This window comes from Chenopodium quinoa, unplaced genomic scaffold (assembly GCF_001683475.1).
Source record: "Chenopodium quinoa cultivar QQ74 unplaced genomic scaffold, ASM168347v1, whole genome shotgun sequence".
Classification (NCBI taxonomy): Eukaryota; Viridiplantae; Streptophyta; class Magnoliopsida; order Caryophyllales; family Amaranthaceae; genus Chenopodium; species Chenopodium quinoa.
In genome coordinates this window covers 199,993-314,609 of record NW_018744367.1, presented here as the reverse complement: position 1 = coordinate 314,609, position 114,617 = coordinate 199,993, and the positions used below count along the sequence as shown (strand labels likewise).

The window sequence follows — 114,617 nt, the reverse complement described above, 5'->3', positions numbered from 1 at the left end:
CACATCATTGAAGAGGAGCTGCATCCGGATCATACAAACCTTGAAGAACCACATGTAAACCACAATGTTCGAGGTCGACGAAGGAACAATGATACCAGGCGTGATCCTTGTTATTTCGAACATGTAAACCATCGAAACACTCAACGTGGTACACAATAAACAAGTACGACCTCAGGTAAGTCATGAAATTACACGTATTTGCACTTGTGAATTACACGTATTTCATCTTGTAGCGTACTAGTAAATGACCATTAATTTTGTGCAGAAGATCAATGTGACATCAGTCAATGCAGGTATTTGCACTTGCTTCCAGGACCGATGTTGCCTTACATCAGGGCATGGAAGGATGTCATTGGTGATGGAAACTGTGGCTTTCGTTGTGTGGCTGACTTCTTCTTTGGTGATCAAGCGCAATGGTTTACCGCTCGGGAAACAATAGCAAACGAGGTCGCCGCTCATCCAATGTTGTACGAAAGGATTTACAGGATTGGAAGGGTTTGGATGAATGTAGAACGTATTCGATGGGATGGAGGGACGGTTGATATGTGGCATTGGATGGTAGCAATTCAAGATATATTTCCTATTGCTACTTGGTTAAACAGGGTTTGGATGAATATAGAACGTATTCGATGGGATGGTGGGGCGGTTGATATGTGGCATTGGATGGTAGCAATTCAAGATTTGTCTCGGTATAGGCAGTGTACCAACCTGCTACTACCCATGCATCACGGTGTTACCGTTGCGGGCACGAAGCACGGTCTGGGCACCCGCTTGAGAGTTCGTGATCGCTACAATTGGTGGGTCACATTTCATCGGTCTTGATCTTGCACAAGATTCACCTTTTCCCCAATTGCCAGTTGGTGGACCGAGCACCACGAGCCAAGTGTTGATGGATGGGATCAGCAATATGAAATTAGAAGGAACATCTGGGATGCATTAATGAGGTAGTGAACTTATTTATGTACTTTCACTAAGGTTGAACAGTTGTAGCTATGTAATATAGATTAATAAAAGTAATTAAACTAAGTTCCAACAAAACCAAATATAAAAGTGTCCAATTCTTACATTACATGCCGAATACAAAGTAATATAAAATAATGAAGACAAGTAATAAAAATGCAACCACGAATACGAATAAAGAGTAATCTACAACCCCATCATCGCCTTCCAATCAACTATCAGCTGCTAAATCATTGTCCTTAATTCACGCGACATGTTGGGATACTCATCCAGTGCTCTTTGGTGAATCTCCATGGACCGACTCATCCACTGCAAATAAGAAAATAACTTATTATAGAAATTACAATTACTGGAAGTCGGATTAATAGTATAATAAAAAACAACTACTTACATAATCCGTGTTAGTCCTCTTAGGTAGACTGCTACTCCCAACTGATGAACCCCTAGGAGATACACGAGAGTGAGAAAATCTATACAGCCACTTCATGTAACCAAAAGCGACCGTAGGAGCTCGACGACGAAGTCTGGTGTGGGTACCTAAAACTACACTGAAAGACGAACCAGGGACAAACTAGTCCACATCACAGATGTCATCTCGGTCGGAAATTCTACACGATACATCTTCAAGTTGGTCGGTCTCTTGGCCTTCTCAGGCCTGATAATGTTCCTTGGAATGTCTTACACGAACCCAAGTTGTCAAACCACTCGATCAGGCATGTATGGCTCAATGATGCTACGGTATTGGATGCAGCCAATAAATAAAGTGCGCGGCATTTGTCGTGCAGGATCAACTCCGTATAGGAGCCGGTTAACCTCACATTCAGTCAGCTCATCCGGTCTAGCACGAAAAGCTAAGAGGCGCTCCATGCTCTTATTAAAGTATCCCGATCCAACATCCCAAGCAGACGCACGAGGGATATTAAGCTCCCTCGTCAAGGTACCCTGTTGGGGCTGAAAGCACGGAAAGTACTTGTAAATCCACGCTTGCAGAAGCGTGAGACAACCAACGATCGAATCAGCATATTTTTGTGATGCCGTACCCAACTGCCGATATAGGTAGGCTAGAGTAGCTGAACCCCAAGAGTACTCATAAATCGGAACACCTTCAACAACAAGCTCGTGGAGGAAGGAAGGATGAGTGCGGTTACCACTCTTGTCTAAAAACAGTGATCCTCCTAGTACTAACCACATGTATGCAATATATGGACACTAAAGGGCCTCAGGGCCTCCAAAGTCGTACCAAAAATCCTCTCAGTCAGCACCCCACTACCCTGCCAAATGGTTTTAGTACCGCACTTCTCATTCAACTCTTCCGCAGTCATATCCATGGTAACCGAGCACGCGTCCCGTATGGCGTCCGTGCTAGGAATAGTGGAAACCATGGAAACATCAACACGAAGCCCAAGAATATGGTACACAACGTGCAACATGATCGCGATCTCTCCAAATGGCATATGAAATGTGTTCGTATATGGCTGCCATCTCTCAACAAAAGCAGAAATCAGCGGCTAGTCGAGACGCTTAAATATAATCCCGGGTAATTTAGACAGGCCACTGCCATCAATCAATTCGAGGTGCTCTTGTGCAAGACGACCTTGCCAATTAACCAATTCAGAACACAACTTTGTCCTACTCAAACAGCGCAAAACATTTCGCTCCTTCCCGCCCCATATATATGATGCCACGTGACCACCAAAACTAGGGATAACAGTCCCATCCTCAGGACCACCTAGCATTGGCTGTTGCACTAACCATGTCTCTGATGAGCTGGTAGTAGGTTGACTCGCTTGACTACTAACAAGTCTCCCATGCTGACCCCTATATACCGTATGATAATCCTAAAGGTTTGACTCTTCATCTTGATCATCATGACTTGCCCGCTCTTCGTCCTCATCGTCAGATGTAGGCAGTCCACTCGACGAGTAAATGGGGCGGCTCCCCTGTGACTGATGCTCTCCTGAACAACTACTAGGAGACCCATATTGCTGCTCATGACGAAGTAGTGCCCCCATAATTACTACGACATGACTCCCTCCTAACAAACGCATTCAAACGTCGTGATATTGCATGACGAGCACCCGAACCCTCAATGTACATTAAATAAGTACAAAATCAAATATCAGTAATAATTACAAATATAACTATTTGATTAAAGTTGAACAACAAATATTAATATTCAAAAAAAAATAATTTCAGAACAACACCATCACCAACAACATTAATAATAATAATAATAATAATAATAATAATAATAATAATAATAATAATAATAATAATAATAATAACAATAACAATAATAACAATATTAATAACAATAATAATAATTATTATTATAAACCACATATTTCGTTCGCAACATACTAATATCAACAACAACACAACAACACAACAACAACAACAACAATAATAATAATAATAATAACATTACTAGTAATAATAATATTAATCATTTTTTTTTAATTTAATCACGAAAAAAAAGTAGGACTTCCGCCTAAGATTTTCGGATGAACCAAGGAGGATCCGGAAATTTCAGACGGATCCACCTCGGACATCCGGAATTTTTAAGCGGATGGATAGATGCGCCTAAAATATCCGGATGAACCAAGGAGGATCCGGAAATTTCAGGTTGATTCTCCTCGAACATCCGGAAATTTCAGGCGGATGTGTAGATCCGCCTACAAATTTCGGATCTACCTTGGTTCTTCCGGAATTTTCAGGCGGATCATACCTATTGTGATTTTTTTTCCAATTTAAAGCCATACCTAGTTGCCTCCGGTGACGCCGCCTCGACCACCGTATGTCACCCGGATTCGCCGCTGGTCAGCCATCGTCGGATTTCTGCTCGCCTCCTTGGATTGGTGGCTGTCGGTGGTGGGTTGTGGATGTTTTACTTTTTTTTTTTTTTATATATTTTACTTATTTTTTAAAAAAAAATTTAGAGAGATAAAACGAGAGTGAACTATGAGAGTAAAATGTGATTTCAGAAATGAGTGTTGTGAGTGTCATGAGTGAGTGTTGTGAGTACTTATTTACGAGGGGTAAATACGAAAGTTCAAGCAAAAAATGCGAGCGGTGCCTAGTAAAATGGGAGCGACGTTTAACAATATCAAACCTGCCTAACTCGTTTATTTTTTGTCTGACTCGGAAGTTGAAGTCGTTCTGGTTGCATAAAGTTCTTAGCATATGAGGGACGACTAGTTTCACCTTGATAATGATGAGGTTACACTTGTGGTAGAACAATCTTAACCGATATTAATATTTCTTTCTTTTTCCTCTCATGATAAAAAGCCTTCTCACAAACGTCAACCAAGCAATCACATGGAGAGCGATGAGTACCGTCTAAATTGATTAACTCCCTATAATCTTCTTCGCTTATTATATCCATCCTAAAATAATAATTCTCAAGTGTTTGACTCAAGTTGATTGGTGTTATCACAAGGTTGCGAGTTTTTTTTTAAGCAAAAGGTTACTTATAGTTTAAATCAAGTTTAAATATGCTTCGGATGAAAACAATAGGACCTTCAGCATGCCCTTTTCAAAGGAGAAGACTGGTCTCGGTCCAAGTGGTGACTGGGCCGAGGATTTCTTGCACAACAAACACACGTAAACTAGCCTCGGGGGTGGTTGCCGAGGGAGGCCCCTCCGATGCTAAAGTAGTTCAATGTGAGAAGAACAAGCTATGCAAGAGAGTTAGTTGCTTGAAAATTAATGTGAATGAATGATAAATGAGACAATTGATGGCTTTTATACCTTTGCTCATCAATAGAGGAGGATTGGGCCTTTGAAGTCAGATGGGCTTGCCGTGCTGACTGGGCTTGCCGTGCTGACTGGGCTTGATTGACTTTAGCATGCTTTGGAGAGTTGAACCTTGCTTTTGGGCTTTTGTAATTAAATTATTTGGGTCGGCCCAATTAGGTTAATTGAATTGGACCCAAACAACTTGCCCCCCAGACTTGATTAGGAAGCATGAAGGGTTGGGTTTTGACTTGCAAAATGGAGGGAAACAAATTATTGTAATTTGAAAAAGGAATTTGGACAGTTAATGACGTTGTAACTGTCATTAAGGAGAATAATTAGGGAAGATAGAAGGTTTAGTGGGTAGTTAACTTAGGAACGTGTTTAACGGTTGTGTTTAAGTGGAATTTAGTGGGTTTTTGGCGGTTTTAGACTCTTGGAATTCTTGATTCCAGTAAGCATATATAAACTGCCCTCTCCACCTTCTCTAATCACTTTTCACAAACACACTTCCCGAAATTCGCACAAACCCTTGAGGACCTAATTTTACTATTTCCTTATTCTCTGCAATTCCGAGCCTTTAAACTGAAATTCGTTGCTCCGAGTCAATAGATCGACAAACTCTGAGTTTGATAAAGGTAATCTTTTCCAAAACTTGTTTGGATTTTCTTGTTTTCTAACCTCTTTCCCTTTTCCTCGATTTCTTTGATTTTTACACAAAAATGGTCCGAGACTTGGGAAAAAGACCCATGGGTGCTGAGGAAGTGGAAGTTCCTCAGCAAGAGGCTAGGCGCCGTCAGCCACTTGGGCAGAGGCCACATTTGAGTAACCTAACCTTCTTCCCTAGGAAAGAAGATAGGGTTTCCTCTGGGGACCCCCATTGCTGCTCAACCACTGACTTCGGTGCCTTACCGTGGTTGGGAGGAGGCTAGCACCTCCAGCAGCAGTTCAGCGCATGGGCCGAGACGATTGCCGTCTGGGGCCACTGAATGGCATAACCCACCTGAGAAAGATGGGTTGATGAATGCTGCTCCCTATGACTGGTGGGTCAAAGGGAATGCCCTCCATCACTTCGCCGAGCAAATCGAAGTGTTTTATGGCATTATGGAGGAAGACGGGTATTAGTGTCAAATGCCCATAGCCGAGGATATGATCCATAGGCCACCTCCTAGTTATGTTGGAGTATATACCAGGCAACTGCAGTTTGGGCTGAGGTTCCCTCTGCATCCATTCATAGTGCAGGTGTTGAATGGACAGAACGTTGAGCAAACACCATCTGTTGCTGAACCCAACGTACTCATCCACTATATCTTCATGCACCTCGACGACCGCGTAAAAACGGCCTTCGTTACAAGCGCTGGGGTGTACAACTATAAAATGATGCCCTTCGGATTGAAAATTGCGGGGGAAACTTATCAAAGGCTAGTTGATCAGGTCTTTGCCGAGCAAAAGGGTTGTAACATGAAAGCCTATGTTGACGATTCTATCGTCAAAATAAAAAATATACAGACCATGTCATGGACCTGGCCGAAACCTTCGCCACCCTTAGAAAACATAAAATGAAGCTGAATCCGAAGAAGTGTGTCTTCGGCGTGAAGTCAGGCAAGTTCCTCCGCTTCATGGTCAGCAAAAGGGGGATTGATGCAAATCCCGCCAAAGTTCAAGCAGCTCTGGATCTTCCTGAGCTGAAAACAAAAAGTGACGTTCAGCGTCTCACTGGCAGAATGGCTGCCCTTTTCAGGTTCATCTCTAGAGCCTCGGACAGGGGATTGCCTTTCTTCAAAGCGCTAAAACTCCTGAAATCAAAAGAGCTCATCTGGGAAGATGAGCAAAAAGAGGCATTTAAGAAACTCCATGAGCACCTGGCTCACCTCCCAACACTGGCAAGACCAGTTGAAGGAGAAACCTTGTACTTATATATGGCGGTCAGTCCAACCACTATAAGCGCAGTGTTGCTAAAAGAAGAAGAAAAAGTTCAGCAGCCAATCTACTTTGTCAGTCACACTCTAACAGATGTCGAGACACGCTACCCCCTACTCGAAAAAGTTGCATACAGAGTAGTGGTAGCCGCTCGGAAGTTGAGACCTTACTTTGATTCCCATCAAATAGTGGTCTTAACCGATTAGTCGCTGGAGAAAGTCCTCGTCAAAGTAGAAAAATCCGGTAGACTAGCAAAGTGGGATTTCGAGCTCACCGAGTTTAGTATCAGTTACCAGCCGAGGGCAGCTATCAAGGCGCAAGCCTTAGCAGACTATCTAGCCGAGTGTTCTTATAAAGGGACACTTGACGAGGAAAAGAAAATCTGGACCACTTTCACGGATGGATCCTCCACCGTGAATGGTTCGGGGGCAGGGGTCGTCATAACCTCTCCCGAAGGCAAATCCTTTGAATATGCACTAAAATTCTCATTCAAGGCTTCAAACAACGAAGCTGAGTATGAAGCAGCAATTGCTGGTTTAGAGTTGTGCATAGCATTGAAGGCCGAGCATGTCTGTTTAAAGACGGACTCTCAGCTTGTTGTAAATCAGATTCGAGGTGAATACGAAGCCAAAGAGCCTTCAATGATTGCTTACCTCGCAATGATCATAACTTTCATTGCAAAGCTAAGAACCTTTGAAGTCGAGCTGATCCCAAGGGGTTAGAACGCACAAGCTAACGTACTCTCCAAACTTGCAAGTTCAACTCTAACTGAGCTGAACCGATCCGTATATGTGGAAGTGCGCCGAGAAAAAAGTGTGGACCAAGAACCTGAGGTTTGCTGCGTCACACACGAATAGAGCTGGATGGACCCCATCCTAGCTTACAAACTTCGGGGAGAAATTCCCAAAGACAGGGACTTAGCCTCTAAGATGAAGAGAATCAGCCTAAGGTTCATCGTCTTCAGAGGGGAGCTCCTGAAAAAGTCCTTTTCAGCCTCACTCTTAAAATGCGTGGGTCCAACAGATGCTAAATACATCCTTCGAGAAATTCATCTCGGCATCTACGGAAACCACATAGGGGGAAGAACTTTAGCCCATAAAGCACTAAGGGCTGGGTACTAGTGGCACACCATGATCATAGATGCAAAGGAGTTGGTCAGAAAATGCGAAAAATGTCAAAAGTTCGCACCAGTCATCCATCGGCCATCACGAGATCTTCAGCTAATCTTGAATCCCCTCCCATTCGCTCAATGGGGATTGGATATTTTGGGACCATTTCCTGATGCTCCATATCAAAAAAGATGGCTAATAGTCGGAATAGACTATTTCAGCAAATGGATCGAAGCCGAAGCAGCTTCGAACATTATAGAGCAAACAGTCATGAAATTCATCTGGCAAAACATTATTACTCGCTTTGGGATTCCGAAGGTTTTTGTCTTTAATCATGGGAGACAATTTGATAATCTGTCGCTGAAGCGGTACACATATCAGTTCGTCATTAAATTGGCATATTCTATAGTCTGTCATCCGCAGAGTAATGGTCAAGCCGAAGCTGCAAATAAACAAATCCTCAACGCTCTCAAGAAGAGAGTTGAGGATCAAAAGTCCAAGTGGATAAAGGAACTTCCAGGCACTCTTTGGTCACTTCGGACAACAGAAAAAAGGCAACGGGACATTCACCTTTTGTATTGGTGTATGGATCCGAAGCTATTCTTCCAGTGGAAATTGGCTCAGAAAGTCTCCGAGTGAATCTCTTCTCAGCCGAAGAAAATGAACAACTCATGAAAGAGTCCCTTGACTTCTTAGACGAGATCAGAGATTCAGCTCGAGACAAATTGGCTGCATACAAGCAGAGAATCAGCAAATTTTACAACCGAAGAGTCCACGCAAGACTTCTCAAAGTTGGGGATCTTGTTCTTCGGAATACTGCTGTTGTGCAAAAAGGCCGCATCCATGGGAAATTCTCAGCTACTTGGGAGGGATCCTATGAAATATATGATGAGCTTCATCTAGGAACATACCGACTTCGGCAGTTGGATGGTACTGAGTTGAAAATCACTGGAATGCCGACGTACTTAAAAAATACCATGTGTAAAGCCCTTCGGGGAAGAACAATCTATGTAAGTACATCTTTATTATTAATGAAAGGCCCTTGAGCCGCCACTTATTCAAATTCAACAGATTTCTATTTTTTTGTCTTCAATGGTTTTTGAAAAAATTCAAGGTTTTCGTTTAGTGCTGCCCGAAGTATTGCCTAATGAGGCCTTGTACTTTGGCAAGCCGTAAAACCTGTCAAGACGAGGATAAATGATAAACCCCCGAAGTATTTCCTAATGAGGCCTTGTACTTTGGATGAATCAGTTCATCTGGGAAAAGAGGTTATAGGCGCATCCGAAACATTGCCTAAAAAATAGGAGCTGATAAAGCCCCGGAGTATTGCCTAATGAAGCATTGTACTTCGGATGTATCAGTTCCGGGTGATGATTGCACTTCCGAAGTATTGCCTAATGAAGCATTGTACTTCGGATAGATCATTGCCCGGACGTCGTGTTTTAGATGGTCGTTCCCTCGGATGAATTATAAGGATCAAGATATATTGTTCTCGGAGTCGGAGGCTTCTGAACAACGAAATCATATCCTTCAAAAACAAAATGGGAGAGAAAAGAAACATGAGCAGAAACTCTAAAGTCTGAATTGCTACAAAGAGTTGCTAAGGCAAAATCCTCGGCTGCACCAAAACAGTCGAAGCAGTCACCTCAAAAACCTGAAGATCTCATCTTCAGATTTCTAAGGGGGGCAAGAGGCACTCAGCTAGCCAGTTCCAAGCCGAAGCTTAGTACTTGGAAAAATTTCACAAGTTGAAAAATATAAGTAGAAGGAGCGAGGCAAAAGGAATGAAAGCAAAATAGTGCACTCACAGCAATTAAAGAAGTTCTCAGCCAAAAATATCTCCAAGCCGAGATTCAACACTTAGAAAAATTTGGAACATGTTCAAAGAGACAGCTAAGTAAAGGAATCAGAAAAATAGGCAATGGAAGAAGAAAAGCTGAGAAAAACTTCAATATCATTTAAATGAGAGTTTCAATGTCAAGTACAAAAAGATATCCTAAATCGACAGCTGCCCACAAGTGGAAAATACAGCTGTCGAATCTAGTACAAATACTTAAGAAAAGCAAAAATAAATTTGTACATTCATGGCAAGCTGAAGCAAAAGAGAGGCAAAAAAGCAGATGCGGCATTAATATCATTTAAGAACATGTTGACCCGCAAGATTCTGCAGACTACTGCCGAGTTCATATGCTTCGGCGTTGGCCGGATCAGAGCTGGGAGCCTTGGAAGTCTCAGCAGGAGCGAGGATGAAGTAGGCTGAGCAGTGTCTTTCTTTTTCAGTGCATCCTATTCTTCTTCCTCTTGGGACTCTTTCTCGGCCAGACGAGCGAGGCAGGCAACCTGGGCTTCATGAGCAGTCATCATGTTGGGATGGTTGAGATCCATTGACCATTCCTCGACCAAGTCCCAGTTGATGCTTAGGTCAGCATGGAAGGCAAGGCACCGAGCAACTTTGAAGCCGTTTTCAAAACCCTCATCATACTGATCTTGGGTGTAGATTCAGACCTTTAGCAAGTTCTGGGCGTTTGCAAGGTTAGCCTTAGCCTTTGCAGCCTTATCCGTCTTGTAACACCCCAATAATTCTCTCTTTAAAACCTGTAAATACCCTTAACAATCCGCAAGAGAATTACTAACGTGCTACCGCCACGTGTTCAAAGGTTAAGGCTAGTTCAGAAATTAGCAGCGGAAAAACTAACTCAGTTATAAATAAGTTTCAAAACCAATAATCAAAACCAAATTTAGTCTTACAAGCTGGAACCATTATGGCCCTATTCAAAACCTGTTAAAATAGTAAGTAAATCAAATCAGAGTCAAAATAAATCCAACTTATGAAATAAAATGAAATGAAATAAATTGTGAGGTTAACCAACACTCCACTCAAAATCCCATCACCTTGATGCAAGTTCAGATTAGGTAAGACCTGTGATTAACCTGCTCCCCAATATTACAAGTGTAAAAATTGGATCATTACAGGGTCATTGAAAAGGCGAAGGCCATGACCAAGAAAAGACACACAAAAGCACACAATCAGCAACGCTGAGTACATTCAAGCTACAAAATATAGCAAAACCCCCTAGCATGTTACTAAAAATCAATCTGCACACACACAATATAATCATTGACTCGAACACATGACTCAATTGTTTACATTACTAAGACTTCACTAATTAATAATATATAATTCATTTCATTTATTGATTGGATTAAGCAATAGACCAGGTTGTCCCCCTAAGCTCCGTTTCGGAACACTAATAAAAGAAAACCCTATGCCTCTTTTCGGAAACATTAATAAACATTCAATGGCAGACGGACGCGACTCCGTGGCCATAGCTAGTATGAGATCTCATCTAACTCATTATAATTTTAAAAGTATTTGTAAACAAGAGACTCGTAGATCAGACGGCCTCTGAAAAGTACACGACTAATACCCCGTGTACCCCAACCCCTGTTTGTCATTACTCTAGATGTGCACAAATCAGAGTTTTATTGCTCATCCTTCTTGCACTTTACATGATTTACCAGTTTAAACTTGGTGATGACTCAATGCAAAACAATACAACCAATCATACATCAATCATTCAAACAATTCAAATTTCCAATTCAATTCTTGATTTATTAGTGACAAACAATATTTATTATTGAATCCTTTAACTACCTCGGTGTATAAACACCTTAAGTGCATAAGGCACCTCAAATCCTCGACCTCGTCTTATAAGACTTTAATTCTCCCTTTACTCATTCCATTTCAATAATAATGAACGAATAATAAAATAATTCATTCCATATATTCATGTACCTTTGCTTCTAAGCTCATCTTGCAAGTTATTGCATAAATAATACTTACAAGAAGAATCAATACGCATTTCTCATACATGAATCAAACCAATCATCACATTAATCATCAATCAAACTCACTACCAAACAATTTCATCCAATCTACAAGTTTCCTAACATGATTCTAAGGTTTTCCAAGCCCTTAAACATGCTTCTAAAGTCAAGGTTTTCGTATCCTTGTACGTACCTTGAGTAAACGAGTTGGTTGGCCACTTTAGGAACTAAAAATCGCCTTCTACAAAGCTCTCTCCTAAACCAAACAACAATGGTTCAATCAATACCCAAGCAATATAATTTACAGCAATACTAACTTACTTTAAAACCCCTTAAACCATTGAAATAATGCTTTTAAATTACTCACAATAGTCAAAGTTAATAATTCAATAGTTCAACTATAAGTCTATATGTTAAAATCATGAAAATATAGCTTATAACATAAAATTCTAGCAACTTTAAAGTAAGGATTATAATCTGGAAATTTAGTTTAAGAATATAAAACAACCTCATAAACATCTCTACTTGAAATAATCATTATATAGTAGGTTAGTATGTTAAAAACCTAAAAATCCATCATAAAACCATGATTTAAAACCTTTAAAACCAAAATTAAAAATCTAAAAATTTACTTTAATAGTAGAATGTATGAATGCAACAATCTAAACTTGAAATATATAATAAGAATTCAATTAGTTTCATAAAACCTCAATCTAACCTTCAAAATTCAATTAAACAACACTTTAAAACCCTCCTTTTTGCTAGAATTAAAAGCTTATATATTATTCTTAAAATTTCCTACATAAAAACATTAAAATACATACTTATTCACAAAATTACAGCAATTTTAAAGCTTCATAAAAATCTGAAAAAATATTTTAAACATTAAACCTTCGTTAAAAATCAAAAAACTGCCCGAAAACCATATTTAGAGGCTGAATTTGGCCATGAGAGGGTGGTAATCACTGCCAAAGGTAGTGTGTTTTGATTAAAACGTCGTTTACACACGAAAAACACTATTTTTTTTGCAAAAATCGGACGAGTTAGAATCTAAACTTGATTAAAACGTAATTAATAGAAATTAAGAACGTAAATCAGAAATTGATTACGAAAAACTAAAAACTTGCTTTTTAATTAAACATCATCATAATCATAGTAGAATCACAATATAATCATGCTTAAATTGAATAACTTTAGCAACACGTTTTTAAGACCTAAAACCATGAAAATCAAGTTTTAAACCCTAATTTCTTAACTAAATAAATCTGAAATTTTGATGCATAATTTAAACATAATAAAACTTATAAATTTATAATCTTTTATAATTCATATACATAATCAAACCATAATAATAACAATTAAATAACAAAAATTGATAAAGATTTAAACTTAGGTTGAATTAACAAAAGAAGAGAAAACAAGAGGGAGGAAGAAAATAAGACTAACCTTTTTGTGTGAGGGAAAATTTGGGGATTCATGGGGTATTTATAGGAGAAAATTGTAGGGTAGAATTGGGCCTCATGAAAATAATGGGCCAATTAAATAAACAAAAGGGTTAGGCTTTGTTTTTATAACAATGGATTGTAGGATATAGCTTCATAAAATAATTTAGCCTAAAATAATTTTTGATCCAAATTAATAATTTGAAAATTAAATTCTGGAAAAATACAAATAAATATTATAAATAAAATAAAATTTCATTTATAAAATATTTAAAAATACGGGGGATTATACGTCTAAACCTCAAGCTGGCTCTAAACTCCTTTCAGCTCGGTCTTGACAGTATCAAGATCAGAGTCCCTAGCCTTCAACTGATCGATGAGATGCTGAACCTTAGCCTCAAGATCAGTCTGCTTTGCTCTGAATTCCTCGGCCATCATTTGTCGAACTTTTGCCTCCTGTTGCGTTTTTTCCTCTATCCGAGCCTTGAAGCTCGGAACATTAACAACCCCATATTCCTGGATAAGGGCTTGGCCTTCTTCAATCCAGGGAAATATGGTATGCTCGATCTCTCGGCAGAAGTTGCGAAAACTAGCTGCCATCTCATCCATCCGAGACTGGCTCGCTGCAGATTCTTCCTCTGCCTTTTTGCTTTTAAGTTTAGTTAGCCGAGCTCGGTGATCAGCCTCCTCGGCTTTATTCTTCAGCTCCTCGTTCAAAACCCACAACCATGGTTATCAATGGCCTGCAAGGTTCGAAGACAAGTTATCCGAGGAAAAGGACTTAGTAAAATTTGAGAAAGCGAGCTTAATGAAAAGGAAGCAAAAGCACTTAAGCAGAAAAGTTTGCGTAGGAAAAGCTACCTGCATTAGCAATTTGTGATTCTCAGCAAAAGGGTCTGGCACCCTTACAAAAGATTCGGCCACTCCAGCAGCGGCCTGAAATGACCAGATCTTTGCTCTCTTTAGTTCGGACAAGCCAGACAAGTCACCAAAGAACTCGACAGCCGAGTTTCGGTGAGAGAGCATCCTGTTCCTAACAGCTTCTAGAACAGGCAAAAGTGGGCGGACTCAAACCCCATGTCCGAAGAATGGAAGGTCCGAAAAGAGTTCCCAGCAGAGGTTGATGGAACGTCAAAGTTCTTGGGATCATTAACTCTTTCATCGGCCTCCTTAAAATGTTCTGGCCTCCCATCCAGAATTAGAACATTGTCATCCTTGGCCTGCACTATCAGCGCATCAGCCTCTTTTTGAACCTTAGCAGCGAAAGGTTTAGCCATGTGCCGAGGAGATTGAGATGGAATGGGAGGAGTGCTTTGCTGAACTTCTTCCTCCCGATTTTCGGGAGGAGGAGGAGTCTTCCCTTTAGCCACCTTGGCCTGGTCCTCATCCAGCCGAGGTCTTTTGGTTGGGGGCTCAGCAATCGGGAATTGTCTCGGATTTACTAGAGCCCTTCTTCTTCGTCTCTGGCAAGCCATTTCTTCAGCTAAAGAAGAAGATGATTCTTTATCTTGTTCTCTCTTGTCTCCTTCTTCTTCGTTAGACTACAGTAGAAGAGACAGGGGGGCAAAGAGTGATATCAGTATCATCCCAAAAAAAAAAAAACTCCAAGGCGAAGCTTAGTACTTAGAAAAAATTTGGAAAAATTTCACAAGTTGGAAAATTCAAATGAAAATCTAAGTAGAAGGAGCAAAATTAGGAGAAAAAGAAAACAGAAAAAGCATTAAGGCTCACCGAAGTCTTCAACAACTAACTTTCTTGCATAGCTTATTCTTCTCACACTGAGCTGACATTAACATCGGAGGGGCCTTCCTCGGAAACCACCCCCGAGGCTAGTTTATGTGTGTTTGCTGTGTAGGAAATCCTCGCCCCAGTCACCACTTGGATCGAGATCGGTCTACTCCCTTGAAAAGGGCCTGCTGAGGTCCTATTGTTTTCATCCGAAACAAAATCTATTTAATTTTTAGGTATTTGATTATGTGTAGAAAACGTAATCCGATTTAAATTATAATTTGCAATAGGATTTGTGCATGAAACCATCTTTTTTAAAAAATAAAAAATTACAGCACTCTTTAAGTAGGGTTGTCAAACGGGTCGTGTCGTGTCAATATTAAATGGGTTGATACAACCCTTGACCCAAACCTAACCCATTTATTAAACGGGTTAAAATCCCTTGATCCAAACCTAACCCATTTATTAAACGGGTTACCCGGGTAATCATTTACCCACTTACTTTATTAATTCATACAAGACATTATATAGTTTTTTTTTTCTTAAGAAAAGACATTATATAGTTTAGTTTTTAATAAACTAATTAATATTCATATTTAAAATTAAAAAAGACATATTTTATTTTATAAATTTTTTAAAAAAAAATAAAAAAAAAGTAGAAGGTCAGGGTGAAGGCAAAGTTGCGTAAGAAACTAAGAATTGAGATGGGTGACTAAGGGTACGTCAAGGTTATAGAAGACTTTAAATTGAAAAATTTATAAATTTGTCCGCCTAAACAAAAAATTTTGCCCACTAAAAGTTTTTACCAAAATATTTATATATTACCAAATTATGTAATTAGGGGGTTAGTAAGATTGACATAAGAAATTCAATTATTTTGACTACTTCAATAGACAAGTTAAGCATGTCGGATTCAGGTTAACGGGTTGACATTCAACCTATTAATATAATTGGGTTATGAGTGTCGGTTTCGGGTTGAAAATTTCAACCTTAACCTAACCCGTTTAACTTCGTGTGGGGTTCGTGTCGACCCAATTACTTAAACAAGTTAAGAATTCTTAACCCAAACCCACTTATTTCGTGTCGAGTTCGTGTCAGATTATTGTGTCGTGTCAGTTCTTAAGAGCCCTATCTTTAATTCTTTATTTTTTGAGCAAATACGGAATATACTAGAAATTATAAGGTAAAAAATAAAAAATAAAACAAAAACCCCTGCCAAAACCCTAGATATGTCCTCTTTCTCTTTCCCTCTCTCGCAGTTTCCCATTGAAGCGCAATCCTCCTTCTCCATTGATTCTTCTATCTTCCATTGAAGCAGCTTCAGGTAATATGTTGTTTCTTTTTCTAATCATCAATTTTCAATTTCTCATTTTAGGGTTTACCGTCAATTTAATTATCAGTATACTCAATTTAGGGTTCTTCTTAATTCGATTATTCAACTATTCTTTATAATTACTAAACTCGATTTTGTTGCTGCAGAAGAGAATTTGAGCCCTAATTTGATATTTGAATCAAGTTTGCGTTTAATGTTAGGATGGAACTATAAAATTGGACCATTTCTCCCTAAAATTGTGAGCCTAATTTGATAATTGAATCAAATTTGGTTGCTAATGTGTTGCAGAGCCTAATATTTACAAATGTGATTGATATCCTAACTTCTAGTTTGTCTAGGGCTGTGTTTGATTCGGTTTATGTTAAATGTATTTAAATTTCAGCTATTAAGTGTCTATCGCTTGGATTGATTGGCATTGTATGCAAATTTCTAATTGTTTTCGATGTAATGCAGGAAGATTAGAAGTTCTGATCATAGGAGTGTAAAATGAAAACGGTGTCGGGGAAAGTATTATCTTGTAAGCCCGTCTCTATATCGAAAGCTGCTAAAGTTCTGTCGAAGTTTGTGTCTACAGACAATGGAGCATCCCCTGCGTTTGCTGCATATTTGAGGCGCGCTTCAGCCTCATTAAGTGAACTTGCTCAGCTTCATAAAGAGCAGAAGAGTTCAGGAAGTCGACACAAAGTTAAGAAGCAACATTCACATAGTACTGTCACTGAAGGGATGGTTGAGTCTGTAATAACTCGGAGTAAAGATGGGTTGCTAGCTAAGGAGTCAAGCACTAGCAAGAGGAAGGAGGTTCGAGGGGTGAATAAGAGTGAAGGAGAAGCCAAAAGTATTGAGGTCGAGGGAGAGACAAAGAGGCATAAGAGCAAGAACAGGGAAGAGGAAGATGAGGGGAAACATAATGCAAGGGGGAGTGCAATGAAAATGGAGGTTCAGGAATCTGATGGGATTGCGGATGGAAATGCGGAAATTGTAAGAGAGGCTGGGAAGAAGTCAAAGATAAAGAGGGAAAATAGTGAAAGTGGCGCTGTTACCATCAAAGACCAACCTTGCAGTGATTATGATGGTATCAATTCGAGTGAGTTGAAGAATAAGGAAACAAAGAAGAAGAAAAAAAGAGATAGTCTTGAGATAGGAAGGCATGATGTTGCTTCAGATATTAAGGAGGAGGTTCTGAAAGATGAAGTTGATGCGCAAGCAATTGAGAACGAAAAATGTCATAGCGGCAAGAAAAAGAAACACAAGAAGGATCAACATCATGGTGATCATGCTGCTGTTAATTCGACTGAGGTCAAGAATGAGGTAGAAAGTTTTGATGGAAGTAAAGACGGGAAGAAAGAAAAGAAAAGAGATAAGCCTGAAAAAGAAAAAAGTGATGATCCTTCAGATATGGAAAAGGAAAAGAAACAAAAGAAAAAACGAAGTCACGAAGAAAGAGATATAGAACATGAAGGCAAGCTTGAAGTTGAGGCAGCCAACAACAGACAGAGAAAGAGGAAGCATGAAAGTGTTGTAGAAGAAGGATTAGAGAATTCACAGGAGAAACATAAATCAAAGAAAAAGAAAAGATGAAGTAGACGATTAGAATAGAGTGTTTCTTGACATTTGTTACATCAATTTTGGCTTAAAAAAATTTAGTGAATATCTTTGGAGTGTGTTCGTATTAGATAACTTAAGTTATAACCTTGTCTGAATTTTGGAACATGTTCCTCTTAGTATTATAAACCTTTTCTGAATTCGGTACCTTTCGCAGTGTTCTATTTTATTTGTTACGAATCAATTTTTCAGCCATGTTAGCTGTGCCCATCAATTCATTTTTTCAAAGGTACAGAGGATCCTAAGTGAATCTCAACCCTTGTGTTTCTAAGTACACCTCTTAATTGATCAGACATCCCGTTAATACAAAATACTCCATAGTAGTTACTAACGCTTGAAGCTAATAGTTGCAGATTATCTGTATTCGGTTGGTAAATAATTCCAATGGGAACAGGTGGTTACACTTGAAATGCTGTCAAAGGTTTAATGTATCTGAAATAGAAGGCCGCATGCCTTTTGGGCCTGCAGATTACACCATAGCTTTGTGATGGCCTGTGAACATTAAAGATGATTCATGCATAATTAGCTAAAGAAATTTCAGAATACTCGGGAACTTCTAGATTGATGATGCATATTTGGCTTGTGGCATTGATGGTTTTTCTCGTCTCTTTTTGCAAACTAATTCTAAGTATGATTGCAATCATCTCTGTTGCTATTTTGTGCTTATTTTTACTTTTTTCAGGGTAGAGTGGTAGACTACAGATGGATCATAAGATTCTTTGCTCTTGGTTGTTATGCCTTTTTTCTGATGCCTGGTTTTTCACTAAATTTTAACAAGGTTTTTCCATGAAACATTGTGCTAGAAGTATGTTGGATTTATTATCTGTGTATTGTTCGTTAGCTGAACCATGGTAATTACCCTCCTAAAGTCGGGTATAAGCACTTCTGTTCAAGTCGTATCTGCAGAGGTATAGTCTATGGTGATCAACCTAGAAACAGGCATGTAAACTGTTGATACTAATTGTGGTGATTTTCTTCTGGTTGGAACATTTTCTTCATTCGTTGATTTTTGAAATGAAGATGAAACTGTATAGTATCTGTTGAAAATGGTACTATGATGTTGCTTATATTTCTAGTTTCAGCTGGCTGCTTATTTTGCAATGTCTCAATTCTTTGAACAGGGGATGCTCTTCATAAAACTTCAGAAACAACCTAGATGACCCTTTCAATGTTTTGCATAGCTGGGATCCCACACTTGTAAACAAATGTCACCCTTTTTTTTTTTTTTTTAAGAAAAATTTCATGTCACTTGTAGTCTTGTAATCCCAATATGTTAGGAGTATATTTTTCCCTCTTTTCGGACGGTTTGACAATTCATGTTAAACGACTCCAAATCATTTTGAGATGAAGTATAAAATCTTGTAAATACAGTTATATTCTTTTACCTAATATGACTAGAAAAAAAACACACACACACAAAGAATTAACAAATTTACTACTTTTGTTTCTCAAGTCTGTCTTAGTTTTCTGTAACTAAGCAAACCAAGAATAAGTGAAAAAGGAATGTGGGTATTTTGTTTTGAAGAGGACAATCGATTTTTTAATGTTTTTTTTTTTTAAAAATTCATTTTAGGGTGCATATAAATAAAAAATAAAGGACACTCATATATTTTGAGTGCCTCAAATCATACTGGAGATGCCTGCATTTTCTGTGGCTAGTGCATGTAAAGCACCATCGACCTTGATTTTCAATCGTTCGAGACTTCTTCAGTCTTTAAGCTCCCAAAAATTACACACTCAATCGGTAACTCATAAACCTCTTTTTAAAATTACCTTTTGTGTTGTAGAACTATGATTTTCTAACTTTGATATGGTCCCAGGCTGCAAAAGTTTCAGCAATTTCAACTGACATTGAGTTGTTGTCGCTGAAATCAAGCTCGAAGAAAGTTAAAGCTATGGCTGTGTCCGAATCAATCTCTACATCACAGTTGGAGTCTGCCTCTACAGGTTCAGGTACTTTCACCCTTCCTTTGTTCTTTTATTGCGCAAATGTTATTGTACTCTTCTATGCCTTTGGGTATTTACTTTTCAAAGAGGGCATACAGGATTAATGAATACATGTTTATGAAAATTCTGTATTAATTGTTATTGTCAGTTAGTTACTGAATTTAATTTAATTTTATATTCAATTCTAGCCTGATTGAACGTCCTATCCGCCTGTGTAATCAGTTTACTGTCTATGTTCTAATATTTATTTAGTTTATATCTTATTCTCATCCTTTTCCAAGATGCTGGCATATATCAGTAGATATATCTTATCCTCTTGTACACAGTACACATATATATGTAAGCTGTGATCAGCTCACTCTTTGTATACAAAAATAAAAGAGGTAGAAATTTATTGTCATTCTTCTCTAAGATGCGGTCATTTTTAGAAACTAAAACTTAAACTTCAAAATGACTATATCCAAGCTGTAGTGATGATTCAATAATTTATGTTGGCTTCTAGGCTAATATTTTCTACTTGATGCTTGAAATAAATTTACTATCAGAAATTGAAGATGAAATCCACCTTTGTTTATTCCGAAGCTTCCAAAATCTGGAATAGTTTCAGTATAGAAGGATATCTAACAAGTTAATTTGGATTAGAATAATGAACAATGTATGAATAGTTAATGTTTGTTTCCTTATCTTTTAATGTAGAGGTGAAACCTGGTTGGATTCGTTGGGTGCAATTATAAATATCTGCAATCTTAATTTGTTACTGTAATGCCATCCATGGCTTGTGATGCAAGTTATAAATTTTCAGATATCACGGCCTTCATGGGTAACCAAAATTGTTTTGAAAGCAAGGGCTCTATACATGTTTCTGTTACTATAATGTGTCATGAAGTATTACTTTTAATAGCTGTATAATGGCTATTTATGCTTCAGAAAAGTCTTTGGAGATTTGCAGTTGAATTAGTCTCATAATCTGTGCGTGTGTGTGTGTTTTTTTTTTCATTGATAGTGTTTATTTGCTTTTCTGTCTATATACTTGATAGATGATATTGCAAAATAAAAATAAAATTTCTTTCCAAAAATTTAATGTGTTTTTTCCCCTCTAGATACACAATTGTTTCGACTGGAGGAACTGCAACTTCTCTGGAAAAGGCTGGTGTGGCTGTTACTAAAGTGGAGCAGCTAACTTGCTTTCCTGAAATGGTGAGCCTTCTGTATATTTTGCACAAAACTCCCGATCTTGATCTTCACCATATTCGCCTTTTCTCCCAACTGCATGATTTTACTTAATACTTTGATGTATAAACGGTATAGTACTTGGTCTTTAAGTAAGGTACATGTGCTGTTTAAGTGCCTATTTGATATGATCTCTCTTCCTACTTGTAAAGTTATAGGCACAAGTGGGAGAAAATAACATTTTATCTAGTGTCCAGTATCTTCCCTGCCCAAGCTATCTACTAAAAAAGTAGATCTGTGTTCTTATGCCCACATTGTATCTGACAAAAGAAATAGAGTAAATCACTAAATTGGTCTAATTCCATGAAATAAACTTTAAAGGACTGCTGTAGGGAGTTTGTGTACCTGCGAATGTATGTCTTATTATTTTTGAGCCTATACCATACTTGTTTTTAATCACTTAGATGCATGAAAATGCTTATGAAAGCAATATTTTCTGTTTTGAAAACTGGAAACTTGGTGATGCTCATAATCTCACTTGTAACTTCAAAGCCAACATAGAATCGTAACTTTTTATCTATATATTGATGATAAAATCAAGATTTTCAATTTCAGGTCAAAAGAATTGATTATTTTCTGTGATTTTGTATTCCCATATGTTTCTCATTTGTTTAGACATTTTATATTTCCATGTTTCCGCATTGCTATGTTTCCATTTTCCGTTTCAATTTTCTTATATTCCAATGTTTTGATGCCTTTCATCCCTAGGTTCCTGCAAAAGGTCCAAATTAGTGAATGATATCTACTTCCTTTTTTAAATTTGTGCAAAAATAAAAATAAAAATATAAGGAATCTCTAGTAATTTCTATTTTTTTAGCTACATCTAGAGAGATTTAAAGTAGGATAACTAATGCAAAGGGATTGATGGGACATGTGACCATATAAGCAACATACCATACAATCCCATAACACAGCCATCTAGCCTTGTACAAGTTATCTTTCTGACCATTGTAAACTGCTGCCCTAGTGGTAACTCATAAATTGCTTTTTGTTGTTCTACTTGTTTCCACACGTTTCTTGAAAGTCGAAGTTTGATCTGCATTATGTTCTGAGTTGAATCAAATATGAAATGGTCAGTCAAACTCCCTGGTCTTTACCACCTAATAATGAATTTTGTTTTTCCTATTCATTCAAAGCTTACTATGTATCAGTGCATCCTCATTCTGGGAGTGATAGATCTCTCAGTTGTTTGTTTGCTTGAAAGATATGTCCTCACACATACGTGCGCACACTATAGGGACATAAAGGGGTATAACGCTCATGCCCTGAACAGACTGATCATAATGAAAAATTATTGCATTGCCTTTTACAGCTGGATGGGCGTGTAAAAAGTTTGCATCCTTACATACATGGAGGCATCCTTGCTAGAAGAGACCTTAAGCATCACATGGATGCTTTAGAAGAACATGGAATTGGTCAGTTACACTTTAGGTTGATTACTGACTTTATTTTCATGTAATGTTTATATGGTAATAAGTTTGATACAATGTACTTGCAGGAACCTTTGATGTTGTTGTTGTAAATTTATACCCCTTTTATGATAAAGTGACTTCTTCTGGAGGAGTTCATTTTGATGAGGGAATTGAAAATATTGACATCGGTGGACCTGCGATGATCAGAGCTGCCGCAAAGGTAATTTTACTGCTTGGAATAGTGTAGTATGCTAGAAATTTAGTCATTTGTTGCTTAAAATAATTAGTGAAACTAAAATAGAAAATGCTATCTAAGTTATTATTTGAAGAACTTGCATTCACCCCAAATAGCAGTCTAGGCAGCTTGAGATGCATTTTGCAAAAAACGGCTGGAGGCAAGCTTCATCATAAGCGGCTAGATTGCGTTTCTTGGATCTCCTCGCCTGACTTTTCAGAAGCGAAAACTCTGTCACCTTGATTTGCATGCGTTTTATAGATAAGCTATTTTCGATTCAATAGTTTCTCTAATATTGATGATCAAACTCTGATGGTCAAACTTCATTTGACTTGATCCTAATTACATTTTAGTTGCAGACCAAGTTTTAAAACCTAGAATATGTTGTTCACATACAAATCTTTAGTTGACTTTTCTTATCCGTGCTATCTACTGACTTCTGAACCCCTAGTTGATATTATGCCTTTATGGGGGTTCAATCATATCTTTCCTGGGATCATGTGATGTTCTTCTCTTAATTCTTTTTTTTGTTTTCGTTTTATTTTATTTTATTCAAAGTTTAATTACATCAGTGTTTTAACTGCTGATACAATAAACAGAATCACAAGGATGTATTGGTGGTGGTTGATCCACAAGATTATGCTTCTCTGTTAGATTACCTTAAGGGAGATTAGGAAGATGAGCAGTTGCGGAGGAAGCTGCCTGGAAGGCTTTTCAGCATGTAGCTGCTTATGATTCTGCAGTTTCAGAGTGGCTATGGAAGCAAACTGGAGGAGGTATGTCTATGAAGCTATAAATCTTGATGTATGGACTATGGACAATACTATCTAATGAAAAAACTCTTCATGGATACATTTTAAAATTAGGATTCTGGTGGGCTAAAATCAAATTTACTTAGTATTGCTGTGTAAGTTGTAGGGGCAATCAGCTGACTTTTCCATTAAAAATTTAAAAGGAAACAATCCCTTTGCATTTGCAAATCTTAGTCTGTAGAGGCCTCTTTGTAGTTAAATGCTACATTGCTGCCTAGGCGGGAGCCTCATCAAATGCATTATGGGTATTGATGTGGTTGTCTATAGACTGAGAAGGCTTTCAGTTCATTACCTAATATTTTGTTTAGGCACCTAGTTTTTCAAAATTTTCTTCATTGTGCACTGTTCACTGTCATTTGTTAACCTCTTTGATTTACTATACTGGAAAGGGTGTCACATTTACAAATGTTCTGAGAGAACATCGTGATCATGCTGAATTGCTAGTTCTTCCAGTTAATTGTTCCTCTTTCATCAATAATGGTAATTTTGTTTATCGTGAACCCTTATTCACATGTCATAACCAGAATGTGTATCCTCTACAAACGACCATATGTCTATAATGTTCATCATAAAGAATTTTTAGCCATTATTATAATCATCATTAGGGATGAGACTAATATTTTTTTCTTTTGTTGAAGACAAATTCCCACCCAGCTTTACAGTGCCATTATCCCTTAAAAGCTCTCTTTGGTATGGGGAGAATCATCAGAAAGCTGCATTTTATGTTGACAAGAGTCTTGCTGAGGTTAATTCTGGTGGTATTGCTACAGCTGTTCAACACCATGGAAAGGTGAGACAAGTGTAGAATGCTTATGTGCTCTGACTTAATGCCTTGAGAAGTTATTTCTTGCCCTAGCACTGAATCGTTTACAAGGATTGACTATCTCTAAAGAATTAAATTCCACTCAGCATTAAGTATTCTGAGAGATTTTTTTATTCTGGGTAAAAGTAATTTTACCTGTCTTTATACCTGGGTTGTCCTGTTTACCCTTGCTGCCTTTTAGTGTCTGACCTTTTGTTTGGAACATAGCTCGTTTAAACTTGACCTAAATTTGACAACACTTTTGATGAAGGATTGTCTATGCTGTAGAAATTTCTAATGCTTTAAAGCTGATATTTATGACTTTGCATTTGTAAATTCACTCATTGGTAGTGGTGTCAGGTGTGGGGCTAGTACCATTGTGTAACCCTTACTCACATGAAGCTTGAGTACATTGCAGACAGAAAGAAGAAATATTAGAGTTTTGACCTTTGTTTGATGGGAATTGAGAAAGGTTTTTTCAAAATCGTAATTGGAGGGAGAATCATATCGCATCACTGAGTTACTGTCCAAGTATCTTGGGTAGTTCAAACTCCAAAGCTTTTGTCTAGATGTTCTTTCATCTATCTGTTTGATAGCGCTTGGTTTTAGTCCTTGGGATTTTTGCATCACATGATGTCTCATAAATTTTGGGTTTCTCCATCTAATTGAGGATTTTATGCAACCTAAGAGAATCATCAATTTTTTTCTTTCCGCAGGAAATGTCGTATAATAACTACTTGGATGCTGATGCAGCTTGGAATTGTGTCTCTGAATTCAATGACCCAACATGTGTGGTGGTGAAGCATACAAATCCTTGTGGAGTAGCTTCACGCAGTGACATTATTGAAGCATACAGGCTAGCAGTCAAAGCAGATCCAGTTAGTGCATTTGGCGGCATTGTAGCCTTCAATGTAGAAGTTGATGAGGTAATCACTTGTTCCAGTTGAATCAGTTATGGTTCTTGGATTATACATATATATTGTGGTAGGCATAAGTGTTAATGATCATGTGAACAGTATCATATCATTAAGGATTTGGCTCTACAAATCGAACTTAGGCTATTCATCATGAGGCAAAGCAATTATTCCACTAAATTCGTTTTGACTGAGAAAAAGCATCTTTCTTCTTATCATTATAGTTTCATTGTCCTTAATAATAAACGTCTCATGATTAGGCTGTCCGAAAAAATAATAGGCCTATCAAAACTTACTTTCATGAAATGTATAAATCTTTTTAGTTTTAACTGTCTCAATTTGCAAACACATTAATTTGTCTCTAGCCGTACTTCATCTCTACATGGTATTGGGAACTTTGAAGCTTAATCCATCTCATGAAAGGATTCTCTTGGTGATACTTCCTGTTAAGTGATAAGCTTAGCATCAATATTCTGTTATTATTAATTATCCTTGAATTTGTTATTAGTCACTATCTTTGTATTTGTTATTATCCTCCAGGCTGTATTTTAATAGTCTCCTAGGTTAGTTCCTAGCATCTAGGCTTATTCTTAGGCTTAGTATAAGCTACGGGCTTCATCCTCTGTTGCTTGTACTTCTATATATATGGCTGCTATTGCCTTCAGTAATCGAATACAAAATGTATTCAAACTCTAATATGGTATCATGAGCTATTGATCCAACTTCTTTTTCCGCTTCCGCTAGTACCATGGCTACACATCAAAACCCTTTGTCAATGCCGACAAATGATGGTGACCATATTCAACTTCCCTCTCGGATAGCTCCAAACTCCTTATGGAAAAACAATCCCTCTTTGGCACCCTGTAGTTTATCTACCAAGGAATGCCTGCAAAGCTAATTTTTAATTCGGCACCATGTAGTTTATCTACCACGGATTGCCAATTATTAATATTTTTTTCTTTTTCTCTAAACCCTCTAAGATAACCATAATTCGGCACTATGTAGTCTCTCTACCAAGGATAGCCAACTATCAATTTTTTTTTTTTTTTTTTTTTTTAACTGCACACCCCTTTCGGAGAAACAAAATCATTTTCGACAACCCGTAGTTTATCTACCAAGTGTTGTTAAGCATAAACTTATTTCTCCAAACTCTTATGGAGAAACCCACTCACTACCATGTGCTCCAAGATTGGCCTTGTCTACAGACCGTCCATCTTACGGCGGTGTGTTAAGGAATAGTCGCATTTCAAGATTGGACTTTCCCTTCGGCCGTCCATCTTGCGGGGGAATGTTAAGTGATAAGCTTAGCATCAATATTCTGTTATTATTAATTATCCTTGTATTTGTTATTAGTCATTATCTTTGTATTTGTTATTTTCCTCCAGGCTGTATTTTAATAGTCTCCTAGGTTAGTTCCTAGTATCTAGCCTTATTCTTAGGCTTAGTATAAGCTACGGGTTTCATCCTATGTTGCTTGTACTTCTATATATATGGATGCTATTGCCTTCAGTAATCGAATACAAAATGTATTCAAACTCTAATACTTCCAACAATTTATGTAATCGTTCCTTGTTACAAAAGCAGTTGTTAACACTTTTCACTACTGCTAATTTAAAAATGTATGTGCTGGTGTTCCTCTGGAAACAATTGTACTTGTCTTAAACTAATATCAGGAGTGTAACTGCTTATTTATTGGTTTTGAACTTCTTATATCAGTAAGATTTCCTTAAAACTCATTTTGTAGCAATAAAGGACTGATTCTAAAAGCCATTCTTGATTTAAACACTTTGAAGGCTCTTGCAAAGGATATTCGAGAATTTAGAAGCCCTACTGATGGTGACACTCGGATGTTTTATGAAATTGTGGTTGCACCCAAATATTCAGAAAAAAGACTTGAGATACTACGTGGAAAATCAAAGACCTTAAGAATTTTTGAGGCAAAGAAGAATGACAAAGGGAAACTTTCATTGCGACAAGTTGGAGGTGGTTGGTTAGCTCAGGAGTCAGATGATTTGACACCTGAGGATATCCAATTTAAAGTTGTCTCTGAAAACACTCCAACAGAGAAGGAGCTAAGTGATGCACAGTTTGCCTGGCTTTGTGTGAAGCATGTAAAGAGCAATGCTATAGACCTATAGTGATAGCAAAGGTGAAAACCATTATTTATTCTTGTAACTCATGCATGTCTTAGGTGACTTTCCTTTTAATTTTTTTTTTTCAACTACTATGCACTAATTGCACCGATGGATTATACTAATAGTCAGAAGAGTTTCACATTCAAAACTTGCACGATTCTTTCTCAATTTCCAAATACTTCTTTGAAGTGGGTTTTAAGGTTGGCTAGGCTTGCTTCGTTGCTTGGTTTATGCTATAGCCTTAAGTGAACTGAAATGGTTGTTTATACATGTGGTATTTTCTTTCTTTCTTTGGTTTGTATTTTATCTATGTATAAATATTTTTTTTCCAGAACAATTGCATGCTAGGAATGGGGAGTGGGCAGCCAAACTGCCTCGAAAGTATGAGGATTGCTAAGAGAAAAGCTGGAGATGAGATCAAAGGAGCGTCTTTGGCAAGCGATGCTTTCTTCCCATTTGGTAATTATCTTTCAAATAGTCTGTATTTTCTTCCAATATTCTTGCAAAGTTACCCTGCTTGCTCTTGAGTCTCAACTGTTAATTGCTATCCATAGCTGCTATGATAAGTCGTTGCTAAGTAGTTCAGTATCATATATCTTGATGTATCATTAGTTCATAGGAATGTATTTCGTACATGTTTTAAACTTAGTGGAAGGTCAAATAATGGAATTTTAATACGTTGTTTTGTGAACAGCTTGGAATGATGCAGTGGAAGAAGCTTGTCAGAGTGGTGTAAGTGTCATAGCAGAGCCTGTTGGCAGTATAAGAGACAAGGATGCTGTAGACTGTTGCAATAAATATGGCGTCTCATTAGTTTTAACTGAAGTAAGACACTTCCATCACTAACCCTGATGCTAGTTTTAGACACTTACCTTCTCCTTTGCCATTATAGTTTAATTAGAGGGCAAGATGCCCAAATTTTCGTGGAAAATAATGTTTGATCTATTCGAGTCTGCATTAATTGTTGAAACAAAATATAAAATGACGTGCCTGTTCTGGTTCTCGGCCATATCACTCGGGTTTAGGTAGTACTTCCCTCATGAAATCAGACTTGCAGGGAAGGCAAGGTCATGTATAATATGCTGTTGTATCTTGTTGCTGCACACCCATTAATTTAGCCTATTGTTAGACAATTTGCTCATTTAGTCATTTTCATTAGTATTGCAACACTTTATATAGTACACTTGCTAATGGAATTATGATCATATATATTTGATTATCTATTAGCAAAAAATATAAAACGGTGATGTTATGAAATACGAAGTATATCACGAAACTGCTCTTAGTACTGTGAGACTTACTGGAAGTAGAAGCCCAAGAATCATTGCAATTGCTAATTACCAGATTGATCTAATCCATTTTGAGAGCACATAATGTACCATATACTTCCAGATTGAATTAATGAGGGAGCATACCCATTATATAGTTGACTAAGATTTACAAATATCCAGTTTTTCAATTACTTGTACAATCTAAGAAAACACGTAATGTGTGCGTGTGAAATATGGTCCAAAATAGATTATTTGTACAATTTAAATGTAATTAATAGATTTTGTCAGTTGCTAATACACTTCAAGATGCACCAAGATTAATTTTTGCTCATTTGATGATTAAATGAGCAATAACCATCCTCATTTAGTCATTAAAGTAGCAAAAATACATTGGGTGCACCGTATATATATAATAACCTTTGCTGATATTAGGATCAGTATATTTTTTTCTTTGACTCGAAAAAATAATAATAAAATTCTAGTTCCTTGATATCTCTCTCTCTCTCTCTCTCTTAATTCTACTTTAATCAATAATTTCTATTGATAAATTTTGAAAAGGCTATAAAAATTATTAGTAATATCTACTCCCTCCTAAAGCAAATATCACTGTTGTTACTTCAAAAAAAAAAAAAAAAAGAAGATCACTATTGCTTTTTCCCTCCTAAAACCCCTTCAATTTCTTTTTTATTATTTTTTTTTTTTTTTACTTCTTAAATTTTAGGGAGGTACTTCTTAATTGTTTATTTTATTTGTTACTTGTTTCTTTATTTTATAAAAATAACATTTACCTCATTCGTTTACACTCATTTGTATGAAATTGTAAAGTTATTGATATATTTTTTTCAAGACACTCTTAAGTTTATTATATTCTATAAGTATTTTTTTTTCTAATAAACAACAATTTTAAAACTAAAAAAAAAGAATTACAATAATTATAACTGATTATCATTTTTTTTTGTTCATGTCAAAGTTAAATTGTGATTTTTTTTCATTAATTTGTACTTTCAAATTAATTAGAAATTTTTTATAATTATATTTTAAGAAGATTAGTTTATTTGCAAATAACTTAAAAATCTGAGCATTTACTCGCGGATTATCTAGTTGATATTATATACTATATAATAAAGATTCTACCAATATGTTACATTGATATACTTCCTCCGTTCCTTTTTACTTGATCTGTTTTGACTTTTACACTATTCACTACCCCTCATTTGATCGTCTTTTGTGTATTTTATACAAGGAAAAACATATTCATGTGGGATTTTTTAAATTCATCTCAATAAGTACTATCATAATATATAACTTTTATAATTTTTACTTATGGAGAATTAAAATTATTGATCATTAAAGTTTTGTATTGACAAGCGTGATAAAAGAGTTAGGTCAAGTAAAAAGAACAGATGAAGCATTTAGGAGCAGCGCGTCTTGTGTGCCGCTGACCACACCATGAGTCCACTTGTAAAAGAGCAAATCAACACCTATAACACAAACCGAGTAACCCCATTGACGAAGTAACTGTTATAATACTGAATGAGTAACTCCTGTATTACTGACAAAGTAACCCCTGTAACAATGACCAAGTAACCCCTATAACATTGAACGAATAAACCCCATGATAATTAGCTACATAGTGTGGCCAGCCACATTTAATAATTTGTGATTTAGGAGAAGCTATTAGTCAAAATTGGCATTGAAAATTGAAAACGATAGTAATAAGTTAATTAAGAATGGTTTGTAAAAAAAAAGAAAGAAAGAAGAAGAGTAATTAAGAATTGACTAACAATTAAGCAATCAATATTACAAGATTCACAACGACAAGTAAAACTGTCAAATAAAATACATGGTCTAATTTACCTAATTCTACAACAAATAGTTGTTAGTTTGTTATTCCTCAAATAGTCAAATCCATTAAGTGTTGGATTAGTCAACTTGATTAAGATTATCGAGGTTATGACATTAGGGAACAAGAAAGCATGCATGACCAAACTTAGCTAGCTTTACAGTTGAAAAACATCCACATTGAAGCTACGTAATCTTAGGTTAGTCGGTGGACATTACAACTTAATTAATCCCTTAACAGTTATGTTAAATGTGCAAAGATTGACCCATATCCATACATGATTCTCTTTTTTGAATAGTAGAAATCATACCTTCAATAGGTAATCCATATAAATTGACTCTTACTAATATTTGCGGAGCTTGGCCAAAAAGATTGAAGGAGTCGAGACTTGAGTCTTTTATCTCTCGCTTAAAATTAAAATAAGATTATTTAAGTTATTAAATTAATTTGCTAGGGGCTGGGTCTCAAATGGCTCCGGTGAAAGGTCCCCTTATTATCAAGATAAGTTTTGTCGTCTCATGATAAGGATTGTATCTTCTAACCTTAAGGTTGATGGTTCGATCTGATCTGCATTAGAAAACCCATGCATTTTGAGAGTTTTTTTTAACCTTTGCCCTCCTCCCTTCCAAACTCTCTAAGTATCTAGCCTGCTAACATGAGTTTGGAGGTTGACCCATTTAGGATATGAAATTAGTTTAAACAATTCTCCTTTTCTTTTTTTTATTTTAAATTTAAAAAAGACACCAATCGAACTCAACCCCCATTCAAGACAAATGCCTAAATTTTATAATTTATAAAGGATCATTGTGATTGAATTGAAATAACATTTATTTGTTTGTTGCATTATTCTTACAATGCAAAGTTATTAGCAATTTCAAAATACTTAAAAGTGTTTTACTCTATATACATGCATGTATGAAAATTTTGTACAAAGTTAGTGATAGAGTATATATATAAATCGATACTATGATTCAACCATCAACTTAAGCTTTTGGTTAAGTTGATAATTAAACATGGTATAAGAGATAGCGTAACACAAAGGTCATTAGTTCAAATCTCATCCACCCTTTCTTTCTAGTGGAACTTATTTCGCGTCAGGTATGGGGAGGATCAAGCCACATTTACATTTCAACCCAACAGACTCTCATGTAAGGGGGCATAATAAAGTATATAAATCGATTCCGAGCTTCAACAATCAGCTTAAGATTTTGATTAAGTTGGTCCTTTAACCGTTAGCATTCCGACATCCTATGTTAAATTTAGATCCGTCACTAGTCACCCAAACCACTCTTTAACCTAATATGCATTAGAAGCATTTTAATGAACAAGCTCCGTAACATGAGGCAATCAAGGTTCGCTTTGGAATGGAAAATCAACTAATTAGACTGTAGTATAGAGGTCGATCATTAAGAGGCAAACATTAGACAGTAAAATTAAGAAAATGTACACTAATTAATTAGGTATGATTTTAAGTACTGTCCACCATATCCCTATAAAAGCATAGGTTAAGCTAAGAAGCCTAAGGCTTTGTTAAATTAATTAATTATTAGGCCACTAAATCCGATGTTAAACATTCGAATTCTTTAATTAGTTTAACATAATAGAGTGTCAAAAGGTATTTGTCGGTGTAATTACTTGCTTAACACTAGACTATGCTAAAAGAGAAAATATAATTAGTTTAGCATGTTATTTTGCTTGCATAACTAATTGTTTGTTAACTAGGTTGCAAACCAACCGACCTACAAGATACACTTGAATTAGAAAACTTTACTGCCTCACAAAATTTGTTGTGTCTGTTTTACACAGGGAACATTCTGAATTTGTTGAATATAATGACAACTACATTTTCTTACCACCTACGTATATTTTAGTTTGGGATACTTGATGTGGTTGTGCTTTATTGATACATGGTTATTATTTGTGTACTGCTTGGGTATATATATAATTAATTCGGTTTGTCTAATGTGTGCATCATTTTAAGTTAAAAAAAAAAATTGTCAGTTTTGCATTTAAAGTAACTAGGTATGGATGAGAATTGTAAACCCCTAAAGAAAAATATATACATATATATAAGAATGGTTATTAATCTTTTCTTTTAAGCTTCTTATTATGTAGCTGTATATAAGAATTGCATTTATCATCATCCTAAAGATTTACATATGTGGGTTATTAATCTTATTATTAGTATTGGTGTGATGAGGATACTAATTAGTAATTACACACCATATATCATTTGAAAGTAAACCTGGGCACGGGCCGGGTTGGCCCGGTTGCCGCCCGGCACGGCCCGCTGTTCGGCGCAGCCCGACACGGCCCGAATTCAAGCACGGCACGGCACGAAGTTCAACTCCCGTGCCACGGACAGGGTTGAGAATTCTCAGGCACGGCCCGGCACGATCACGGCCATGGCCCGTAGTGCCGGCTCGCAGGCACGGCCTGGAACGGCCCGCGGGCCAACGGTAATGTTACCGTTTATTCTAGCTCCTTAATAAGCCAAAAACAGCTAAAAACAGCTAGTTTTTTGCAAATTTGCTCCCCAAAAATTCTATAAATACTCACCTCCATTTCATTCCCAAATCACAAAATCACAATCTCTTCTTCTTATCTCTTATATTCTCTAAATCTCTAATAATCCTTATTTTCTTAAATTCTCTAATTATTCTCTTAAATTCTCTAATTATTTTCCTAATATCGGAAAAAATTAAAAAGTTCGTAATCGTAATTAGTGGAGCGTTGAAGCACGGTTGTAAGATCTAAACTAATCTTAAATTTATTATTGTTTTATTGTTATTATTAGAATAATCTTGTTTAATTATTATTGTTGTTAATTGTTATTGTTGTTGTTATAATTGTTGTTATTAATTATTATTATTGTTACAATTGTTGTTATTATTTATTTTTGTTGTTATTGTTATTGTTATAGTTGTTGTTATTAATTATTATTATTGATATTTTTATTGTTAAAATTGTTGTTATTAATTATTATTATTATAGTTAACCACTTTTTATTAAAAAATTAATTGTTAATTATGGCATCGAACAACCCATCATCTAGGTCTAGGGGGAAAGGCCGACTTATCCGTAGTAGTAGTTCTAGGGAACCACCAAATACAACGCGCCCCCAAATTACGAGTCAAACCAATGACCCCATTTACTTCCCCCCGGGCTATGAGCCATATAATACGTCGGGATTTCCAGCACCACCACTAAACCAATTTCCACTACCACCATACCAATTTCCACCTAATTATATCGGTGATCAACAAAACTATTGTTCTAGCCAAGGTAGCCAAGAAAGTACCCGAATTCCCTCCGGTTCTACCCCTTCTACTGCCACTCCCACTAGTCCCACTACTAACCATCACACACATCATGAATGGTTAACCGAAACTGAGATGCTACTTTTGAAAAACCGAAGGAGTGAGGTATGGCGTTATTTTGTCCTAAGTAAAGATGGTGAACAATGGGCAAAATGTAAAACATGTAATAGTGTATTCACGGCAGTTACCAAAAACGGGACAAGACACTTATCTAGACACATGAAAGCTTGTGCAAAACCAGCTAGTGATCCAACCCAGCCCAAAATTTCCCAATTCCATCCATACGGCTTTACATACAACTATGAGAGGGATAGGGATGAACTAGGAAAAATGATAGTACACGCCGAACAACCTTTTCTTTTCTCGGAAAGTGACGCATTCAACACCTACATTAACAAAGCACTACAACCCCAACATAAAAGAATCTCTAGGAAAACCGTTCGTTCCGCCGCAATGAAAAATTTCCTAGAGTACAAAGTCCGGTTACAAGCCGAATTGAGTAACCTTAACTGTAGAGTATCTTTAACAGCCGATTCTTGGGATAGTGGTTATAAATATCACTATTTATGTGTGACTTGCCATTGGGTAGATGATCAATGGATGTTACAAAAAAGAATAATACATTTCAAAATGTTGGAATACCCACACACCGACATTAACATTGCTCACCATTTAATGCAAGCAATAGACGAATACAACCTTCGAGATAAAATGATGTCTATGACTTTTGATAATGCAACCTCTATGACATACACAGCTAATCTTATCAAACAAAACTTAACCGATGTACTATTAGACGGTGAAGCTCTTCATACTAGATGTGTTTGCCATGTACTTAACTTATGTGTACAGGATGGAGTTCGGGCAATTGGCCCATACTACAGCAAAATCAGAGATGCTATTATGTCTATTAATAGCTCTAACATGAGATACCAAGAATGGAAGAGTTTTCTAAAACAACAAAAGATAAGGGTAATAAAAATTAGAACCGATTGCCCAACTAGGTGGAATTCCACCTATGACATGTTAACAAAGGCAATTGAGTACAAGGGCCCGTTAACATTATTTTACAACCAAAATTTCCACAAAATGCTTTGTATGATGATGATTGGAATAACTGTGAAAGATATATGCAATTTTTACAGTTATTATATAACATGACGTATTGTTTTTCTACTGTTTACAATCCTTGTGCTCAAAACTTTCTTTCTAATGCATGCTTACTCGCCCAACTTTTCGCTGATCATCGCCATCAAAGTGATTATGATCAGTATCTTCCAGCAATGGAAAAAAAGTGGCGTAAATATTATAGTGAGATTCCTTTGATTTATATTTTTGCTTCCATATTAGATCCTAGGCAAAAGTATGAAAACACATTTATGTTAGTTGACATTTACTTTCAATGCATGTTTCTTGACGATGATGTAGAAAACTATAAGACTAATGTGAAGGATCAGTTTTTTGCTTTATATAGAGTCTATGAAGCCAAATATGGCACCGTTCCTCGCTCAGGGCCTTCCCAACCATCCAAAAACGTAAGTAAGAAGGCCAAACATTTATTTTCACAAGCTACTAACTTGATTTCAAGGTTTTCAGGTGATTCATCAATCAGGAGAACGCAAAGCGACGTCTCGGAGTTGCAGATGTACCTGAGTTACGACTTCACCAAAGGCATGGACGACGATGAGATAAACAGCCTCGACCTCCTTGCATGGTGGAAACAACAAAGCCCGAAGCATCCAACTTTGGCGGCAATGGCACGAGACATTCTTGCTATCCAAGTTTCCTCCGTCGCCTCCGAACGAGCTTTCAGCGCATCCGGAAGGTTTTTAGACGATAGAAGAACAAGTCTAAAACCCGAAACACTAGAAATGTGCGTGTGTTTCAAAGATTGGTTGGATGCGGAAAATCGCTCACAAGACCGTTCTTACGACCACAACAACAACGAAGAAGGAACCTCCGCTTCCGGTTCGGGTTCGGCTAGTTCCCAATCTATGCAAATAGCCGATGACCTTAAAGGCAAAGACGAAGACGAAGACGAAGACGAAGACGAAGACGAGCAAGAAGAATAGACAATTATTGTATATTGTACGATTTTAAAAATATCAATTTTATCATTTTCCAATTTTTGTTTAATACCATCATTGTATGATTTTTATCATTGTTATCATTTTACAATTTTCTCAACTCAAGTAATAATAATATAAAGTACGCATTATTCACATCCAAAGTCCAATTTGCCTTTTTTCCCCGTTTTGTTACAATTTGTAAATTCATATTAAAAAAAAAATTATACCAATTAATAATAAATCATAAACATTAAATTTTAAAGTAATAGTATAAAGTAAATATATAAATATAAATATTGAATATACAAATTATAAAACATAAATATTCAACTTATAATTATAAAATTCATAACTTAATAACTTATAAGTTATAAACTTATAAGTTATAACCTTATAAAACTTATAATTATAATTTTATAACTTATATACATTATAAACTTATTAATTTATAATGTTGTCATAAAAAAAAATAAAAAAATAAAAAAAAAAAATTTATTTGAAAACTGCACCAGCCCGCTGCCAGCCCGCAGGCCGGCACGTGGCCGGCACGGCACGAGGGTCGTGCCGTGCCGTGGGCTAGCCTGTGAAAATGGCCGGCACGGCACGGCACGAAATCCTGGGCCCGCCGGCACGACCGACACGGCACGAACCAGCCTGTGGCCCGCCAGGCACGGCCCGCGGCGGCACGGCCCGGCACGGTGCCTAGGTTTTTTTGAAAGTGTGAAATACCACACAGTAGGCCAAGTACATGTATAAGTGGCGAGTCTTGGATTACAAAGTAGAGGGCCAAGGTTTGGACCTTCAATTTCCAATTAAAAGAAAAACTATTATGATAATACACAACTATTAACATCAATATTTATAGCAATAATTAGTTCTTTAAATCTAAAAGCTAAAAATGAAACTTTATTATTATGGGGGTTAGAGAGGTGCCAATTCGAATAATTGGGTTGGGTTCGATGAGGTTGGGTTAAAAGTTGAGTTATATATGCTATGCGTCCATCAGGCATGTTAAAATCTAAATCAGTTATTTTCAGATTGGTCTTGACACAGAATATTAATGATGATCCAAAAAAAACTTGTGTTGACCTGGTTCACAGTAATATTATTGTGGACCTAAGTTCCATATGCGCGTAATTGACCTTACATTGAACATAGTGATCCTAATACTAAATATAGTAACCTTAATTTTAAAATATTAACCTTTAGAAAAATTTGTCAGAAAGGTCCTTTTAAGTAGGTCTTTTTGTTGTAAAGGTCCTTTTTTATAAAAAAGGTGACACAAAAGGTCTTTTTATCGCACTTAGGTTGTGGCGAGGGTCCTTTGATCGAATTTCGACCATTGACTTTTCTTTTTTCTAGCCAAAAAAAGTCACGTGTGTTGTACATGACCACTCAAAATCCTTTTTTTCCCCTTTTCCCCGGTTTTTTACCCGACATGGTTCGATTAATTTGTCTTGAATTGCCTTCAATATTAATGTGAGGGAGTAGAATCGGAGTTTGATGATTATTTTTCACAAAATAGGGTTTGCTTTGAGGTTGATGATGAAGAAATTAGGATTTAATAAAGGGAAAAGGGAGGAAAGGGGTAAAATAGATTTTCGTGCAAGCCACGTAATTTTTTTTGGTTGGGGAAAAAAGTCAATTGTCGAAATCTGGTTGAGGGACCCTCGCCACAACCTAAATGCGATAAAAGGACCTTTTGTGCCATTTTTTTTATAAAAGGACCTTTACAACAAAAAGGCCTACTTAAAAGGACCTTTCTGACAAATTTTCCTAACCTTTATTAAAACTTGTGCGACCTTTAATATTATTGTGAACCTGAAGTATAACGTTATGCTGAACATAGTGACCCTAATTTTAACAAAGTAATCTTTATTATTCATATTGGCCAGTATCTTAAAAATTTCATTATAAAAAAATTAACCTCTTATGACCCCTATTAAGACACAATAACTTTTATTTTAACATAATGACCTTTATTTTAACATAACGACCTTTTTATTTATTAATAAAACGACCATAGTGTCTAATATATATTAGTGGTCCACAATAAACTAATGTGAACCAGGTCTATTTAAGTGTTTGTATGAAGATCCTTCCTTTAAAATTAGTTTCATCCGTTTCTATAAATCTAGACGAAATAACTAATCCCTACCTTATTAAAAGTTTAACCAAACACTTATGAATAGTGTTATGCCAAATATATCCTTTAAAATGTTTATAAATATATATATATATATATATATATATATATATATATATATATATATATATATACCCCTATTTATGCATGCAAATCACATGTGTGACATTTTTCTTTATCTTTTTTCTTTTGTTTTTACCATCGTAGCTTTTTGGCTTTTTTTTTTTTATTTTTATTTATTTGCCTTTTCTACTGTGCTTTTTAAAAAATTTGAAATAACTTTTATAATTAGTATTTGGATAATTATACGCATTAAAACTAAAGTTGTGACATAAAACTAAATTGAAAAAGTAATTAGAACATGATTAGCAATGTGCGCGCGTTAGCCACCCTAATACAAATAAAAAATCTAGCTGGAAATAAAACAAGAAGTATTTAACTTTCAAATTATGCCGTAGAAACATCAAACATTACATAACATAACATTGTGGATCCAATTAAATTCCAGGTGTCAAATGTCCCTAAATTAGAAGTGTTGAAATTATAAATTTGTAACAGACGTGCAAAAACAGCATAATTTGAGCAAACAGAAAAAAAAAAAAAGGTACGTCCATCGATATTTAATGGAACAAATGACGAACAACTTAACAACATGGAACATCTAAATGAATGTCGACTTAGCTGTCTTAAAAATTGTCGACTTAATATTAATTAAGGCTTCAGTCTTTAGAAGCTCTTTTATATTTTAATATAGCCATAAGCCCGTAAAACGATTTATGTTTTCCGATCTGATTCATGTCTAATTCTAATAATGTAAAATTTTCTGTAAAAAATGCTCTATTAAGTTTAATGCAAGAGAACGTAAAGTGTGCATATTAAGCTCACAGATTTTATTATGGATTGATAATAATTTTTTTTAAAAAAATCTTAAGTTTTTACATGCAACAATTCTACTCATTATAAAAAAAAAATAAAAAAAATAAAAAAAATCCATTTTGATGCCATGCAATTTCAGTAATTTCAGTTTTCCAAGTGATTATATCAATTCTACTTCGATGTTGATGGTTTCATTATATCAATTTTAATGTATTTGTTTAAAGCACTCTATCTGTTAATTCTCTCAATTCCAAAATTTTCCATTCTTATACTCCCTTCAACTCAGAAATAATTAGTCAAATCCGTTAATGCATCATGCATTCATGCATCATTAGAGGTGTAGATTCGGGTAACTGGGTTGGGTTCACGCGGTTAGGTTGGGTCGGGTTGGTCAGATCTATCTTAAATTCGAGTCATGTTAAATTACTGTCCATACAAGTAAAAAACATAGGGTTTTTTCAGGTCAGATCGACTCAATCAATTTGATTTTGACACCGATGAATAAGGGTCAAAATAGATGGAAGTTTGAAGATGGCGTTCCTATATACTCCGTATATGTAGAATTTTCTTTATACTTTGTTTTAGTAAATTATTACTTGTATATGTTAATTTTTTTTCAAATAAAGAAAATTGTGTTTTAATTTTCTTTTTTTAGAAAATCAATAGGTTAAACAAGTCATTAGGCAATCTGCTTGAGTTTAAGTTATGGTTAGGGATTAGTCTTTCAAAGTCATTTGATAAATTATTGAGTTTTGGACTTTTGGTTAAGAGACATTCAAGTTATTTATTATATATTGACACGACACAAATCAACCCATCATGACTATTTTGTTAATTTTTAATACTATTTGATTTCACATGATAAGTTAAACATAATGTGACAAATTTCTTAAAGAAAAACCTTAAATAGAGCTAGTGACAAAGTCCACATTAGTGAACTATGAAGTATGTAAATATTTGTCTACCTTCACATAAAAAAAATGGATTTAGGAAGGGTCGGTCAAATCAACAATAGCTAATTCTGTAAGTTACATAGAAACAAGTAATGTTTTTTACACCCGAGTTTATGCTTAGGCAAATTCCTTAGTTAGATGGTAGCACAATCCTTTTCTTTAGCAGCCCGATGCAATCGTTATATATCCATGTGTAATTATATATGAGTACCTAGCTTTGAACAACAATAATTAATTGTATATATTTTTCTTATTGATTCTGAAGGTTCAATGGGCACTCAAGAGGGGGGGGGGGGTGAATTGAGTGTTAAGTAATCGTTGGCTAATTTTGCTTCTTTTCGGATTATGTGTGAGGAACCAGTTGTGCTGGTTCCCGTACGCAGCGGAATATAAATAAGCAATAAAGAAGACAACAAATTTAACGAGGTTCAGCCAACTCAGGCCTACGTCCTCCTATCCTAAGTTCTTTATTAATCTACTCCGAAAAACAAAGACAAAGAACACTCTGCTGTTTCCCTACTCCGGGAACCAGCAAACCCCACACTCTACTCCGAGTGTGCTCTCGACTTACACTCGTAAGCCCAATGTGTTTGAACTCACAAACACTCACCCAGCCTTTAACCCCTTTGTTAAAGACTCAATACAAGAATCAAGAACTCTCCTTTTATCTCACTTCTACGAAGCTAATTAAGAGAAAAAGTTTAAGTACTAGAATGCTCTTGTATATAACTTGATGAATGGGATTAGTGCTTAAGTATATGCTCTCAAATAATTGCTCTTTTAATTTCTGGAGAGGCACACGAAATATGTGAAATAAGATGAGTTTATATAAGCTTAGATTCCTAAAACCTAGTTTCCTTAAATCACACAATCTTAGAGAATAAGATATATTGTAATTTTAGGAAAGTATTTATCTTATTTGATTTAATCACAAAGATAGAATCAATTAAGATAAATACTCCTAGTTTTTAGGTAACCAAGAATATTTCATCTTATTTCCAGCTGCACAAAATATTTTCAAAATAATCTTTTCGAAAAAATCTTTTTGTAAAATCTTTTTCCAAAACGGCAGCTCGAATATTTCGTACAGTGAACCTGGTTCCCCGACCTGGTTCCCTGAATTGAAACATGTTATGAAACCTGTTCCAACTTTGTACCAGATTTCATATCATACTTCAATATACTTTTAAGCACTTATATAACCCAAACATGCAAGCATACTACGGAGCATATTACATGAAAACCTAGATAACATATTAAAGCATAAATCGTCTTTTCTTCATGTAATCTTCAAGACTTGAATCTTCCTTGAATACTTCTATTATGAGCAAACAATCTTTCTTCGAAAATATCTTCGAAAGGCTTCTATGCTCCAAGTCTTGGAATCAACTCAACTACTGCACATGTAACATGGTTAATGCACAATAAAGAGTATGTGACTGCTTTTCCGCATAGCAGTCAAGGAAACGGTTCATACTGGTTCCCCACCAGTACATAGCACATTTATCATCTAACTGTTTCCTGTATATAGATAAGTTAGTTCAATAGATAACTCATATAGTCAATAACTTATCTAGGGAAACAGTGTTCTATTATAGCTGGTTCCAACCAACTGTTTTCAACACTTATTAAAACCTGTTTCCCATAGCTGTTTGTCATCATTCAAAACCTAAGGGACTCAACAGATTCTTACCACCCCAACATCCCCATATTATGAAGGAATTGAGAGAGGGTTGCATGACTCACTAGAATTTACTTACGTGGTTATGCCAATGCAATGCAACCACATGCAATTGCTATATAGTCATATACGAAGTAGAACATTGCTTTAGAGGGAAAAGAAAAAAAAAAAAAATTGCTACATAAAATTAACTTTTAAAAATTATAGTAATGGGAAAAACTTTCCAACTTTTTTGACTTTTTCTAAGGAGTATGTGTATTAAAGCATATACTTAGTTTTTTTTTTTTCTTATATACTTAAATTGATTACAGAAATACAACAAATAAGCCATAGACCAAAAGTACTAAACAAATAAACAATAATATAGCAATGAAACTTTTATTCTCGTTGTTGAGTATACACTTGCACATAAAACCAAGCTAACATATATAAAAAGTACACAATATTGCACACGCTTACAAATAAAAAGGTTTACATAGCAATATGAAAAGGTGGAAAACATAACACTTGAACGTTGACATATATATGTATTGGTGTGTGCTATAATATAAAGTATTTTTGGTGCATCATTTCCATGCAAAACTATATTTTATATAGTGTAACGTAATAACACGTTAAAGTGTATGTAGATAACTTAGCATGATTGTACTTTGTTGATTTAGTTAATTAGTATTTGTATTGTTTTGTAACAAAGCAATTCCTTGGAATAGCCACAGCTGAGAGAGGGCACTTCATTTCACATGACAACTTCAATACTTCACTAAGATCGATTGGGTTTGTCTCGTGCTGGATCCACTTATAGTTGTGAACTAACGCAGCCACCCATTGGCTGACTGTCACGAGTGCTAGGTCTTTTCCAGGACAGACTCTACGGCCTGCCCCAAACGGGGCAAGTCGAAGGTCACTTCCTCGAACATCTATATCTATGCCAGCAGTGGCTGAGTTGTGTAAGAACCTTTCTGGATTAAACATAGCAGGATTATCCCATACGTTAGGGTCATGGGTTATGGACCACATGTTAACCATTGTGGTGGTTCCCTTAGGGACAACCATGCCATTGCTAAGTCCGACATTGGTTGTGGACAATCGAGCCCATGAGAGAAGTGGACCGGGAGGGTGGAGACGTAAGGTTTCCTTTACCACGGCTTGTAAATAAGGTAACTTGGCGATGGTAGAGTTTGTGGCTGCACCTTCCATGGCTTTGGTGATCTCATTTTGTAGCTTGGATTGTATTGTTGGATTCAATACCAATTCAGCTAGAATCCACTCAATCAGTAGTGCAATTGTGTCTGTTCCACGGAAAATCATTTCCTACATAGATAAAAAAAATAAATAAAAAAATAAAATAAAATAAAATAAAAAAATAAAATAAAATAGAAAAAATAAAATAAAATTATATATATATATATATATATATATATATTCTTAAAATCAATAAAAAATAAAAAAAGAAAAGAAAAAAGAATTTACTACGTATAATATATTAAAAATATCGGTATAAGTAATAACACTAATAAGTACTAATAATATACCTAGTGCTTTGCAAACATTTCTTTCTTTATTCTAAGTAGCTTTTATATATGCTACTACTTACAAAGTATACCTTAGCCAATACGAGTATAATTTTATAATAAGATATTGTTCGCTATTTAGTCTATCTAACCTTTATGGTTTTTCTAAGTGTAATTATTTTAAAAAAATACGGATCTAGTATTAATAATCAATTATTAATTCCTATTTTTTTAGGCTAAAAGACTATTAATCAATTCTTAATTAGTGATTATTAAGATTCTATTTTATTGACAAACGTGAAAAGTGGTATGTACAAAGAAAACATTGTTTTGGATAAATGGACTACGATATGAAGTATGAACATACCCAAAGTACTGCGACCATGTCATCCTCTTGTAGTTTTTCTTCACCTTCCAAAGAGAGCAACACATCAACAAAATCAGAATTTTCAGATGCATCATTACCATTATTCATCCTACGTTCTCGATGTTCGTCGATGATTTGTTGTACCAATCTTCGAACACGAGGAACGAGGGACGAGCAACGTTGTACGATCCCACTAGGGTCACAAAAATGCTTCAACCATGGCAAATGATCACTCCAATTGAAGGCTCCCAACAACTCAAAACCCTCCTTAACAAGCTCATCTAGCTCTTTCGCCTCGCGGCTCATGTTGCCTTCTCCATTCATAAGATCATATCTTTTGCCAAAAACACTCCCCATTATATTGTTTAGGGCAGCTGCTTGGAGATGCTTCCTAATAGAAACAACCCCATGCAAAACTTGCTCTTTAAATATTGCATTAACCATGTTGGTGCACTCTAGCATGATCCCACTTTCATGGGCTAAAATGCGCCTTGGTGAAAACAAGTGGGAGGCAGCTATTCTCCTTAGGAGCCTCCAATGGGCCCCACTAGGAGCGAAGCCAATGGCTCGGCTAAACATGAGCTGCTTAGCCGATTGTTTGATTGGGCGATCAGCAAAGTACGGTGATGTTAGGATCTCACGGGCAATCTCAGGGTCCGAGGTCACAACCACTGGGGTTGAGCCAAGGCTAAGAGCCATGAGCTGCTTACTCCCAAAACCCTGAGCCATATAGGCTAGGGTTTGGTGAGCCAAGCCGTGGCTTAAGGTAAATAAGCTACCAAAAACAGGCAGGCCTTTCGGGCCAGGTATTGGGACTCGGCCCATATGGTTGCGGCCTTTTTTCCAGGCCGAACCACCAGGTGAAGAGAAGATAGCCCATGTAAAAAGACCAAGAAAAAGGAGTCCAATAAGGGTAACTAAAAAAGGGAAACTTGTTAAATTGGTTGAAATAATGTTGATGTTTTCAAAGGTGATAATTTGTGGTAGGGTGAAAAATAACCAAAGTTTTTCATCATTTGGGATTGTTGCTGCCATGTTCTTAAGGATTGAGAGGAAAAAAAGATATTAAGAGAGAGTATGAGAATGAGAAAGAGTAGAGAGGTGAGGTAGACAACACTATTGGTCTCTATATTTATAGGCCTCTAAATGCTAGAATTAGGCTGTGGATTAGGGTCATTTGGAGAAAGTGGGGTGGGGGCCATATTTTAGCAATTTCACGTAAACAACTATGTACATGTAACATGATTAAGAAAATATATAAATAAAAAAATAAGAGGAAAAAAAAAACCTTTTAGTTCTTATAATTCATTCTTTGTCATAATAGTTACATCATTTCCATCCATCCCTCTTTTTCTTGACTTAATGAATTTTTCTATGAAGTCCAGAAGTGTAATTTTAAATTTTATGTTGTGGCCTGGCTACCATCCTACTTAATTCATAAAATACCTTATGGTCATTAAAGTTGATACTTGGTATTCTTGCGTTGCATAATTAATGATTTGCTTTATACTATAACATAACTACCATAAGTTTATGTATTGTACATAATCCTATTAAGTATAGTAATGCATGTATAGATCGAGAGTCACTTTGATTTTTGTCAGATTGCAGTTAAATCGGACAATTTTTTACGATCGTTCTATAGATCCATATATGTTCAATCCACTCAATTTGACATAGGGAAACTTTCTTCCTTAGGTCCACTCAAAACTACAATTGATAAGTCAATTCATGAAATGGTTGTAAAATTTGTGTGATTTGTAAAAGATGTCTATTAACAACCTAGCTTAGTAAGGGTGTATAGCCGTATAGTATGCATCCAATCCCTTGCATTATATGTGTATGAAACTATAAATCATATCAATTCTTGACATTAAGATAACAAATTAGTAGAACTTGCCTTTTAGCTAGAGAAAGAGTATGGCTGCGTAAAACTTTCCATCATGCGCTCGTGCGTCCTTGAATGCACAATGTCTCCGGATGAAATGAATGATAAAATATCAAAAAATTTCTAAAAAAAACTACCAAGCAATCAAGTATGTAGCCATTTTGGCTTTTAAAGTGCCAAGCCATCAGTGAAAAGGCTCTACTCGTGCTGGACTTGATTATTGGGTGAATCGGATCAAGGTCAGTGGCTCGGTGCTATGCATGTTGATAATGGTAGGGTCAATCAGAAGATGGTCATCTTCTATTGGATCAAAGTAGGTTGGGTTAGTGCAAATTGTGGGTCGATAATGGACAAATCTATGAGAGATCGATAAAAGTAAGTGTAACACCCCAATAATTCTCCCTTTTTCAAACCACTTAATTAAAATAAAAATAAAGGAGAACTATTGACATGTTACCGTCACGTGTTAAAACGTTAAAGCTTTAACAAGTATCGCAGCGGAAAAACCAAACTTAAGTCTTTAAAATAATATAGTAAAGAAAACCAATAAGTCAAAGCTTACAAACTGGAACCATTGGGGCCCTTATTTAAAACCAAACCAATATTCAAAAAAACCCAAATCATAAATGAAATAACAAAATATAAATAAGTACAGTTCAACACGAAGAACGAATACTCTCAATCACACTAATCCCTTGACAATGCATATGCCAAATCTGAACTTCACATCATCAAGCTAACCTGTGCAATACTGCTTCCCAATAATACAAGTGTAATAATTGGATCATCACAGGGTCATTGAAAGGCGAAGGCCATGACACAAAAAAAAACACACAAAAGCACGCAATCAGCAAAGCTGAGTACATACAAGCTACAACGCACCAACTTAGCATGTTAAACTAATTAAATTATATAACATACATCACGAATTCATTAATCAAGACTCCTCACTTAAATAGTTCAATCAACTCAACATACTTACTAACCAATTCCAATCACTTGACTCTTTATATTTTTAATTTAATTAATTTAATTTGGAGTAAGCAATAGACGAGGTTGTCCAACCCACCAAATCATTTTGGTCTCAAATGACAATTCAAAATAAAAATATAGCGCGATGCAAGAATAGGCGCGACTCCATTCTCACAAAGTTAGTCTATGATCCCATCTAACTTTCATTATAAAATAAAAATGTAAATACCAAAAGAAAAGAGGACATGTTGATCAAACAAGCCTCGGAAAGCCACGGGCTACTACCATGTACCACAACCTATAATTGTCAATACTCCAGAAGTGCACCATTTCCAGAGTTTTATTGCTCATCCATGTTTCACTTTACGTGATTACAAGTTTTATTAATAGCCAACTCATTCAAGTAAACAAGGCCGTACATAATAATCATACATATAATTCACTTTTAATCTTATTTAGGACAATAATGATCACATCACAAATTGACCTTTAATTCCATTAAACTTCCAAAGTTAACCCACCTAGCCATTTCGGCTTAATCCACCTTTACTCAACATACGAACAAGTCATGCTTGAGTAATAAATAAAATAATAATAATAAACTCATGGAATAATTAATAAATTCATTCCACTTAAACCATTCAATTCCAATCCTTCAAAAATCCAAATGTGGTTAACAAACCAATCAAATAAAAATATGCTTGTATCAACATTCCATACAAACAATTATCCAATTCAATATGTTTGCATACATAATTCCATACAAACATAATCAATTCACCAAAACATGTCTCATAAACATAAGCACATGCATTAATTCAATGTTTAACCAAATAATTTCCATCCAAGAGTTCTCTAACCTTGAAACTAAATTCTTTCCTTTTGGTACCTAAACATGATACTACTTACAACGAAGTAGACATGTACATACTTATCTCGTATAAACAATTCTTTGTGCCACTTTTAATCAATTAAAAGTCTCCTAGGGAATAATCACCTCCTAGAATACAATTAATAATCAAATATTAATTCCCAAACTAATTTCCAGCAATATAATTTGATTTAAAACTCCTTAGAACTTCCTTAAAAACATGTTTCTATGCTTAATTAATCATTAGAAATTCAATAGGAACAAAAGCCCCAATTTTATTGCTCATTAGAACCCTAAAATCCCAATTTAAATAAATTAGAACCCTATATTTTAGAATCATAAAATCTGAAATTTTAAAACAAAATTATAAATCTGAAATTATAAGTTTTAAATCATCAAAATCCATTTTTGATACTAAAACAATAAAACTTTAAACAATAAAATCAAAACATAAACAAATTAATATATTTTTTTTAAAAAAAAGCAAAATAAGGAAAACAAAGGGGATAGAGGAAGGAGGGCAGCCACGGTGGTGGATTGGTGGTTCGTTGGCGGACCAGTAGTGGTCGATGCCGATTTTCGGCGAGCAGGGGTGGCAAGCAAGGCAGTGGCAGCAGGTGAGCAGTGGCTCAGGACGAAAGAAAAAAAAAAGAAAGAAGGAAAAAGAAAAGAAAGAAAAAGGAAAAAGAAAAGAAAATAAAGGAACAGAAAAGAAAATAAAAAAAATAAAGGAGAAGGAAAAATAATACTAACCTTTTTGAGTGGAAAATTTTGGGGATCAATGGGGTATTTATAGGAGAGAGAGTTGTAGGTTAAAATTGGGCCTCATCAATTAAGTAAAAAAAATGGATTGGACTTTTGTTTGTATGGCATAAATTGTAGAATAAACAAATAAAAAAATCCTTATGTAATAAAATAGTTTATCAACCCAAAAATAATAATTTGAAACTTTTAAAATAGATTCTGGAAAAATACCAATAAATATTATAAATAAATAAAAAATTTCATTTATAAAATATTTAAAAATACGTACAATAAGTACATGTGAATACGAGACCATATATGTAGCCGTTTTGCGATATGGCAGTTGGGGCTAGGGGTGTACAAAAATTGGCCCGGACCTGAAACCGGACCTGAACCGACCTGAACCGGACCGGACCTGACCCGGACCTGTTGATTCAGGTCCGGTCCCGGTTCTTAAAAATCCAGGTTCCCGGTCCCGGTCCGGACCCGGTCCAAACCCGGGGTTTTCAGGTCCGGACCTGAAACCCGGGAAAATCGTAATTAAAAAAAAAAAAAAAAAAAAAAAAAAGAAGAAAACCAAACTCTGAAAAATTGAAACTGAGTTTTCGTGGACTTATTTGTATTTTCGGTGGACTCATTTGTATTTTTGGTGTTTGAGAATCGGGACTTTATAGACTTTATGTAGTTTTGTAATTGATAATTTTGGTTTGTATGTAATTATTAAATTATGCAACAGGTCTAAAAATCACAAAACAGGTCCATATGCAGGTCCATATGCAGGTCCAACAGGTTTTGTATTAAAAAAAACGAAAAAGACACAAAACAGGTCCATTCAGGTCCAAACCCGGACCGGACCTGATTTTTCAGGTCTGGCCCGGAACCGGACCTGTTAATTCAGGTCCGGTCCCCAGTCCTCATAATTACCCAATTCAGGTCCCCGGTCCAAACAGGTCCGGTCCAGGTCCGGTCCGGTTTTGGACCGGTGTACACCCCTAGTTGGGGCGCTTGTATCATCCCGATGTTCTTTTTCTAGTGCGCTAAGCCTTTTTGGCCTTGCCGCCCATTAAAAAAGTTGTCTAATAAAAACCCTTTAACCTTGACTCAAATCCTTTATGTATGACTCACATAATTTAAACTTGAACTTGTCTAGGGTTCAAAAAATTTGGACTAGCTTGTCTTACTCACAACTATCATTTTTAGCAATTGACAAGCATAATTATTAACTAAGATTATATTTTGTTTACCTTATTTTCACCTATTTTAGAAAAAAGTGTTGATAAATTTGGAATAAATTAGTCCAAATAAATAATGATAATCTCTAATAAGATTATAATTAGGTGTGAGCCACAAATGTTTGTATCATGACAAAAGCCCCATGCAACTTTCTAAAGTTCGACTCTTAATTTCTTTTTCCAAAGATATACACATACAATTTTGACACAAAAAGCATTTATAGTCATTAATTTTGTGATAATAATGAAGATCGATTTAACAAGTAAGATTCAAAACACATCACAAATCCTAACAATGTAACATATGATCCACTAGTTCCCCTTGTATATTGTATATATATATAGTGAATATAATATAATATAATATAATATAAATTTAGGCCCTTTTTTTGGATCTTTTTAATCGTTGGTAAAAACTAGATGAATAGCGCTTGCTTTATAGAAAATCATTTGCAAAAAATGCATAGCATTTATATGGATAATTGGATATAGCCCCTCAATTGCTAAACTTCAAGCCAAAGTTTTTCTTTTTTCCCAACCAATTAAGGCGTCCATAAAAAAAAAATTATATAATCAAAGGTCACCTAGAAACTAATCCTCTTAAGATTAATCTTGAACTTTTGTAACTAAACAATGGTTACAAATTAGCTCTGAGCATTGAGCTAGCAATTGACACCAAATCAAACATGGATTAGTGGATGCCAACTTGATAGTTAGTAAAGATTTGTACGATAATATTCAAGATTCACGATCATGCAAATTCCTTCCATGCTACTTTCCTTTATTATGACTATCTTATTTATCAAGAAACAGCTCGATATTTTTTTTTTTATTATTGTTTTTTATTTTTAATTGGTAAGATGAACACTCACTTTGAGAGGAGGGAATAACGGAAATCCTCCCACGGTGAGTTTGATGAGAATCAAATCTAGGTCTCTCACCTGGAATTCGAGAGACTTGGCCAACTGAGCCAAGCTTCCTTCTGGAAACAGCTCAAATTGGTAACATCTAAAATTCAAGATCAAATCTCTTCCATAATACTGTCTTTTATAAATACCTATACATCACAAAACAACTTAAATCTACCATCCCAAAACAACAACCATCCCAAGATGAATAAGCGAAATAAATGGAAGTGATCACACTACATCACTTGGCATCCACATGTCTCAACAAATTGGTCCACACAATCCGTATAGTAATGGTAGTTAGTCATTACCTAAAATTGTTTGATTAACATCTAAGAAAACAATAAGAAAGACGGCGGTAATGTAGCAAGTAGCAACCTTGGAAAGAACAAAGTTAATTGTCCATGAAACTTACAATTGTACTCCATTGCTTGTGCCACGATTGCTTCACTAATCCCAACATTATAAGGCAACATGTTTGTGTGTTTCCAACGATTTTAAAAAAATCCCAAGAATAGATCAATTTTTTTTTGGTGTACCTTACTTGCTCGTTTCTCTAATTGTACATGGAATTTGTGAATTTACACTTCCTAGAATATATATTGAACCTTACTTATTGCTTCTAATTTCTTCTTGTTAATTTTTTTTGCTCTTTGTTTGATTTAGTAACTTGTTATTTTCTTGAAAGTTGTTTTATGAAACAATTATCTAGGTCACTCACACGTGAGCTCTTGCTTATTAATTTTGTTATTTTTCCATGGACTTGGTTGGTTGATAATAGCATAATAGGGATGGTAAAATGTACACCACACCAACCCCCGCCCTGGTTAGAGACGAGGAAGGTATGGATTTGGGTTTTTAGACTGTATAATGTGACTAAGTATAAAATTATACCATCTCACATTCTACTCAATATGTCATTTACAAGAAAATTGGGAAGCTATTGTGTAAGTTCAAACTCACAGTGAGATGAATATAATTAAGTAATTAGACATTTCATATAAGTTAATATATCTACGTATTAATAAACTTACATATAAGTTTATGGACATTTTCTATATGTTTTTGAAATTTGTATACAAGTTATTGGACATATATATTTGGTATTTTTTTTTTTTTTGGACATATATATATTCTATGTATTAGTTTTTGAATGGGTGGGCTCACGGTAAAGTGGACTCACTCAATAATTTGTGCAATTTTTGGGTAGAAGAATGTAAAGTAAAGTGAAGGGTAGGGATTAGAAGTCATACATGTTAATATATTACATCATCCGTTTCTTTTTAATTGACACGTTTCTTTAGTCACGTTTGCCAATGTATAAATTCAACCATTAATATCTTTAATTACCAATAAGTAAAAATTATAAAAAGTTGATATTTTGAAAATATATATCGTGACGAATCTAACAAGATCCCACGGGACTATATTTTTCATTACGTATAAAGCACAAAACACAGTCAAAAGGAGTGGGTGAATAGTGTTAAAGTTAAAATGTGTCAACTGAAAAAAAACGGAGATTGTATTAGTAACAATGTCAATAATTTGTGCAAAATTTGGGATAGTAGAATGTAACGAGTAAGTAACGGCACTCAATGTAGGAATTAGGTGTATTTGAATCAAAGGTTAGCCGTGAATTAACCTTTCCCTAATATGAGACAATGCTCCAATCGTGTCATTACCGTTACATAATCTAGGTTTAGTTAAGCATAATTAAACATGCTCCTGAATGAGCATAATCCCTGCAACACACAACTGAAAGTCAATTGACAGTTCATTGTGCTTACTGACCCAAGACGGGAAGTCATCACCTTAACCATTGGAATTCCAATAAGAGGCTCAGACTTTCGAATGCACCAGCTTATTGTCCTACCAAAACAAGACAGTTGAATGCGAAGAATATCGACAACAACAAACATGAAGGCTAAAGCAGTCCCATAATACAGAATGAACTATACTCTTTATTATTGCCAGAAATGGGGAACAAAAGATAAACAAGCATTGCAATTACATTACAAGAACGATAATTGAAATCAATAGTTTACTTTGACTGGCTCAAAGCCTTTGTCAATGGAAGCAACCACAGCATCAATTACAAGCTGAGTTTTCCGACTAAGAGTAGGCCACTTCTTCTCTGGAGCTAGACCATGGTGTTTTATGCCATAAACCAAAGCTGAAAACTCTTTAACCATAAGAGCTTCCTGGGTAAGATCCGTAGTTACAATGTGCTCACTCGGTTTTTGATTCCATTCCAAATCTTTGTCAGTGAACCAGGCTTCAGAGACTGTTGAGAAAGTGGCATCCGCTTCTTTATATGGAATAATGAAATCATTCACTTGCAAGGTGCCTTTGGTGCCAATAGCTGTTATATCCATGGTTAAGTTGGAGAGAAAAGAGCAGTGGAAGGTGGCTACTTTGCCATCTTCCCAGTGCAAGGAAGCATCGCAAGATAACAACACCCCAGCAGAGTTTTTAATAGGAAACCTTAAAGCAGTCACATATTTAGGAAGTTCATAATTTGCAGCCCACAGACTTGCCCTGATGCAGTACCAGCCAGCATCACCTAGGGCACCAAGAGCATCAAGATCGGGCTTTACCCGGATGTCATTTTCAAGGAAGTCCTCATCGGCAGAAAAGGTGAAGGATGATTGCACCTGTAAAGTGTGGGCTAATAATGAGAATAGAGCTTCTGAAAGATGAGAACATAAGATATTGATAAGGCACACAAAACAAACATTACAGGAAGCCGATTGTACCAAATATTAATGGTTGAATGTATATATATTATCTAATGATATCCGTACTTTAGACCCTACAGCATATAGAATGCTAATTGGCACCCAGGGGAACCTAAATATTTGTTACTGATCCCACAACTAGGATGTACTCAATATTCCCCTTAATTAAATTCACCCAACCTTCAGTAGAATCTGATTCAACAGTAATGCTTAGATGTTCAGTACCTCAACTAAACCCAAAACAGTATCTTTGTAACAAGATTAGCCCGATTACAGATGTAGATGGAATGTGTTTTCTGATCTACCATAGAAGGAGACCATAAAACGGAGACCTTGAAACTGAGATAAAGTCTTGAACATCTATTGATGTTGTCTATTTTCACAAAAAAGCTGAGGTAACCTTTCACAGCTTTCTTTCAGATATCCAGTCGTTGTTCATCACAGGGGCATTTACTAATTTCCCTAATCCTTTTGCTAGCACCCTTTTTGAACATACTATAAAATCCTACACTTTTACAGAGCAAAAGTTGAATGGAGTTCAATCATGGCATCTAATTTTAGACTTCAAGTAGCATATTCAGGCTCTGATTCCCTATTAACTCTCATGGTCACACTTACCAGCTATGAGATTTGACACATGAGATACCAGTTTCAACAAATAGTAGGAAATCCTTCAAACAAGAGTTCTAATCCCAGCCTTAATTGGATGTTCAGCTTTTTTGAAACAAAGCCAATACTTCACGTATCTCATTTAAAGAGCTAGGTGACAGGGTGGAACTGGTGGAACTCCTGATAAATCAATTCAGCAGCTATTCTTTGATTTTTTAATGCTTATGAAAATCATAGAGAAGTATATATTACATTTGGTGAACATTATAATCACTTCATTAATTTTTTGGATAAGATAAAATAAGTTATTTTAACATGAAACAAACAGATGCCACCTCCAAAAGACAAGCCTTAGGAACACATGCCACCTCCTCATTTAATCTTTAATCATTTTCTTCTAGTTTTTCTACATTTTCCCTGATTTTCTTATATACAGCCCTGTTGCACAAGCCAAAAACCGACTTCACCGTTAAAATACCATTTCTTCAATAAGACATGCCCCACACAACAAAGACAAACAAAAAAGAAACACAAGGAAAACATAATTAATAACACAGAACATCGTCGTAATCCATTTTCACTATATCTCAAAAACATATCACTTGTTCCATGAAATAGTTTATGGGAAACCGAAGCAAATTCTTCCCCACCACGCATCAAAACAAAAAAAAAACATTAGCCATGTTTTCATATGAGCATAGCTTAAGACTTTAGCAAATATAGCCGAAGCAAATTCTTCCCCACCACGCATCAAAACAAAAAAAAAACATTAGCCATGTTTTCATATGAGCATAGCTTAAGACTTTAGCAAATATAGCAACTCAACCGAATGAATTACACAAGCCATTAAGTACAATAAAAAATAAGGTAATTAAAAAAAATTAAAAAAAAAAAAAAAAAAAAAAAAAAGATAGCCCGGGAATAGAAGATTATCAACTCAATCAAAGCTAAGAATCACAATCAAGATAATAGATATGCAATAAATAGCAGATGCACAGAAGCATTCACAACCAGGCAACCAGAAAGAAAAAAAAAGGCTGTGCATGCTGTCTCTTTTCCCAGCTAGAGACTTACACTTCCCCACAAAAAAAGGCACATGTGAATACCAGAAACAGCCTTCATTCAACACCACGACCAGCACAACCCTCACCTGTGGAAATCAACTGCCTGAACAAAACTTCAGCAACGACCCCAAATATACCCCCCGATAATGAGATTTAATTTTTTTCTCAGCCCAACTAAATTCAAATTCCTAACACAGAATGGTCAACATTTCAATTTTGGACTTCTAGCATAAGGCTTAGACATAATATTTGGTTTTAAATGCAAATTCACTTCAGCATTAAGCCACAACGAATTTCTTTTGGTACGAACAAACAACCCTAGAGGCCCAAAAGAAGATACACCATTTACAGAAGTTAGGAACAACCGAACAACTACACAAAAAGATAGAAACAGGATAGAAATTGAATCAACATCCCAAACAGCCAAGATAGAAAGTCACTCAAAATGAGAAAAACCCATGTTGGGAGTTCTTAATGGTTTCAGGGCTTTCTAGCAATGACACTGAAAAATAAAAAAGGGAGTTAGAAATAATCCCAATGGCACCTATGCTAGGATGCACCTCTTCTAAATCACTACTTTCTTATGAAATTAGCAACTATCATCATTTCCAAGTACATGCATGTGATAGCCCGAATTCAAGGCCCAAAGCCACCAATTATCAAGCAATATCAGAGAAAAGGAAAGAAGAGCAAGCACATGATCACAGCCGCCACATCAGAAAAGCAAATGGAGGAGGTGGCACATAAGGACAAAACCAATAAAGAGCTGGAGAGAATCAGAACTGCAGCAAGTAGTGGAGCAGTGGCATGCGAAGTTGGTAGCAAGAAGACAAGATTAGTTGATTAGTAACTAACCTTTTTGTAGTCCTTGAGTATATAAATTAAGAGGGAAGAAATCAGTAGATGTTATGTGAGTAGACTATTTTGAAATTGAGAGTTGTATTCTAAAGATACTATCTTGGAGATTGGTAGCCTCAAGCTACTCAACCATTCAATCAAATATCCCATTGTTGCTTGCTCATTATTGATTGTTTGTTCTGTGCTTGTGTGTGTAATTGCTGTTGTGAGTGTGTAGTCCATTACAATGCAACAGACAAGCTCCAATATTGTACACTATTAAACATCAACCGATCACCTAGTATTGGCAACATAAGATGTTTCATCTCCAAGCTTTCAGCAAAAATCCTCAAAAGGTCCATAAAGTAACCCAGGTGGCAGGCTTTAAAGATTCACCTTCTGTCCTAGATATTAGAGGATTGGACTTCCATATAATTAAAAAAATCAGCATTATAATCGAATTACAGGTATGATGCGCAAGGTTCTCTGACATTTCAAGAAAAACACTAGTTCAGAAGATCCTTACACATGCTGTACATTACATTGCTGGTAAGTGGTAACTTGTTCTGTTGTTCATGGGTTTCACAAAAGAATTACATACCCTCAAAGTACAACTAGCAAAATAACCTCTAGTCTGAACGAGCGATGTGGAGGCCAATGGAAGAAGGTATAGAAAAGGCATATATCTTTTTTTCAATTAAATACTTGGAGTTGGAAAAGAGGAACAACAATACAATATAATGGCATGACTTCAATTAAAGCAAAGATACTTCAGATGCAACTTAAGTAAGCCTTCCTCACTTTTACTTGTCTTAACTTCCCCTCTTCACTTCTCCTTATTTCCCTATATGGATCATTTCAAAGAACAGTCTACTAGACTTTTGCTAATGCAAAATTGAGAACACAGTCACCACACCAGTATTAATCATTTGAACAAAAACCGCAAACAAATCATTCCTCGGAAGCAACCAAAGCCTGAGCAATCTTATTCTCAAGATGTATGCAAACTTCAAACCTTAAATCAAGACCATATTAAAATCCAAAATTTCATACTTAAAGTAAATTAAAAAGGATCTCAATTGGTCTATTGTCCTGAAACAAACAAAATGTCTTCATTCGAACCACAACAAACACAAACTTGAATAATGTAACATCAGTAGCCAACTAGCCTACCTACATTACACAAACTCTTCATTCCACACAAGATTTTCAATCTTCAAACATTAAACCCCTCCTCGTTCAATCTTACTAATTCAAAGTTTTCAATTTGACCCACTATTTCATTTAGCATGTTTAACATGATCCCAAACTTCACAATCAACTCAAGCAATAAAATCCATATGACAAAAGAAATTTGTTATTCATAATCCCAAGTTTCAACCATTATTATTATTGGGCAGTCCAAAATAGAATTATGGCCTATTATTTAACGACGACAACAACAAAGAAATTATCAATCTCCTTTTATATAAACAAAAGAAGAGAAAAAACTCACAGCCTTAAGTTGACCAAAACGCTGAGAATCCCTCAAAAAATCAGCCATAATCTTAGTCCTAGGATGATGCATCCACATAGTCCCATCCATAAATTGAACCCCATTTGAATCACAAGCATTCAGAATAACATCCAACTCCTTAACATTCAAAGCAGGAGGTTTCTCAACAAGAATATGCTTCTTCTTCGCCGCAGCACGAACCACCCAATAAAGATGGAGGCTAGTGGGTAAGGGTACATAAAGGGCATCCACTTCTGGGTCATCGAGAACTTCATCGTAGCTTCCGTAAATCTTAGTGGAAGAAGGGAAGCCATTGGCGGCCGCGTAAGTTCGAGCTTTCTCGATTGAGCGGCTGCCAATGGCGTAGAGGGTGGAGTTTGGGGAGTGGATGATGGCACGAGAGACTTTGCGGGCTATGTCTGCGCAGCCTAGGATGCCGAAGCGAATGGTGGTGGATTGATGAGGTTCCGCCATTGATGAATGATAGAGGAGTTACAGAGAAAGAGTGAATGGTATTGAATTGTTGAGAAAGCACGAGAATCAGGATATTCTTGTTTGTTTTCAGTAGATGAGGAGGTTCTATGCCGTTCATATGTGTCATATCAACGGCTCTACCAAGTCGTAATCATTACTCCCTCCGTTTCATAATGTTAGTCTCATTTACGTATATCGACAATGTAAATTTTTTTAAACCGGCGATATAAATTTTTAATTGTAAATATCTTTAATTTTACCCTAACAAAAATTACAAAATTTAAATATTAATAAAGTACTCATCGAGACAAATGAAGTTAGATCTCATATGACTATGTTTGTTCTTATATAGAGAGCTCCCTCTAAATTTTAGTAGTCAAAATTTAATAATGCATTTTCCATTTCCGTCCATCCCAATTGACACGTTATTAAATATGGAATAGGATCCCTAATAAAAATATATTTTTTATTACTCTCTTTTGGACCACAAACCCTAAAACCCAATTAAATTTCACATTCTCACTTGTTTTTTTACAATATAAAAATACAAAAGAGAATCCTTTATACAATAAACAAATGTTTTAAATGAATCTACTTGTAATTTTCTTAAATTACGTGTCCACCCCAACGTCCCCAATATTCTGGGACGGAGGGATTAATATTTTACTACATCTGTTTCAAATTACTTGCAAGTTTGCAACAATTATACATTTTCGGAATAATTGTAAAGGTGCAAACACAAATTCATATTTAAGGCGAACTTACATTAAATTATGGTAAGACTTGTTAAAGTTACCCTAAAAATATATAAAGTTATCCTTAATATACTACTCCCTCTATCCCTATATTTTTGCCCCATTTGACTTTTTCACGGTCTTCAAGCCTCGTCTTAGAATGCATATATTTTCATAAACGTAAAAATTATAAAAACTTGATATTAATAAAATATGCAATGAGTCGAATCTAACAAGATCACTCGGGACTATATTATCTTTTATAGCTTAATGGTATTTACGGTCAATGTTTACAAAGTTTGACCCCAAAAAATGACAATGAGGCAAAAATAAAGGGACAGATAGAGTATAAATTTACCGTTTTCCTAAGTTCTAACATAAATTTACTTTTATAAAAACACTTATAATATATTAGATTAATCATATTAGCTTTTATTACATGTAGTTATCATAAAATACATATTAAAATAAATTAAATTTGTCACAAATTAAAAATTACCTCTAAATGGGTAAAATTGGTTAAATTTACTCTTAAATTGACCGTCTCTCAATAAAATTAACGTAAGTCCGCGTTATACAAGACTTATTAAAGGCTTAAATTATCAAATGCAACAGCTTATTTCCAATAAAAATACACACATTTGTTGAATTCAAAGTCTAAAACAAACGTGAATGCTTTAAAGCACTTCAACTGTCTAAAAGAAAAACATAAGCACACAACAAAAGAAGAACAAATTAAGCATTACACTTCCACACTTCAAGGGCAATATATGTTTGCCAATCAATAGACTACCTCGACTGGCTGACATCCCTTGTCAATGGAAGCCATTACAGCATCAATTACAAGTTGTGTTTTCCTACTAATAGTAGGCCACTTCTCCTCTAGTGTTAAACCGCGGTGTTTTATACCATCAACCAAAGCCGAAAACTCCTTTACCATAAGAGCTTCATGAGGAAGATCTGTACTCACAACATGCTCACTCGACTTGTGAGTCCATCCCAAGGCCTTATCAACGAACCAAGTTTTGGACGCTGCTGAAAATGAAACCTCTGCTTCATTACACGGAATAATGAAATCATTGATAAGTAAGGTCCCATTCGTTCCAACAGCTGTTATATCCATGGTTAAGTTGGCGAGAAAAGAACAATGAAAGGTAGCTATTTTGCCATCCTCCCAACACATACAAGCATCACAGGATAACAGGACCCCTGCATCATTTCTAACCAGGTTATTTAGAGCAGTGACGGATTTAGGCAGTTGGTAATTTGCAGCCCACAGACTCGCTCGTATACAGTACCAGCCACTAGCCAGCATCACCCAGAGCACCAAGCGAATCAAGATCAGGTTTCACCCGAATATTGTTATGAAGGAAATTGCCGTTAGCCATGAAGGTGAAAATTGAGTGTACCTGTCAAAAGTTGAGACAATGTTATATTGAGAATAGCTGGTCTTTGAAAGACCAGAAACACTGTCTAGAAGCCTGTCAATGCCACTATATGTAATCTACAGCCATATATGAATATGAACAGGATTTAATTTGTAAATGAGATTAAAGAATAACAGGTTTTGTGAGACTAGGCATTATATGATTTTCTTTATACCACTAATTTTTAACTAGTCTATCTCCTAATTAAACCTCTTTATGTCAATGCCACTATATGTAATCTATAGCCAAAACTTCAGAACTTTACAGTAGTTGGACTATTCTGACAATACTAGCTAAAAGCTTATAAAAATTATGCTATTGCTAAGAATGCTAACTATTATTTGTAGTACTAGTTTGATTTGAAAGATACTAGCACTTGTAGTATACAACCATGACCATTTCATTGGAATTGATGAAAATCTCTAGATGTATACTCCATCCATCCCTAATTACTCACCCATGACATTTGCACAAGATTTTAGGAATGTGGCCAAAGATGTCGGTGGGTGAGTGAGAGACTCAATTCAAGAGAAAAAAGTAGATGTAAATTTGTTTTGAAACGAAATAGTGCAAATAAATTGGGACATCCCAAATAGAAAAATGAAGCAAGATAATCGAGATAGAGGTTGTAATTAGAATGCATGAGAGTGGAGAAGTAGTGTACTCTCTCCGCCCCTTTTTTGTTTGCCCCCTTTGGAACATTGTTTTTCTTTGACTACATTTATTCGGAATTTATACTAGCTATAGATGTTCCTACAAGATTGCGCTATATATAAAAAATGGATGTTTTTAAAGAATTTCATCTTACCTCATTTGAAGCACGTGCTTGCACCCTCTTTCCCAATCATTTTCAATCAGTTAGACCCTCTTCTTCAATCTTATCATACTCGTATTACAAACACCACTTTCACTTTAATTTACTCCACACACTTGCTATAAGCCCAAAAATTACCTTCTTTATTTCAAATTAATTTTTATTATATTTAACTTGACTTTGCACTATCTTATACTTCGTGGTACGACGGGTCAACGTATATAGGTGGTAAGTTGTAACCATTAATATCTTAAACAAAATATTGAAATAAAATAAAAAAAAAAAATTACTTGTCAGAAACTACCTAATAAAATCTAAATTTAGTGTGAAACTATCGAATATAAAAATGTTCTAAGAAACTAGCTAAGTAAAATGTTGTAAAAGACTACCTTTGGCTGGGTTTTTCATACCTAATTTTCTGATATTGACTTACCACAAAACATCCCAAAACCACCTGCTATCCTCCCAAAAACCAATACAACTCGCTTGAAATTGCCTCCACCAAACCAAAACCACCCTCCAACCCCCAAAGTGCGCAGTTTCATGATGGGTCAACAACGGAAAAATTGGTCAACAGTGGAAATCCAGCTACAAGTAGTCTTTTATAACATTTTTCCTTTTATTAAATAGTTTCTAAAATATTTTTTTATATTAAGTAGTCTCTCACAAATTCTGAATTTTATTAGCTAGTTTCTAACAAAAAAATCATACACATTGAAATAAATCTAACAATCAAAATTTATTGTATTTAGCTTTATAAAAAATTCATATACGTTAAATAAATTTAATAAACAATAAAAGTATAATTTTAAAAAGTAAAATGTAACAATTATTCTACGACGAGAGGTATTAGAAGAAAGACACTTACAGCCTTAAGCTGGCCAAAACGCTGAGAATCAGCTAAAAAATCCGCCATAACCTTAGTCCTAGGGTGATGCATACACATTGTACCATCCATATATTGAACCCCATTTGACTCACAAGCACTCAAAATAACATCCAACTCTTTAACATTCAAAGCAGGAGGTTTCTCATCAAGGACATGCTTCTTCTTCTCTGCGGCTCGAACCACCCAATGCAGGTGCAAGCTAGTTGGCAAAGGCACGTACACCGCGTCAACATCGGGGTCCTCAAGAACTTCTTCGTAGCTTCCGTAAATCTCAGTGGAAGGGAGAAAGTCATTGGCAGCCGCGTAAGCTCGAGCTTTTTCGATAGAGCGGCTGCCAATGGCGTAAAGGGTGGAGTTTGGAGAGTGTTATGGTACGAGAGAGACCTTTCGGGCTATTTCGGCACAGCCTAGGATGCCAAAGCGGATGGTGGTGGTTTGATGAGGTTGTGACATTGATGAATGTTGGTAGTATTGGCGTTTTGAGAAAGAGTTTGACTTTATAATTAGTGAGAAATTATGAAGAGTAGAGTTTTGTTGATGTGTGAGATATGAGCGGTTAGCTTACTTATGCACGTTTTCTTATCTACGCTATACTTCTATACTAGGGAATTAGGGATACAACCATACAAGTAGTGGCCAGGAAGAATAATAATTTAATATAGTGGGGTCGTTTCCATGTTTGAAAGTCAAGTAGGAGTCTTAAGAGTTTAGACCTTAAGAGTTTGGGTAGGGTATGAGTACAGCAACAACATTAAAGCCTTAGTCCACGAACATGACAAGATAGTCATTGAAAGAGTTTAACAAGATAGTCTTTAATTTAAACTTTGTGTTTATTAGTAACGACTTTACCAATAATAATAATAATAATAATAGTTAAAGAGCTTATAAGTTTCAATCAAGTCTAATTAATTTCAATTCAAATAATAAGTTCATGTCTAATCAGGTGAAAGTAACACACCCTTGTATATATTTAGGTGAGCATCAACAATGACAAGCTACATCCTTTGTAACTTTGGCTTACCAAAGGGGCGAAGCCATGTGAGAGGCTGGTGGAGGCCCGCGGCCGACCATCGTGGCCCAATGGCAAATCTCTTTATTGTCAAAACCGAACCCCTTTAAAATGTTATTTTATAAAATGAATTTGTGTACTAATATAACATTGTAATTCCTAGCTCAGCGGTAGGAACTAGGAACAGTGGTATGATTCTTGGGCACTGACAAAGAAGTCCTGAGTCCGATTCTTGTTGTTTGATATTATCCCTTCAACCTTTCTTTTTGTTAATTTTGCAAATTTTAATTATTCTTTGCAATAGAAAACATATACCACGTATATAAAATACTATACTATATTAGTTCATATAAGTCTCGGTCCTTTGGATTTCAAATCCTGGCTTCTCTCCTGGCTTAGCATATCATTATTTTCAAATTACATCAATTTAGACTACAACCCTCACAATAGCAAGCTACATCCCTTGTAACAAAATAATAAAATGCAATTTATTAGATAGTACATAGTTTAGTAAATGCAATACTACATAACTTTGTAAAGTTATGTAATTTCACTGAAGCTACAAAGTACAATTCCTGTAGCTTCACATTGAATAGCTAGTAGCTCCAACTATTAAATAATTGCAAGCAAGTATCTCTTTTCTACCATTTAGGACGCTTCCCAAAATCCTAGTAGCATAGGAATTAAATAAGAATAATAAAAGTGTGAACGCGGAGTTGAAGATGGCACTAGGTCGAGCCGACCCGAAGTCTGGCATGGCCCAGCACAAAAAAAGCACGACACGACACGAGCACGAAAAAAGCACAGCATGGCATGGTACCGTGTGTGTGGGCAGTGGGCGGTGGGCCGGACCTGGGTCGCCTTTATTTGGGAGAAGCACGATAAGACACGGCACGACAAAGCATGCTAAAATCAATGTAATTTTGCTTAAGCACGCAAATCCGGCACGATGGTACGTGTGCGTGGGCCGTGCACGGGCCAACATTTTAAAAACTTAGACCCAGCATGCCACGTCACGAAACTCGTGGGCCGGGCCTAACTAACCCCAAAGCACGTGAGCCTAACACGAGGCACGACCCGGCACAACTTAGAGCCATCTTTACGTGGAGTAGGTCGCAAGGTAACTGTAGTACTAAATAATCACATTTTTTTACCAAAATCAAATATTTTAGTATCCAAAAAAAAAAAACTCCTAATTTCTACGGAGTAATTAGTATCCTAATATTTAATTTTGGTACAAAAATGTGCTTATTTGATACTCTTCAATCTATAACAGGACCTTTCAGAGTATTTATGCTCTGATGGTCTGAACCCTGAACCATCAATTATAGAGACGATGATACTTCTGCTTTAGCTCATGCTCATGTTGACTACCGTCAAACGGATGCTGCTCAAGTGCTCATGTTGTGATGTTGACTGTGCTGATCTACCTGATTTGTTTTTCATGTCTCTTTTTGTGTCAGGAGAAAATATACAATGGGTATATTGTGCATTACATTTTTTAGTAATCTCAAATTAGATTAATTCAATTTATATAAAAAGGTAGAAATTTATGTGATTTGAGATGACTACACTTGCTTTGTAATTACTCGTATTATCTTCTTACTATAGATGAACCGCGGCAAAAAAAAAAAAAAAAAAAAAAAATACAAACTCACGAGTAGTCCTGGGCACCGTGCCGGGCCGTGCCGCCGCGGGCCGTGCCTGGCGGGCCACGGGCTGGTTCGTGCCGGTCGTGCCGGCGGGCCCAGGATTTCGTGTCGTGCCGTGCCGGCCATTTTCACAGGCCTGCCCACGGCACGGCACGGCCCTCGTGCCTGGCGGGCTCGTGCCGTGTCGGCCACGTGCCGGCCTGCGGGCTGGTGCAGTTTTCAAATTTTTTTTTTTTTTTTATGACAACATTATAAATTAATAAGTTTATAATGTATATAAGTTATAAAATTATAATTATAAGTTTTATAAGGTTATAACTTATAAGTTTATAACTTATAATTTATAAGTTATTAAGTTATGAATTTTATAATTATAAGTTGAATATTTATGTTTTATAATTTGTATATTCAATATTTATATTTATATTTATATATTTACTTTATACTATTACTTTAAAATTTAATGTTTATGATTTATTAGTAATTGGTATAATTTTATTTTATTTTAATATGAATTTACAAATTGTAACAAAACGGGAAAAAAGGCAAATTGGACTTTGGATGTGAATAATGCGTACTTTATATTATTATTACTTGAGTTGAGAAAATTGTACAATGATAACAATGATAAAAATCATACAATGATGGTATTAAACAAAAATTGGAAAATGATAAAATTGATATTTTTAAAATCGTACAATATACAATAGTTGTCTATTCTTCTTCTCCTTCTTCTTGCTCGTCTTCGTCTTCGTCTTCGTCTTCGCCTTCGCCTTCAAGGTCATCGGCTAGTTGCATAGATTGGGAACTAGCCGAACCCGAACCGGAAGCGGAGGTTCCTTCTTCGTTGTCGTTGTGGTCGTAAGAACGGTCTTGTGAGCGATTTTCCGCATCCAACCAATCTTTGAAACACACGCACATTTCTAGTGTTTCGGGTTTTAGACTTGTTCTTCTATCGTCTAAAACCCTTCCGGATGCGCTGAAAGCTCGTTCGGAGGCGACGGAGGAAACTTGGATAGCAAGAATGTCTCGTGCCATTGCCGCCAAAGTTGGATGCTTCGAGCTTTGTTGTTTCCACCATGCAAGGAGGTCGAGGCTGTTTATCTCATCGTCGTCCATGCCTTTGGTGAAGTCGTAACTCAGGTACATCTGCAACTCCGAGACGTCGCTTTGCGTTCTCCTGATTGATGAATCACCTGAAAACCTTGAAAACAAGTTAGTAGCTTGTGAAAATAAATGTTTGGCCTTCTTACTTACTTTTTTGGATGGTTGGGAAGGCCCTGAGCGAGGAACGGTGCCATATTTGGCTTCATAGACTCTATATAAAGCAAAAAACTGATCCTTCACATTAGTCTTATAGTTTTCTACATCATCGTCAAGAAACATGCATTGAAAGTAAATGTCAACTAACATAAATGTGTTTTCATACTTTTGCCTAGGATCTAATATGGAAGCAAAAATATAAATCAAAGGAATCTCACTATAATATTTACGCCACTTTTTTCCATTGCTGGAAGATACTGATCATAATCACTTTGATGGCGATGATCAGCGAAAAGTTGGGCGAGTAAGCATGCATTAGAAAGAAAGTTTTGAGCACAAGGATTGTAAACAGTAGAAAAACAATACGTCATGTTATATAATAACTGTAAAAATTGCATATATCTTTCACAGCTTTTCCAATCATCATCATACAAAGCATTTTGTGGAAATTTTTGGTTGTAAAATAATGTTAACGGGCCCTTGTACTCAATTGCCTTTGTTAACATGTCATAGGTGGAATTCCACCTAGTTGGGCAATCGGTTCTAATTTTTATTACCCTTATCTTTTGTTGTTTTAGAAAACTCTTCCATTCTTGGTATCTCATGTTAGAGCTATTAATAGACATAATAGCATCTCTGATTTTGCTGTAGTATGGGCCAATTGCCCGAACTCCATCCTGTACACATAAGTTAAGTACATGGCAAACACATCTAGTATGAAGAGCTTCACCGTCTAATAGTACATCGGTTAAGTTTTGTTTGATAAGATTAGCTGTGTATGTCATAGAGGTTGCATTATCAAAAGTCATAGACATCATTTTATCTCGAAGGTTGTATTCGTCTATTGCTTGCATTAAATGGTGAGCAATGTTAATGTCGGTGTGTGGGTATTCCAGCATTTTGAAATGTATTATTCTTTTTTGTAACATCCATTGATCATCTACCCAATGGCAAGTCACACATAAATAGTGATATTTATAACTACTATCCCAAGAATCGGCTGTTAAAGATACTCTACAGTTAAGGTTACTCAATTCGGCTTGTAACCGGACTTTGTACTCTAGGAAATTTTTCATTGCGGCGGAACGAACGGTTTTCCTAGAGATTCTTTTATGTTGGGGTTGTAGTGCTTTGTTAATGTAGGTGTTGAATGCGTCACTTTCCGAGAAAAGAAAAGGTTGTTCGGCGTGTACTATCATTTTTCCTAGTTCATCCCTATCCCTCTCATAGTTGTATGTCACGACATGTCATACAATTTTGTTTTGAGTGGTGCCTTATTCTCTTTAAAAGTAGAAAAAACATAAGAATTAGTCAGGTTAAGAAAATGAAAGCAAAAGAAGAAACCCTAGCAATAGGGTGTGCTATAGGATTGTGTTCTATATATTCATCATCTTGCTACTTAGCAAGATCTCTTCTATCTAAAATAGTTGGGTTTTGTAGTAATAATATCAATAATGTTTACAGGGGTGCGGAAAGTTCTAGTGAAGGTTCAAATTCAGCACAACAAACATATTTGAGATAAATTCAAGGAGTGGGAAAATGCTTTTAATAGGAGGCATCACATCGAGCGTAGTCATGGGAGGTTCATGAGACACTTTCGGCAGCCTGAAAATATGAACATGGACAACATCAATGTGCTCATGAGTCACGACCATGGTATCTTTATGATGGTAGCAGCCAAGATAGACCCCGGAACATAGCACAAACGCTAGTTACATTAACGTTGTGTGAAGATGGGCTGCTGTATGCTTGTATGTATGCATAGAGGCACATGTAGTGTAATATGGGGTTTTATATAAAATTATAAATGTTGTTTCATGGTGCATTTACGTGATATTTAAAACTGACATGATCAGTATGTTTGCTCTTGTAAATTCTTGTGTGAATTTGTAATCTTGGTCGGATGTTTTTGAAAGTTAGAATGCCGATCACATAAAGGCCATTTGACATGAAATTTCAATTACATGAAATTTCTGCAACGACATATCAGATATTACATCTTACTGAACATTGAACATACTGTATACATCACAATGGAAGGATTTTCACCAAGCTAACTACAAAAATCTCTATGCTTCCCATTTCTAGCAGAACCACCCAGAAGCCTACTGTAAATTGTGAAGATGGTTAGAACTGCTTCTGCAATACAACTAGTTTTGTACATTATCACGCAGGCATTTGTCGACTGTCATATGTTGCCTTGTTGGAGGTCAGGTGGTTGGTATGCCTTGGCTTGTCCTTCCCATTAGAGAAGAGGCTTGGCCACCATTTGGCCCTGAGCTAAATCCCCCCAACATCTGCAAGCTAGAAGAGGTCAATCCTTGGAAAAAGTAAAAAGCAAGGGTAGCATTTGTACTTTGTCTACATATTGTTTGAAGTGTCATCCTCGGAATCTTGAGGATTTTTTAAAGCAGCAGAGTGATCCTTGAAGGAGGCTGCGGCCATCTCCCTCTCTTGTAAGGAGCCTAATTTGTCATATACCATAGCCATCAGATAGTAAGCCTCCGCAGCCAACTCATGATACTGCAGTTAACAAATAAAAAACACATTACAAGTTTTCCAATCAATATGAGATGTGGATACTTAAAATGGCATGCTTCAGAGTGAAAACTTGAATGAAGTGTAAGATTACTCACCTCCAAAAGTTCAAGCTCTTCACAGGCTTCCTTCAAAGAGTTGAGCACTGCCTCTGGTGTTTGACTCACTAACAAGAGATCCAAACCCATAATTAGTAACATCTAGATACAGGTCAAGCAGCACAGTTGACAAGTGCAATAGAGACAAAGTTGTACTGGATAGAGGTAATTCATTTCCTGGAGTACAGCATAATCGTCTATTTTATCTCTATGACAAACTAAGATTCATCCAACCTGGGAAACAAAAGGGTCCTCTGGTTTCTAGTAGTCATAAACAGGCGACAGGTCTTAGTGCTGCAGCCATAACCAGCAAGGCAACTAATTTTCTATCAACGTATTCATTATAACTTTCGCAAGAGGTGTGAAGCCAGCTTAGCAAAATCTACCATAACAAAATATAAACCAGCCAGCTAGCCCAAACTGCCACAGATTTCAAGAACCATCAACTAAAGTGTTCTTTTCAAAAAATTTAAAAATAGAAATAAAAAATAAATAACCCTAAAGTGTTCTCTTTCTAGGCACCCTCTCATTTTAATCTACCAATTTTAGCATGCAAATGCATTTTCATGGAATGTGACGTCTGCACTTGTTTCATTTACTGTGCACAATTTTCACAGGAGAACAAGGATCTTAGCAAGTCAAAAAGACAAACTGGCAGAGAAATAGGTAACACCTGAATAACTTGCATCAGAGAGATGACATTTAGCTTCTATAATATGTGCCCGTGCACGGAGCTCCAAACCTCCATGGCCAAGAATCATCGGGAAAATTCCATGAAGGAGTGACAGTGCTCTATGTGCTTCAGTTGGTCCAAACGAGAGCCATAACTCAGCCAGTGTGAGGGTTGCAGATGCTTTCAGAAGGTCCAAGTTAAAAGACTGACAAAACAGTATACAAGCCAATGCATACGGGAGGCCTAGGGTAGCATTTCCTGATTTCTGTGACAGCAAAAGTTATCAATCAATTTCCTTCTTACAGATAAAGTACTTATTATTAGAGCAGACATAGGACATGCAAGGAGGGGTGATACTAAAATAAATTAATCCTAAGACCAAAGAGCCATTCAAAAAACATAATATTGGCAATACCAAACTTAGTGACAAAACCCCAACAAAGAAGAAAACCCATCAGTGATAACAAACTTAGAGAAATTAAACCTAAGAATCAAAATTGACCCAATAAACATAATGAAGCGTGTGAAAATTACACAAGAAAGTAACAATATCATCTGTAAACTACAAAGGAGACACTATCACCTCAGGCTAAACAAAATGAAAACCATTCATGAAACCAATACTTCTCCGAGTCTCCCATGGACAAACAACCAACTCAGATGATTGACTGCCAAAACTGATAAGATGGGAGAGTAATAACCTAGCATCAAAGCAGAAGATACCATCCACCAACACAATATATACATGTAGATGAGACTTACAATCTACCTTCCCTGCCAAAGATCAAAAGACTTCTTATCCATCACTATATACCAAAACCTCCAATATAACTTAACATAAAGCAAAATAGAATCAAGCTACCCAGCCTTCTGTAAAACATCTACACCAGAACACCAGCAGAAAGCTTCAATTAGCATCGCCTATTCTTCTTTCCTTATTTTTTCAATCAGGCTAAAGAGCGGGATTTCTACCTTTAAGAGGGCGGGAAGGAGATCCAAACAGCATAAATAATTTTGACAAGAGCAGACATCAAAGAGGACAAGAGGTATAGGTCACACTTCTAGGCCCAATTATATGATTGCCACACATAGAGGTTTTAAGGGTTCCTATACTTCCTAAATCCTAACAACATAAACAATGCTGGCCAATCACAACAACAAATATGCATACAATACAATTCTATGTAATAGATATAAAAATAACACGAATAGCTTCAAAATGTATTTGCTACCTTGTGGATTTCAGCAAGCAACAGCAGAACTGTTGCATTTTCAACTTGCAAATTGAACTTGTAGCAAGTGCAAAAAAGAGATTGTGCAACCTGTGCTGCCTGCAAGCATGACATCTAAACTTAGTTTGGGTAACAATTAAAAAGGAAGGGAAAGATGAGGGAGGAGTAAAAAGCTAGCATTATCATTTTAACAGTTGAAGAATTGAATTTACTCGAGAAAATTGGATCCCCCCCCCCCTTCTCTCTGTCTCTCCATTCCTTTCTCTCCAAATCATGCAAACAGAAAACCAATCTCTTACTCTCCCTCCCCTCCTATTTCCTCCAAATCTCCTCTTCCTAAGCTCCAAGTGCCCCTAATAAATGGCGAAACACAAACGTAGATATGAATGTCTGATTCACAGCTCAAACCAAATTAAACATGGAGCATAATGTTCTAGTATATGAAATTTGGTTCTCCATAGACAACCATACAGAGGAGTGCAAAATAAATAGAATGGAAGGATTTACTTTTCCTACTGGACATTTTTGTCCTTATCTGTTTTTAAAACCACAATTTGGTAATTGCAAGAGTTAGACCATGAAACCACACAATGCAGCCAGTATCCACACCCCTCTTCCACGGAGGTTAAAACACCTACCTTAAAAATCATAGATAACTCTTGGATCCTTGCCTTCCAGTTATATTAATACCATCAACAAATTTCTTACTTAAACACGGCAATGACAGCGTTATTACTTTGTAGGCACCAAAATGCCCATGTATATGATAAGTGATAATTGAATACATTTATAAAAAATTAAGAGTAACGAACACTCTAAACTTAGTTATATGAGGTCTAAAGATCCAATCCAATACTACTATCTAATGCTAAAATGTCAAACGGTGTAAGATCCATCACCTCTGACCTTACGATGTACCTAAACCATCTACTCCATGACAAAGTATTATTACACAAAGATGACAATGATAAGTTTTGTAGTAGTAGAGGATTTATTACAAGCGGGGATACTCAGCAGAATGTTTGACAAAGATCAAGACATAAATTACCAAACACCACATTACAACAAGCCAAGTAAATAGAACTATGGAAGGAAGAAAGTGAGTTTTGACCTGGCTAAATTGTTTTGCTGCTAACAATGTTCGAGCTCGGCGAAGGCTTGCTTCAGTCTTGATATCTACATCAACACCAATCACAGGGGAAGCCAATGCACCAAGTTCATCACATACTTGCTGAGCAAGCTTCAAATGTCCTCTGTATAAGGGACCCAATAAAAGTGAGGCTAGCTAAATTACTAGCTAAAAAGCTCTTTTCAGATTTATTCAACTGTTAATGTTTATAAATTGTTTTTTTACCAAAATATTCAAAATACTTCTCTGGGCATAGAGTTTTAGGTGATAAGGTATTGAAATGGTACCAATTACTTCCTCTGTACTTATTAAGTTGCAATGCTTCCATTTTTTGCACTATTCACAAATTTTACTTTAGCTATCCTTGGTGATTATGTTTAAGTAAAAACACAATCATGCGGGATCTTGTTAGACTCATCTTAATGCATATTTTTTAAAAATTAATGGTTGAAGTTGTGCATTGGCAAGGGTGGAAAATAGATTTGTTGCAACTAAATAAAAACAGATGAAGTATTATTTAATAGGAAAGTGGATATTTAAAAAGTAGATGTGATAAGAGGATAATAAAGTACTCCCTCAGTTCTTTTGTGTTCTGCTGACTTACCATTCTAAGCCGTTCTTTTATGTTCTACTCACTTTGTTTTATTCTATTTATGGCATACCCCTTTTACCATCTTACCACTTCAACCTCACAATAATTACGATTTTCCATACTCTCTCTTACTTTATTCACCTTGTTTTAACACAACCCCACCTTTATGCATTCTCTCTTAATTTATCTTACACCCACTCAAATTCTACAACAATTCATTATATTGTGTATCTATAGTAAGTGACTAGAACATAAAAGAGTAGAGATGGTATATTTGTTTATTGGATGTGAAAAAAAGCGGGGCCCTAAATTTTTTATAGTGGAAAAGGAGATGTATCAAAATATTAGAAGGGCCTATGTTAATTCGAAAGTGTTCAAACAAATTAGGGACGAATGGAAAAAGAAAAGTGTTTGAACTATTTTGGGACAGAGGGGGTACTTTGATCATAAAAATTTCTACAAAAATATTGTTGGATTATAAATATATGTATTCTTATATGATCAACCATCTGTAATTATTAGTTTGTTACAAATTGAGAATTAAAGATATTAATGATCAAAATTGCACATTAGCAAGTGTAAAAGTGTAGCAACTAAGAAAACAAAGTATCACTCTAAATCACAAGGACGCATGCCACAAAGAAGAAAAACCTATGCAAGGCATGTTCATGGAGAAGCTGAAGCTTCAATAGTAAGACTCTTGATTTTGAAATGACATGGAACTTCTTCTCAACTATTCTGAATGCAACATATGCTTCTGCATAAAATATACAGCAAAAGTTATTATGATGACTGTTATATCTTTTGAAAAGTAACGGTATTTTAATCAACAACAAAGATTACTATATGAACAGCCATCAGGAAAATAAAATGATGCTCCAAATCGGAAGACAGCACACGTATACTATAGTCAAGACTCAAGAGTACTTCTAAATATTCAACTGAGAGCTACTATATGTAACATTACCCCTGTAGCCTTTATAAGCAGCAAGTTGTTGGACAAGCTTCACACAGGCTAAGGCAAGATTATCCAAGCTGATGCAGCCAAAGGGAAATTGTTAATAAACAACAAACAGCTTTATACTATATATTTGCCTACATGAAATTAGTATAACCAGCTTGAGGGGAAAATGAACATATTACCTTGAAGCATCAGCAAAGCAAGTGGCATAAATAAGGGCATTTATCCTGGCAAGTGAGTTGCTAACAGCACAAATTGAGAAAACAGATAAAAGACAGGTCAAACAATAATAATAACAGCAATAAAAATAAAAACAAATATAAATAACAAACAAAAATAGAATCATAGGCTTGGGGAAGAAAAACCAAACTAAATGAGTGGAGAAATAAAACACAATAGCCTACACAGAGTGACATCATTAACCCTCACCTGCCATACATCTCCCATGCTGTGGTGCGAAGTAAGAATGAGGAACCAAGTTGTTGTAGCACAGATTTAGGAATTGAGCTTTGTTGAGCACAAAACTCAAATGTACTACAATCACTTCCTGAACCATATTCTGAGTTTATCATTAGAGGACCCATTGGCTTAAGTGGGTTCTTCAGCCATGTTGTAGCAAAATCACCATCACGAGACACTGCAGAGGCTTCATTACTAAATTCACCGACCACATGGGAGCTTAGCCTCAGTTCCTGTATATAATAGCATGAGAAGAAAGTGTAAAACTTTGTAATACCAAATGGAAAATTGAAAAGCAAAAGTAACGGGAATTTAGCATGATACCTGAAAAACATCAGCTGGACGTGTTCTAAGGCTAACAGATGCTTTGGGACCAAAAGATAGCATAGATCTTTGGACATGCTGCACATATATTACAAATACAGCACCTAAGTAAATTTGCAAAATAAATAGTTAATTAACAACATTCAAATCTACAATTGGATTGGAAAAAATCATTAACTCAAAACAGAAATTATAGAGCAATAGAGCAGAAAAGTGAGATGCCTCACTCATGGTTCAGTAAAGCTAGGACTGTACTTTAGAATGAACTACCCCAACATTAATTTAGATACTAGTAGCAAGAGTATGGAAGGACCCCAAACTAGTTGCACTTCATTTAGTTTGTTCACAATGGGACATGAAATTCTTATTTCTGGGCAACAGTTACTCATTTACCATTTATACGTTATCTGCAATTTCTCTTCTCCATCTAGATATGGCACATTTATTTAGCATCTTTCTCCAAGTAATGCAGACAATAACTTGGGAAACACAAGACTACAATACCTCTTCACACCTGAGGCAAGTCAAGGGAGAGGACAATACATGAGCTCTTCCTTCAAGATAATGAGAGTTTTGAGACCTCTACCCCAGCTCTTATCTACACTGAAGCCCCTTTTATCTAAATAACTAACTCATGCTATTACTTAAACGGTATTCTTCAATTGAAAAAAAGAAAGTGTGATGTGTAAATCAAGGAGGAAGATAGATAAGCTTTTCCTTCAAAAACTTGAGAGCAATAGCATAGCTAATATCAACATAGGAGGGTCAGCTAGATAAGAAAATTAGAACATATTTCTATTTCCTTATGTTATTTTACACACACACACACACACACACACACACACAAAAAAAAAAAAAAAAAAAAAAAAAAAAAAAAAAAAAAAATCAAATTGTTGAGATAAAAAGACGCTTACAAAGTGTGTACAAAGACTAAAGACAGCAAAGGAGGGCTCTAAGAATATTGCATGTGTATAGCTCACCTGTTCAACCACCAACTAATCTAGATCCCTGCAACTGCAGAGTCTTTTCTAGTCCAAGAAGGGCATTCTAAAACTGAGTGTACTTCTCATGAACCTCCAGGAATATGCTCCAGGAATATGCAGCCCGGCTCACACACAATGACAAAAGAACAAGAAAGACCCATGCCTAGGTACCCTTGTAAATAATAAGAGTTTTCAAGTTCAAACTGAAATCACAGTTACAACTTATTCTATGAAGGCATAGACTGTTAGCTTTTCAGCTCAACAGAATGCAAAAGGTTCTAGCTTAATGCCAAATTGTCAGTTGTGAGAAATAAAGCAACAATGGGTAAAAAGCTCAACCTAATTTAATATGATACCATATTATCTTTCTAAATCACATCCTTTTTCCTCCGCTAGATACATTATGTTTAGCACATTCTTGCTAATATGTCAATCAGAACATCGAAGATTTGGAAGTCCGTTCATTTCTTGCCCTTTCATAGCAGTTAGTTTATGTTTCTCTACACGGGCTACCTTTGTATATGGCATTGATAATCAAGGATTTAGGTCAATTTAAGAAAGATTTCAACTAAATTATTTTGTATGTTAATTTAGACAAGTATAATGGTGAATAAAATACAGATCAAAGAAACACATGAAAAAGATAGTACCAAACTAAAACGCTGAATACTCTCTCTAATTCATACAAAATTGTAAATTTTGCAACTATCACACATGTAAAGAATCCATCAATTTGGTTGAATTTGCAAAAGGTAATCATGCTGTTAAGCAGCATATATTGCATTAGTATTAAAAAAAATAACTAGATTTTAAATAAAACATGTGATGTAGCGTTATTATTAAGGAATGACTAACATTTTGAATGAAAGGAAATTGGCTAACATGTTACACACTTTGTATGGGAGGGAGTATATGTTTAACTTAAACAAAGAACGCCATATATGGGGGAATAAAAACCCAAGTCACCAGCGACCAGCCAGAGAAGGAAACCAGGAATCACATAGAAGAGCACGATTAATACAAATCATTCAAAATTCTTACCATCAGGTCAAATTTTGCCATTGCTAGATGGTTCGCAGACACTAATGGTGTCAGCTTTAGACCTTCCGATCTAGCAAGAGCTCTTCGTAATAGAACATATAACTGTTGATGGATGGTTAAAGAAGAACCAATACTAGTCATAGGTGAGTAAGATGATCCAAGTATCCTTGAAGCACTTGTTATACCAAATTCAGACAGCAAGTTGCATATAACTGTCAATGTATAAGCAAGGCAAGCATCATTGCTGTGCTGCAAGGAAACAGAAGGGTTGTTAGCCCAATTAATATTCATGACAGAAAATTTAAAAAGAGAGTTGTCGCCATTGTAAATGAGTTACATGATATGCTCAAGAAATGCAAGAGTAGATTTGCATGAGCAACAAGCTATGACTCCCATTAGTGGACTTCTTGAGGAATAAGAGGCAAAAGGTGTAGCAATCAGCTTTCTTCTTACCAAGACGTTAAATTGGTTGGAGAGAAATGTGTTTAGCATCTACTAGTCCACATGATCCCAAGACACCTCTGGAATATCACTTGTTAACACACAGATAGCTATAAGCACTGTTTTAGTGTCTGCTTAATTTCTGGGTACCAGTGCTCCCCCATTTTGATTTTTTCTTTTTTTAGTATATAATTTCTTTATATATAAGAGAGAATTCAAACATCCCTAATCAGCTATTGGTGTTTTAGGATGATAGGGAAAAGATTTTACTTAGGCACTAATGTTTTATAAGCATTTTGTAGAGTATTTAGTTAGAGAGCAATCCAACATTTCCAAAGAAAAAACGCAACTAATAAGTTGGTTAAGTATAAAGTGGAATTAATTGATTAGACAATAGATCCTTACAAACTTGCAGCGATTTTAGAATTACAATTATCCTTGTGGTTTAAATGTCTAGAAAAGTAGAAAGGAAGTTTTGACATCTAACAGGTACTTTATATTGTCTAATGAAAGCTTATTTTATCTTTATTAAAAATGCACCTCAAGAAAGCCCAAAAATTTTTGTAGATAAGTGAGAATAGAGGACAAAGAAAAGCCAATTGGCTAGCATATGCAGGCCTAGAAGCGCAATGAAATTAGCACATATTATTTTACAAAAGTAACTTAGATAAAAAGTGCCCCTTTACCTGCTGAGAAGCACGGACTGCTTCTGTTAAAGCCTGAACATTAACAAGAACAAGTAAGCAAAAAAATCTTCCCTAAAACAATGTTAGGTAAAAAACATGTGTTCAGGTGTACATACTTCTAGAGCTAATTTAGGATGGCCAAAGTGAACATGCATCATTCCACAACATAACAATGCAATCTCATATTTCCCAAAGCAGTTGCTTTCAGTGGAAGATGAAGAAAGATCAAAACCTTCCATCCCTGCACTTCAGTTCCATACATATAATGTCAGCTCACTTGTACAAGACCCAAAGGAACTTTCCTATAAAATACTAGAATATTTTTATTTACTGTTACAGGGACAAAGAGACAAGAGAAGCACAAACTTTAAGAGATATCAACCTTGATAACAGGTCCTAGCAGGACTCTTACACATTTAAAAGGATTGTACTGATGAACAGATATTAGCCATTATGTTAGAATCCAACCTCCTTTCCATGTTTTGGATGCTTTTATAGGCTTTAGTATAAGTTTTCTAGGCCTTAGATGCAATTATTGCATTACTGTCAACCCATCCAGCGTTCAATGGGAGAATCTTGTAAATGCAAACTAAAGCTCTTTAGAGAGCAAGTGATTAATGAATCCAAAGGCCTTCTATCAGGTGTTGCTTTGCTTTCTTATGCTTGCGTTGTTGTTACACCTTTATAGATATTGTGTTTTGCATGCATAGTAGCACATTATACTCACTAGACACTATAAGAAACTCGTGATTAGGTCCCGCTTGTGCCCGCCAAATTTATTCGGCCATCACAAGCCCTGATCACCCACAAGAGCGCCCCTTAAGATCCTAACGCCCACTTGTGTTGCTTTGTGCTCTCAAACCCCGTTTCCACACTAGGCTAATGTCCTTACCACCAAATGGCAAGATCGTGTCGCCTGATCCAGTGTCAAAACACTCAGACCGTGACACATTGGCATTTTAGCATGGTGGGAGTGGAGAAAATTAGTAAGGTAAAATATGCATATATTAACAGAGTAATATGGAAAGTAGGCTACAATAGAAAAAACAATCATATTAACATTTATGATTTACATCAGCAACTAGCAAAAGCACGAATTCTAGCCGAGAATTCTTTCATAAAAGATAAAACTGACAAAAACCTAGTATCCTTCATGTGTAAAATTGATGGCAGTGTTATTAAGCTATCGAAAATTGAAGAAAAGGAGTGAGCTTGATGCGTTTTAGCATCAGCTACACAAGAATCTTGGAAGGTGCAAATATGATGCATTTTAGTCCTCATATCATGTACAAGCTCCTTTCATTCGAAGTACGGTATCAAGGGGACAAAGGATTCCACTCAACATCACCCAGGAGGTGCCCTTCCTACTTTCGATAGGAACTCAATAAAACATGCAAAGGTATATATATCTAAAAGAAAATCAGAAAATTGACACTAAGCTAATCATCAAATGCAGAACTTCATCATCTTAATTTGTTGGTGCATTTAATTGAGAAATCTTCAGCACTTTGCCAAGAAAAACCAACTCCCCCCCCCCTCCACCATAAAACCAACCGAAAACAAAACGAAATATAAGAACATATCATACACATGAATACTGCAGCAGCTAATTATAAAGGCTACGTAATCAGTAAGGTGTCAAATTATAAGATTTCACACAAATTGTTGGCTAGGTGGAGATGTGTATGTTGACGGTCTTGCAGAAACAAATCACAACATCTTTTCAAGTCATAAGACTAAATACAGTATTTACAAGATCCACCAGAAAATTTATGTAGAGCTGATAATGGTGAAGCCATTCTTCTTGCAAGGGATTAAGATTATTCAACTATTACTTGAAGGATCTAAAAATTGTAACTGATATACTTACATAGTTGCTAAAGCACTTTTTTCTCAAACATAAAACTAAAAAACTTCAGCAGCTCATACTGACAAAGGGACTAGAGGTAATACAGAAATATTATTTTCTTTTTTTTTTTTTTTTTTTTTTTTTTTGGTAAATACAGAATTCAATTTTGCCTATTCCCTCTTTCCTTTTACTATTTTTATTCTATCTTCTATTCGGCTTTTTTGATGAGTATAACTATTGGAATTCCAGCAAGGTGTTATCATATAAAAGAAAGTTTGGGAACAAAATGCATTTTGTCACTACCCTTCATCAGCAGTACACAGTACCATTCCACATATTCTTTTCCTTTTCCAACATGCTCCTCTTTACCCCACTAGGTGGTGGACTAGGAGGGGAGCCTTCTGGATTTTAGTAAGACTATACACTAGTACTCTTATATTAGATAAGGATATAATATCCTCTAACCCTTTCTACATCACACCAAAAAGAAGCAATTTTTCAATTTTTTAAAATTGTACACAATGAATAAGCTTTAAACAGCAATTTAATGGTTCAAAGATGCATCAACCTTCTCCACTTAAATTTATAAAGCTACTTGCTTTTCTTGTCTTTCATTTTCAATTCAAACCAAGTTTTGTGTCTTAAAATTTCAAACCAACATTGAAATCTGTTCTCATTTGTTTAGCTTTCTGTATGAAAGCACTGTAATTACAAGAAACCTCACAAACTTGTAAAACCTAAAATTCATATACAAGAGCCAAACTTTTTAATGCAATGTACCGGAAACTAGGTAGCATCACGTCCCAAGTGTTCTTTCTACACACCTACGTGGCTATGTTTTTAAGCACACCAGGTTCATCCTTTAAGCATATGAAGATATATTTGACTAAAATTACCAACTTACTCCCTCCGTCCCCAGATAAAAATTCCTATTTCACCCAAATATGTTGTCCACAAATAAAGTCTCATCTCATCTATATCTATTATTTATCCAAATTTAATCAACTAAAATCTTCTTTTTTTTAATTTGCTTTTAATCAACCAAACCCTACTTTTTTTTATTCTCTTTTAATCAACCAAACCCCATGATATGTGTTTTATATTCACCTTTAATCAACTAAACTCCACTATTTTATTTTTTCATTCACCATCCTGAAAACATGTGCAACAGGCAAATGAGACTTTTATTTAGGGACAAAGGAATAGCTATACTATAATTTCCATAATTTTTTCAATCATAATTACAATGTTGATCTCTTGACGAAATATACCCAAAAAACAAGTGCAGTCATTATAGTAGGTTCAAGCAAGAAAACATAGCTATCCCAACAAAGAAAGCTAACAAAAAGACTCAAGGTGAATATTTAACAGGATAGAGTGATGCCAAATATGCCTTTCAATGCTCACCTATGATCAAAATAACGATGGAGATTCTCCAAAGCACCAGAATAATCATCATGATGCAGCATATTTAAATAGCGCAAAAAATGGACCTGTTTAAGGAAACGGATAATATTATAGCTTAAAACCAATCTTTGTGATACAACTTACACCTGACAAGGCAATATTACCAAAAAAATAGCTGTCCCCTCCACCAGGAAAAGATCAGTATACTAATACTTACACGATGTAATTCAGGAGCCAATTTATGGAGTTGCTTCAGATCAGATTCTAGAGTATTCAGAGGAAAAGAACTTCCGTGCCTGGAACATGCATACCTCTCAGATTTTAAGAAACAACATAAATGAATCAAAATGAAATTAAACATCAAAAAATGCATACTTTTCAATTTCATCAGCTTTTTGTAGCAAGTATCCATGAACTTGCCAATTTGAACGCAAAAATTTACCAGCATTGTCATCATCTGTATCCAGTGCATCAGTTTCTGGGAGCATAAATGGGCTTAATTCTTTGGCTTTGGCACTATGCTTCACGGCCGCAGAAACCTCAACACCTACACTTAAAACACCAACTTTCTAAGTCACAATTTAACAAATTTAGATGTCTTCTTTTCAAATTAGCTATTGACAAGAATAATTTTAAAAGAAGCCTCTATGCAACCAGTTACAAATCCTACAATGTCAATGACAAATCAACAACTCAAACTTACAACTGCGACTTCCCACAAAGTCAATTATTTTACAAAAATGCTTTAAAAGAAATTCACTTTTCTGGATTGCTATGGCAGGAAAACTAAGCCTAAAACAAAGCATTTTCTAAGCAAGATAAACAAAGTTTCTATTGTCGTCAATAAATTTTAAAACAAAGCTCGTAATACATATTCCTCAGTAGTTACTTATAGGTAATACACAGTCATCATGGCAACTTATAAGAAGGCACAAACAAGTTAATTAAGGAATTGAGAAAGAAAGCAGCACATAGAGTAAATAGGTTTTGAAAAAGCAAGAGATTCCCCTGCAAAGGTCGTGTTTCATCTCTTAAAATAGCTTACATAAATAATAGAAAAGATGTCTAGCTATCTGAATAATAACTATTTGACTGGAGGAATTCCGGCTCAGCTAGCAAATTTAACGAACTTGGAGATCTTGTAAGTAACCCCCCCCCCCCAAACCCAAACCCCCTTTTTTTTTTTGACAAGTTGTACAGTTTACTCTCTTAAGCAAGTTATTTTTCTTTCTCTTGAATCGTATGAGACATTTATGGTTTGCATCTGTCATACAACAAAATGACTGGAATAATTCCATCTGCCCTTGCTCGTCTTCCTAGATTGACATATCTGTAAGTCTCAACTCTAACTGCCTGTATACAGTGAAATTTGAGCAGCTGAATTCTCTATAATTTAATGCATTGAAATAACTGCAATCTGTTATTGGTCCCTAGTTTAAAAATATAGAAAAGAAATCTTTGGTGTTGATAATCTTTACATGATTTATAAGAATGATCATTGTACACCCCTAATTCAGGATTCCAAAACCAATTTTGTCTGTCTTCTAGTGTGCTTTTAAGCTTAAGGACTCCTAGTACTTTCAAGTTTGGTCATTTGGGGAAGAGGGAATTGGAAGAAGAGTTCAAATTCTAGATCGACTTTTTGGCATGCTGACAAAATTATACTCGAGATCATATGGCTACGCATTGTATCATTTATCAAGCTCTGTAATTTTCAGGTACTTGGATCACAATCACTTTAGTGGGAGAATTCCTGATGCATTCTATAAGCACTCATTCTTGAAAGAAATGTGGGTTCTCTAAACCTTTTGAATCATAGAAACTACATAGTGTATTATAGGGAACCTGTAAGGCTGTAACCATTTGCTTTGTGATGTGTTTATGCAGGTATATTGAAAGCAATGCATTTAGACAAGGCGTAAACCCAATAGGTGTTCACAAAGTACTTGAAGTCTCGGACACAGAGTTTTTGTCTGATTCAGAAACGCCCCTATTCTTTATCTGTCTCCACATCCCTCCACATCCCACTCCCTCCACCCCCTCTCCAAACAAAAAAGAAAAGGAAAAGTAAAAGAAAAAAGAAAGCTTTTACGGGGAGAGGTGTACTCATTCGAGCTTGAAATTGAATTTTGGTTGAGGCTCCTAAGTGTAGATGAAGAAATTTGCACCCTTGTTTGTAGGTACAGAATGTGTAAAGGTTGTTTGATTTCATTACGATAAGTTTCAGAATCATACTTCCATACTTTTAGCTCTATATATCTATTTTGGAGAATGTTCTGGTCAAATACATGTAAAGAATGATACAGAATGGTAGGCAATAGCAAAGTCAAAGAGGGATTTTTTCCCTTTTGGAAGTAGTCTCAGCTTTGTCAAGTACTGTGACATCTCGCCATTAATGATCATCAATTTCTTCATGAAGGATACCTAAGAAAATCCAACATGGAACAACTATTTGCTGCTCTAGTGCTTTCTATGTATAGAATTGCAGCTATCCTGTCAGACAAATCTCATAGAAGCTGATATTTTGATTGATTGATTAATTTAGCTGCCTATAACACTTGGAACTTTGGAAGCAGAGATGCATTAAAAAAAAAAAATCCGGTAAAACCACCATAGCCCGTCTACTTGTGTTGCTACAAGCAGACAATAAACTTACCTTCAACCAGCTCATCAAGGACTTTTGGCACATGTAGATGGAATGAAATTCCTTTACCAGCTCTATTACTTGTTTCAGCTTTTTCAGTAGGTTCCTGAAAAGCAAAACTATCCAGGTCCATCTTCTCATATTCCACTAATCTCTCAGATTCATCAGTACAGCCATCTAATCGAGTCAAATCAAAAGAAGGAGAACCAGATAGTACTTCTTTACAGTATGATTCTAAATCTGACAGCAGATGACATATTCCCTGCATGATAAACAAAAATGTACAGCAAAAGAAATTATCAATACATTATTCAGAAGCATTTTCCTTAAGCCATCTATCACTTCAGTAGTTCACACAAGACAGAAAGACAGCATCAAGCCATCAACAAAGAGGGAGAAAAAAAAAAAAGTAGTATGATTTCTTAATACCAAAAGGCACAAAGAACAAGCATGAGACAATAGAGAAGCAGGAAGAAAACAGGCAAAGAAACAGATGAAATTTGGTTTTCTAATGTCTAGTCTACTACCTTTATAAAGAGGAACTTTCCAAGAGCATGCAGAGTGCCAAATAAGCATGTCATGTCGCAAATATTAATTGCAATAAAAATTAGAATAATTAAAGCACATAAAGAGGATTAAAGAGAAAAAAGTAGATTATCTTATACGGAGTATTAAACCATCTGAGATTACTCCCTCCGGTTTTTTTAACTGCATCCTCTTGGATTTGTACACTAATCATGTATTAACTTCGACTTAATTTTTTTAAAAGATGTTGATCCAAAGAGGTAGAGGATGTCACTAGTGGATTTTGGCTTCATGGTGGAAGGAGAAGGAGCAACGTACAGAGGATGGGAGATGAATGTGGTATTAAAACTTCATTTAACTGAAAAAAGCTTAATTGTCTTAAGGAAAAAAATATTGTTAATAATTGCAAACAAGTCAGCTCTCCAACAAAAACTTTTTCTGCCAATGGACATCATGTCAATACTTGCATTCAACATAATCATTGGTGTTTTTTTATAGTATGCGGAAATGCTGCGCTGGCATCTGCACCTGCATAATAATCAGGCCATTCTCTGCAATTTTTCCTGAAGAGTTGTATAAAATCTCTAATGTTGGCTGCTCAAATTTGATAACCAATAAAGATCAATTATTACCTCAAAGGATAGTTCATTGAAGGTAAGTATACATCGACGCAGAAACATTCCAAGGTTGCTGCTAGGGTCCAGACTAATCTGATCATCTTCTAGAACACTCGAGTCTTGACCCCCCAGAATGCCTAAAAGAAGTGCATCAATTTACAAATTTTCAGGTTCATGATTCAAAACAGAACCAATTTTAACTAGACTTTTGACAAAGAAACGTTAATTTGCTAAGAAATGGCTAATAATAAAATGAAAAGGACTCACCTTGTAATTCAGTGAAAAAATTAAACAACTCATCAGGTGATGACAATGATGATAGCCTGTGAGTTAATCTCTGGTCTAGCATACCACCAATTTCCCGCAGTTGAGATAGAAGTTTATCTAGCTTTGGCTCCATTATATCATCATAAGACTGAAAGAAAGTTGTGATGCCATCAATCAGTAGAATATGTTCAGTGCTAATATGTATGCTGAAGAAAATTTGGACCAAAAACAAGAGAAATAACACACGGAGTATAAAAAATAAATAGAGATAACTCCGGAAATTGACAAAGACAATGTAAATGAAAAGGCAATGCTAAATAAACACACAAAAATTAATAAGATAATATAGAAAAAATATGTGAGATTTCACTGAAGGATAATACGTCTTTTGTAATAAATTGAACAACACCCTAAGAAACAAAAATTCAGAACACAAAAAGGAACTAATGACATATAACAATGGCCAATCCAAGATAGAGAAAATTAGACGGTATATCTTGCTGCCATCAAATTGAAAGAATTACAATAACACACCTTTGGAAATGGACAAGAGAACCAAGGTAGCACAACCATGACACCAACTAATAATGGAGCTTCTAAGATAGAAAAAGTTACAAATGCAAGATTAAGGACAAGATTCAAATTAAAACAAGAACAAGAACCTAAATACAACTCAAACCTGAAGCCTACAAATGAAGCCCGTTTCAAGCGCATCCCCATCAGCCCATCTTAGTTCCTTACATTAAATTCTCCGGCCTTCTATTCTTGCACATTTTACTAAAGAAGGCTTAATGAAAAATTATGGCACTGTCACCATTAGAGAATTAGCTTCAACCTCTTTGATCACCTTTAAAATTCATTAATAAACCCCATAAATTGAGCTGGCAATCCTATAAGATAGATCAGTTGTCCATCATAAATTTCATTCCATCGACATAGAACAGGAAACCAACTCTTGTGGGAAGCAAATAGTAAAGAATCACTTGCATTCCCTAACATGCAGTGACAAAAAGTCACATTTGACAGCAATTAAAACAATTTTCAAGAATTTCAACTTTCAATAACAACCCCATCCAAAAGATTAAGGTTAACACAAATCCTGAGTAACATTTAAAACAAACTTATAACACACTCCTTCATAAGTTTAATTAAACAATCCGATTAGATGTACTGATAATCTGACTCTACACTAACAACACCGAACTCGGCTCCTCGGCAATCAATAGATTACAAGACTTAGTCCTCAATTACAATTACAGTCAGAATTTCGACAAATTATCCTCACTAACATCATCACAAGACCAATCAAATTAACGGGTAGCCAACTAATATGAACTAAACACATCCCAAATCAAATTACCAAATCAAAAGTTAAAAGGTTGGAAGGTCACAGTTCCCAATTATGATTACAAAAAAAAATTTACATTTTAGCTTCATTATCATTACCCTAAGAACAATCAAATTAAAGGGTAACCACAAAAAAATGAATCAACAACAACCCAAATCAAAAAATCACAAAAAAATTAAAAATATTGAAATATTGAGGAGTAGTAACTGTACCTTAATCAAAGCAACCAAAAACAAACCGAAGGAATTGTGATGTGAAACAGAAGAAAAAGGCTCAGGAAGAAAGAATGGACCAGGAGTTGCATAGATTTGAACAAGAATACACACTGAAACTTTATGTGGCGTTACAGTGAATGAACTGCGAAGCTGCTTCAGTATACCCGCCATTGATTTTTTTTTAAAAGGGGGAAATTCAGAATTTGCAAGGGTTTATCAGCAGCAGCATTTCCAGCAAAATGCAAGAATTCAAGCACCAAATTTGAGATTTTGGAAGCCCTAAGCTTCAAGAATAACGATGAAGAAGTCTGGCGCGACCTTGAGGATTTCACTCCCAAATTCAAAAACAGGTCTTGATTGTGTCTTGGCCGCTTCAGATGTTACGCCACACATAAAATCACTTGTTTTCGATTAATACGAGTAACTTTTAATGGTACAAGCAACCAATGCGCTATTAATAACTTCCTCGGGTTTTTTTAGAAAAATATAGTCGGGTTCTTCGTAGATTTGTCACGATATATATTTTTAAATTATCAACTTTTTATAATTTTGGAAAATTTTCATTGGTAATCTTTTGCGTGTTTTCATTAGTAGCCACTTCGTATAACAATTAATCAATGGTAGCCTCGCACTCTTAACGTTTTCACTTCTGTAACCCTATCTACTATAAACCGTCAAGTGGTTGTTAAGTTTAACTGAATTAATTTTAATTTAATTAGTATTTTAAACACCCCTCCCCCCGGCCACCTCCCTCCCATAGTCCCCTCTCCCCCTCTACTGCCAGCGGCGGCGCCTAGGCTTCCCCCTACCACTGACTCCGGCTGCCCCTCCCCCATCATCAGTCGTTCCTCCTCGTCCCCCCACAACTACCGGTACACCACAAAACCGCCTATTCTTTCCCTCTTTCTATGAAAACCCCCAAAATCAACCCTGTTTTTCTTTCCTTTCTTTGGTTGCTCTCGATCTTCACCATTCAAACTCACTGACCATCTCCATCTATCAGCATTATTACCAACAAGTTCAAGAAACCTTGGTCGTTGGCTTAATTGAATCAATCGATTTAGGCCAAAATTGGAGCTTAGCTTGCAGCTCTAGATTATATGTGTAATACCCCTAATAATTCTATACTCCATCTATATATATTTTATAAAGAAAAGTTTGGTTTGGTTTTACTTTCTCTCAAATTTACGAGTAAGTTATTCTTTTTAAGTTTCGGGACGAAACTTGTTTTAAGGTGGGTAGATTGTAATACCCGTAATTTTTCTATTTTAAGTTTTGGGGATGAAACTTGTTTTAAGGAGGGAGGGTAGATTGTAATACCCGTATATTTTACGATTTGATAAAATATAAAATTAGAATTTTTATATATACATATATATTATTTTGATAAAATTTATGTTTTATTAAGGATTTTTAATCTCTTTTATGAGAGGGTATAAATACCCCCTCACCCTAATAATCTTCACTAAGAAGTGTTCAGCCGTAAGTTTGGATTTAACCTGATTAGGGGATTTTTATCCACCAATCAGCATCCGACACGTGGACCAGCCAGGTTTCGCCACGTGTCCTTTACGTAGGCCAATAGGAGCCTGCCACGTGTCATCAAGAGATACGTCCTCCATGGACCAATTGTGATGCGACACGTGTCCATCATGCCAAATAGGTAAATCAGCCAACAAGGCCCAATCTTGGTGGGAAGCCCAGTCAGTCTTAGGTTTAACCTAAACCTAGTACTGGCACGCATCCCACGGCTATAAATATGCCCATTAATCCTCATTAAGGGGGATTACGCACATAAAACACTCTCACCTAGAGAGACCAAATTACATTTATTTTCGCATTAATTACTCCTTAATCAAGTACTAACTTGACCGTTGGAGGCGGATCTCCAATCATCCGGAGCATCCGTTTGTTTTGCAGGTACAGGCGTCCGGTTCCCGTCTCGGAATTGTAACTCTCCCGTAGGACATCAAAAAAACCCCGAAACATTTTGGCGTCGTTTGTGGGGAGAGTACTTTTGAGATGGCATCCACGTCTGTACCGACTCTTGAAGAGAGGCGTCCCCTGGATGACCCTCAAGTTCAGTCGGACCATGATACTGAAGAAGAATTTGAAGTTGAAGCTCATACAGCTTCAGAGGGGACCCTAAGGGCCCGGCGCACCCGTCATACCGAAAGGAGAGAACGGGAAGATCTTCAAACTGGACTCAGTGACCCAGTCGGCGCACCGCCTGTTCAGCAACAGCCGGCTGATGGGTCTGCTCCCATTACAAGGAACGAACTCATGACCTTCATGAGGGGCTTCAAGGGAGAGATTCAAGAGTTGCTCAACAGAAAAACGCCTGCTCTGGCCAAGGAGCAGTCGGCTAAAAAACCTTCCTCTTCAGGGAAGAGGAAGCCTGTTCAAGGGCGAGAGGCGACCCCTCATCCCAACTCTAGGAAGTGGGAGCCGCCTGCCCTTGATTTCACAAAGTACCGCTTTCCTACTCCAGGAAAGAGGAAACCCGTTCGTCATATTCAGGCGGACGGGTCGAAGAAAACATACACAGATGCTCGGCTACTGCTCGAGCAGAAGAAGAATGACCGACTGTCAGAGTCGGCCTCTACTTCAGACTTCTAAGACAGTCTGCGCAATACCTCTATGAGGTATACTCTGTCACATCATGAGAGTCAGACAGGCGGTACCTCCAGTCAGTTCGGCTTTCATAGTGACCAGGCGGTACCAAACTTGCCATTTGTACCGCAACAACAATATTTTTTGCAGCAACCTCTGTTTGGAGGACATGCGGCAAAGAATGTCCAACCTATGGACTGGCAGCTACGGTTGCTTAGACTTGGGGAACAACCGTCGGCTTTCTCCAAGGAAATTACAGAAGCCGCTCAGCCGACCAAAGTGAAAAATGTGTTATTAGGCGCCTATGATGGCACTACTAACCCAGAAGACCATTTGATGGCATTCACCAACCTGATGTATCTTCAAGGGTTGGATGATCCCACTTGGTGCAAGTGTTTTCCAGCGACTCTCAAAGGAATCGCCCAACAATGGTTTGGCAACCTGCCGACTGGTTGTGTAAATAACTTCAGGACGCTTGTTTACTTATTTACCTCCAACTTTGCCATGAACATACCTACGAAGAATACGACCCTTGATTTAGGGACGATTCAGCAGGGCGAGAAGGAGGGGCTTCGTTCTTACATCAGGCGGTTTAACCTGATGCGAATACAGATTCAAGGGCTACCGGATGAGGTGGCCTACATTGACTTTTTCAGAGGCCTCAAAGACGGGTCGACCTTCAAGTTTGATTTAGTTCGAAAAAGGGTGGAGACTCTTCAAGAAGCCTTGATTGAAGCAGAAGCCTATATACAGGCGACTGATCTTTGCAGTACGGGAAAACAGTCGGACGGGAAAAGGTTCTACAAAAAATAAGGACGACAGAAACAGTCGTCCAACAAAGATGAGAAAAAGAGAAAAGAGGTTTGGGCGGTTGATTCCTCTAAACAGTCGGCCCAGAAAAAGAAGAAAGAGTTTAAACCATACTCCCCGAAGTATGCGTTTAACAAGGATAGCCAAGCTATCCTAAAAGAAATTAAGGGACGGATCTCAATTGAGAAGTCGGCCCCCATGAAGGGTTCTGCGAGCAACCGAAACCAAGAAAAATTTTGTGATTATCATGAAGATGTTGGTCATCAAACCAACGAATGCATCAGCCTCATGCGGTATCTGGACCGCCTGGCTAAACAAGGCGATCTTGACTCTTATGTCAAGAAATCTAAGGGGACCTCTTCCTCGAAGAAGCAGTCGGCCCAAAAGAATCAACAGGTCGATAGCTCTGATACAGATGATGCAATCGTCTACACCATTGCAGGCGGCTTCTTAGGAGGCGGCCCCACTATTAGGGGCAATAAAGACAATATCAGGCGGCTAGACGTCAATTCCGTTCACCAAGAACGGCCCTCCAAATATTCTTTTCCTGAGATTGTCATCACTGAAGAAGATTTAGGAGGGGTAAGGGGGCCGCATGACGACCCCATTGTTATTGAATGTAAAGTGGCCAACCAGAGAGTTGGCCGAATCCTAATAGATACCGGCAGCTCCTCAGACCTTATCAGTAGCAAATGTCTGTCAAAACTCAAATATCAGACTGATTGCATACATCCGGTATCCCACCCTCTTGTAGGGTTTGGAGGAGGAGTTGTCCACCCAGTGGGACGAGTGGATTTACCCATCCGTCTGGGTGAAAAAGGGGAAGGTCGACACATGGTGGTCCGGTTCTTGGTAGTTGAGGAACTCTCGGCCTACAACATGATTCTGGGACGACCAACCCTGAATAATTCCAAGGCTGTTATAATCCTATCTCTTATGTTGCTCAAGTTTGAGAGGGATGATGGAACAGTCGGCTTCCTAAGGGGAGATCAGAAGATGGCCCGAGAGTGCTATCTCTCGGATATCAAGCCCACTGTCATGGCCGCTGGGTCAAGTGGTTGAAAAACAGACCTTGACAATGTCAGGGAGAGTGCGCCTGTTCAAGAAGCAGGCGGCAAGAAGAGAAAGGCTGCCCAGATGGGGGCCGCAAGAAAAGAGAAAAAATAGCAATCATTGGCAGAGGAGCGTTCGGATGAATTCTGCCCTCAGCCGGCTGGTGAGCATACGGACCTGATTCTAGACGACTCGCGTCTTGACCGAACAATCAAGGTTGGGACGACTGCTCTAAGAGTCCTGGGTGACGACTTTCACAAACTATTGAAAGAATACAAAGACATCTTTGCATTCGAAGTCCATGAAATGCCAGGCATCAGTCCTGACCTGACGGTACATAAACTGGCTGTGGATCCGAAAAAGAAGCCGGTAAGGCAGAAGAAACGGAACCATGGCGAAGAGAGAAGTCAGGCGGCAGCCGCCGAAGTTAAGAAATTACTTGATGCGGGGTTCATTCGGCAATGTTACTTCCCAAACTGGGTTGTAAATGTAGTGCTTGTTAAAAAGTCGAATGGTACCTGGCGAATGTGTGTTGACTACACAGACTTGAACAAGGCGTGCCCCAAGGACAGTTACCCTCTGCCTAAAATTGATAATCTGGTCGACTCAACAGCCGACCATGATCAAATTCCTTTATGGAAGAAAGATCAGGAGAAGACGGCCTTCGTCACTGATCAAGGGTTATACTGTTACACGGTCATGCCGTTAAGTCTGAATAATGCCTCGGCCACCTTCCAGCGAATGATAAATACTGTGTTCTTTGATCAGATTGGGAGGAACGTCGAAGCATACATTGATGATATGATCGTTAAGTCTAAGCTTCAGACAGATCATCTGTCGGACCTCCGAGAAACATTCGCCACACTCAGGCGGCACCATGTCATGCTCAATCCCAAGAAATGTGTATTTGGAGTTGAGTTTGGGAAATTTCTCGGATTTCTTATCAATCAGAGAGGAATAGAGGCGAACCCTGAGAAGGTGCAGGCGGTCATCGACATGCAGTCGCCTCGCACCGTCCGAGAGGTTTAGAAGTTAACAGGTTGTTTGGCGGCCTTGGGAAGATTTCTAAGCCGATCAGGCGACAAATGCTTATACTTCTTCCAGGCCATTAAGAAAAAGGCAAGGTTTGAATGGGGGCCGGATGCTGAGGCGGCCTTCCAGAAATTGAAAGTTCACTTGCATTCCTTGCCGAGGCTAGTCAGCCCTTTGCCCAAAGAAGTACTCTACATGTACCTGGTCGTCTCTGATCATGCGTTAAGCGCTGTTCTTCTTGCTGAAAGAGACGGCTGTCAGCTCCCGGTCTACTTTGTCAGTCATGTACTGAAAAATGCTGAGTTAAGGTATCCCTTAGTGGAGAAATTTGGTCTTGCACTATTCATGGCTGTTAAAAAATTGAAGCCCTACTTTTTGGCACATGCAGTCGTCGTGTATACAGATCAACCTATCAAGCGGCCACTGACCACCATGGAGTCGTCAGGCCGGATGATCAAATGGGCCATAGAAATTCAGAGCCTCGAAGTTACTTTCGAGCCTAGAAAAGCAGTGAAGGGGAAAGCCTTTGCTGACTTTATTGTTGAGATGACTCGTCCCCCTGACTCTCAAGTTCCAGACCAAGTCTGGAAGGTATATGTGGACGGAAGCTCTACTTTAAATGGTTGTGGATCAGGCGTCATATGTCAGTCGCCAGAGGGCGACAGGTACGAGTATGCTCTACGCTTCAGTTTTCAGGCCTCAAACAATGAGGCAGAATATGAAGCTTTACTAGTCGGAATCCGCATGTGCAAGGCGGCAGGGGCAAGAAAGATAGACACCTGTTCCGATTCACAATTGATAGTGAGTCAGTACAATGGCGAATACGAAGCAACCCATCCGGCCATGATCAAGTATTTACAGGCGGTAAGACAAGCAGTCGGATCCCTTGAAGATTTTCATCTGACTCAAGTGCCGAGATCAGAAAACAACCAGGCGGATGCACTTTCAAAATTAGCATCATCCGCCTCTTGTGATACTCCTCAAACTGTTTTTTGGGAAGTAATGGAGAAGAGAAGCATCGAGGAAGACCCTATTGGAATCCTAGACAGAAGCTCAACCTGGATGGATCCAATCAGGGCATATCTAACAGACGGTACCTTGCCGGATGATCATCACCAGGCGGCTGCGCTGAAAAAACGAGCAGCCAGTTTTGAAATGATAAGGGGAGAACTTCACAAATAAGGGTACCTTCAACCCTACTTAAAGTGTGTTACTCCAAAAAAGGGGCAAGAGATACTAGACGATCTTCACTCTGGTTAATGCGCTTCCCATATAGGCGGCAGGTCGCTTGCCCAACGGACAAGGCGGCAGGGCTACTTTTGGCCTACTTTAGAAGCAGATGCAATGGAGATGGTGAAAAAATGTGACAAGTGCCAAAGGTTTGGCAAACTAATTCACCATCCGGCTACTGACCTCACTACCATTCATAGCCCACTACCGTTTGCTAAGTGGGGCATGGATATTTTGGGTCCCTATACGCCTGCTACAGGCGGTAGGAAGTACATACTTGTTGCAGTCGACTACTTCACTAAATGGGTGGAGGCGGAGGCTGTAAAGGGAATCAAGACGAAGGATGTAATTTCATTCATGTGGAAAAATGTCATCACTCGGTTCGGGGTTCCCATGTCTATGGTTTTTGATAATGGTCCCCAATTTGAGACGCCTGTTCACAAAAGCTGGTTGGGTGACCAAGGTATTGCACACCACTTTGCATCAGTCGGCCGTCCACAAGCAAACGGCTAGGTAGAAGCCTTTAATAAAATCATCTCAGACGGTCTCAAGAAAAAGATTGAACGAGTAGGCGGCCTATGGGCGGATGAACTACCACATGTTCTCTGGGCCATAAGGACGACTGAAAAAGGGGCGACTGGAGAAACTCCATTCCTCCTAACTTATGGTGCGGAAGCTGTGCTTCCAATTGAACACTACGAGCCGACTCTTCGAGTAATGTTATATGACGAAGAGGCAAACTGGGAAGCCATGCGCCTGGCATTAGACTCACTCCCAGAAAGGAGGGGCAATGCTGTCTTGCGCCATGAAATTTACCGCCTGAGAATGACCAGATCATACAACAAAAAAGTACATAGGCGTCCACTCAAAGTGGGGGACTTTGTACTAAGAAAAATGGAAGCAGTCGGTAGGGCTAATGAGTCTGGAAAATTAACTCCCAATTGGGAAGGACCCTACTGAATCTATAAAGAGGTCAGGGACGGTACCTACCGTCTGGAAACACCAGACGACCAACCGTTGCCTCGAACCTTGAATGTAGATAATCTTAAGAAATATTACTTTTGAATGATGTAAATAGCCGAGGGCTACTTAATAAAAGTTTGCTGTTTCATTCAATTTTGTACTAAGAGGGGCATGCCTACTGACAAACAGTCGGCTACTCTGCATGTTTTATTTTCACTCTTACTTAAGAGGGGCATGCCGCTTGTTCCACACAACCGGCTACTCTCCCATAACACAGTTCACCAAGAACTATCAAAGGCTCATGGCCAAAATGATCAGACCAGGCGCCAGGCCAACTGATCCAAATATTAAATTAATTCGACCTGTCCCAACATTATAGCAGGCGTCCGGTGGCATCCATCCGGATGAAATTCGTCGCATAGAGCAGCTCCCTTTTGGGTGGAACATTGTTCTATAAAATCATTACACGGCACCTATACGACTGCCTAACTAAGACAACCACGTAGCCGTTTCACAGACAAGGATACCTCTCACTTAACCGACTAATCAGGTCAAACAAGTGTTTGCAGTACCCATCCGTGTCAATTAACCGACTAAGCTACTTGGGATAAGAACAGTCGGTACCTTATGAGTTAATAGCCAACAAACATTGGCGAATCAAGGGGAACAACCGGTACCCACCGCTTGAAACCTCTACTACTCAGTCACTCGGCGACTAAGTAACAACCATGTTTACTTGGCCACTCCTTAAAAATTAGTATGAAACTAAAAAGGTGTTCACATAGCGCCTATTTACACTAAGTTAAATATAGCAGGGACCAGTCGGCCTAGACCGCCTAGAGTCTCTAGCCTAAAAACATGGCAGGTAGGAAACCACTTTCCTACTTGGTTAATTTTACAAATGACAGGACCGCCTGCCTAAAGGGGATCCAGTCTTTAAAATGAGTCAAATACCGATTGGATAAATGGCCGACTGATCGCCTAGCCTGGAAACAGACAACCAGTCGTCCAGGGGCATAGGCGGCGTGACTACCTCTTACCTATCTGCAACTATCGGCCATGCAGAACAGTCGGTATAGTATGTAATTGGATATCAGAGTTTCGATACTTAGCAAAATAAAAGCACAAATTCGAAACATTTTGGCAAAAAGGCGACCTAAAATAATGGTCGCCTAAGTTATATTAACAACCGGCCATAAACACCGGCATAAACATTCAAAACTCCGGCCCCTTGGCCGGGTAAAAGATACAAAAGAAGCCGGCCATTAAGACCGGCAAAATATTCAGAGCCCCGGCCCCATGGCCGGGTAAAGGAAAGCAAACGGCACGTAGGCCGAAGAAAAAGAAGACAAAAAACTTAAGAAGGGGGCAGATCTTCAATAATAGCAGCTGCCGCCTGGTCAGCATTCTTTTTGCTAGACTCGGCCTCAGCTGCATCCTTCTTCGATGCATCCACCCCAATCGGTACTATGGCCACCACCGGCTCCTCCACCTCAAACGCCTTGTCCTCAGCAGCCACCAGGATCTCTTGATTGTATCTATCAGAACACTAGCGGTACGTTTTTTCCCATGGGGCAAAGTCGGCATTGGGAAAGAGGCGGCCCTAGGTCAGGCGCTGGATCTGAGCAGAGTCTTCCATCATCTCTCGGACCAGCTCCTTCTTTTCCTGCTCGGCCTTTTCCGAGAGCTCCTGAGTGAGGCTCTTCTCCTGATTCGCCAGGCGCTCCTTAACGCTCGCCAAGGATTTCTCCAAGGTGTCGTATGAGCTCATTTTCTGGCGAAGAGGCTTCAGCTCGGCCTTGAGGTTGTTGATGGTCGCCTCCAGATCATTGTTCTTCTTCTGGGCCACCTCCAACTGAGTCCAGATAGCAAAAGTAGCCTGCGCCTGATAATAAAGAATATCAGTTGTCAAAATCTCATTTTGGGCAATTTGAAACATTGCCTTATCACAGTCAGAGGCGGCCATAGCTTTAGCAGCCTTTACCTCTTTGTTCTTCCTATCAAGCGGCTTGCGAAGGCCGTTCACTCGGAGCAGGGCCTAAGTAAAAGGGAACAGGCGTCAGTTTCAAACAAAAAACAGGCGTCTTGGAATTTAAATGACAAAAATATGCTAAGTATACCTCAGCAAGGACCCCTGCGATACCGTCTAAGTCAAGGGTGCCGAGACCCCTGACCGCCTCTCTCTCAGCCGGAGGAACGGCTTTGATCATAGACTTGGCCACCTCGACCAAGTCCGGTTCCTGAGGGCCGGCTGCATCAAGCATAAACAAACGCATTAGACCTAGTAAAGAAGGAAGCAAGTCTAAATTCACAAGGACAGTTCCATACTTCTAGGCGGCCTGTTTAGAGTTTGAGAAGGAGTGGACGGCTGTTTCTCAGCCGCCGCATGTTTCCTGGCAGTACCAGGAGAGCTCGCAACAGTCGTCCTCCGGGTCTTGGAGTCCGGCTGTTGGGAAGAAGAGGTTCTTGGAGTGCCCGTCTAAAAAAAAAAACACACAACAAAACACACGGTCAGTATCTGCATAAACTCTTAACTTCAAAAAGGAGTGAGGCTTGGAACTTACCAAGGGCGCTTCCTTGTTGGGGGAGTCGGCAGAGGACTGTTGCATGATGGAAGCACGCAACATAGCAGCCGCAGTCTTTGAGGCGATAATTTTGCTCATGGCGTCTTCTGCAAGAACAAATACCAAGGTTAATAACAGTAATGCATGGCAAAAGAGAGTATTCGACAGGCCGGCTACCTCTTGAGCACCGACTTCTGAGGCCACAGGCGGCCAAAAAGTACTCGTCATAGAGCCATTTAAAGCTCGGGACGTAGTGCAGGGGCACTTGCTCTCGCACCCCTGTAGTAGAGTCGACCCTCGACTCTACTTTGAAGAGTCCTTTGTCCAGGATCTCTTTCTTAGCCTTTGGAGGAACAGGCGGCATGCTGCGGCCGCCTGCAAGAAGAGGTGGATCCCTGTTCCACCTGTTGAAGCGCTTGTTCAGCTCTGTGTCTAAACTTTCAATTATAAGGAAGGTGCTTCGCCAATCCTTCCATTTTTTTTTTACCTCTTGTCATGAGGTAGCCTCGGTGGCTCGTCAATTGGTACCAGCCGGTACCCCCTGCCTTAGGGGTCCGGCTGAGATAGTTCATATTGGCGAAAGCCTCGAAGTTTGGCTCCACCCCGTGCAGTTCGCACCCGGCCACATAGCCGAGAACGTTGAACCAGGAGTTTGGGGCTAACTGCCATAACCCCAACTCATACCCATCCAAGATCCGCTGAACAGCCGGATGTAGAGAGAAGCGCAGCCCAGCCTTGATGGCCGCCTCGTAGCAGCCAAAGCAGGCGCCATCATAGCTAGTACCAGCCGGCCAGACAACCGTGTCTTCTGGATCCGGCACAAAAACTAAAAAGCCGGGGCCCATTGTGTGGTTCGCAATAAAGATCCCCACTTTCTCTTGCATGGCCTTGATCTGGCCCTGTGGGACAGTGCAGTAGTAAGGGGTATTTTGCTCCCTGTAAGAGGCGGACGGCTCCGCCCAATTGTCCCCCTTCTCAACTGCGTGAGAAAGCCTCGCCTCTTGTAGGCGGCTGTTTTTCTCTTCTGTGTCTAGAGAAGCATGACCAGAAGAACTAGACTCGGACTCGTCCTCTGACGAATCCGAAGAGGACGACTCTTCCCCTCTCCCAGAGGGACTCGCCTCCTCTCCTTCAATGGGAGTAGGAGAGAAGGTAGACATGTCAACTGTAAAATGGGAAAGGACCACCTTGACCCCTCCCTCAGAACTGTTGGCGGTCAAGCCGCCTTGGTTCACTTCAGAATCTGGCGCCTGGTCAGATGTTTCACTAATCGGCACCCTGTGGGAGGAGTCGTCTGAGTTCGAGATCCTAGCAGTTATTTTTGTTCTGGCCATCATGTTCTGCATAGACACAGAGACAGTCAGAATTTGTATAAAGGGCAAAGATGGGTCCGGAAAAGGGCAGGCGACACTCCTAGTCCTAGATTCAGCCGTCCCCGGTGACCGGCTGATCACTAACCTAGGTCTTGTCGTGTGCTTCCGTGGAGCCATTTCAAAAAGGAAAAAAAAATAATAAAGAAAAATAAAAGGATGAGAACCGACGGTTACCTGAACGAGCGAAGTTGACGAAGTTCTGAAAATTCTGAGTAGCTGGCTTGTCAGAGCAGACGATAGGCAGAAAGAGTCCGGAATGTCAGAGCAAGTTCAGGGGTCCGAATGTTCTCTTCAAAAGTTCTCAAGTGTGAAAATGACTGAAGTCAACACACCCTTATATAGGCAAAATGAGAAGGCGAAGGGTCACTTCCAAATTCAAAATTTGGGCGGGAAAACCTCTCGGCCTTTCACCGTGTGACACCTGTAGCAGGCCGTCGCCTGTTACGGTGTGACACCTGTCACAGGTAACATGTGACCAGTCACGTGCCACCTGTGAGGGGCAAATGATTAGGTGATTTTTATCCACCAATCAGCATCCGACACGTGGACCAGCCAGGTTTCGCCACGTGTCCTTCACGTAGGCCAATAGGAGCCTGCCACGTGTCATCAAGAGATACGTCCTCCATGGACCAATTGTGATGCGACACGTGTCCATCATGCCAAATAGGTAAATCAGCCAACAAGGCCCAATCTTGGTGGGAAGCCCAGTCAGTCTTAGGTTTAACCTAAACCTAGTACTGGCACGCATCCCAAGGCATATAAATATGCCCATTAATCCTCATTAAGGGGGATTACGCACATAAAACACTCTCACCTAGAGAGCCCAAATTACATTTATTTTCGCATTAATTACTCCTTAATCAAGTACTAACTTGACCGTTGGAGGCGGATCTCCAATCATCCGGAGCATCCGTTTGTTTTGCAGGTACAGGCGTCCGGTTCCCGTCTCGAAATTGTAACTCTCCCGTAGGACATCAAAAAAACCCCGAAACATAACCCATAAATCTTTTAACAAAACTTTGTTTAGCTTTATTTTCCTCATAGTGTTGTCATGCGAAATAAACCTACATGTATGATCATATTTTTGGTTTGCTCAATCGTCAATCGCAACCATCGTTTATCATACTTGAAGCTATAGCATAGTTCGTTGTTTCATGAATCTTTGACCGTGTTTCAATGTCTGAGTATCGATCATAAGGTAATCACACGAAACTTATTTTGGAGTTGTTTGTATTATATTACGTATTATTATGTGTGAATTGTTTGATTTATTATTTGTAATCTTGTACATATATATGATAAATTATTATGGTATTATATGATTTGATTGGTTTTGAATAACGTATTATTTTTGTTTTATTGATTGATCGTGTTATTATTATTTCTAGGGTTTTTAATGTTGTTGATATAGGGAGTATTGTTTTATTGAGGTTTTAGGGTTATTAATGCAGAGTATTATTTTTGGGTTGTGAAGTAATTATATTTGGGTATTAGAATTATTGTCCTATAAGAGTTGAGATATACTATGATTGAATCGAGTTCGAATGGTTATATTATTTGGGAACATGTGCCATTATTGAGATACTATTTATTTGCCAGTGAATGGTTATTTGATCGATGTATGAGATGAAAAGGTTGAGAATTATTATTTTGTTCTTGGTTTGAGGCTCGATGTTAATTACCTTAGTCCTTGGCATGTTGGTAAGGAGATGATAATCATGAGTTAAGAATGAGGTATAATCTTTATTAATATTTTTCTATGGTCCCCTACAGTGGGATTTGACCCATATTGGTCATGGTTTAAGGTATTTTCTGGTTATTGAGAGTATTCATATACTTGTTGGTTTATTTATTCGAATTACTCATGTCCAAGGCTAGGTATAAAACAAAGAGCGTGGCACACTTATGGGATAGATGAGTTAATTGAGTAAAAGATCGTATTATTATTCGAGGTTGGACTTGACAAAGGTTATTTCCAGAGTACAATGTGTAATGTAGTTTTGAACTACATTGTTTAATTGAGCTATTAGTGTTAATTATTCTATACTTCTTTGTATTCTGATATGTGATGATTACTCAGCTTTTTGCTGACGTGTGTGTTGTTTTGTTGTGCTACTTGTGTTTGCGGCCATGTCTTCTTCTTATGGTGGCCCTGCAACGATCTATTTTGGAATTTGTCCTTAATGGTGAGCAGTCAAGTTTGTCTACGCAGGTTAATCAAGTGATCGTAGCTAAAGGAGCTCAAGTGTTTTGATTAGTCTGTTATAACAAGTTTGTAAAGTTGTATAAATAGCTCACCTAGTTTATTAGGTTGTAATTATTGAGATTTTGTAAGCCTTAGCACTTGACAAGTTGTTGAGTGTGGCGGTAATACCTCCGATTTAGGTGTATGCTTCTGCAGTTTTTATTCAAAGGTTGTTTATTTTTCCTTTATTTATTATTTATTATTAGCTAGTAAATTGGGGGTGTTACAAAACATCAGACACATTTACAATTGCCGGAATGACTTGAGAACGGAGATGTCTGAAAGTAGAGGAGTTGTTCAGCAATTTCTTCATTTGGCGAGACAGATTTAGTATATTTACTAGGTCATGGCCGATGACCTCGGCACTCTACAACATGCATTTATGGTGCACCCAATCATGGTAAACATACTACGCACATACCCACATGTAATCGGTATGGATTCGACATACAAGACTAACCGATACGGGATGCCGTTCTTTGAGATAGTAAGTCTAGCACGAAAAGCTAAGAGGAGCTCCATGCTCTTGTTAGGGCATCCCGATCCAACATCCTAAGTAAACGCACGAGGGATATTAAGCTCCCTTATCAAGGTACCCTGCTGAGGCCGAAAGCACGGAAAGTACTCGTAAATCCCGCTTGCAGAAGCGTGAGACAACCAGCGATCAAATCAGCATCTTTTCGTGATGCCGTACCTAACTGCCGATACAGGTAGGCTAGAGTAGCTGAACCCCAAGAGTACTCATTAATCGGAACACCATCAACAACAAGCTTGTGGAGGAAGGAAGGATGAGTGCGGTTACCACTCTTATCTAAAAACAATGATCCTCCTAGTACTAACCACATGTATGCAGTATAATGGACACTGAAGGGCCTCTGCGCCTCCAAAGTCGTACCAAAAATCCTCACAGTCAACACCCCGCTACTCTGCCAAATGGTTTTAGAACCGCACTTCTCATTCAACTCTTCCGCAAACATATCCATGGTAACCGAGCACGCGTCCCGTATGACGTCCGTGCTAGGAGTAGTGGAAACCATGGAACCATCAATAAGAAGCCCAAGAATAAGGTACAATCATGCAGCATGATCGTGATCTCCCCAAATGGCATATGAAATGTGTTCGTATCTGGCTGCCATCTCTCAACAAAAGCAGAAATCAACGGCCAGTCGAGACGCTTAAACATAATCCTGGGTAAGTGATACAGACCACTACCATCAATCAATTCAAGGTGCTCCTGTGCAAGACGACCTCACCAATTAACCTATTCAAGACACAACTGTGTCCTACTCAAACAGCGCAAAACATTTCGCTCCTGCCCCGCCCCATATATATGACGCCACATGACCACCAAAACTAAGGATAACAGTCCCATCTTCAGGACTACATGGCATCGGCTGTTGCACTAACCATGTCTCTGCTGAGCTGGTAGTAGGTTGACTCGCTTGACTACTAATAAATCTCCCATGCTGACCCCTATATACCGTATGATAATTCTGAGGGTTCGACTCTTCGTCTCGATCATCATGACTTGCTGGATCTTCGTCCTCATCGTCAGATGTAGGCACTCCACCCGACGAGTACATGGGGCGACTCCCTTGTGACTGATGCTCTCCCGACCATCTACTACGAGACCCATATTGCTGCTCATGATGATGCGGTGCCCCCGTAATTATTGAATAACATGACTCCCTCCTAACAGACACATTCAAACGTCGTGATATTGCATGACGAGCACCCGAACCCTCAATCTACATTAAATAAGTACAAAATCAAATATCAGTAATAATTACAAATATAACTATTCGATTAAAGATGAACAACAAATATAAATATTCAAAAAAAATAATTTCAGAACAACACCATCACCAACAACTATTAATAATAATAAGGACGATGATAATAATAATAATAATAATAATAATAATAATAATAATAATAATAATAATAAGGACGATAATAATAATAATAATAATAACAATAATAATAACAATAACAATAACAATAACAATAACAATAATAATAACAATAACAATAACAATAATAACAATAACAATAACAATAACAATAACAATAACAATAACAATAACAATAACAATAACAATAACAATAACAATAACAATAACAATAACAATAACAATAACAATAACAATAACAATAACAATAACAATAACAATAACAATAACAATAACAATAACAATAACAATAACAATAACAATAACAATAACAATAATACAATTATAAACCACATATTTCACGCAACAGCAACAACAACAACAACAACAACAATAATAATAATAATATTACTAATAAAAATAACATTACTAATAATAATATATTAATCAGTTTTTTTTTAAAAATTAATCACGAAAAAAAAAATAGGACTTCCGCCTGAAATTTCCGGAAGAACCATGGAGAATCCGAAAATTTCAGACAGATCCTCCTTGATTCATCCAGAATCTTTAGGCGGATGGGTAGATCCGCCTGAAATTTACGGATGAACCAAGGAGGATTCGGTTCATCCAGAAATTTCAGGCAGATGTGAATTGCGTTTTTTTTTTCGATTTAAAGCCATACCTGATCGCCTCAGGTGCCGCCGCCTCGACCACCGTACGTCACCCGGATTCGCCGCTGGTCCGCCATCGCCGGATTTCTGCTCGCCTCCTTGGATTGGTGGTTGTCGGTGGTGGGTTGTGGATGTTTTTACTTTTTTTATTTTTTATTTTTTTTATTTTCAGATTTTACTCAATTTTTATTTTGTTTTTAAAATTTTAGAGAGATAACATGAGAGTAAAGTATGAGAGTAAAATGTGATTTCGAAAATGAGTGTTGTTAGTGTCATAAGTATTTATATACGAGGGGTAAATACGGAATTTTCAAGCCAAAAATTCGAGTGATGCCTAGTAAAATGGGGGCGACGTTTAACAACCCTCTAAAATAATGGTTATATATATAATTTTACGTAATTTATTAATTATTTAACATAATTTGTTAATATTGGTTGAACCTACTTATGAAAAAGCTAGATTTGTCCTAAAGGTATAAAGGGCTACATAGTCTAAATGATGGTTCTCAAGCTACAAATAATTTCTTTTCTCGAAGCTGTAACGGGTTATTTTGGTAAATCAAATCAATTAAATTTTCAATTGTCATAATAAGTACATACGCTAACTCCTTCAGTAAATGGATCAAATGCCGAAACGTCTCCCTTTCTCCTTAGATATGGTTGAATGAGTATATTTTGATGTTATTTGACAAAAGTAAAAAAGAGGAGATTTTTTTTATGTTTTGTTGCTTCTTTATTATTTTACTATGTGTGTTATAAGATATTTATGACAAAGGTGATGCGTATGGAAAAAAATAAGATGAGAAGGTGTAATCCCCATATTTTTAAATATTTTATAAATGATTTTTTTTTTGAGAAAATCCAAGTTTCTCAACATGAGAAACGTTGGATGTTTCTCAAGGGCATATGGTAGTTATTTCACGCAAAATGTAGGGGCTATTAATGTCATTTCATTATTGTAATGTGAAACGACAACTTGACGATGTTTATAGACGTGAATTATTCAAATGTTTGTCGAGTTGCTAATGCGGTGGTGCCCAATAACAATCCTATACTGAATTGAATTATATTTCATGCCAAATTATACATTGAAAATTGAAATAAAGCTAAACAAAATTGTATTCTCACAATTATAAACAAAATGGTGCTGTAAATTAGGATTAGTATTCAATTATGAATTACACTAACATTATAGAGTCATTTTCTTTCCTCAACAATGGAGCTAGAAGAATTCTCAATTGTTCAACAATAAAGGATTAGGAAATTAATGGAAGAGGGCAAAAACCTACCATTTAGAGGTTAACCATGTCCTTAATTTATGAATTTTTCTTAGGGTTTTTCGTCGAATTCGGCGGCGAAGCCGCCGGAAATGGAAGTGTTGAGGTTTGTATTGTTTTGACGTTGGTGGTGTTGGGCAAGGTGTTTGTTTTGGTGTTTGAGGTTTCCGCCATTTGATGATGAAAAACAATCCATGAATGTTGGATTCTTAGTTAAGATCGGATAATCGAACTTCAAATTTTTGATGTAAAACAGCCATAGGCCGACGTTTAGAGAGGAAAAGATAATGGGGAACAGAGAGACGAGAAGTCATGAAAGAGATTGAAAGTATGGTGAAGGTAAAGATGACAATGCAAAATTGATAACTTTGGTAACAATGTCAAGTTAACACCGTCAAAAGTAGGTGTACTTTTGTAACACCCCAATAATTTTCTTTAAAACTTGTAAACACCTTTAATAATCTGCAAGAGAATTACTGACATGCTACCGCCACGTGTTCAAACGTTAAGGCTAGTTCAGAATTTAGCAGCGGAAAACTAACTCAGCTATAAATAAGTTTCCAAAACCAATAATCAAAACCAAAGTTAGTCTTACAAGCTGGAACCATTACGGCCCGTATTCAAACCCAAATAAAAGTAGTAAATAAATCAAATCATAGTTAAAATAAATCCAACTTAATAGTTGTAATAAACTGTGAAAATATCCAACACTCCACTCAAAATCCCATCACCTTGATGCAAGTTCTAATTGTGTAAAAACCTGTGATTAGTCTGCTCTCCAATATTACAAGTGTAAAAATTGGATCATTACAGGGTCATTGAAAGGCGAAGGCCATGACCAAGAAAAGACACACAAAAGCACGCAATCAGCAACGCTGAGTACATACAAGCTATGTAATATAATAAAGAATTCCTAGCGTACTACTAATAAGCAAAACATTACTAAGACTTCTCTAATTAATAATAAATAATTCATTTCATTCATTGATTGGATTAAGCAATAGACCAGGTTGTCTCCCCATGCTCCAATTCGGAACATCAATAAAAGAAAAACGCTATGCTTCCTTTCGGAAACATTAATAAACATCCAATGGCAGACGGGCGCGACTCCGTGGCCACAGCTAGTATAAGATCTCATCTAACTCCTTATAATTTAAAGGAAACCATTTGTAAACAAGAGGCTCGTAGATCAGATGACCTCTAGAAAGTACACGGCTAATACCCCGTGAACACCAACCCCTGATTGTCAATACTCTAGATGTGCACAAATCCAGAGTTTTATTGCTCATCCTTCTTGCACTTTACGTGATTTACCAGTTTAATCTTGGTGATGACTCAAATGCAAAATAATACAACCAATCAAACATTAATCATCCACACAACTCAAGTTTCCCATTCAATTCTTAATCTATTAGTGACAAACAATATTCATTATAGAATCCTTTAACTACCTCGGTATATAAACACCTTAAGTGCGTAAGGCACCTCAAATCAGTAACCTCGTCTCATAAGACTTTAATACTTTCTTTACTTATTCCATTTCAATAATAATGAATGAATAATAGAATAATTCATTCCATATATTCATGTACCTTTGCTTCTAAGCTCATCTTGCAAGTTATTGCATAAATAATACTTACAAGAAAAATCAATACGCATTTCTCATACATGAATCAAACCAATCATCACATTAATCATCAATCAAACTCATTACCAAACAATTTCATCCAATCTACAAGTTTCCTAACATGATTCTAAGTTTTCCAAGTCCTTAAACATGCTCCTAGAGTCAAGGTTTTCGTATCCTTGTACGTACTTTGAGTAGACGAGTTGGTTGGCCACCTTAGAAACTAGAAATCACCTTCTACGAAGTCCTCTCCTAAACCAAACAACAATGGTTCAATCAATACCCAAGTAATATAATTTACAGCAATACTAACTTACTTTAAAACCTCCAAAATTTAATTAAACAACACTTTAAAACCTTCCCTCTTACTAGAATTAAAATCTTATGTATAGTTCTTTATGTTTCCTTCATAAAAACTTAAAAATACATCTTCAATATGAAATTACAACATGTTTTAGCTACTAACCAAATCTGAAAATTTAGTTTATACGCATCCTTTGCAAATTTAACAACCCATACTTGTAATAATGGAATAATAGCTTAAATATACATGTAGAAACATTAAAACCTATTATTTTTTATACCAAAACAATAAAATTCAGATTACAAAAATCTGGAAATTTAATTTACACTTCAAACTTGATACTTAAAAAAAACTATTAACATACATTAATCATAATGGTCATGTAGTGTATTGAAAACTCTAAGAAACATGATTTAGAATGCTTTAAATCCCCAAATCTTTATTTTTAATAATCTGAAAATTTATTTATCACATTAAACCTTCGTTAAAAATCTAAAACTTTCCGAAAACCATATTTAGAGGCTGAATTTGGCCACGAGAGGGTGGTGCACACTACCAAAGGTAGTGATATTTGATTAAAACGTTGTTTACACACGAAAAACACTATTTTTTTGCAAAAATCGGACAAGTTAGAAACTAAACGTGATTAAGAGAAATTAAGAACGGAAATCAGAAGTTGATTACGAAAAACTGAAAACTTGTTTTTGAATTAAACATCATCATGATCATAATAGAATCACAATATATTCATGCTTTAATTGAATAACTTTAGCAACACGTTTTTGAACCCTAAAACCATGTGAATCAAGCTTTAAACCCTAATTTTCTTAACTAAACAAATCTGAAATTTTAATGCATAATTTAAACATGATAAAAACTTATAAAGTTATAATCTTTTGGGATAATTAAACATCATTAACCCATAAAAATAACAATTAAAAAAAAACTTAATTAAGATTATAACTTGAAATAATTTGATCAAAAAGGAAGGAAAGAAGGAAGGAGAGAGAAGAGGGCGAACTGGTGGTCGTGGGGTGTTGCGGGTGACGCTGCGGTGGCGCGACAGCGGCGGACAGGTGGTGGTGGTGCTCGGCAGCAGTGTGTTCAACAACTTTCTCTCTCTCTTTTTTTTTAGGTTGAACCGTGAATAAGGAGAAGAAGAAGGAAAGGCGGTAGCAACAATTCAACGCGGGATTTGGGAGTGAGAAAGTGGAAAATTTTAGATGGGTTTAACTAATAAGAAGTGGGGTGTTTTGGGTTTCCCTAGTTCTAATAAAACTAGGATTAAAACTTGGGCTTAAATTGAGTGGGTTTTAGGTAAAAGAATGGGATTTGTAATTTATGGGTTAGACTTGCATATTAATGCATGATTAGGATATGGGTAGGGAAATAATTTAATGAAATAGTTTTATTAGCTTTATAAACATTAAATTTATTTTCTTAAATCATAGTAAAATAAATTATGTAAATAAATAACCATAATTAAATATTCACAAAAATATGTTAAAATATAATTTTAAATTTCTCAAAATTACGGGAGATTACAACTTTGTCAAATTATGATCCCAACAAAAAAAAAAGATGATATAGCAAATATAAATATTAAAAAATTAATAAAGTTGCTCATATTCACAAAATTTCCAACAATCCTTGTTTCTCATGTTGAGAAAATAGGGCTCTCTCATTTTTTTTATTTATAATATATTTGTATTTATCAGGAATTTATTTTTAAATATTTCAAATTATTAATTTTAATTGATAAAATATTTTATCACAAAGGAATTTTATGTGTTCATGTCTGATCTAACAAATCATGTCCATCAAAACAAGTCCAATACATCTTATTAATTAGTTGGGCTCATTATTTCATTCATGTCCAATCTAAACTAACCCTTTTTACTCTAAAATTCATCCTCCCATAAATCTCCAAAATTTTCTCCATGAGAGAGGTTAGTTTTTTTTTTTCTTTTTCTGTTAAATATGGAAGAGAAATATAGAGAGATGTGAGGAAAATTTTGTTACGTTGTGTATGTTATTCCATCTAGTTCGGGATATATACAAGTATATTATCTAAGGTTCCATCATCGGATAAGATCAAATACCCAACTCTAGAATATTCTAGACAGTACATGGGATAATAGTCATCCACTTATTATTTTATAACACTCCCCCTTGGATGACTATTAAATAAAACAATAACTAAAAATATACTAGAAAACCTGTACATAAGAATACATTATAATGCGCATATAAGATGTTGCCTCGTTAAAAACCTTATCAGGAAAACCTAGTGGGAAAAACCATGGTTAAGAAAAAAAGAGTGCAGCGCGCATTAACTCCCCCTCATGACTACATCACTTGAGATCATTAAGACGATGCAATCTAATGTCGTAAACTAACCTTTTGAATGTGGCTGTTGGAAGCGCCTAGTACACAAATCTGCCAAGTTTTCACTCGAGAGAATCTTAAGAACTTTTATATCGTCATTCTTCTAGAGATCATGAGTGTAGAAGAATTTTGGTAGATTGTGCTTTGTTCAATCACCTTTGATATACCCTTCCTTAAGCTTGGCGATGCATGCTGCATTATCCTCATGCAAAATTGTTGGAACTTCTTTCTCGGAGTTTATGCCACAACCTGTCTGTATTTGTTGAATTACAGACCTTAACCATACACATTCACGACTAGCCTCATGGATTGCCAAAATTTCTGCATGGTTAGAAGAAGTAACAACAATTGTTTGTTTCATAGAACGCCAAGAAATAGAAGTACCTCCACACATAAACACATATCCAGTTTGTGATTTAGCATTATGAGGATCAGACATTTACCCTGCATCTGCAAAAACAATCAAACCTTCTTTGGATAGGTTAGAGAAAAATAAACCCATATCTTTTGTACCTTGAAGATAACGAAGTACATGCTTAACCCCATTCCAATGCCTTCAGGTAGGGCATGAGCTAAATCTTGCTAATAAATTTATTGAAAATGATATGTCGAGCCGTGTATGACTAGCAAGATACAACTAGCAAGATACATTAATGCCCCCATTGCACTTAAATATGGTACTTCAGGACCAAGAATTTCTTCGTCATTCTCCCGAGGTCGGAAGGGATCTTTTTCTACATCAAGCGCTCTAACAACCATAGGGCTACTCAATGGATATTTTGTATCCATAAAAAAACTTTTAAGAACCTTTTCTTTGTATGTTGACTGGTGCAAAAGGATTCCATTCTTTAGGTATTCAATTTGTAACCCTAAGCAAAACTTAATTTTTCCAAAATCTTTCATTTCAAATTCTTTCTTTAAGCACTCTACTGTTATTGAAATATCTTCAAGAGTTCCAATAATATTCAAATCATCAACATATACTTCAATTATGACATATCCTGATATAAATCTCTTTATAAAAATACATGGGCATATAGGGTCATTCTTTTACCTTTTTCTCAACAAATACTCACTAAGACGATTATACCACATGTGCCCAGATTGTTTCAATCCATATAGAGATTTATTCAATTTGATTGAGTACTGTTATCGAGAACCTGAATTTGCTGCTTTTGGTAGTTTAAATCCTTCTGAGAGTTTCATGTAAATATCATTATCCAGTGGGTCATATAAGTAAGTTGTGACTACATCCATCAAGCGTAAATCAAGTCCTTCTCTTATTGCCAGACTGATTAGAAATCTAAAACTAGTTGCATCCACCACAGGAGAGTATGTCTCCTCATAATCAATACCAGGTCTTTGTGAGAATCCTTGTACAACTGATTGGGCCTTATATCTTACAATGTCACTTTCTTTGGGTCAGTAAATGAGTCTGGCAATTGATTTGCTAAGTTTGTAAATGAATTATCTTTTGGTTTTCCAATTCACATTGTTTATTACGAGGATCTAGGTGAGATAATGATAATTCATTCCAACTAATTTCCTTTTCTTGTTGTTTGTTTTCTCCCCTTAATGTTGGAAAAACTGATTCATCAAAATGACAGTCTGCAAAACGAGCCATAAATAAATCTCCTGTAGTTGGCTCTAAATACTTAATTATCGATGGAGATTCATATCCAACATATATCCGTAGTCTCCTTTGAGCATTTTAGTGCGTTGTGGTGGAGCAATTGGAACATATACTACACATCCAGATATTCTCAAATGGGATACATTTGGTTCCTGACAAAAAACCAATTGTGATGGGGAGAACTTATGATGACTTGTTGGCCTGATGCGAATTAGTTCTGATGCATGTAATATAGAATGTCCCCAAGCAGAAATTGGGAGCTTGGATTTCATAAGTAATGGTCTAGCAATCGACAGCAAACGTTTAATTAACGATTTCGCAAGACCATTTTAATTTGTGAGTGAACATGTGCTACAAGATGTTCAACATTAATCCTAATTGACATTCAATATTCATTGAAGGTCTGGGATGTGAATTCACCAACGTTATCAAGACAAATATTCTTAATAGGAAAGTCTGAAAAATGTGCTCGTAATCTGATCAACTAAGCAAGTAGTCTCGCAAACGCCAGGTTGCAAGTTAATAACAATGATACGTTTGACCATCTAGTTGATGCATCTATTAAAACCATGAAATACTAAATGGCCTACACGGGGGATGAATTGGTCCACATATATCCCCTTGTATACATTCCAGAAAAGTAATTGATTGAGAATTTATTTTGGCTGGTGATGGCCGGAGTATTAACTTGCCTATTGAGCAAGCAGCACATGAAAAATTATTATGAAGAATCTTCTTGCTCTTCAATGAATGTCCACATGAATTTTCAATTATTTTTCGCATCATTATTGAACCGGGATGGCCTAACCGATCATGCCAAACTTTAAAGTCATCAGTAAACTTCTGCTTTACTATATCATGTGATTCAATTGTATTGATTTTTGTATAGTACAAACCAGTGGAGAATGTAGGTAATTTCTCCATAATAAGTTTATTGCCTTGAGTTATACTCGTGGTTTGAAGGAATTCATTATTTCCTTCACTAATTGTCTCAATATGGTATCCATTTTTTCGAATATCTTTAAAACTTAGTAAATTTCTTTGAGACTTAGGGGAGTATATAATGCATCAATAATTTTTGTTCCCCTTGCAATAAAACATTTGCTCTTCCAGAGCGCGCCTTCTATAATCTTTGTACAACCTGATATAGTACTCACACTAATTTCTTTCATCATCAATTGCGAAAAATATTTCTTATTCTTAAGTATAGTGTGAGTGGTAGCACTATCAACTAGACATAAATCTTCACCGTTGGTTGATGATTGAGCTCCGAAGGGATTCATATTATAATAGAATTAAAGGAACTAAAATAGGATTCACAAAATCAAATAAAATTAATAAATGACTAATAATGATAATAATTAAATATCCGAAAACATAAAATTGTCCAAAAACACATATCCCATAAAGCATAAAGTCATAATACTACGATAAAATTCTATAATTAAATAAATGCAAGCTAATAGAGTTTATTCACCAATGGGGGATCATAATTTATTCAATTATTTTCTTCAGAAGTGGTAAATAAATCAACCGCTTCCAGGTGAGTTGTATCATCGTAGTCAAAATCACCTTCGCCATCCTCGTACACCAAATTGTGTTTCCACTTTCTTTCCTTTCTGTTTGATCGATTGTTGATAAGGGTCTACAAGATGTTTTAGTGTGCGACACACACGAGACCAATGGCCTTTTACTCCACAATGGTAGCATATATTTTCATTTTTATCCTTCTCATTCTTATTTCCATCTTTATTGTCCCACCTCTAGTGAGAGTATGAATTCCTAAAATGACCACCTCGACCACGACCATATCCACGGCCTTGACCACGGCCACCCGACCATGACTGCTGGCGTGGTCTCTAGCCTTTTTCTCTTTCCCATTATGGGATGTCGCATTCACTTCAGGGAATGAAGTAGAGTCAGTTAGGCGTGATTCGTGATTTTTCATTAATAGTTCATTTTGCTCAAGGAGACAAGATATCAATTTAGAATATTTTTTGAAACCCTTTTCACGGTATTGTGTCTGCAGAACAACATTGTTTGCATGAAAAGTAGAGTATGTTTTTTCTACCATTTTTGCATCCGTGATTTTCTCTCCACATAATTTCAATTGTGATGTAATTCTAAACATGGCTGAGTTGTATTCACTCACAGACTTAAAGTCTTATAATCTTAAATGTAACCAATCATAAAGAGCTTTTGGTAATATCAGAGTTTTCTGGTGGTCATACCTTTTCCTTAGATTACTCAGTCAAATACTCAGTCTTAAGGCCTTCGTGAAGGTGATGGCGAAGGAATATATAGCTTTAGCCTTGTCTTGGCTTGTTGTATTATTTTCTTTGATAGTATTACCAAGTCCTTTTGCATCTAGATGTATTTTAGCATCTAACACCCAAGACAGATAGTTGTTTCCAGTAATATCAAGAGCAACAAATTCGAGTTTTGCAAGGTTTGACATGATTCACTGATATATAAAACAATATTTTAAATTAGGAACTAAGATGATATAATAAATATATATATTCCAAGTTTCAATTAAGACAACTAATATCAAGTAATTAATTATAACAAGATTTGCGTATTGAACCTTGAGAAGGTTACTGTTTATGAGACCACAATTAAGTCCACTAATCAATTATCATAACAAAACATGAAACCTTAATTGATAAATTTATATGTAATATCTACGTACTTGCCTAACTTATCATAACAAAACATGGAAAGCCTAACTTTAGCCTACTGTTATACGTAATACTCGACATGAAAATTAATAAATTTATACGTAATACTTGACACTAATACTTTGCCTAACTTTAGTTACTATTAAAATCTTTGACTTAAAATAAACCAATCCGACTAGTTTGTTGATTCATTATTAATAAACCAAACCCAAGATTAATGTGTAATTGATACAACTATACAAATATTTTATCAAACAACAAGGCAGTGAATGAAGTGTAAATTAAAAGATATAATTTGTAATATAATTGTGTTAGCAGGGTAAAGCATTGGTACATAATATAATATAATATTATTTATTTATCTATTTATTTTTCAATCACAAAAGATAATTATGGGTTAATTGATAAAAGGTATGCAATCAAACAACTGAAACATGCTAAGCGCTTATATACACACAATCGAAACATAACCGAAACATGCTAAGTGCCTATATCTAAGGATTATAGCTAGCAATCAATAGCATGTGTGCAGCCTAACTATAAAGAGATAAATCTTAGCGTACATAACAATAATATATAAAAATATATTAACACATATATTTAACACAAAGTATATAGTAATCACATGCAAGTACGGTGGATATCAAATACATACATGATGACACACGGTATATGATCATGAATGTATAATATGATTATGAAATTGTAAAGTAAATAAAGAGACAAAATAGCCCCGAATGATCAAAAGTAAATCCTATGAGGTAATGACACAAACATATATAAGGCCAATAATTATGTCATTTATTTGATCAATCACAAAAGTAAGCGACATGATCCAAAATCATAGATTTAAGCAATTCAATTAACCAAATAAATAATATACATATGAAACGAATACGAGTTAGATAATAGTGACTCTATTAAGTTATATCACTCAAGTAGTCAATACAAGTTAGGCAGATTGTGCATCAAAAATCTTATATGAATCATCGGTAGTCAATTTGCATACATGATTATATATCAAGAATAATTACAATATGACGAAATAATCAACAAATGTGCGGCAATCATATCATGTTTATTATTATAGCTTCAAAATTCATAATTTAGGAGAAATAGAACAGGATGATAAGGTACCTTTTCTAGCCGAGGAACTGCAAAGTTGGTAATATTAATATGGCTGAATTCCTTCGTAGGTTTGTTTAGTAGGCTATGGTGCTGATAACGTGTTAAATATGGAAGAGAAATATAGAGAGAGTATATTATCTAGGGTTCCATCATCGGATAAGATCAAATACCCAACTCTAAAATATTCTAGATAGTACATGGGATAATAGTCATCCACTTATTATTTCATAACATTTTCCCTTTTTTTTTCTTTTTTTGCTATTTCCCTTTTTCCTTTCTTTTTCTTTTCTTTCCCCTCCTTCATACGTGAGCTGCTGCTCACTACCATTGTCACCCAACCTCCAGCGCACCTCCCTGACGCCGGCGACCTGCCACCGGCAGCCGGCCCACCGTGACCTCCCTCTTTTTCTTTCTCCTTTGTTTCTACTAACTTGTTTAGTTCTATACATAATGATTCTGGGTTTTTGATTTAATTGTTTGGAATTAGTTTTAGGAAAAATTGTCAAAAATAATACAACATTTGAGCTGTTCGCTAAAAACAAGTCAACCTTTTGATTATTTCTCAATAATACAACATTTAAGTAGTATTTGCATAAAACAAGTAATGACTCGTTAGTAACCTGGTTAGCATGTTAAATGGGACACGTGTCCTTATTTTATTGGTTTGAAATTTAATTTGAATTTTTTCATCTATTTATTGTTTTTAATTTTTAATAGATTCAAAATAATATTTACGATTTTTTCACCATATACCCTTGAGTTTTTTTGTTTATTCACCATATACCCCTGAACTTTTTTAAATTCATCATATACCCCCGAGTTTTCATATAAATACACCATATATCCTTGATAACTAATGATTGATAACTTCATGAGTCTCTAGGGTTAATTATGATCCGAAACCACCCTAAATACATTCCCCTACCCCCGAAACCACCCATATTCCTTTTTTTCACCCCCAAAACCACCCCAAATTTCCTTTTCTCATCCTCAAAAGTAATCATACGGATATGGTTATGGAGATTTGGAGTGGTTTCGGTGGTTGGAGAAAGGAGATGAGTGGTTTCGGGGATGGGGGGGAGAGATCTAAGGTGGTTTTGATGCATAATTAACCAATTTCACTCATCTTATTGTCATTAGGGGTATTTGGTGAATTTTTGTAACAACTCAAGGGTATATGGTGAATTTGAAAATTTTCAGGGGTACATGGTGAATAAACAAAAAACTCTGTAGTATATGGTGAAAAAACCGTAATATTTTTTATTATTAGTTTTTTTACAAAAAAATTAATAACCCACCACAATCCCCACCAGCTACCCCATCCTTCCCCCTTCTCTGGCGCTCCTACCCTTCCGTAACCCCTTGATACCAGAATCCCAACTCCCCTTACCAGAGTCGGCGACCTCAGCTCATTTCCCAGAGTCGGGGTTCGACGACCCCATCACCGGTATTTCAACCCTCTTCCCACCCACCTCCAACCACACCACGAAACCCCTTAAAAACCCATCCTCCACCATCGAAACCACCAATCACTCCTCCCCCCACCCCCGAAAACCTAGCGGCTAGGGTTTCGAGGGAGGGGGTTTTAGGGATACTATTATAATAATATTAATAATAATAATTATTAATAATAATTATTATTATAATAATAATATTGATAATTATTATTATTATTATAATAATATTAATATTAATAATTGAAATAATAACAATACATAAAAATTGATAACAATCCCAAAATATATTGCCGAAAAAAAAAATATAAACCCAGTTAGAGGCACCAGTTCTTGCTTAAAACCGGTGCCAATAGTGTTGATAATTAAAAAAAAAAATTTCGCGCCATTGAAGTTGGCACCGGTTAACCGGTGCCAAAGCCTTTAGTTTGCACCGGTTAACCGGTGCCAAAGCCTGTAGTTTGCACCGGTTAACCGGTGCCAATGCCTTTAGTTGGCACCGGTTTCGAACCGGTGCCAAATTTTTAGGAATTTGGCATCTCTCAAATCCCCAACGGTTCAAAACCGGTGCTTTAGGGGGGTTTGAACCGGTGCCAAATTACCTTTTTCATCTAGTGGCGAATCGTCTGAGTAACAAGAAACCTATCTTCAAATCCCATTATAAAAAAAAACTACATGTCATGAAGTTTAGCTTCCAGCCCAGTGGTTTTTTAACACCCCACCACACACGAGATGTGGGTTCAAATCCCATTACTCATAAATTTTTTCTTTTTATGCTTTACAACCTCACTTCCAAATTATAAAACCCTAAGTCTCAAACTCGCCTAAATCGATATCCCTAGACCCCAG

The 114,617-nt window shown here is 36.7% G+C and overlaps 4 protein-coding genes and 2 pseudogenes across 5 annotated transcripts; 2 read left to right on the top strand and 4 right to left on the bottom strand.

The window, feature by feature from the left end:
• Nucleotides 1-15,702: 15,702 nt before the first annotated feature.
• Nucleotides 15,703-17,806, top strand: LOC110696465 (nucleolar protein 58-like). The gene is made up of 2 exons (XM_021873756.1): nucleotides 15,703-16,046; nucleotides 16,509-17,806. The coding sequence occupies exon 2, from the start codon at nucleotides 16,542-16,544 to the stop codon at nucleotides 17,631-17,633; it is 1,092 nt and encodes a 363-aa protein (XP_021729448.1). The 5' UTR covers nucleotides 15,703-16,046; nucleotides 16,509-16,541; the 3' UTR covers nucleotides 17,634-17,806.
• A 2,799-nt stretch (nucleotides 17,807-20,605) lies between these two features.
• On the top strand, nucleotides 20,606-28,285 carry LOC110696464 (annotated as a pseudogene).
• A 13,395-nt stretch (nucleotides 28,286-41,680) lies between these two features.
• On the bottom strand, nucleotides 41,681-44,596 carry LOC110696757 (cytochrome P450 78A7-like). Its single transcript, XM_021874107.1, has 2 exons — nucleotides 43,182-44,596; nucleotides 41,681-42,614 (listed from the first exon to the last, which is right to left on the bottom strand). The coding sequence occupies exons 1-2, from the start codon at nucleotides 44,214-44,216 to the stop codon at nucleotides 41,970-41,972; spliced, it is 1,680 nt and encodes a 559-aa protein (XP_021729799.1). The 5' UTR covers nucleotides 44,217-44,596; the 3' UTR covers nucleotides 41,681-41,969.
• Nucleotides 44,597-51,734: 7,138 nt separating this feature from the next.
• LOC110696463 (uncharacterized oxidoreductase At4g09670-like) lies at nucleotides 51,735-57,108 on the bottom strand. Its single transcript, XM_021873755.1, has 2 exons — nucleotides 56,540-57,108; nucleotides 51,735-52,450 (listed from the first exon to the last, which is right to left on the bottom strand). Exons 1-2 carry the CDS (start codon nucleotides 57,011-57,013, stop codon nucleotides 51,830-51,832), a joined length of 1,095 nt encoding a protein of 364 aa, XP_021729447.1. The 5' UTR covers nucleotides 57,014-57,108; the 3' UTR covers nucleotides 51,735-51,829.
• A 1,420-nt stretch (nucleotides 57,109-58,528) lies between these two features.
• On the bottom strand, nucleotides 58,529-61,330 carry LOC110696417 (annotated as a pseudogene).
• Nucleotides 61,331-66,707: 5,377 nt separating this feature from the next.
• LOC110696462 (anaphase-promoting complex subunit 5-like) lies at nucleotides 66,708-85,263 on the bottom strand. Of its 2 annotated transcripts, none has more exons than XM_021873753.1 (20): nucleotides 84,828-85,263; nucleotides 83,268-83,415; nucleotides 83,016-83,137; nucleotides 81,871-82,120; nucleotides 79,590-79,761; nucleotides 79,432-79,510; nucleotides 79,215-79,300; nucleotides 76,075-76,204; nucleotides 75,959-75,991; nucleotides 74,832-75,080; nucleotides 72,808-72,885; nucleotides 72,454-72,716; nucleotides 72,207-72,266; nucleotides 72,031-72,098; nucleotides 71,715-71,820; nucleotides 70,454-70,595; nucleotides 69,343-69,441; nucleotides 68,111-68,375; nucleotides 67,438-67,505; nucleotides 66,708-67,324 (listed from the first exon to the last, which is right to left on the bottom strand). In XM_021873753.1, the coding sequence occupies exons 1-20, from the start codon at nucleotides 84,999-85,001 to the stop codon at nucleotides 67,163-67,165; spliced, it is 2,754 nt and encodes a 917-aa protein (XP_021729445.1). In that variant the 5' UTR covers nucleotides 85,002-85,263; the 3' UTR covers nucleotides 66,708-67,162. The 2 variants fall into 2 exon arrangements, with proteins under 2 accessions (XP_021729445.1, XP_021729446.1); XM_021873754.1 differs by lacking the exon at nucleotides 84,828-85,263 and adding an exon at nucleotides 83,947-84,799.
• Nucleotides 85,264-114,617: the final 29,354 nt, after the last annotated feature.

Coding starts and splice junctions, on each gene's coding strand:
- LOC110696465 (XM_021873756.1), top strand. CDS start 16,542: ATGAAAACGGTGTCGGGGAAAGTATTATCTTGTAAGCCCGTCTCTATA.
- LOC110696757 (XM_021874107.1), bottom strand. CDS start 44,216: ATGGCAGCAACAATCCCAAATGATGAAAAACTTTGGTTATTTTTCACC. Junction 42,615..43,181: donor ACATGGTCGCAGTACTTTGG/GTATGTTCATAC, acceptor TTATCTATGTAG/GAAATGATTTTCCGTGGAAC.
- LOC110696463 (XM_021873755.1), bottom strand. CDS start 57,013: ATGGCGGAACCTCATCAATCCACCACCATTCGCTTCGGCATCCTAGGC. Junction 52,451..56,539: donor GTTTTGGTCAACTTAAGGCT/GTGAGTTTTTTC, acceptor CACACTTTACAG/GTGCAATCATCCTTCACCTT.
- LOC110696462 (XM_021873753.1), bottom strand. CDS start 85,001: ATGGCGGGTATACTGAAGCAGCTTCGCAGTTCATTCACTGTAACGCCA. Junction 79,301..79,431: donor TGGCTCCTGAATTACATCGT/GTAAGTATTAGT, acceptor TTCCTTAAACAG/GTCCATTTTTTGCGCTATTT. Junction 67,325..67,437: donor AAGAGCTTGAACTTTTGGAG/GTGAGTAATCTT, acceptor TGTTAACTGCAG/TATCATGAGTTGGCTGCGGA.